The 141,868-nt window shown below is 43.6% G+C and overlaps 9 protein-coding genes across 23 annotated transcripts in view; 4 read left to right on the top strand and 5 right to left on the bottom strand.

The window, feature by feature from the left end:
• pleca (plectin a) overlaps positions 1 to 9,024 on the bottom strand; it is an 87,610-nt gene extending 78,586 nt beyond the window's left edge. For 7 of the 8 annotated variants that reach the window (XM_034599641.1, XM_034599644.1, XM_034599645.1 and 4 more), the window contains exons 1-5: positions 8,860 to 9,024; positions 7,831 to 7,868; positions 5,808 to 5,870; positions 3,035 to 3,184; positions 422 to 629 (exon numbers count right to left, since the gene is read on the bottom strand). In XM_034599641.1, the coding sequence (XP_034455532.1) occupies positions 422 to 629; positions 3,035 to 3,184; positions 5,808 to 5,870; positions 7,831 to 7,868; positions 8,860 to 9,019 (619 nt within the window). In that variant the 5' untranslated portion in view covers positions 9,020 to 9,024. Of the gene's footprint in view, positions 1 to 421; positions 630 to 3,034; positions 3,185 to 5,663; positions 5,871 to 7,830; positions 7,869 to 8,859 lie in introns of all 8 variants that reach the window. The other variant, XM_034599647.1, reaches the window with a different exon arrangement.
• A 1,599-nt stretch (positions 9,025 to 10,623) lies between these two features.
• Positions 10,624 to 19,373, bottom strand: eif3eb (eukaryotic translation initiation factor 3, subunit E, b). Its single transcript, XM_034599677.1, is given in 16 exon segments — positions 10,624 to 10,904; positions 11,961 to 12,096; positions 12,334 to 12,421; positions 12,424 to 12,434; positions 12,635 to 12,744; positions 14,696 to 14,797; positions 14,893 to 15,019; positions 15,332 to 15,456; positions 16,256 to 16,378; positions 16,449 to 16,553; positions 17,287 to 17,329; positions 17,414 to 17,494; positions 17,496 to 17,520; positions 17,781 to 17,898; positions 19,283 to 19,312; positions 19,314 to 19,373. Coding segments are annotated over 16 exon segments (1,323 nt in total). The 3' UTR covers positions 10,624 to 10,865.
• Positions 19,374 to 30,014: 10,641 nt separating this feature from the next.
• On the bottom strand, positions 30,015 to 33,698 carry LOC117770339 (transmembrane protein 74). 4 transcript variants are annotated; one of them, XM_034599679.1, is made up of 3 exons: positions 33,032 to 33,101; positions 32,100 to 32,941; positions 30,015 to 30,281 (listed from the first exon to the last, which is right to left on the bottom strand). In XM_034599679.1, exons 1-2 carry the CDS (start codon positions 33,095 to 33,097, stop codon positions 32,120 to 32,122), a joined length of 888 nt encoding a protein of 295 aa, XP_034455570.1. In that variant the 5' UTR covers positions 33,098 to 33,101; the 3' UTR covers positions 30,015 to 30,281; positions 32,100 to 32,119. The 4 variants fall into 4 exon arrangements, with proteins under 4 accessions (XP_034455570.1, XP_034455572.1, XP_034455571.1 ...); XM_034599681.1 differs by lacking the exons at positions 30,015 to 30,281; positions 33,032 to 33,101 and adding an exon at positions 33,359 to 33,698 and having other exon boundaries at positions 32,049 to 32,941; XM_034599680.1 differs by lacking the exon at positions 30,015 to 30,281 and having other exon boundaries at positions 32,049 to 32,941; positions 33,038 to 33,141.
• Positions 33,699 to 42,755: 9,057 nt separating this feature from the next.
• Positions 42,756 to 46,069, top strand: trhrb (thyrotropin-releasing hormone receptor b). The gene is made up of 2 exons (XM_034600940.1): positions 42,756 to 43,864; positions 45,098 to 46,069. The coding sequence occupies exons 1-2, from the start codon at positions 43,085 to 43,087 to the stop codon at positions 45,521 to 45,523; spliced, it is 1,206 nt and encodes a 401-aa protein (XP_034456831.1). The 5' UTR covers positions 42,756 to 43,084; the 3' UTR covers positions 45,524 to 46,069.
• Positions 46,070 to 54,754: 8,685 nt separating this feature from the next.
• nudcd1 (NudC domain containing 1) lies at positions 54,755 to 74,538 on the bottom strand. Its single transcript, XM_034600863.1, has 11 exons — positions 74,270 to 74,538; positions 72,541 to 72,695; positions 70,699 to 70,884; positions 69,755 to 69,938; positions 68,901 to 69,089; positions 65,193 to 65,400; positions 62,166 to 62,310; positions 61,590 to 61,715; positions 56,683 to 56,842; positions 54,883 to 55,324; positions 54,755 to 54,846 (listed from the first exon to the last, which is right to left on the bottom strand). The coding sequence occupies exons 1-10, from the start codon at positions 74,499 to 74,501 to the stop codon at positions 55,035 to 55,037; spliced, it is 1,875 nt and encodes a 624-aa protein (XP_034456754.1). The 5' UTR covers positions 74,502 to 74,538; the 3' UTR covers positions 54,755 to 54,846; positions 54,883 to 55,034.
• A 189-nt stretch (positions 74,539 to 74,727) lies between these two features.
• LOC117771011 (transcription and mRNA export factor ENY2-2-like) lies at positions 74,728 to 76,166 on the top strand. Its single transcript, XM_034601007.1, has 5 exons — positions 74,728 to 74,818; positions 74,928 to 74,998; positions 75,113 to 75,183; positions 75,716 to 75,790; positions 76,055 to 76,166. Exons 2-5 carry the CDS (start codon positions 74,931 to 74,933, stop codon positions 76,129 to 76,131), a joined length of 291 nt encoding a protein of 96 aa, XP_034456898.1. The 5' UTR covers positions 74,728 to 74,818; positions 74,928 to 74,930; the 3' UTR covers positions 76,132 to 76,166.
• Positions 76,167 to 79,196: 3,030 nt separating this feature from the next.
• On the top strand, positions 79,197 to 114,648 carry LOC117771014 (fibrocystin-L-like). Its single transcript, XM_034601012.1, has 76 exons — positions 79,197 to 79,311; positions 79,427 to 79,504; positions 80,595 to 80,739; positions 80,827 to 80,929; positions 81,035 to 81,092; positions 81,177 to 81,270; positions 81,576 to 81,629; positions 81,786 to 81,859; positions 81,956 to 81,998; positions 82,173 to 82,243; positions 82,331 to 82,441; positions 83,764 to 83,853; positions 84,618 to 84,880; positions 84,987 to 85,063; positions 85,154 to 85,313; positions 86,214 to 86,349; positions 86,471 to 86,614; positions 86,696 to 86,850; positions 87,062 to 87,172; positions 87,309 to 87,458; positions 87,544 to 87,668; positions 87,758 to 87,921; positions 88,156 to 88,325; positions 89,505 to 89,637; positions 89,904 to 90,058; positions 90,638 to 90,760; positions 91,054 to 91,159; positions 91,435 to 91,542; positions 91,646 to 91,810; positions 91,927 to 92,048; positions 92,530 to 92,668; positions 93,541 to 93,733; positions 94,331 to 94,473; positions 94,689 to 94,793; positions 95,114 to 95,299; positions 95,907 to 96,080; positions 96,216 to 96,421; positions 96,542 to 97,514; positions 97,779 to 98,027; positions 98,670 to 98,819; positions 99,216 to 99,390; positions 100,176 to 100,332; positions 100,418 to 100,574; positions 100,833 to 101,042; positions 101,420 to 101,549; positions 101,813 to 102,054; positions 102,364 to 102,500; positions 102,662 to 103,691; positions 103,874 to 104,065; positions 104,165 to 104,316; positions 104,392 to 104,551; positions 104,827 to 104,998; positions 105,396 to 105,484; positions 105,633 to 105,796; positions 106,421 to 106,550; positions 106,683 to 106,801; positions 106,892 to 107,021; positions 107,431 to 107,604; positions 107,694 to 107,797; positions 108,082 to 108,208; positions 108,310 to 108,431; positions 108,512 to 108,602; positions 108,733 to 108,881; positions 109,070 to 109,192; positions 109,282 to 109,393; positions 109,600 to 109,716; positions 109,804 to 109,969; positions 110,529 to 110,761; positions 110,860 to 111,024; positions 111,117 to 111,274; positions 111,606 to 111,741; positions 111,950 to 112,288; positions 112,416 to 112,567; positions 112,656 to 112,802; positions 113,140 to 113,293; positions 113,857 to 114,648. Exons 1-76 carry the CDS (start codon positions 79,257 to 79,259, stop codon positions 114,147 to 114,149), a joined length of 12,669 nt encoding a protein of 4,222 aa, XP_034456903.1. The 5' UTR covers positions 79,197 to 79,256; the 3' UTR covers positions 114,150 to 114,648.
• Positions 114,649 to 115,565: 917 nt separating this feature from the next.
• On the top strand, positions 115,566 to 118,359 carry gdf6b (growth differentiation factor 6b). The gene is made up of 2 exons (XM_034600932.1): positions 115,566 to 115,998; positions 116,928 to 118,359. The coding sequence occupies exons 1-2, from the start codon at positions 115,647 to 115,649 to the stop codon at positions 117,818 to 117,820; spliced, it is 1,245 nt and encodes a 414-aa protein (XP_034456823.1). The 5' UTR covers positions 115,566 to 115,646; the 3' UTR covers positions 117,821 to 118,359.
• An 18,197-nt stretch (positions 118,360 to 136,556) lies between these two features.
• Positions 136,557 to 141,868, bottom strand: part of LOC117770939 (CD5 antigen-like) — a 7,022-nt gene continuing 1,710 nt past the window's right edge. Inside the window, exons 3-14 of one of the 5 annotated variants that reach the window (XR_004615464.1) lie at positions 141,369 to 141,644; positions 140,840 to 141,154; positions 139,880 to 140,194; positions 139,393 to 139,455; positions 138,791 to 138,937; positions 138,171 to 138,281; positions 137,889 to 138,011; positions 137,610 to 137,681; positions 137,342 to 137,506; positions 136,845 to 136,952; positions 136,628 to 136,758; positions 136,557 to 136,596 (exon numbers count right to left, since the gene is read on the bottom strand). Coding sequence is in view for 4 of the 5 variants with exons in the window: in XM_034600865.1 (XP_034456756.1) it covers positions 136,712 to 136,758; positions 136,845 to 136,952; positions 137,342 to 137,506; positions 137,610 to 137,681; positions 137,889 to 138,011; positions 138,171 to 138,281; positions 138,791 to 138,937; positions 139,393 to 139,455; positions 139,880 to 140,194; positions 140,840 to 141,154; positions 141,369 to 141,644 (1,742 nt within the window). In the remaining variant the exon portion in view is untranslated. The other 4 variants (XM_034600865.1, XM_034600864.1, XM_034600867.1 and 1 more) reach the window with 4 other exon arrangements.

The raw sequence follows: 141,868 nt of genomic DNA, 5'->3' as shown, positions 1-141,868 counted from the left end.
AGTTTTATATTTTGTTGATTTGTTTCTGACAATGATCAAACCCAGAGGAATGTTGTGCTAAGCAGCAGATAATAGTCCTGAGTTGAATGTTGGCAGTGAGGGCGGCAGAGCATGAGCTCAACAGTTAAGATTATAAAAGTATAATCCCACTTGGTTGGAGTAAATATTACGCTGACAAAGTGCACAGAGGAAACTCGTGTGGAACAAAAGCCACGAAGCCAAAACAACAGGGAAACACGTGGATCTGCCTGAGCACATGAAAACAATCATGTCGACTCTCCAACCAGCAGCAGCCACAGACCAAACCATCACAATTACCAGGATTTTACAAAGACGTCCCCAAACCAAAGGGATTCAGTGTCGACAGGAGCTTCCTCCTGAAAGGCTCTGTGAGCAGCAGCAGTGGATTGTGGGAACTTGCCTGCGATGCGGATGACGGCCCTCTCCGCCGGGTCCAGCACGTCCCCGGACGCCGACTTGGACCTCTTCATGCGATGGTGCTTGGGCAGGTTCCAGGGCAGCGTGTCCCCGCGGGACGGAGACCAGCTGATGGAGCCCAGGTCGCTGGAGCTCTCCTCCGACGCAGCCCTGACCATCGGCCTCTTGTTGGGCTTCACCTCCTCCATCGTCTGGAGGACATGAGGAGAAGAAAAGCATCGACATGAACTCACAGCATCTCAAAGGGAAAACAATGAAAGGCGACTTCATCGTTAAGTAATTTTTTTATTCCAAAACATTCCAAAATATAAAGTTCCGGGTCTCAAAACTGACAGATTACTCTACAACCATTGGAACTTTAACCACAAGTGATAGTAGTAAAGGTCGAAAACCCTTCCTCCTCCATGTTAGCAGATGGGACACAGAGGAAGACTTTCCTCTGAAGCAGATTACAGTGAGTAACTGTACTTAGTTACTTTCTGCCAGGCTCAGTGCTGTGACGGCTGCGTGGAGAGAACCTGACTCGTTCAGAGAACAGGAGGAGCAGGAGGAGCAGGAGGAGGAGGAGGAGCAGGAGGAGGAGCTGCTGCTGCATGTATCGGTACAACGTCACCACGCTCCTGCCTCCTGTTCTGCTGAGTCACCATCCAGCTCACAGAGCGCTCTCCTCCACAGGGGCGCTGGCTGCACCGCCACCTCCTCTCTGATTGGACGGCAGCCGACAGGACCAAAGTCCCAGGAGGAGTCTAACAGAGCATCAGCTGCAGTTCACGTTCAGGTTATGATTGAGCTGCTTGAAGCCGTTTCTCTTTGTTGCTGTGACTGCAGCGCTGTCGACCCGTTTTATTTCTTTAATAATTAAACCTTTATAAAATCCAAGGAGGCCGATCCACAGCTCATCTTCTGCGTCTGACACTTTGGCTCCTTCAGGATTTAGAAGTTTGTCTAAAACAACCACTGGTGACCTAAATGCTGAAGAGGCTTAAAATGAAATGAAAGAATCTAGAAATATATTCAAAAACATAGAGAATAAATAGAAAAAAACAAAAGCAATCAAATATTAGTATAATATTCGGTTGTAAACTAAGTTGTTCCAGGGATCAGCTGCAGCCACTTCAGAGGCCCGGGTCACCACTTGTCTGAGATCTCAGCCCAGAAGCTTCAGGTTGGTTGACGTCTCTGCTCCGGATGCAACAGTTCAAATAAATAAAATCTTAAAAACGTGAAGGTGAAACTAAAATATTCTTACTGCAGCGTTGTGGAAGTTTTCTCTTCAGGGAAACTTGTGATTGGCCCGTTTGAGTTCAGCTAAACCTCCGTTTACCTCTAAAAGTAGAGCAGCGACACATCAGACTATTGACTGATCCAGATGGAATCGTGGGCACTTGGCCACGATTTGACGGGTCAGCGAACGCCCGGCGTTTGTCCTCCAGGGTGCGTGTGCGTGAAAAGACGCAGTATAAATATAAATGCTTCAGTAAAAACGTCGGGCCGGGGCTGTTTGAAAGGTTTGAGCCCACGTGCAACAAGGGGAGTCATGTAGAAAATGTAGAGCTTCTAAAATAGAGAGACGTTCGCCCCGAGGCACCTTGGAAAGCTGCAACGTGTGAGTTGTTCATCGTCGTCTCTCTGAATGAATCATCACTGCAGAGATCGGCTCAGTAACACAACTAGATTACAGGAAGGAGGTGAAACCCTCGAAAACACATTACAGCTCGTCCAAATCGACTTCTCACCAAATCTGCTCAGAGGGAGAAGAGTTTAGCTCAATGGCTCCCAGTCAATTTCTAGATTTTTATTTTGGACTTTTAAGTTCCGGACTTGCACCTCAGTACATTTCCCAACACGTGGGGACACAACACGTGTGTCCCCGGTGAAGGTCTATAAAATCTATATTAAATACTCCATTTCAAAAGGTACTGATCTTACAACTATTTTTGTATTTGTGCTCTATTGCTTTTTAACTCGTTCCCATTGTTCCCCTTCAAATCTGCCATTTTCCACTTGCAAAGCACCTTGCAACTGTTTTGAAAGAGGCTATCGAAATAAAGTGTATCATCGTTATTGCATCACTGACTTGTGTACTTGTGTGTGTAACCTATTACTTATGCAGAGGCAGAGGTTGTGTGTGTGGCCTTTATCCCAGCAGGCTGAGAGCATCAGGGCGAGCTGCTTGTTACCGGGCAACCCTGAGGGGCTTCAGAGAGAATGCTGTTGAAACGCACTGGACCTGGAACTGGGAGAAAGTTAAGTGTGTGTGTGTGTGTGTGTGTTGGTATGAAAAGACCCTGACTCTCCTCCTCCACCTCCTCCTCCTCCTCCTCCAAACTGATGCACTCCTTCTTCACTGGAGGTGCAGTTCATGAGCTGACAGACAAAAAGCTGCAGGGAACTCCCTCTGCCCTGCATCAGCCGAGTCGGTGTTTGACCTCAGCTGCGGTCAGGACACACCTGCACCGCCACAGGTTCGATGCCCTCACCTCTGCACATCACCTCCAGTCTGCAGCGTTTTTTTTTTTTTTTAAGGACACACATCATGTGATGAACAGCGTCAGCGATGCGGCAGAAACGTGCATTAGAAATCCTCTGTACTCACGACGGCAGGATCCGGGATTCGGTGCAGTTCTGGTTCGAGGAAAAACAAGCGCAAATGTCCGTTTCTTGCAGCGGCACCGCGATTCTCCAGATTCAGACCAAACTTGGGAGAGACACCATCCTCCTCCTCTTCATCCTCTTCCTCCTCCTCCTCTTCGTCCGCAGCAGCCGCGCCTGCGTCCTGCGGTGTCCCGCTTGTGTTGATCCGGTCCGACCTGGACTGGACTGATCCGGGCTGCAGGATGTGCGCGCTCCCTCTGCCCCAGCGACACGCACCGGGATGGAGATGACAGCGATATGCGTGTTCGCGGCGCGCATGCATGTGAAAACGCACACTGCACTTTTTATGATTCAGTGCGTGAGGGGTAATATCCAGTGGTGGGATGTAACGAAGTATATTTACTTTGATACTGCAATTATTAAGTATTTTTTCATGTGCATTTACTTTACTTGTAGTAAATTTACTTGTATTCTTGTTTATTTTGGGGGTATTTTCACTTTGACTCCACAACATATATATATCAGTAAATATCTAAACTTTCTACTCCACATGTTCACATAGTTTTAATATCTGTAAAAGTCACCAACAGCCAGAGGGGAACTTGTCCCCTGATCCAATCAGAGCCATTAGTTAATATGAAAAAAATGCGTTCAGTAGCATCATGTGCAGATTCTTTATTAATATGACAGAGTCTGCATTATTCTTCTATTCAACTGAATATGCAGCAGGCAATGTTAGTCACAATGTGAGAACTTTTAGTTTGAATACTTGTCCTGTTATTTGACGACATTTTTGTCTATTTATTTGTTCTTTTACTTCTTTTACTGTTCTCATCAGTCTGTTTATCGTCCTTTAAACTTTTCAGCCCCTGACGCCCAAAATAACGGCGCCAGAGACTAACAGACCTTGATTATCCCAGAGGATATTGATTCGAGCTTTAGTTCCCAAAACAATCTCCTATGTATCATGTATCATCTGGTGCCTGTAAGTTAACCTGCTGTAACAGATGCTGTGACTAATCTGTCATCATCACCTGAGGGGTCATGTCGGGACGAAGGAAATCAAAATACTTTTATATTTTTGGACAAAAAGGATCTTACATTTCTAACACCTACATGTTCCTGAAGTCAGGCGTATCGGATTCACAGGTTTAAAATGATCCTTAATCATTATACTAGCTGGTTTTGAAAAATTGTCATCATCTACAAACTTTTAACTCCACGTTAACATTATACATTTTCAGATAAAAGTGAAGACAACTGAACTTTGTGTGAAGGATCTTGTCATAAAAATTGTCATAATTGTGCCTAAAAACACTAAACTAACTGAATAGTTTCCAATGTGGTTTAATATTGACTTCTGACCAGATCAATGCACCAATGAACAATCAATCAATTCTTAAACATAGAGAAAAGTAAAAAAGTGTTGACAGTGACAGTAAGAAAGTTTAACTTCAGTCCTGTTCTCTGGTACCTGACCCCAGCCTGACCTCTGGTGTCATAAAAAACAATCAGCTGTTAATCAGGAAATCTGATCGATTTATTCTCTTCTCCACTTGTGACGGATCGGTTCTGATTTGTGTTTTTCAGGATTCGTGTTCGCTCCGAGTGAAGCCGAGTTGTATCGAGTCAAATTAAAAAGTGTCCTGCTGAGCTGTTACATAATCAGAGCAGCATGAATGATAGATCGACTGTTTGTGTGGCCTGTGCGACATGATTAGTCTCCAGCTCGGCGAATGAATCAGGGCTCAGTCCAACACTGAGTCCACTCTTGTGTTCATAAAGGATTCGTGCCTTCAGTCCGGAGCTCCAGCGGCTGTGCCAGCTCTGTTCACATTGTCCCGAAGGTTCAATCTCATCGCTCAAGTGCTTCACGAGAGATGAGCGGAGCGGCGAGGAAGGTGAAGGTGACTCCAGGTCAGTTCAGACATGTTTACTTACACTGGTAATAAACCTAAATCATTTTTATATGCACAATACATCCGCCCCGCTCTCCGCTCTCTAACTTCAGGTCACTTGAGCTGAATGGAGCTCAACGGTGTAAAAATCCAATCATTTTCTGAACGGAGGTGTTGAATAATATATTGTCACCATCCAAGGTTCAGACTTACCACAAGATACGAGGTTGTGAAATGATGCTTTTTGCTCCAGTGAAATCCACGAGTCTGAATTACATCAACTGCATTTTGAGAAAAACGTGTTTTATTCCCAAAGCCAAGGAGAAGTACTACACTACCCACAATCCTCAGGTGTAATGGTGACATAATTAATCATACAATCTATGACAAATTAAAATATTCTGTGTTTTGTATTTCCACAGGCATCCACTCATACCACAGTGAACCAGTGCAAGTCACTAGTGTCCCACTTAATGCAACTTTAACGACTCAGTGAAAGAACAAAAAGCTCAAATGCTGTTAATTGTTGCTGAAAAAGCAACAACACTATAAAATCTGCTGTTTCCCAAATAAACAGAGAGCATCACTTTGGAGCCTTGTTGGAAACAATCATTTAAATCTTTTAAAGAGGTCAAACTTTAACTTATGAAACCAAACGACCGTGCAGACGGTGGCCTTTAAATATCAGGAAGTGATGCGTTTAAAGACACTCAGTGGAGAAACGTTCCTCACCTTCTGGGCTGGTTTCACCTCAGTCACAGTTTCCAGCCCGGCCTTGAGAGGTCGTCTCTTCCGTTTCCTCACCGCCAGACGAGGCGGCTCATGTCCAACGACCACAGACTCCTTCACCTCCTTCACCTCCTTCACCACCTCCACCACCTCCTCCTCCTCCTTTAAGGGGACAGAAGCTGCCGGCTTCTCTTTGGGCTTTTTCTTCCTCTGAAATGAAAAGCTGCGTCTTTAACATCTTTATTTACCTCAACCTGAAGGTCCATTTTTAAAGTTTGCTTTCAGGAAAAGTTCACTCTCCAATCACACATGTAAAATATGATAAAACAGCAGGTTTTGATATGTGAAGCACACAGATTCTTTCACTGTTCAGCCCGTTGTGTAGATTAAAACTGGCTGATGAGCTGTGTGACGTTTTCATTGTCAAAAAACACACATGCCTCTTTCATTGAGCTGGAACTCTCATGCAATCCTGATGAAATCATTCACATTTTGCACGAACAGCGAATGGCAGAGATGCTCGGGTTTGACCTCTGACCCCCCAGCTGACGCACATCACGCTGGGAATGTTCACGGGCTCGTTCTCACGGCCTCTCATTGTTTTCTGGAGGCGTTGGAACGTTCCCTTGATGCTGTTTGATCCTTCACACACCTGCTCGCTCACAGGACGGAGGTGCAGACACACAGGGCAGCTTTTATCACCCGCAGATCTACTCTGTGTTTTTCCACTTCGGTGTTTGTACATGATCGTTTCCAAACAGCGCCGGACAGCCTGATAACTTCTGCTCTCGTGTGTGTCGCTCTGTTCTGCAGACGGAGACGCTCACATGTCTCTTTGTGCTGCCGCAGAAGGACCTGGACCTCGTTGGCGGGTCGGTGCCAACAGGACAAAGAGCGGCACTCATTTCAGAGAGCCCCTCCAACTTATCTCTGACAATGACTGCACAGTGCTCCTCCTCTGAGCGACAACACTCATACTGACTGTGCCAAAACACACAGAGCCGGGCCCAGTACAGTCGCTGAGCTCCCGGGAAAACACAAGCCCACTCGCTGAAGGCCTATACTTAGTCGTGGAATTGCCACATGATGAAGCTGCAGCTGCTGAGCGCTTGTGTTACATAGATTATATAGGAATGATATAGACAACATGGGGCTGAGGCAGGAGAGACACTGTTACACTGGTGTGATGCATTAAGATCTCATGCAGCGTTTGATTTGCATGTTATGCAAACTGCAGATTCGCCGGTGCTGTTTTCTGCAGCTTCACTCAACCGAGTTCCTCTTGTGTTCAAAAGAGTCTGGAAACATTGAATGGATCATTTCCTCATATGACTGAGGAACAAAATCTCCTGTAAAAACAGGATATGCTGCAGGATGAGTCACTTGTGCAGCAGCATCGAGTTACTAAATGTTTAAGTCACGCTAGGGGGGGGGGGGGGGGGGGGGGGGGGGGGGATATCACAGCCTCGGTCCAGGCTGTGATATCTTGTGCTGGATTGTCATGAGCTGAAAAGCTGCTCTGACAATCCCAGTGACTTCAGCGCTGGTGCCAGCACGAGGCTGAGATTTGTGGTTTTTCAGTGAAATGTCTTAACTTCTGTTTGGGAGAATTTCCCTGAAGTTTCGTTTTGCGGCGTGAGACCACACAGACACATCCGAGTGGTTGACCATGATGTGCAGGAGGTCTGAGGTTCCACGCTCAGTGTTGATCAAATGTTGAAATCCTGTCGCGGTTCCAAAGAGACACCGAACAGTCTCCATGTTTGTTAGAAACTTGTACTTTCTCATGATTGTTGATCTACAACAAGTTGTTTGTGCATCTTATCTCCTTTAAATCCCAAAGGACCAAAGACGCCAACTTTAAGTCCCTCAAAGGTTCAATTAAACAACGATTGATTCCTATGATCAAAGCTCCAACTCTCTCACAGACCCAGGCAGAGTCCTGGTTCAGTAGTCAGTCCAGCTCCCTCTTCTTCACTCTGCAACGTTTAGGTACTTGCAAGTGAAGGAGGACCTCTAAAGGCAGAAGTGGGCGTTACAAGCCGCTCTGACAGCTGCCAGTGGGATATTGAAAGCAGACAGAAGAACTGTGAAGACTTCGACATGGTCCAACTGGAATTTAAGACCTTTTTTATACTAGTTAAAACTCAGTTGTTCTGATTCGTCTCACCTGAGTCGGAGCTTTGGATTTGGAGCGTTTCATCATCACTGTGTGGAAACAAACACATTTTAATCAACAAGGAGGAAAACTGTTAAAAGACACACTTAACAAAGATCAAAAGAAGATGTGCTGAAATCTGATTGGCCCCTGAAGTGCCCCTGTCCCGTGTTTAAAAGAAATAGTCACTAACAATAGATACAATAGACAACTTGTTGAGAATTTTAATTTATAAGCTTTTTTGGAACAACACATTGTGCTTGAACAAGAAACTATTTCCCCAACATATACTTGATGATGTGCGGCTTTGAATCAAAGTTATAGAGTTAACAGTAAACTACTGAATCAGAAATAGAATTGGCCCCTTTATGAGTTGTCAAGTTGTCATCACTCCCTGTTGTCCTGCCCAACAACAGTCAAAGTGTTCAAACTGCTGCACACATGTGCACGATGCCGCAGAGACGACAGAGAAGTCCAGAGTCATGTTTCCCTGTCTGCACATGTTGTGACAAGCAGGCGACCATGACGCTGCAGCTTGAGTCGTGACGTCCCCTCATCAGCTGACAGCTGACGAGCATCATTCAGCTCAGACTCTGGAGGCTGGTGCAGCGTGAAAGTGTAAAAATCACATTTTTACAGTTTGATGGAAAAAAAGTAGCACGTTGGCTGACAGCAGCCTGTTGAACAAATAAAAATGTTTTATTGTACTCAGGAGTATGAAAGAGCCATTGTTTCCCTCTCACATGGGCAACGGCACATTTAAACAGTGACTGCTCCGACCACAGAACGGAGGCAGGGCCAACACGAGTCGGCGGTTTGTGGAAAATGTGGATCCTGCAGTCGAGTCTTGGAAAGGAAACCAACAATTTTAACAACCGGGGCTGGAAAAAACAAAAATGTGTTCCTGCTGCTAAAAACAGAGCCTGACTTTGAGTCAAGGCTCCACAGTGACAAGCAACAGATTAGCTGTGAGTTTATCACAGGCCTCCACAGGGCAGAGCAGAGGGGGGGGGGGGGGGCGACAAGGTGGGTGGCACCTACCTGCCAGGTACTTCTCCAGGGAGGACGAGGAGCTCTGGTTCCAGCTGTAGCAGCAGAAGAAGAGGAGCCAGACCAGGAGGGTGGCCAGCACCAGAGCGAGCACCCAGAGGAGCCGGGCCACAGCCGGGTCGGTGGCGGCCCAGGCTGTCAGGAGGTCCATGCTGAAGGCTGCTCAGCACGCTGCTCGAGCCTCGCTGTGTGTACTCAGTCTGACGTCCACAGTGGGACTGCAGCACATGAACGGGTCGCAGTGGGTCGGTGTGCGTCCTGTCAGAGGGGGGGGGGGGGGGAAGAAGCCACGGTGCCTACAGCAGCAGGAAGAGGCAGCAGCCAGATCAACAGCAACCACAGATGGATACCAGCTGTTCCAGACGCAGCGCTGCTCAGACCACGTCAGCTCTGAGTGTGTGTAAGCATGTGTGTATGTTGTACTTTACTGGAAAAGTGTGCATGTGCATGTGTGTGTGTGTGGGTGTGTGTGTGTGTGTAAGGAAACAGTCTGGAGGAGTGGCTCAGAGTCACAGCGGCTGGTATAAACCTCCAGCAGCCACTCCCAGGCTGAGCACCAGGAGGAATCATCACATGGAGGAGCTGTAACTTTTAAGGGCAACTCAAAAATGCACCTGGGGCAATTACCCCCCCCGGTCTTTACTTAAACACCTGCCGGCTGTAATTTTGTGTAAAAAATTCAGATGTCTCTCAACACATGAACACATTCCAAAGGTGTGTGCATGCCTGTCATTATGTCAAGGATTTAACTGTGTCATCCACCACAATGAGAACCCCCCCCTCAGGTCAGAACTACACTTAGACGACCATCCTGAGAATCCACTGAGCTCTAATTGACGAGAACTATTTACCCAGCCGGTTTTGAGATGTACATCCTGCTCGCTGCTTTTACAGCGCAAGTTAAATATTTGCAGAAATGCAGCCGTCGCTGCAGCGTCATAGACTTTGCAGAAATAAAGTGTGGTTGAACTTTAACTGCACAAGCGGCAAAACAACATCTCCAACGAACGGGGCTGCAGTGAAAACAAGACAGGAGCTTGAAAAGGATCCAAGTGTGACTGATGCAAAATGTGGGTCTTGTGAGGTTTGATCCGATTTCATCTCACAAACCAGCAGAAGTGTTTTTCATTTCATGTATGAATCAGTTTAATATCTGCTTCTTCTTCTTCTTCCCTTTTACCTGAACAAAAGAGGTTGTGTTTTCTCCCCTGTGCGTTGTCAGCAGAATTACACAATAACAGCACTTGGTGGGAGGATGTGGTTTGGGTCAGGGAAGTGAACCCATCAACTTTTAGTGTGGGGTCCAGAATTGTATTTTCACTTAAAATTGTGAGATGGGGTGTTTTTCAACATTTTCCCTGATTTCCCAGGGATCAGTTCATGGATCTCGATGAAAGAAAATCATCCTAATATCAAATTCGGACACTGACTTTCTGAATCCTGTCTGTGTGGAGTTCTGTGTGTTTTCTGGAGGCTCTAAGTTGCCCGATGAAGGGCGGGTCCCACCTCTTGCTCAATGTCTGCTCTGTTCTTCCTTTCATGACGAATAATACAAAGTTCTGAAATAAGTCAGATTGTGAAAAGCTCTCTGCAGCTGAAAGAAAATACAAATGAGCCAACCTCGCCATCTAGTGGTCAAATAGAAATAAAGGAAGACGAGGTGAATCAGTTTCTCTTCAGAAGCAAAATTTAATGATGAATTTTGTTGCTTAAGAAGAGTCTGAAAAACACTTATGGATTTCCAATAGATTCTGAAGAGGAAAATAATGTAAACATCTCCAAATGTGAATGAAGCATCATGAATGATAATAAGTTAATAATGAAGCCTAGCTGCCTTTTCTCTCCAGTTAAACTGGCAGTTAAATAATAATAATAATAATAAGAAGTGGATAATTCATAATAAACTATAATAAATAATCTAATAAACTCTTGAATGCAATAAAAAGCCTTGATAACATACTAAAAGCATCGGCATCCTCCTGACACCGATTTCCAGTTCAGTAGAAGCCGGAGTCTTGAGCTGCCCAGTTTGGTGTCTGAGGAACAAACATTAGAAGAAGTGTCAGAAGAAAAGTTCAAACTACTTCATAAAGAAGATGAACAGAGACGTGTTTCATTATTAAATGTCCTCCAGCTGAAAACTGGCAAAAACAAAAGACTAACGTCAAATTCTTCAGCGCAGCAGATTAAATACAAGATTATTTTTCACCAAAAGGAAATTGAATGAATTGAAATTGAGTGGTGAAAAACTGCAATCGGCTGCAGGGGAAGATGAGGAGTTTGATCTAGACATCCACATGGCAACGCTTACTTTTTAAACACATCACTGTTGCTACGGTTACGCCTGCTGTCAAGCCACTAACACCCTGTTTTACTTCTCTGGGTCTGAGTTTTAGTCTGGACGGGCAGAAACTGACAAGTTTGGAAACGATAACGCAGCCACATGCACTCGTCTCCTTGTTCCTATCAGTCCTGACTCCACAGCAGTGAAGGCAGAATGTTTCAAGTTCTTCCTCATCCTCAATCCAAGAAGAGAAATCCCTCGTCGTACTCTTCAGCATTGTCCTCGTTCGTTATCATTTTTTTGTAACTAAGCAACCAGCTGCAGAGAGCACGTACCTGCCCAGTGCACGTAAATGGTCATGTGATGTGCTTTTCTGGAGCTTTCTTCAGAAACAATTCTAGTTGTGAAACACCATTTTAAAGACTGGATGTAGCCTCATCTAAGTGTTGTATTTCACGTAGATCTATCAGAGGCAGAAGGACTAAAGACAGCGGTGAACAAGACGGGCGAGTAACAGGAGTGCGACTGAACGACGAGTGGTCAGCTTTTCTGTTTTTGTGTCTAAATGTTTCAAACATGGATAATAAAGCCTGTGGATCCAGTATAAGCAAAAACAGTCTGAAATAATCAGAATTAACTGAAATTAAAATAAATCAAGCCTTGAACTGGTCGAAATCAGACATATGATGGACGTGAAACCTGACTACATGTTTCTAATGAAAGCTCTGTCAACTCAAAAACTAAATTTTTAGTATTAATATCCTCTTTCTGTTCAGTTCACTTCCATGTGCTTTGGTTTCCACTCTACCTCGTTCCTGTTGCTGTGAGCAACCTTCTTCTCGATGTTCATTGCCAACATCTGGCTCCGGAACGACAGACTCTTTGTCTTCTCGATCACCTGCTGGTACGGCGACACTGCGTTGTTGCCCATCACCACGTGACCCTGGGAAACATGTATTGTATAAAATTGTTCATCTGAAAGAATGACGTCTAAAGTACTTTACTGCCCGATTAATCCCGACAGGTCTTATGTGCTTTTCTGAGTCTAACAAGAACAAAATAAATAAACTGACAAAGCTGTGATACATTACACAAATCAGTCGTCTAGTGAGATTACGTTGGGGATCAGTGACTTGAAGCTCGTCTGACTTAAGGTGGATCAGTGAATGCAGCGCCTCAGCAGCTTGGAGTCGATCTTGGCATCGAGTCGGGCGTTTCGGATGAGGCTGACGATTCACCGCTCCGCCTCCTCGGGCGTCATGTTGAGCTGTCTGCCAGCATGCTGAGAGCAATGGAGGAGAGAAAGTTGACGACTGCCTTTGAAAAGCACTAAGAGGACACGAATAAAAGCACGGAGAAGTAAAAATATTACCCACATCAATCATCTGGGTGCGGACGTTAAAACCTCTTTTCATTCCTTTTCTCTCATCGGTGCATTCACGACTAAAAAGGCCCGGCACACAGCGGTTCTATTCCCTCTACCTGATGCTGATGCACTGATGAATCCGACAGAAGGTCTCAAAGATGAAGAGACGGGCGTTTTCAATGAAGTCCTCAAGGCAGGCGACCAGAAAGAAGTCATTCACGAGAACCTGACGGGAAAAGATCATTCATTTACACACATATATGTAAAGCATTCACATTAGAACGTGTAGACGGACTAAAGAAAAGGTCAAAGGTTCCCACAGTTAGTGTGAGTCCAGTTCCTCTGCCAGCGTGAAGCACATTTTCCAGTAAACAAACATCTTTATTTCAAACGCTTGTGATGAAACACTCTATAATTCTGCCATCACTCAGACAGCCGCTATAATTTCTAACCATAGCCACGATTTCCTGGAACAATAAGTCTGTTATAAGTTTCCTTGAGGACATAATAGCACCACACGCCACCGCATGTGACGTGCTGGCATCTGTTCCCTATGGTTTCGGTTGGTTCCCATTCACCAAACAGACAGAATTTCAGCTGCTGCTTCAACCAGCAAACACCAAATGTCCTGGACAAAAATACACAACCTCACAAGGGAGAGTTTTCACCCCCCCCCCCCCCCCCCCCCCCCCGACAAGGAAGTTATGGTTTCACCCAAGTCCATTTGTTGGCCAGCAGGATTACACAAAAACAGTCCCCTTAAGAAACCACATTTAAATTCACTACATTGTATTTGGATCTGCACCAAGATGCTTAAACACTCATAAACACTCATTACTTATGTTTTCATCAAGATTCATTAATTATTCTCTCAGAAATTCTTAATTAAAATGGTAAAAGAAACATCCTGGATCCGCCCCCTGATCCGGATCCACACCCAGATTCAGTGGGTTCCGTTCTGACTCATGCCACATCCTTCCACCACCTAACTAACAGACAAACTAAAAAAACAAAGAGGAAATCATAAAGCTTCTCTGTGGAGGAAATAAAAACCCATCATTACCTGATTAGCATAAATATGAAGCTTTATGAAAAGATATTCCTTATAGTTTTTGGAGTGTGCTTTGAAAACAAAATGATTAAAGATGCACTGAGGTTTTCTAAGTAATACATGCAGTAATATGAACTGTCAAATAATACGTTAACAACACGGTCGCTAAGCTCACACTAAAGAAAATATGGAGCCACACTCTCAAAATGAACTTTGAAGAAACCAGCACATGTGAGTGTTTTGCAGCAGATTATCCTGTGAAGTCTCCACCTGTGTTTTTTATACAGCAGTGATCACAGGAACATCAAATAGGATGTTTGGCTGCAGAAGAGCTTAAATGTATGAATACATTAGTGTCTGGGAATCTGAAATGCGATGCGGGCACCATTATTTTATAAACGGAGCCGTTATTGTGCGAGATATCCAATTACGCACCGCTTTGCTGTGGTAAACACAGACTGATGTGCCACAATAATCCAGAAATACTCCATCGTAATTATTTTTCACAACGTGAGATCGAGACAATCCATCACTGATATTACTGTTTAACAAGTGAGTGCTGAAACAAAACATCATGTCAGAGTGTTTGGACAGAAATTAACACAAGTTGTTGATCTCTGGAGGAAACGTGTACACTTTAATTCCCTTCACAATAAAACTCCATCAGAATCCATGACAACAGAAGGACTTGATGAACCTTCTCCGTTCTCCCGTCGTTGTGTTCCGACTCTGTCGCACAATTTATACAAGAGGGGTAAAAGCCAATTGATGAGTGTGTTTAGAGAATGTGCAAAGTGGTCCCCGAGCACAAAAGAAAACGGCAGTCGAGGGTTTCCAGAGAGGAGGCAACGGAGCTTCACAATCTGACAGCTCTTCTGCTTTGAAAATCAAACTGGAACAAAAGCAAGAGGCAGCAAATCGGGCCAGACGTGGATTTGCTGAGGCTGAATGGCTGCAGAGTCGAACGTCTGGGCCTCAGGCGATCAGAGCACCACGGCTAAGGGAAGCCTCGTATTACCCCTTCAGTCCCCGGAGACTGCTAACTTGTATGGGGGGGAATTCAGGCCCCGTGCACCGTGACGAACGCACACTGTCAAGCGGTAACACTGAAGGGGAAGAAACTCACCGACTCACACTCCCTGAGCTTCTTCTGGGCGCTGTCAAAGTCGAAGTTCACGTAGAGACACTCAACGAACTCTGTGATCGGGTCCTTGTACGTGTACGACTCCTGTGGGAGGGAGACAGGAACCATCATTCAGACGTCGACTAAATCCTTGAGGCACATGAGATAAGAGTTATTCCTCTAGCGCTTGTTGATCTTACCTGTTGAATGACTTTCACCAAGTCCTTGAGGACCTGCCGGCGCCTTCGTACGTCTTTGTTGGGGATGACTGCAGTTGTAAGGTATCGCAGGATGTGTGGGCACATTGTCTGGATGGCATTCAGGTATCTGGGAAATTAAATAGGTGCCATCATTAGTTGCTATCACAACGGACTTGGATGTCTGTGTTTTTACTCTAAAAACAAAAGAATTATAAAGGTTTTTCACACAAGAGCTGTGCTGAGAAATAAATTAATTCATTCATTTTGTTAAATACCTGAAATTAAGATCAAAATGTGCTCGTGTAAAGCTTTATTAAAAAGGCTCAGCTACATGGAAGGTTCCACGAACACTGTCCCCCAGTCTGTCTCCTTGTCCAACAGAGAATCAAATACAACATGTAATATATTACTTTGCTGTCTTGTTAAAATGTCGACTCACTGAGGCTGGTAGAGGAAGAGCTGGATGATATTGTCTCTGCCTTTGGGATGGTTGAAGAAGATGAAGAGGGACCAGTGGATGAGCCAGGTCCTCTGCTGGAGTGACTGGAGCGGAGAGCTCACCGACTGGGAAACAAAAAGAAGAGAGAGGATGCAAAGAGAAGAGGTTAGAAAACGATGCATCAGTCTTTATTTGAACTACAGAGAAATGGTCAGAAAGTGGATTCACGATGTAAATATTGAGATAAGATTTCTGCTCGTCAGTAAAGGGACTACGCTTTAATTTAATCTACCTCCCTGTCACTGTCAGGTAATTTCCTGCTTCACAATTAACCAGAGACTTGTAGTGATCAATCAGACGACTCACAGTGTTCATTGTATGTCCCTGTACACGGAAAACCTGTAATATGGCAGAGCCGTGTAGGGACGTGTTTGATGTCTCTCTTCACAGACACAAATTTGACATCTCGGTCCAAGCTCAGCTCTGAAATCCCCCCACACCTCCGGGCTGCTGACAGTATCGTCCTGAAGCGTTAGCTCAGCATAACACTGGCATTAGGTGCGCTTGTTACTGCAACAGGCATGAAATTCTCTGCAAGCAGGTAGGTGTGTGTGTGTGTGTGTGTGTGTGTGTGTGTGTGTGTGTGTGTGTGTGTGTGTGTGTGTGTGTGTGTGTGCGCGCGTGCACTTGCTGAGCTCACTCACGCACTATATGATATCTTCCTCTGCTCTCACCACCTTGGCTCAGTGAGTTATTTTGCCCTCGAGTCTTTTCTATGCTCACATTCTGGAAATTTAACAGCCCATAATGATCGTCCTTGTTCTCTTACAGCAGCAGGTATGTTACGTGAGTGGAGTGGAATGATTTCACCCCGATTCACACTCACAGTTTGTGTCATCTTCTCCAGTTAGATCCATTTCTTACATTGTTATCAATGGTCTCCCTGAGTCGAGTGAGGTCCTCCATGGCTGCTTCCCAGTGCATCAGGATCTCAGAGGCCAGTTTCCCCCACAGAGAGCTCAAGGTGTTCCTGTCTGTTGAGGGAACCTGAGCAAAGAGCAATATGTGAACAACGCAGACGGCTCGCACGAATGTGATCAAATGTGATTATTCTTACCAAGACGCGGAAGAAGTACAGGTACTCAGCAGCCCCGGAGTAGTTACCACACTCGTACTGAAACTTGGCGTACCTGTACAGCGTGTCCAGGTACTCCTGACGGAACTAAGAGACAAAAACAAAGGGTGACGAGAACTTGAATTAAAACACTTTGACCAAGGTTCAAATCTCACCAGTGATCAATTACACAGAAGAAACAACTGGCTTTGACTGACATGTTCTCCACTTCTACCCAGTCAGTAAAGATTCAGTCAATGAGCAGGGTTATCGAACTACTGCTAAGCCAGCATGGCAAAGTATCACTGTTCAAACTATCTCCAGCCCTGGAGTGTGGTTGTACTAATCCGGTGTTTTTTAAAACTGCTGGTGTCTTTGCTTCTTCCCCTCACAGCAGCTAAATGGGAGAAGCTGCAGGGATGACGTGGTTGATTAGTGAATGTGCAGCATCTTTCATGTTCGGCAAGAAAAAAGAAAAAAGCCTGTGTTTTTTAAAGCCATCAACAGATTCTCCTCTTTAGCAGAGAGCGAGCAGCGTGGATAATGTTTTTATACACCGACTAATCCCAAACGAGAAGTGAAAGGTAAAATAAAGTGACTATTGGTAGAAAAGTTGCCATGAGTTACTCACAAAGTGAGTAATGAGCACATTGGTGGGAGTAGTTGGACGTTTTTAGGATTCTGAGATCTGGAAAACAGCCCTGCTGGCTCTCAGTGGCAGCTGGTTGCCATGGAAACAAAAACACACATTGTGCCTCCCACCTCACAGGATTAAAAAGCAGTCCAGATTTTCTTCGACGAGACGAATAGTGTGAACACGCTGTTAACATTTCAAACTCACATTGTGTTTCTCTGACAGGTAGTCAAACAGCATCCTCCCGTCTCTGGTGAAGAAACAAGTCCAGACTTTAATCACCATTCAGAGGTATTTTAGTATTAAAGTATTTGAGAGGAACAGATGATCGGACCTCGTGGACTGCACCTGCCGTGTGGTCTCTGGATCTTCAAACATCTTGACGATGGGCTCTGTCTCTGACTGGAGCTGCGTCCACAGAGCTCCTCTTCTCCTTCAAGGCTGCGACAGGACATTTTCCGTCACACATTTTCCATTTCCGTTAAATGCCGCTAAAAAGAGACAATCTCAGACCCAAGAATCTGCACATGGTTATCCAACGAATTACTTTTCTTTCTACTGGTTGCAAAATAAGGAATTACAATGAAAAGATGGTGAAGATGGTGTATAGCTGTATACAGTTAATTGATTCACTGATTGGTCTCCCTGATGTCTGATAACAGTGAGAATTGCTGTGTGTGCTTATCTACTGTCTTACTCACACGGTGGGATTTCCTTGTCCAGGTACAGGTTTTTGTAGACATCCATGGCGAAGTCCACCATGTCTGTCTCGCTGAGGAGGTCCAGCTTTCCCTGAAGAAGTTCCTTCTCATTGTAGATCTGTTAGAATCCCAAAATATAATGTTCATCTAAATTATCCAACTTTTGAGACATGAAGTTAAATGAATAAAGAGCTAGAAAGAGTAAAGTTTAGGATGAAGACAACACAGACATGTACAGCAGCATGAAATACGCACAAGAGAAATAAATGGTTTTACTATTTTACCGAACGAATGAGTTTATTGTTCCGTGGACGGTCTTTATGAAAACATTTTCTGATTTGTCTAAATTAATTAAATACACAAACAAACCAACGGAGTACTTTATTATTTATATCCTTGTTGTCAATTTCATAACTAACTAGTTTGTCACCTCAAGCTGTTATTCATCCCAACAACTATCACAATACTCAATAAGGAAACAAGGTGATTTTGGCCGTGTATCTCAATAACCTTTGTCTGGCACGTTTTACACTTTTTGGGGGGTTTTAATGCCCGTTTTAGTTTTCCATCGTTTATGGGTGACATCGTTTTAGTGTCTTTATTCAACTCACTTTTATTCTACATTATTATTCTGGGTCCTACACGATATGTTCCTTGTGTACTGTTTCTGTTGTTTGTTACACAATGTACTGTTCTGCAGCTGCTGTAGCACTTTGGCCCAAGAAACATTTTTTCCATGGGGATAAGAAGGTATATTTGGTTTTGATTTGATTGACATCAGGAGTTTGAGTTTTCATTCAATTTTATTTTACCGATTAAAAGGTCCAGCGGAGTGATGCAGTTTATGCAGCTGAACGTAGTGAGGAGTGCACAGATCTGTACATTGGGGGAAACTAAACTCGTGGCTCAGCACAGGAGAGACAGCTCCTCGGGTCGGGACTCATCAGTCCACCTACATCTGAAAAGGACAAGGGATCATTCATTTGAAGACAACAATGTCCACATGTTGTCCAGGGAGGACAGAAGGTGTGAAAGAGGAGTGAAGGAAGCCATGTCCGTCAAACTAGAGAAGCCATCTCTGATCAGGAGGTTTGAGACGCCACCTGTCAGCCACATGGAGTCCTGACCTCCATCACCAGGAGGTTTCACATGTTAGGATACATGACTCTCAGGGGGGACCCACAACGACTCCCAGTGAAACCAGCATGCTGGACGCTGGATGCTGCTTGTGCTCTCTAACCTTATGTGATGGTTTTAGCAGCTAAGCTAAAGGCTAACACGTCCAGCAACACGCCTGAGAGCCCGGCGGGTCAAACACTACAACAACAACATCAATACGGACTCATGACAGACTCCAGGTGCCGGCTAGCGGGGCTGCTAGCCGGGGGCTGCTAGCCGGGGGCTAACCGGCGGAGGGGGTTCCTCGGGTTTTCAGGTGTAAATCGCCGCCGACAAACAGCGACATCGTGTTTACTCGTTAGCAGAAGCGAGCAGGGTTTCACCTCCTTCACTGACAGGACCTCCAGCAGAGGGGGAAACCAGGTGCCGGTCCAGGAAGGGAGCTACCCTGCTGGTCAGGTCCTGCTCCGCCATCTTGGCTGGATTCAAGACGGAACTTTATTGACAAACAGACGAGTAACCATGGGAACGACGTCACCTGGTACAGATACGTCATCACGGTGTTTATTTTATAGTTGGTCAAACAAAGGTATTAACAACATTGATATATTATTATGATTATTATTATTAAGAAGAAGAAGAAGAAGAAGAACAACAATCATCATCATTATTATTATATATAATTGATTAGAATAATCTTTATTTGTATACAAACTTTGAAACATCAACTTTCTGGACAAATGTACAAAGTGCTTCATAAAAAATAAATAACAAAAATATAAAATTAACTTAGATAAAATAAAACGTAAAAAAGAAGGGATTGAAAAGCAGTAACATGTCTAACCTCAGTTCATCAGACCTGACATATTAATACAGTACATATGTTTGTGGTAAGGGTTTATTTTGCTAAGTTAAATAGTGAAATGTATTGTGAAAAGACTAATAAACTGCTCTTCACTGTGTTACACTGAATGAACGTCCTTGCTCACCCTGTGGTTTCTATTCCCAGTACAGGTCTGTTGTTGTGAAGCAGGAGCATCACAGAATAAAACCTAAACTGCTCTGAAAATGTCACCGTGTGTGTGTGTGTGTGTGTGTGTGTGTGTGTGTGTGTGTGTGTGTGTGTGTGTGTGTGTGTGTGTGTGTGTGTGTGTGTGTGTGTGTGTGTGTGTGTGTGTGTGTGTGTGTGTGTGTGTGCGTGCGTGCGTGTGCTTCAGCTTCACGAACGTACAATTTGTTTTAGATCTCAACATTATCCCTCCAGACAGCCAGGAACGTGGAGCCCTGCAGAGGATCTATGACTTTGCACAAAAGGATGCAAATAGCAATGTAAATACATAGAAATACAACAGGAAACAAAACAATACATTTTTAGTCTTTTGGAAGAAAGGCAGTTTACATCCCCCAAAAAAATCGAGTTGCAACACAAGGATTAATGTCTCAAAAGTATTTTGGGGTCAAACATGGACTGATGCACTGTCTGGTCTCAGTGAACAAGTGACCAACCCGGGAGAGTCTCGTGATTTTGCTGACGTCCCTGAGGTCGGAGGAGGGATCGGACTGACAGTTAGCAGCCGTCACCACAGCCGGGACTGTGAGTGTTACCAGCATCAGTCAATGAGCAGGAGAACACACACACACACACACACACACACACACACACACACACACACACACACACACACACACACACACACACACACACACACACACACTCCTCTGGCTGCCGGGGATGTTACCAGCTAGAACCGGCTCTAATCAGGGACTCAGAGAGTCGGATCCTGTCTGTTTCGACTGAGTCCAATTATCTGCAGACGCCAAAGAAAGCCAATAAACCCTTAACAGCGTGGTTGCTGAAGCTGGTGGCGAAGGAGAGGTAGATTTTCAGTTGTTCAGCATGAAGTGAAAAAGCTCATAGAACCTAAAATAAAAAAATAGGTTTAGTAAAGATCACAAGTCATTAACTGACCAGAAATCTTTGCTTGAAAATAAAGGTCAAATAAACAAAGCTCACTAAATAAAAGCATTTTGAAGGCTTGCATAACCTGCAGCCCCGTGAGGCTGAGCAGAACGTATCTGATCACAAACCAAAGTCTAACCTGATGATGGTGCAGGACAAAAAGTCAGAGGATCACCACAATGATTTAAATTCATCCTTTGGGGTTTCATGCAAATCATTTTTACAGCTGCAAACATTCAGCAAAAGTCACGATTCAAAAAACACTTTAATTCTGTAAAAAATTCATCCTCCGGGCTCAATGAATTTCTTCCCAATATATCAGGACGATCCGTCGGACAGTTTCTAACAGATTCATTGGACCTAAGTGGTGGATTCAGACACGCTGCCCGGCTCAGATCATCTCAACTCTACTGGGTACATCACAAACCTGAGGGCGAAGGGTCTGTGTGGTACCGAGGGAAAGGAAACCCGACTGACTCGATTGGTCTCAGTGGGCGAAGAGAGAGGAACGTTTTTTGTATGATCTGCAAAACGTTTCGGAACCAGACTCGTTTTATACAAGTATCAAGGACGTCGGCAAGGGGGTTATGTTTTCACCCCTGTCCGTTTGTTTGTTTTGCAGGTGAACTGGCGAATGGATTCAGAGCAACCTCGGTGGAAGGATGAGCCAAGAGATAACGTTTTAAAGACTTTCTTTATTGAGTGATATCTTTGTGTGAGTGTGTGCAGCTTGGTTGGATCTAAGGGGACTGCTGACGGAGGTATGAGCTCTACTGATCTTGGTGGCTGCACTAAATGCATTCAAAAGTTAAATAGAGGCAGTAACTCATGGAAAACTGCATAGTTTAACTTTCAGCAAACTGCTCCCTCATCGCTTTGTGATTTCTCAGTTGAGTGTGGACATCTTTCGTCGTTTTCTTTTGAATAACTATGAGGCAATGAAGTCCCTCGTGTAACCTCCATTGAAGAACTTATTCCCCATCGCAGTAAAAAACCCAGACAGGGGAGAACGTCCTTTCCGCTGGCACACGTCCACGTACCCGCTCTCGCCCTCTCGCTGTCCATCCAGGACAAATCCCTAACTCAGGCTCAGCGGTTGGCGTCCGTCCACCTCCACTTGGCTTTATGAGAACAAGCACAAGAGCCAGTTGGACGTGAAACACCTCGAGAAGAAGCCAGGGGTGTAATTAAGACACGGAGGCAAGAGACACGCATGAAACTGATTAATGACAAAGAGCAACATCGGTTAATAGATGCACTGCTGCGCTTAACGTCCTCTGTTGGTGACAATTTGAATTTAATGTCTTCAGGTTAGTTTGCTGCTCTTTCTTCCAGGTGCTTTACTGAACCACTGTGTGTCAAGGTAAATTAATTTCCACGCTCTGACAGAGAGGAGGTGGAAATGAAACAGCAGGAACAGCAGCTTGTCCTGGAGATTCCTTCCTCCGCCCAAACATCAACGTTTCATCCAGGTTCTGAACGACTTCCCTTCAGTCGGATGATGTTTGCAAAGCTCCAAAGGAGCAGCGGTGGCTTGTGGCTTGTTAGGTGCAGAGCTGCAGTCACCAGGCAACAGTGGTGAGACACTTTTCCTCACACTGGCCTGAAAATACAAACCTTAAGTCACAAAAAATGTCACACGGTGAGAAACTTCCCCCCCCTCTCATTGAAGATGGTGCTAGTTTCTTATTTTAAAAGACAATTGACGGTGGCCCGGAAGTGCAAATCACGTCAATCACTCCATTTAAAATCCAGATGTGAACGAGCTTCTGATGTTGTTGATCCTAAACGTTTGTAAGAATATTGTTTTGTGTGTGTTTTTAAAAGGCTTCTGAAACTCATTTTTATACATTAACCTTTTCACAACTCTCTACATTTGCCTTAAGTTATTTTTTATTTTGGTTGCATGATTAATTCATGTATGGGTGGATGTTTTTTTGTATTCTTGTATTTGGAATGTGTGTATTTTAACATTTGAAAGTACTTTGCAACTGTGTGTTTTGAAAAGTGCGATAAGAATAAATTAAAATTGATATTAACTGGAGATAAATTCCTTGTGTCAACATACAGGGTCACGAAAGGTGATTCTGATTCTTGTTCTGCACAGGATGTATGTTTATGCATTGATAAGTTGAAACCTGAGCACAGTGCCAGCATTTCACAGAATTAAGACCCTTTCCCGTGAAGCCTGTTTCCTCCTGACACAAACACCACGTTAGCTGTCGTCGCTACTTGTCAGCCCCGTTCAAAGAGCTGCTGCTTTGGTGCTGCTCTCTTTCTTCTTTTTACTTCTTTACGCCGAAGAAGAAGAAGAAACAAAGGTTGGAAGTGAATCCTCCTCCTGGGAAACTCGTAAACTCTGAAAGCTTTGGCTCCATTTGTGGTTTGAAGGATGCGTCATCTCACAGATTTCCTGTAAAATCTGACCCAGATTCGTCTGCAGAGCCGAGGCCATAAAGGGGACGAGCATATTCTCTATAATGGACTCTTTGTTAATTACACTGATGAAAATCAATACTGTGACGCTAATGTACTGTATCTAGACATCTTCATACGATGAGCATATGAATATTGTATGCAGAGACGTGAAGGGAAGGACATTAAACCTTATATAGGGCGGTTTGCTCAGCTGCAGACATACATCTGTGGAAAAAGTGGAAAAGCAAGAAAATGAAGATCAATAAAGTGTAAAAATCAATATGAAAACGACCAAGAAGCCAAAGCAGTGAGTTCAGACTCTGCGTTATATGCTCACATGATCTTGAACCTATAGAAGCAGCATTAAATTTGAAAATGTGCAGATGGGTTTTATATGTAAATGAAAGAAAAAGTGATAAAATAAAAATAATTGGCTTTTGAGGTCACAATTGAAAGCTTTCTTATGTCTGTGTGTGGAAAGCAACATGTGCTGAGGTTTTCTAAAGACAGAATCGTACAATATAATGCACACCAAACAGCCTTGGATGCATATTATTAAGAGCAGAGTCCGTGGAGTGATTTCTAAAAGCAGTGAAACGTGTCATCGTTTACAGTGCAGGGCCAATCTGTACAAAATAAAAGCCTAAATTAAGTTTTTATCTCTCAGTGGGAGAGGAAGGTTATAAAAATCAAAGTACAGCTTGTTGACATCTCTGAAATAAAGCACTTACTCTACTTAGCTAATTATCTCAATTCGACTTGACAGGAATCAGACTTTAAATATACAGAAGGTAAAGTCGACTTCACTGGGTTTGAATAGAACAAAACATATTCATATATATTTTTTTTGTTGCAATTACGCTGCTGGAGGACGCAGATCAGAGTGAGCAGGGAGTGCAGAGTTGTCATCTGCAGTACGAGGGAGTTGAAGGCAGGAACCTGGGACTGAGTGAGGTCTGTGAAGCTTCATGCTCAGCGTGCGCGCTCGTTATTTCTCAGCACACACACACACACACACACACACACACACACACACACACACACACACACACACACACACACACACAGAGAAGACACAAAGAGCAGTGTTTGTAAGCACACGTCTTCTCTCCGCTGCTCTTGCCTCGTGTTTGTTCACGGTGCAGATGTGAATTACCTCGGTTTGATCTGGTTTGAAAGACAGGCGGCACAATGCACCCCCGAACGACGACGAGAATCTTCTGTGATGCTTGTTTGTTTGTTTCTGGATTTGCAACCTGAGATGTTTCCATCGAGACTTCTGCTCAAGAGTCTCAATTAAAAGAGACTCTGCCTGGATCTATTCATCTGTCTGTCTGTCTATCTATCTATCTATCCATCTATCTATCTACCTACCTATCTATCTATCCATCTTTCTATCTATCTATCTATCTATCTATCTATCTATCCATCTATATTTATTCATAATTTGTTTGTCAGTTTTTAGTTTCTGCCTCCACCCTGTTATTAGAGTTGAAAGAATTTGTCATTCGTGTGTCTGTCTGCACCGAAAGAAAAAAGAAAAACACTTTTATAAAACTTGTCTCTTTCCAAAATCATCTCCCTCTTCAAAAACAGGGACTATTTCTTCTGTGGAAATTTATTCTTTTTGTTTACACAGTTCTCTTAGCAAAGTGAAGTAAACACATGAAGCCTGCTGTCACAAATTATTTCCAACACTTTGTTGACTTTTATTTAGACCCAATTATGCACATTACGTCTAAACGTCCTTGAATTCAAAACAAACTCTCTCCACTTTCTGGTAATTGAACATCGTGGCAGCGGGAGACAAGAAAAGCCACTTAGACATTGTTACATTCCTCAGCTAGAAAATATAAAAACATTGATTCTGATGAGAGCTTCACAAAAACACTCGACACAATCAATGTTGCTGCGTTTGATACCGAGAGATTGCTCTCGATTGATTGAGTCCAAATAAAGCTCTCCAAGGCTTTTTGTCTGGGCCTGCTTCTGAGAAAAGCCTCCACTGAGTCCTTCAGCCTCCAGGAGCGACGTCAGAGCCTCCGCTCACATTTCGACTTCTGTCTTAAAGAACATCGGAAACGGAATTAGTATTCTGTACCTTTTATGTTCCCGCTCAGGTACTTTCTGTTTTGGATATGAAAAACCTGGCACACGGGGCAAACTGCAGCATAAATCAGAGCGGAGGTAAGCAAAGCTGTCCGGCTGCGAGATTTATTTACCCACCTCACTTCACTTCACCCCCCCCCCCACCCCCAAAGTGCTGAGATATCTGTTCAGTCGAATCACAGACGGATCAGATCGTTTTTTTCCTCTCTCTTGCAAATGTTCCCGTCCCGTCTTGATGCATCTTTATTCGACGGGTCAGTGGTTTTCAAAATGTTTAAACTGTCTCCGTGGAGATTTTAACAAACTTGGTCCAAACATTAACATGAGTGAACAGTAATCCTGTTGATTCTGTCAGTTTCAACGTTATTTCAGCTTTTTAATTAAATATTTCACACTGTTGAGTGCAACTTCAGAAACAGTCCATCTAAATCCCCAGCAATTTATAAATACATACTATTTTTGGAATAATATATATGTGTGTACATCCAAATATCTGCTGTCATCTCTGCAGCAGAAAACTGTCTGGTGGCAAAAAACCCTCGACAGAGACTTGTTTTGTTGATGAGATATGTGTCACACGTGTAGACTTAAAATACTTCTGCTTTGTATTTCTATTTTTGGTGTTTTCGTTTCTTTGCCACCGGCGTGTATCCACACCGCCTGTCTGCAGGTATTGATCTGTGTGTTCTGGCACCCGAGCACTGGAGGTGGACACGTGTGTCCCGGGGAGGAGGCATCAGTGGAGCGACTGGAAAAGAACATATTCCAGTTTTTTTTGGGGGGGGGGGGGGATATTTCGGTGGTGTTTGCTTTATTTGGCTCATTCATTGAGTTTTCAACCAACGACACCCACATGTATTCAAATGGACTGAGACAGGATTCTGAGGGCTGTTGCAGTTTTTATTCCAAGTCCAAGTCTTTTTTTTTATGGTTTTCTGGCTTGTTTCAAAGCAAACAACAGAAGAAATAACACAAGAACAGCCTCTAATTCTTCTTCCCTTCACCCCTACAGGTTCCATCGCAACACAAGAGAGAAGACAGACTCACAACCTTACACATAAAACAGTGTAAAATACATAAAGAGTAATAGCAGAAGCTGAGTGACCATATGTCAGTTTGCATGAAGACAACTTTCCCCGAAATATGCTGTATGTGCTCCCGTGAAAACTGTGAGTCAGTCGTCTATTCAGCGTTCTAGACTCTTGTGTTTGATCCCAGGTTTTCAGAGGAAGCATCTTCTTCTTAGGTTTCTGAAGAGCAGGATGTTTGACAGGAAACACGCGGAGACAGCATCTGACACGTCTGCTCAAATGAGAGCGTGTGGTTCAAAAAGCCTCTTCAGAGCAGGTGTATATATATATATCGGCTGCCATTAGAGGGACAGATCAAAGGAAGAGCATCTTTTAACTCGCTCAGACGACTCAGCCACAAACAGGCATTTCTCCGTAGCAACAGGCTGACCCCGTTTCTATGGTTATGGTGTCCCTTCTGCTGTTCTTCCTGGACAACGATGGCAAAGAGAAGAGGGTGGATGGGGGAGTGCACGAGCACGTGGGCGCTGCTCAACCTGCAGGAGGCGGTTCACTGAATCACCGCCGACAAAGCAAAGGAAGAGAGTGGCAGGCAATAAATGTGAGTTTTAGGATAAAGGATCCGTGAATTCCTGAGTCTACAGCTGATGTGTCTGCTCAGCGGTGCACCGAGTTAAGGGGGGGGGGGGGGGGGGGGTCACTGCGAGTTCAACAAAGATGATTTAGCCTTTAAAGTGAAAGTGATGGGCTAATAGCTGCAGATAGTTTGACTTCTCCACCCCCCCACCCCCCCCAACACACACACACTCAGTCGACAGGTATATAAAACCTCCTGGAGCTGCAGAGGAAGGGGGGGGGGGGGGGGGGGGGGGGGGGGGGTGTCAGTTTGTGAGGATTTGGGTTTTAAATCCTCCAAAGCTGATAAATGATGTGGATGGTGATTTTATTTCCCACTTGTTCCTCGACTCCCTCCCTTTCCTTTTTTCCTCTCAGCTGAAGCTGTGCTCGCTCCCTCCTTCCTCGGAGCTGGGACTGAATCTGCCCCTGCACGGTTGCTATGCAACAATCAGAGTAACGAGAGACATTATTGAACAAGTCATTAACTTAAGGCGATAGTTTCAGGCGGTTCAGACACCGTCGTATTCCTAATTTATTAAGCCAACAAAACAAAGTGCGTCAGACCGGCGTGACACCCAGAGAGACTTCCAGCGCTCAGTGAGTCTCTCAGCGTGATGAGTGGTTGTGACAGCTGATGATAAGTGGCTGCCAGACGCTGATGTGAGGCAGCGCCGCAGACGCTTTTCTTCTTCCTGCTCCCCAGCGTCCGCAGCCACACCCCGGCTCTTGACCCCGAGTGACCCCCTCGGCAATCCAATTCCATTTCCTGCTGCCAGCTGCCCTGAATCATTACTCTGACTCCATTCATGGAAGAGGGTTATATATCAGTGTGTGTGTGTGTGTGTGTGTGTGTGCCAGTTAAGAGTGTGTGTCCATTTGTCAGTTTTTGCAACAGGCTCCGATTTTCTGCACCAGCTTGAGCGATTCATGGTTTGTTTTGGTAGTTTGTGCGTTTGTGTGCCAATTGCAAGGGTTTCTCTAGCAGTCTGTCAGTTTTTGCAACAGGCACACATTTTCACAGTGTGTGTGTGTGTGTGTGTGTGTGTGTGTTCAGGTTTGATTTTGTGTCTCCCTGGTAAGACAAGCAGAGACACTAATTAAAGCTGCTGCAGCGTCCCCGGCCCTTAACATCACTAACGATGTGCCTGTGGAATCGAGCAGCTTCAACCCCCCTCATCTTCACCTCCGTTGTTTCCCTCAATCACGTACGAACGATCGGGTTCTGACATGAAAACACTGATGATCTCCCTCGTATCCCAAGAAACAAGTTTATCAGAGCGGTTTGAAGGAGAAAAGGGCGAAGTCGGGTTTTTATCGCACATCATTTTGAATCCTGGCAGCAGTTGTTGGATTGTTTGCGTGTGCTGCCTCTGTCAATAACACCTGATCAAACCCACACAGTCCCGCTCGTACATCAAATCACCAGCTCATTACACAGAAATCAAGAATAATACACATTTTCTTTCCTCATGTAGATTTTCTTAGAGTTTCAGACAGAGGCTGAAGAGAGGAGCTGCAGCAGATGAAACCGTTTGAGGATAGCGACGTGTTTTCTGAACCTCAGAGCAATGAAAACATTTAAGTAATCACACAAATTCAAAAAGATGAACCTGAATATGAGCAGAATACGTCTCCTTCAAGTCATTTCAAAGAAGACGATTCCAAAAGTCCCCTCGTTGCAATGTGAATATTTGCGAGATATTTCTTTCAGCTCAGTGTTTTATTAATTACTCGACAAATCTAACAGCCAAATAGATTTATAGTGTAAAAAAGAAGAACTTAATATTTGATCTTACAAACCAAACCAAATCATCCAAAAGCACAACAAGGTCGGGTTAAACAGACGACTACTGCTGCCGCTAAATTGAGCTTTCGGCTTTATTACTTTTTGTTTATAATCAGGGCACTGAAGCTCCTTTTATTTCCAGGGCCATTTAATTCCCTTTTACATCGATGATGGGATGTCAGAGTTACACATTTGCAGCACGGTTACAGACAAATCTTCAAGTACCCAACACTTCAGCGGCAAATGTCAAGTGTTGACGTCAATACCTCGGAACTGAGGAGCAGCATCGTCTCTGTGTGGACTGAATCGTTTTGAGTGAATGTCAACGAGGGAGAAATCCATTGTGCCGAGCGAGCGGGGGAAAAGGCTCGCGTCTCCGCAGACAGTCGCCTCGATGGTTCGGCCTGAACTGGGTTTTGTTTTGATTTAGAAAGACGACCTTGGTGTTATTTCCTGTGTAAACCCACTCACTCTGCTCTTACTAGGCCACTCGCTTCGATCCCACATGGTTCACTCATACAAGCTCGCAGCTGCTCCTCCGGGGGGGCTGTCGAAAAAAAGCCAATCTGGGAAAAGTAAGAAATCAGCAGCTAAAATAGATGAGTCAGTGCCGAGGAGAGAGAGAGAGAGAGAGAGAGAGAGAGAGAGAGGGAGAGAGAGAGAGGGAGAGAGAGAGAGAGAGAGAGAGAGAGGGAGAGGTGAGCAGAGAGAAACACCGTCCACCTGTGATTACCCCTCCAGATGTAAGCTGTTACTCTGAGTGGGGACGGATTAGCACCAGGGACGAACGTACTATTTCATCCAGAGGTCGTCGGGATTTCACCTTTTTAATCACATTAACGAGGCGAGAGCGAGCGAAGGTCACGTGGAGGACGACGGGATCCTGCTGAGGCTGAACGTGAGGGACTGTTCATTCACCTTCCGTCTCCGTTCCCTCCCTTTGGACGTTAGTGCAACACTCGTCTCCGACGGCGCAGCCACAAAGGTTCGGTTGAATCAGTCGTTGCTGTTCTCTTTCCCCCTCACTGACTCACAGGCCTCCCGTGAGCAATTAAGTAACACCAATTACCAGGAGAGCGTTCCTCCAGGGGTTCGTTGACTCTCTCTCTCTCCCTCTCTCTCTCTCTCCATGCGAACATCTGCAGTCGAACCCCCCCCCCCCCCTGATGTTATTCAAACCGAGCCGCCACTACACTGGTGCTCAGCCACACAATCTAATTACACCTCCTGTGGTATTACTGTTTGCTTTTCCTTTTGGAGAAATCTGAGCAAACACTTGAGCATGTCACAATCATATCAAACAGAAAGTCTTTGGAGTGCGACGTGGATTCATGCATTTAATGTTTTGTCTGCACGGCTGCGTACAAGCAGCGATTCAAGGAATTTGCTGTTTCTGATGAGGTGGAAAATGAAACTGTTTCTACCACCGCCGGTTCAGCTCCGAGTTTCCTTTCCAGCTTCTGTCTGCAGGGGCAAGTAAACATGAATTCACTGATCGCAGCATCATTAAAAAGGCTGTGACGCGGTGGGGAAACAAAAAGCTGGGTCAGAGGTCATCGGACGGCAAATCATCAACAGCCATGGAAACGAAATCCATACTCCAAAAAGCACATTTCATATTTTACCTTTAAAAAAAACAAACATTATTTATAACAAATCTAACCCGAAATCTCCAGGATTTGCATGACCTGTTCTGATAGGTTCACATTTTTTCAAGTCTATCTTTATATAATACGATTAACATGCACATTAAAAGTTTCCCTTTCGTCCATTCTGGTCTAATTCTAGTAGCAGGAAAACTCCACAGAGCTCGTTCTGTGTTGGAAAAACACATTTTAACCATCAATGTTCTCCGTCATTAAAATCAAGAGTCTCCCAAATTGTTTATCTCGTTAAAATGAAGTTCCCTCTGTGTTTCCGCTGTTTCCTTGCTGAGCAAAGTGATGTGGACATTGAACAATGTGTGTCGGTTTAATTTCAAAATAAACATTTGTAACTCGTGAGAATAAAACAGATTGACGAGAAAAATGTGAAAAATTAAGTTGACTTTACTTGCATATGAAGTTTTAGCACACACGGGAAAAAAATCAAGTACTTTATACTAAAGACTGCTTTCAGGGTTTCGGGAGGTAGAGTGGGTTGTCCACCAACAAGGGGGTCGGCTGTTCGATTCCCATTCCACGTGCCGAAGTGTCCTTGGGCAAGACACTGAACCCCAAATTGCCCCTGACAGTGAAAGTGCTGCACATGGATGACACTAATCGATATAAACACAGACCATTTACAATTTCTTAAGTAAATACAGCAGAATGTTTTTATCGGTGTGTGGTGGAGAGATGTCAACATGAGGAGGGAAGGCTCAAATCAAAAAGATTTTAACCGTGTCAGATTTGACGTTTGAGATTCGAGGCCTCACTCAGACCAATTTTTAAAAAAAAGAGAGAAATCGGTTCATTTGAATGAGAACAAATCAAAGATGCCAAAGCTGCAGGATCTGCTGCGGAAGATAAAGTGATCAGTGCCACGATAACCAGGGACGTGAAATCCCATCTGGGAGTGTTAGGAAACATCTGTGCAGGGGTTTGACTCATGATCCCCTCACATGTAAGGATCTCCTACTCCAACTGATCCGTGAGTTGTTTCTGTGTTTGGTCTCAACTCTTCTGAATCTTTAATCATATCAGCTTGAGCTAAATTCTGGATTTTATATCTAATAACTCAGATTCAAACGAGTACAACTCATCAGGGTGATTAATCCGACTCTTAGAAATAAACTATATACGATAGAAGTGCAATATTACTACTCCTGTGCAATTAGTGTAATATTACAGTTTTTTTGCAATATTCAATATTATTTACTCCTATTATCATTACTTATTTCATTCTCATTTCTGTTGTTATTTCTATTAGGCGCTATAGTTATATACACGTTTTATTCAGTGCACTGATACTGTAATCTTGGAGCGAACTGGGATTAATAAAGTCAGGATTAATAAAGTCAGGATTAATAAAGTCAGAATTAATAAAGTCTAATCTAGTCTTATCGTATCTTGTCTTGTCTCAGGAAAGACAGAAGGAACAATTCCAACAACCAACAACTCATCAGAGCATCTGAGGGCTGTGATAAGACAGACTTGAAAAAAATGTGAACCCATGAGATCAAGACCAGTTTCCTCATCTGTTCTAAATACAAAGACTGTGAACCTCCTCCTCCTCCTCCTCCTCCTCCTCCTCCCCGGATGCTGGGGCAGCACAGGTGAGGCTCCCAGAGTCTTCACCTCCTGCCCTGTCCATAAAGTCAGCTGAGCACTTCTAGATCCTCATCCGCCGCCGACAGGTGCGAGCACGAGTCCTCCAGTCCGGAGGCTGCTCTCAAGCTCATGGACCCGTACAAGTTGGCTGCGTGTTTGGAGTAGGCGAAGGCTTTCCTCCGCATCATCTCCCCCTTCCACATGGAGACCATGAGCAGGCTGGAGAGCAGCACGCCCCCGAGCGTGAGCAGGCACAGTCCCGCTATGACGCACCGGTCCAGGTGGGCCCCGACCCGGGCTTTCTCCCGCTCCAGGCGCTCCATCTCCCGGGCGGACACGCTGTCCGGGTCCACGCGCACGTCCCTGGGCACCGTGTAGGATATGGCGACCAGAGAGATGCCGGTCACCAGGCAGGTGACGGCGATGATGAAGCCGTAATCCACCGACTTCCCCGAGCCGTCGGAGGAGGAGAGGTCGTCGTCGGACAGCAAGAAAAGTTCCGGGATGTCCTCCTCTTCCTCCTCCATCACCTCCTCCTCTTCCTCCTCCTCCTCGTACAGTGAGGAGCAGTGAGTCTGGTTGCAGGTTTGAGTCCCTCTCAGCCGGACAGGGTCTCCATCACCTCCGTGTCTGCAGGTGAAGGATGTTTCTGTTTCCTCCTCCGGACGCGCCGCGCTCCGGAGCCCTGTCCATGGAGCCTCTCCTCCGCCGGGATCGAGCGTCGCTCCTCCGCTGCTGCAGACCTCCGGGACACGTTGCTTATAACTCAACCCCAGGGACGCGTCTCTCGGAGCCGGTCCATCAAACTTAAACAGTTCCAGATCAGCCATTTGAACATGGGTCTGTCCAGCCCATGCGTCCGCTCCTGTCTGCAAAAAAAAACAAAAAACCAAGAAGCCTGAATATGAGACCGCAACTTTAAATCTGTGCTTTCTGTGTCAATGCACAACACTTCAAACCTGCACCTGAAGTATCTGCACACAGGGAATCTGCGCATCTTTCTCTCCTGGCTGCACCGCAACCATTTCATTTAAAGTACAATTACGCACGCAGGTCTTAAACGAATCCCGCAAAGCCCTAATGCAAACACAATGAAATACCCTCACTCATTAACACTTTATCTTTTGCCCTCTCCCGCTCCTGCTCTCTCTCCAATAGCCTCCCCCCCCCCCAAAAAAACCCACTTAGTAAAGCATGCGGCGCGCTAATGGATCCAATTCCACCTAATGCGTTTCAATAATGGCTTATTAAGCAACAAGATGCGCTTTGCTGAGTTGGCTCTGTACCTCCGTCTGCGGCCGCTCGCATCCCCCGGCTGCTGCTGCTGCTCCCTGGGCACTTAGAGAGAGAAAGCTCCGGCCGACCCCTCCCTCCCACGGACTGAGCCCCGGCGGAGCGCCTCAGATCCCGGTGCTGGTCCCCGAGCCGCAGCCTCAGTGTTCCCCGGCACATGCACACTAATCAGATGAGAGGCAGGAGGCGGCGGAGCGAGCAGGGATATGTCAATACTACAGCACTACTTTCTCTCTTTGTACGCAGAAACCAATACCTGATCAACAGATGCTTCATTCTTTATGAGCCACCGAGGATCAGGAGCAACTTCTCGGGGGGGTTGCCAGGTTGGGAGAAATCCCCCCCCCCTCCCCACTTAGTTGTTCATCCAATTAATTGATGGAAAAGTTGAGGGAGCACCAAAGGGAGTTCAATTCATCCTGAGGGGAACGTGAATATCTGTCTTGTTGAGACGTTTCACTAAGAAACACAAATATCAACAGGAAAGTCCTCGTGGTTCATCCTCTGGGATCATGGATACCCATAAATATGAGGTATTAGTTATAAAGGACATTATGTTTATTATTCAATCTGTTGGTGGCAAGAGATGAAAATGAACGGTTCACTAATGTCCTCATGGTTCATCCTCTCGGGAGCAGGAATATACATAAATGTTAGATATATTTTATTAGCTATCGATATAAGATCATATATTTCTCTGGATGAAAAAACTTGGAACTAGATGAGAATTAACGGGTCTCTAAAGAATATGAATGTTATCTAATAATAACGTTTAGAGCCAATGCATTTAAAAGATGGTTGAATATTTGCCTTGATATGAATCTTTGAGCCACTGGTCTAAAGTCATTATGGTTCACCTTGAGACACAGTCGGCAGAACACGTAGGATCTGGATATTTCCATTAGATTTACCAAGTCTTACATGATTTATTCCAAAAACGACTGCATGTGCAGCTTGTGCTCGGAGGAAATTAGCGAATTTTTGTGCGACAGCCTAAAGGGACACAACAAATGTATGCTTTATTGATCCCTGAGGGAGAAGTGGGAGGTCAGAGGTCGGCTGGAGAACAGAAGCGCTGCAGCTGGGGCAACAAGTCCTGCAGATAAAAGCAGATGCTGCTCAGCGTTAAATAAAACCTCACGAGAGCGGAGTCCATCTTCTCATCTAACTCGGTGCAATACCTAAGATGGTGAATAATTCATCTGAATATAAACTACCAAATTACCCGGAAATATAATAACAGCTGGCATGGTTTTGTTTCTGCAGTTTACAGGAGCCGGAGCTCAACAGCACTTCAGCACGACAGGAAATCATTGTCCTCTGCAAAGCTGCCTCATTAACCACTGGAGCGTCCTTCCCTCTGTGAGCATATTTAACATCGTGATCTTTATAATACGCGTTCAAACAATATCGCTGCGACAAAGAGACAACACACGAGAAGGAAGGATTCTTTCTTGTTTGGAATCGAGCGCTCTGCAAAACCTGTTTGGCCCATTTTCAGAAGAGCGGGAAGAAAAGTCTGCTTTTCTATTCAATCTAAACCGTGTCAAATCCCATACAGGCAGCGCTGGCTGGAAAAGCTCATATCTCCAACCTGGCAGCTTCTCAGGAACTTAACAAAGACATCATCTCCACCACGATGCATTCAGGAATTCATCTCCTTCACAGGAAACACAGTTTTGCTCCGACAAGTACAACGAGCAGAGGAGCATTTCACCCTTAAAAATCTCTTGAGAAATGAAACTAACATAAAGTAAATAGCGTGGCACGACAAAGTTCTTCATTTTATGCAGGAGACGGGATCTTCCACTTGCTGAGCCCCTTACAGAAATCCTCCTGGTGGCACTTGAATGCCCCCCCCCCCTGTCTCTGCAGGCCACTGGAGCATATGTAGGCTATAGGTAGCCAAAGGTCACGATTACAAAATGCTTCAGCGCTCTGCCATTAAAGTTCATTCCTACTGATTACCGAGGCCAACCACCCCGGTGCTTGTGGGTAATGCTCTTTGCTCGCTGCACATTTAGTGGTCGGGGGGGTGAGCAGTGCAAAGGCGACACGCTGGAGGCGGGTTTTAGCCTTTCTGACCAAGGATGCGGAAGAGAGACATGTTTAAAGCAACACATTTCACAGCTGTGAGACGCACGGAGGGTCCAGCAGCAGCAGATCTCAATTAGTGACACTTTCAAGCTTCGTATGGACCCCTGCTGTTCGCTGAAGATTTCTTATCTGACACACAAGGAGATTGTGTTGGTCTGTTTTCAGTTTTGATAATAGAATTTCAAACAACCGTGGCACAGTGGCACAGTGGTCAGGGTCAGGAACTCCTGTGTGGAGTGATCTGCTCATGTCTCTGTGGTTCAGCTTCCTCCCACAGTCCAGACACATGCAGGTTAATCGGAGACTCTTAATTCCCTGTGGGTGGGACTCTGAGCCCGACTGGTAGTTTGTCTCTGAACGTCCGCCTCTCACCCAGTGTCAGCTGGGATTAGACCCCCTGCAGCCCTCAGAGGAAAAGCAGTACAGATACTGAATGCATGTGCTCCTGTCAGGGCACCCCCGAGAATTAGGTTAGTCCACAACTTTGTATGAACAATCCTAAAGTCAATAATCGCCTTAACAGGAGATTGCAACAACACCAACATCGGAAACCCCCCCAAGAGGCTCCATGCCCACCAGCTTCCTGTGCGTTCGGTTCGGTGGATCCCGCCTGGCACCTTTTACCTGGGTCCCCAAAGTTCCTTGAAACGCTCCTGGTTCCTGTGGAAAGCTACAGTGAGTCCACATACTTTTGGACATGTAACTTCGAAATGTTATCGCCCATCACCTCAGGACACATCACGTTACTCCACACACAGCTCTGGTGGACCAGGTGAGCAGAGAGATGATTTTCTGGCGGATAGATCCACAGAGTTTACGTTTCTTTATCTCCTTTCTTTATCTCCTTTCTTTATCTCCTTTCTTTATCTCTCTTCTTTATCTCCCTCCACACGCTCCACCCCTTCACAACAGTTTCAGCCTGGAGACGGAGGGTGTCTGACCATCAGCTCCGTGCACACACGCCTTCTTCTCACTCAATTAAGTCGCCATGGTCGCACCGATGTGGGCGATAAACCAAGGTTGGCTGAGCCACTCTGGGCGATTCCTGACTGATGTAGTCAAAGTTTCTCTCTTCATCTGCCGAGCAGCGCACGCAGCCCACAGTCTGTTCATTGTTTACCCGACAACGTCCTGCAGCACTTTGAAATACAGGGAAATAAAGAGTTTATATTCACATTCTTTTACATTCTGACAAGTCTGGTGCAACACACTGAATAAACCTACCGAACACAATTCAGTTTTAAATGAGGTCTTAATAAATATAATCACACATGGTTTATGTCTGTGAATATCTGCAGCAAGGATTCTAATTTGAGATGTAACCATAAAGTTTCTAATATTTAATTTTGCATTTTGTGTTTAGAGTTTAGAGCAGATGATCCACACTCTTAAATAATATGAGTGAACATATAATCATTTCATTTATTGATCGTGTAAACTGATTAATTAAAAAACAAATATCAGGATGTGAACATCAGAAGATATTTCTGAGCTCCTGCTGAATATTTGTCGAGTTTAACACAGAAAATATAACTTCCAATTAGTAAAAATTGGAAATAAACTTCAACATCAAAAATCTAAATCTATTGTGACATCCAGCAACTCATTTATTATATATATATATTATACATAGATATATAGATTCTGTTATTCTAAAAGAATCTCTATTCCATTAAATTTATATATATATTTTATTATAAAACAATTATAATATGATTCACAATCTACATATTTCATAAATGGTCTTTGATAAACACGAGGCTGCAACATTAACACCACAGATTCTACACACACACACACACACACACACACACACACACACACACACACACACACACACACACACACACACACACACACACACACACACACACACAAGGTCCACATTCATATACAAACTAGTTCTCATGCACATGTATTTTGAGCTTAAGGGACAGCAAACATATTTATTAATTAATTGCTCTAATCAAATTGAATAGGAGACAAACTGTCGCCGCAGTCACGACAACTGCACAAACTGCCACCAGTGCCCATGAGCAAATCAGCCGGCAGCTGGAGCCGCTCGGGGTCTGACAGCAGTGACGTGTTCTCCTGGGATGTGAGTCCCTGCAGCCTCCAGCCTCCAGACAGTGAATGGAGAGAAAGGAAATGATTCATCTGTCTAACTAGGACTCTAAGTGCAGCGCTGCAGTGACATTAAAACTAACCACAGAGAGACGTATTGAGTCCCAGAGAAAAACCACCGCACTGGTCTAGTAATGCCACCGCTCCGTTGTTTATGATCTAAAGTGATTTGTCATTTCCTCCAGAGATGCTCCCGACCAGCAGGCCTGTTTTATTTACGCCATCCGGCCAAGTGTGGCATTTTACTCTGACGGATCTGCTGTGAAGCCAGAGTACAAGTGAAGCTATGAATAGCTGATGGGAAGCCAGAAGCAGCAGCAGAGGCGAAGAGGACGCTGGTCCAAGGTTAGACCAGGACAGGGAGACACAACTGAGCCTCGGGGTGGGGAGGAAGTCTTTGGCTGGACACACACACGCACACACACGCACACACGCACACGCACACACACACACACACACACACACACACACGTCTGCCTCGTGTCCTGTGGCATAAGAGCTGAGTCAAGCTGCGATTTAAAACCCAGCTGAGTCGTGTGGTTTCTCTCTTTCGCTCTCACTCAGCACAACTTAAACGATATTTTGGATGAAGTTCAAGCAGGTAAATCATTTTTTTTAAAAACCACAGACATCAAACAAACATGTTTTTTTTTTTTTTTACAGTGCACAAGATGGAGCCTGAGGGCCGGCCTCACTTCCTCTCAACCCCCCCCCCACTTCACTGAATCCATTTAGGACAAACATGTCCGAGCAGATCCACGAGCAAAACACACACGAGTTCACCCATCAGTCACTGGACTCGTCCCTCGAGATCTGAAGCTTCTTATTCGCTCAAAATCTGTCTGAGGACGGTTTTGTTTCAGTTTGCACAAGTGTGTGTGTATGTGTGTGTGTGTGTGTGTGTGTGTGTGTGTGTGTGTGTGTGTGTGTGTGTGTGTGTGTGTGTGTGTGTGTGTGTGTGTGTGTGTGTGTGTGTGTGTGTGTATGTGCACAGGGGTGTTTGATTGAGAAATGAATACAATTTAGATAAAAGTGATGTGATATTAATGAGAGAGTTTGGTGCCTACACCCCTCATGATGTCATCGACGTTAAAAAGGGGGCGCCCCCCCCCCCCCCCCCAGGATCTATAGACACTGGCTGTGGTTTTGTTTTATACGCATCCGTTCAAAATGTTGTGTTTTATGGAAAAAAAAACACAGAGCGTACGACGATATGAAAAAAAGTCGTGACATCCTCGATTTTAAATTCTCTCTTTTGAAATCTCTCAGTGAAACTTTTCAAATCTCAGTTTGAGTTTTATGAATTATGAATGTGATTTTTTTTAACACCCACACAACGCCTCACATTTCCACCTGGAAGTTGGCCTGAATAAACTCTGCCTGTGTGTGTGTGTGCGTGTCTGTGTGTGTGTGTGTGTGTTGTACACAGGGATACTCACCGTGCAGGCTGGGAGGTGAAGAAAACAGAGTCGTCTTCTGTGCAGGAGTGATGCCTCCTGTCAGTGCAGGTTATAGACTGGACCCACAGTGTGAACAGAGGGAGGTCAGGGTGGAGCAGTGGGCAGCTTGTTTATGACCGACCTTGAGTCATGGGCCTGCGGTGTGTGTGTGTGTGTGTGTGTGTGTGTGTGTGTGTGTGTGTGTGTGTGTGTGTGTGTGTGTGTGTGTGTGTGTGTGTGTGTGTGTGTGTGTGTGTGTGTGTGTGTGTGTGTGTGTGTGTGCGAGACGTCGACAGCCTTATGGATCCCAGTCGACTCAATCTGACTTCCTTTCAAATGACCTGCCAGCGTCTCAGTAAATCACAACAGTCAAAGGTCGTTTTGAGATTTCAAACCACTGTTGCTCCTTTGTTGAGTTATAATGCTCGACGCGTGGGAGGGAAATGCTAATGCAATCTTCTTCCTCTGCCAACAAATGCATGTATTTGTATTGATTTACTGTACGATATATACGCACAAGTGCATCTGTTCGACTGCTGTGCACATTGTGTAACAGCAGTAAAGCTAGAATGTCACTAAGCACAGCACCTCCAGGCCGAACAGTCGCCTTGTGAAACCACTAGATCCTGATTTTTACAGTGTTTGGATCTGAACCATCTACACACACTCGAGAAATATCAGTCTCCTAAACATGTCTGGTTGTTTTTCATGCAGATCCATGAATTATCCTCTGAGAAATTGGGGAAAATGTCAAAATCCCAGGTAAATCCATACAGTAGTTTTTGCTGATTCCTGCTGACAAACAAGAAAACAAACAGACAGAGGTGAAAACATAACTTCCTATAGGTAACTATGGTTTACAGCTGTTTTTGGGGGGAAAACATGCTGCAAAAGACATAATCAGTAAATCCACATTCATGCAGAGGAGATTATAATTCCCTTCTTTTTGATCCTATCCACCACAGTTTGTGTTGTGGCTGTGAGAGGTCACAGTGTTTGGAGCCAGAGATCATCTCGTCCTCCAGCTGTGGATCCCACGTGTTCCAGCTGTTGCCTTCAGCCTGAAACCAGAGCAGAACTTCATCTGTTGCTTCTCTGCAGATTCGTCTCCTTTGCTCCTTTTCCCCTCTTCTCTCTGAATATAAAACTGTCAGATATGAAATTATGCACCTTCAGCTCTCCTGTGCTTTCATGCTACAACTTAAAGATGATTATTCATGCTTTATTCATAATTATATATTTTTTAAGTATTGATCTGGTATATTAATATCTGGTATATTGATATCTACCCAATCAGTGATGATTGTGTAAAATCATTTAGTGTAATTAATTAAAATCAGTAGAGCAGCTCCATGATGTCATTAGAGTAGAAAAACCGAAATGTGGAAATAACAGAAACAGCTTTTGTCTGGTGCTGGTCAGGTTTGTCCTGTAGGTGGCAGTACAACTCTGTCACTTAGTTTTCCAACAGATGATTTATGCTTCTTCTCTCTGCCTCGAAATGTCTCTGAGCAGGAAACAGGACAACATTTAGAGTCTGAACTTTTCCACTGATTTGAGCTTGAATGTGTAAAGAGTGTTAAACACAGTCATTGGTGGAGTAAGTGATGGGATGGATGGATGGATGGATGGATGGATGGATGGATGGATGGATGGTCGTCATTATCCCAATTCAATCAAGCAGCATCAATACACAACACTAATTGATATCATTCCTTAAATGGGGCTTTTTTCCAACAAGATCCATGAATTACTGGGAAATCGATGAAAATGTCCAGAGATATTAAAGAAAATTAAATAAAAATGAGTTCTTTCTTCGTTTCATGGAAATCAGTTGAGAAGTTTATGCGTCATCCTGCTGACAAACAAACAAACACATAGGCGGAGCTTTGTCACATCCACTTGACCTACAGCTCGTTTAAAAAGCCAACAGCTGACGCGACGAATGATCTCGAGAACGTTAGGTTTGTCTTTACGAAGCTCGACATCGTCCTTGAAGACAAAACACTGGAGCTCCGCCAAAATGACCTTTGCCCTCTGAGCGGCTGAGGCTCGAGTCCTCTGCAGCGTCTCAAGTCCGGTTGTGACATGGCCCTTTGTTGGATGTCTTCCCTTTTCTCTCTGTGCATGTACTTTCATAAAAGGCTAATATACCCCAAAAATGTGTTGTCATGTTGGAAGGTGCCAAAGCACCGTTACTGGTTCTCTGTTCCCACAACAGTCAGGGCTGTGGCAGGAAGGTTTTTTTCGCGAGAAATCTCTGAGCATCTCTTTTGTCTTAGAGACACCGAGTTGCAGATATGAGTCATTCCACCGTGTACTCTGAGGTAAGAGCAGTACATGTTCAAATAGATCGAAGGAAAACGCATTAAACCATTGTATCGACCTGCTGCAGTGAATAAATCAGTTCTCTTCTCACAGCAGATTAGTATCTGTGAATCCATGGAGAAGGAACGGAGCTTAAACTGTGTCTTCACATATTCTGATGGGAATCATGGGAGAAATTAAAGAGCGGAGGAGGGGTTGTTATGCAATTCCCTGTCGTCCCGGTCCACCTGTTGCTCGGGATGGACGGCTGGCGACTTCAGAGCTCGCTGCACAATCATCTCATGATTAAAAGTGAAGTGTTGGCGTCAGCGTCCTCAGCTCGGCTCCGGCAGAGCAAGCACAGTTGGTGTGGAGGAGAGATTCCCACCTCCACAGAGTCGAGAACAAGCCACTGCACATTCCCCGTGTTGTGGGACAGAGCCACAGCTGATACAGGTCACTGCCGATCTGTCTCTTTGTGCTTTTCATGTTGGCTTAACAATAGAGTTTTTTTTTATCATCCAAAGAACCATATTTAATGAAATGTACCGTATCAGCTGCTCATTAAATTAAATGTACAGTGTGATGCTGACAAATCTCTGCAGCCCAGAGGAGCTGGAACTCTAAGAGGTTCTTAAATCACAGGGTCTTTAAATGTGAAGAATAAGTTCACATTTTAGGAACAGATGATACTTTATGTGCATTTTATGTCATATTTTAATAAGTCTGACTACAATAGATTTTAGAAAGTGCACGTATTGTTACCTTACAAAGCAGTGAGGGGACTTTATTATTATTATCATCAATATAATTAGAATATATTCTTATTTTTGGTATTGTATGAGCTGATTTCACCATTTTAATTTAGCCATTAAATCAAGAATACAGTATTTCTACAGGGAAATGTAGGATTGTTTTGTATTTTGGTGTCATATTACATGTTGCAGTGAATCTAGACTCATAATCTGTGGATTTCTAAAATCTGGGCGATCGCCATGAAGATGTTAGAGAGATTTGTTGCAAGACAAGTTTGCTCATTGAATCTGCAAGATACATCAGATCAATCAAAGTGTACATGTAAAGACCTGTTCGTCCATCATGTATTCAGGATATTCTGCATATTCTAGGTTAGATATGAGAAACTGTACAATATCTTTATAGCTGTCAACTAGAATTGTGCAAATATTGATCAGCTCCATCCAAGTCTAAGTGGCAGCAGAGGATTCATGTCCTTTAAATCACATCTTACAATCTGAATTCTGCTAAAGTCTTAAAATCAGCTCAGTCAATACATCCATGAGCAGCGAGTGAAGAACTAAAACATCTGTTCGTGTAGATATTCATGATGTCATATTTTAATGTGTGACCAGCTGGTTCTGTGGACCGGGGGGTGGGGTTGCTTCTGAAAATGTCATAATGGGCTAATCCTCCGCATGCGTGAAGCGAGCTTGTGTCAAAGGCTCAAAACCAAACCGCCATCTGTCCGCGCCACAGACTTTTGTGACGAGCGCACGACGACCGCATCGCACTTTTTACGCACAGCGCGTAAAGTCCACCCGAGTCTGAGCGGCTCCTTGTGCCCGTGTGATGGTTTGATGCCCGACGTACATCTGCATCCACGTCGAGGTGGATCCACACGTTTCCAGACCTCCAGAGCTGGATGATCTCTCGCCTCCGCCGCGCGTAAAACCAAACTCAGCGCGCGGTCCTTTTTCTTTCTTCCATCTCGGATATTTGAGCTGACAGAAGAAGATGGGGACATTCACAGCTTCTCCGGAGCTGAACCAAACTTTGGGGGTTTGGACGGACTACAGCCTCCAGTACAAAGTGACGAGCAGTTTGCTGCTTCTCGTCATCTGTCTGCTGGGCATCGTTGGGAACGTGATGGTGATCCTGGTGGTGCTCACCACCAAACACATGAGGACTCCCACCAACTGCTACCTGGTGAGTTTGGCTGTGGCGGATCTGATGGTGCTCACGGCGGCCGGTTTGCCCACCATCACGGACAGTGTGTTCGGATCCTGGGTGTTCGGACACTACGGCTGCCTCTGCATCACCTACTTCCAGTACCTGGGGATCAACGCGTCCTCCTGCTCCATCACCGCCTTCACCATCGAGAGGTACATCGCCATCTGTCACCCCATCAAAGCCCAGTTCCTCTGCACTTTGTCCAGAGCCAAGAAGATCATCCTGTGCGTCTGGGCCTTCACGTGTCTGTACTGCGTCATGTGGTTCTACCTGTCGGACATCCAGGAGCTGGTGTACGACAACATCACCATCACCACCTGCGGCTACAGGGTCTCCAGGAAGTTCTATCTGCCCGTTTACTTCTTCGACTTCGGCGTGTTCTTCGTGGTGCCGCTGCTGCTCTCTGCGGTTCTGTACGGACTCATCGCCCGGATCCTGTTCCTCAACCCGCTGCCCTCCGACCCCAAGGACAAGAAGAAGAACGGACCCAACGGCCACAACCACAGGAGCGTGAGCTGCAAGAACTCCAGACACTCCAGCTCCACCGCCACCTCCCGCAGACAGGTGAGAGGAGCCCGGGGACCTCAGGCACCCGGAGCCTGGAGAGCACCTCAGGCACCCGGAGCCTTTTACTCTGAGATCAGGCAAAACAAGTTAAAATCACAGGGATTATTCTGAATTAAAAAATTAAATCAAATGCTCCACTTTAGAGGGAGATATCAGTAACCTTCCCACTACACCTGTTGAGCACCTGTAGTTACCATTCTAGTCTTTTTATTATTATATATTAAACATATAAGCTTTTATCATTATTTAACAACTCACACCAAAGTATGAAGAAATACTACAAATATACTACAAATATACTTCACAGCCACCAGGTACAATAGTAGAATTCTACTCTGACATGAATCCATCATTGATATTACATCAGTTAAATAGTATAAAAGTACAGAAGGGCTTTTTCTCCATCCATGTGTTTTAATGTAGAGTTTTTCAATAATACTTTACTCGTACTGATGACTGAACAATTTCAATGCAGGACCTTCACTTGGACCATGATGCAGAAACTCTCAGTTACATCAGTGGAAGTAAAGGGTCTGATTACTTCTTCCGTTGTGAATTAATAAATAAAAATGATTTTGAACCCTACAAACAAATGAGATTAATTGCTTTGGCAGAAAAAAAGTCAGGGAATATAAGCCACTGAATTGAAGACAATAACGGAAACAATAAACCTGTTAGAGTCACTGCTGAGGATTCTGAGACTAATACTTGTTGTCATTCACATATTTAGAACAAAAACACAAAAACCTTGTGGTGAAGTCCTTGAATTTCTATTCATATGCATCTAAAATTTTGGTTTTAATTTATTAGAAAACAACAAATTACAAAAGAGTGAATTGATAAATGACACGAGAAAAATCCAAAGACACTCAGTTTTCTATCATGAAGAAAATAGAAAATATTCACATTTTGAAGGGAATTTTGCTCATAAAAATGAAACAATGATGATTAAGCAATAATCAAAATAGTTGCTGATAAAAAATGCTGTCAGTTAAATTTACATTTACTAATTTGTTTTTATTATTTAATTCGAATTTAAATAAACAGCCTCCCTAGATGTAGAAGAGCAAGAAGTGATTATATTTCAAAATGTACAATTCTTTGTTCTTCATTATGTTTCGCTCCATGTCTATTATTTCTATTTATTTATTTATTTATCTGTTCTACACGTTCTCCTCTGAGCTTGATTGCAGTTGTACTTATCATATTTCTCCCTGTTGCCCCCTACAGGTGACAAAGATGCTGGCCGTGGTGGTGATCCTGTTCGCCGCGCTCTGGATGCCGTACCGCACCCTGGTGGTGGTCAACTCCTTCCTCGACCGGGCCTACCTGGACAACTGGTTCCTGCTCTTCTGCCGGATCTGCATCTACCTCAACAGCGCCATCAACCCGGTCATCTACAACGCCATGTCGCAGAAGTTCCGCGCCGCTTTCCGCAAGATCTGCCGCTGCAGTAGGAAGGGCTCGGACAAACCCGCCGCCTACAGCATGGCCCTCACCTACAGCGCCGCCAAGGAAACGTCGATGGTGGAGAGCACCGACCACTTCACCACGGAGCTGGAGGAGCTCACCGTCACGGACGAACTGCTCTCGGATCAGAAGATGATGTATCCCAATCCCTGCGTGTACGGGAAGGTGAACTTCAGCGACGCCTGAGGCTTGTTTGAGGCCAGAGAGACGATTCTAAGGATCAACCGACGATGACAAAGTCTCTTAATGGAGTGCGTTCAGTGGGAGGATTGGTCCTTGAGTGCCTGCTGACCTTTTGAAAGGCGGGCTGCTGTAGCTAGAGACGTAAACGAAGATTACAGACACTGATGCATGATGACAGTCTCCGAGGCACAGAGCCCGGACGTTGTGTAGAATCAAACATTGACAGATAAGTGCTCTTTTATTGCACGGCTGTCATCTTGTCTCGTACCTGACCTCGTCATTTATTTGTAAATGAGCCAACAAAACAGAGTCGCGAACAAATGCATCTCTCTCACCTCAGATATACGTTGTTGCGTCGCAGTCCGGAGCAACAGAGTCTTTTCTCACGTTGGCAGATCCAAGAAGCGGCGATTCGCCAACTGTTTGACATCGTGTGAACTTCGACGCCAAGAAATCCTGCGATGTGACGTCAGTAAACTGTTCACGACACATTAAGTGACGTGACAGGTCAGTGAGGCCTTAACGCCAAAGGGAAACAAAAACATGACACAACCAAACAGATCAATGCCGACACGTCTGGAACTGGATTTACTTTCTGCACCACAGGGAATCGACCATTTTCCTCAAAAACTGATGTATTTTCCCACCAAAATACACCCTCACCCTGTGCAGCTGTAATAAGCGAGAGCCATGCTGCTGTCCCACTGTTTTCAGGGCCAGCACTCCATTCATGTTTTGAGTCACACCTGAACCTTTCATTCACAAAACAGGCCCCGAGTTTTATTGTGAAGGTCGTGAACGCAGCCTCGAGCGCGATGTGAAAACCAACAGAGGCTGTGACGAGAGCTGTGGGGGGGGGGGGGGGGGGGTTCGTCCACGGTCTGAGAACAAGAGTGTACAAAGGACTTTGTTACTTCAATGATATTTGCTGCTTTGGCTGCCGACGTCTGTGGTGTACGTACTTTACAAAGAGGTTATAAGTTGTCAGTAGTTTGTAGGAACAAGCTTTGGGTTCCTGGTGTTTTTCTCATGCAGCCGTTCAAAGGAATATTCTTTTTCGTAAAACCCCAGTCTTCAAGGCTATTTAACAATTTTGAGAAATACTGTTTCAATCGATTGTCATAAAGTAGAACTATAGAGTATTTAGAGGCTAAGCCTAAAATTAACGCCACTGAGGGGCTGCAGACGGATTGTACATATTTCTCTTTTACACCAAAACTAGCACACACGTCTTTTAAGTTAACTCCAGTGGAGGAGTTTGTGTTCTTCATGTCAGGATCGTTCTCCATCCAGCAACAACTGTCCATACAGTAAAAGGTGTGTGATGAATAACCCAAAGCACAATGTGGTGTCCTGCAGACAATTAGTCCTCCAGGAAAATGTCTCCTAAGGAGTAACTGTAATTTATTTTTTTCATTCTATCTTGGTCACAACTTATAACCCTTTAAAAAAGATGCCTTGTTACAACAAGGTTTATGATTGTTGTTGGAGCAGCAGCATGATTCTATTTATTGTTTCCAGTGTGAAAGTCTGTATATATTGTTCCAGAGAGTGAATCATGAATCGACCCGTCAGTGTTTGTGATTTCAAGCCGAAACAGAGTGAACTTTGTTGTTTTTTTTGTGTGTTTTGTATCTTTCAATCTGTGGATTTGACAAACGGTCGCTCGGCTCGTCTCGCTCTTCGGTTGTGGAAGTCGCCGGTGAGCAGGTGACCGCGGCTGCGTGGACGGGATTTTCCTGACAGATCAGAGACGGTTTGTGAGTTTGTGAGCAGACGCTGTCGCACACAGGAGATAATTGGGCAGCGGATGAAGCTCCGGCTCTGGAACGAGCTTCATTTATTACTATAGACGGAACAAATCACAGCCACAGCTTCTGTTTCAGGATGAACAAACACTGCACAAGCCTCGAGTGTCGGTATCTGTGCATCTGTTATTTCTGCTTACTCTTCTGTTCGTTGAGCTGAAAAGAGAAGTTTGCTGTATATTTTCACGCTGCTGTTACTTTCATTATTATTAATAATTATAAACTTAATTTGTATAGGACCTTTAAAACAAGAAATGCAGCTCAAAGTGCTTTACATACAAAATAAAAAAAATAAAAACATGTTTATAAAAATATAAACACACATGACACTTAAAAGACAAGGAATTAAAAAGGAAAAATAAATAAAATCTTTAAAAAATGCATAAAAACAGAAAAGAGAAAGAAAAGAAAGTGATACAAATAATAAAAGAGTGCGAGCAAATGCAAAATCTAGTTCAAGGCTGAAGTAAAGTTTTAAGTTTTATTTATTTATTGTCCACTGAAACATCAGAAATATAATTTTGTGATGTTCTTTGTGGAAACTGCTGCTTTGGTCCCACTTTCCAGATCAATGTGAAGCTGTGAATATTTTGATGTTCGTCTCGAAACACTTCATTTGTACATTTTGTCTTTATGTTCCAAATAAAGATCTTTCTGGAATTAGATTTATTTTATTATTTTGTTGGCTTGTTTTATGATTATCTCACATTTTCTTTTCTGCTGGAAAAGAAATCATCTTGGATGCTCTTGTTCTCAGTTTAGATTCCACTTGTACTCGTCCCTCCACCGACCACCCACACGGACTGGAAGACTAAACAGGACCAATTAAACCAAAAATGAATCCTGGCTGCAAACGAGTAGATTCCTGCTCCTCCACACACATCCGTTTCCCAAACTGTGGTAACTAGAAGCACGGTGAAGCATTTAGCTGGTAAAAAGACACATTTCTTCCTGAAGACTTTGGTGGAGACCAAATTAGAGCTAAAAGGAGCGTGAATACCAAACTTAATTTCCAAGGTTGTGCACAAACACGACTCTAAAGTAAAGTAACTACCTCCTGCTCCTTTATCGCTCAATAAAGATGTTCCACACGTCGCGTAAACAGATTATTTTATGAATTATTAGAGCATCTCATTTAGTGATAATATTTATGTAACTGTTGTGTTGATAGAAAGCTGCTTTGCTTCCAAACGGCCAAATAAAATCAAATAATTACTCTAAGCTGCTTTACAGAAATATAAATGTCATCTTTATGTTGTTATTAATCTATCCCCTCTGTTATACAGCTGATGGTTAATACTGTCAATTAGTTTGTTGGATTGTTTGGTTGTATAAGCAAGATTATGCAAAAACTAAAGGACAGATTTCTCTTTTGTCTCCATGGTAAATCTAACTCCATCTTAAACACATGCATATGCAATATATGGATGAATTGGCCCAACGCGCTCTCCGAAGTGTCCTTCTACTGGAGATGGCTCTGACAGAAGAACAGAGCTTTGCTGGTGTTCAGCGGCTGAATGTGTCACCACAGCTCCCATCAGTGCAGATCATAGAACAGTAACCCACCACTTCTGCTCCTTCATGGGATCTTGAAATTGAGCCGTCACATCTGTGAAGCGTCGCCTCGTCTACGCTGCCTGAGAGCGGTTTCACTCAACTGATAATTTACAGCCCCATCACAGGACCGAAGACTGCGTGAGGGGAATTTCAAAAGGCTTCATACGGTTTCTCTGGAAGAGATTTATTTCCTGCGTGACCCAGGAAGGAACTCATTTAATCCTGGAGTGAATTCAATATATTTCTTTTTCTTTAACATGGCGAGATATGGAGTTAGCCTTGGAGGGTTTTTTTCTCTCTCTCTTTCTCTCTCTCTCTCTCTCTCTCTCTCTCTCTCAGCAACTCAGTGACTGAACAGCAGCCATTAGAATTATGTTTTACAGATTATTTATTTAGGAGTCCCTCATTTATTTCATCATAAATCAAAATAGCAGCAAAAGTAAGCCCTTGGCCTGATGATGGCTCCGCAGCTCGTTTCATTTTATCTCACTTTATCCTCCGAATACGTCGAATAACTTTATCAGTTCGTGCGAAAGTTGTTTCGAACCTTCCGATCAGAACCCAGAGACGCTGGAGGATCGCGACGATTCATCTTTTGAGGAGAACGTTTTTTACAAAATGTCCCATTCAGCTTCCACAGGTGTTTGAGCCTGGACCTGAATTCACCACTTCACTGACACAAACTGAGCAGCAGTGTTTTTCCACAGAAGAAGCTGTTACTGTGGTTACAGGTTGATGCCGGCTGCACAAAGAACGCTCTCAAATAGTTCGATATGAGCTTTTTCATTCGGTGGAAAAGCAGTTCAAGGCTGCAGAGCGGAGACATCACAGGCAGCACAACTCAGCCTCTAGAGCCGTGTTGCTAGAGGCAACATTTTACATTTACACCAGTTTCCCAGGATTTAAAGAACGAATCTTGATGGAACACACGTGGTGCATTTAGAAAACTGATATCTGCGAGTGTGTGGAATTTGGTGCAGCTCTGTTGAATTTAAAGGGACTGTGGTTATTTCTGTTTCGGTAATTTCTGACTGAGAAACTATGGAAAATATTGGATTGTGCAAATCTTCACATCAACTCTTCTCCGACGCAGATCAAATGGTTTCCTCGTCGTCCTTCGGCTCCAACTCTTCATCACAAAATATAAAGTGATGAAAAGTGAAAACAGAAAAAGATTATTTTGGTTTTAGTTCATGGTTTTTAAAAATGATTTCAACTAATTACACGTGAATGCAAACTTTTCAACCTTAAGTTATTTTATTTCTCCAAATAAACTTCCTCAGCAGAGAAACCCAGTAAAAACAGACATTACTGGGCTGTGAGTGACAGATGCTTTCTGGGAAACGAAGAGACGATCATCCATGAGCAACGAGCAAGGAAATTAAAAGAAAGAGAAAAGTGGTGATTACAACTTGAAATCTAGTTCCTGCGTGACAGGGTGTAATTAAGAGGACGTGTGCCGGCCTCGAATTATGGATCACATCAGTGCCCCTCAACTAACGGTGCTGTAATATCAACTTGTCTGGATTTAGCTTAATCAGGTGTCAAAACAGACGAGGAGCAGAGAAGGAAGCGGCGAGGAGAAGGCGGAGGTCAGTCGCCACGAGGAGGACGTGGCTCGCTCAGAGAGACGAGGAAGAGGAAGAGGAAGAGGAGGGAGGAACGTTATTCAGGTGAAGAGACAAGAAACGTTCTGGCTCATTGGCTGTGAAATCAATGTGTTTCAGCACAATAAAAAACGAAAAAGAGCTTGTTCTGTGATAATGGCTGTGTGACGCTCGCTGTGACACCACGCAGGACTGGGGGGGGGGGTAATTACAGCTCTACTGCGACCAGCCTCAGCTTTTAGGAGTAATTACACGTGGACGAGAACGGAAGAATAGAAGTAAATTCTCCTCCAACGACTGATGGGAAATTACAGTTTTTAAAATTTCATACAGCCTCATTAATGAATCTAACTTCTCTGACGGCTTCAGCCTGAATTAATGTGACCAGAAATTCAAAGGAAAAGCCTGATTGTACTTGTCTGATTGGAAAAAGGACAAAGTCTGTACAACTAGAATCTCTTCTGGGCTTGAAGATTGTCTGAAACATTTTAGAGGATGTAAGTAAGTCAACTAAATAAACAGTAAAACATAGATCTAGTCATTTTAATGAATTGTAACATGAATCTTTATGATGTGATTTCTGGGATCTTTTGTGGATCCAGCACCCGTCACATCTTTTTGACTGCCTGTGAGTTGTTCACGTGTTTTTTGTACTTTTCATATTGTCAACAAACCCCAGGAAAACTGCATTTTTTTTTAGGGAATTATACAGCTTAAATATAAAAAGGGATAAATTTGTGAACTGTATTTTACCGGATGAGCAAAAGAAGACTGAACATTCTCTGTAAACCATAAATTCAAAACACTGAAATACTGACAATGTATTGTTCATACATCAAAACCTATTTTCTGTGTGATCGCCCTGATTTGATTGTGGCTCAGGAGGTAAAGAGGGTGGTGCACTAACCAGAAGGTGGGTGGTTCGATCGCCAGCTCTCTCAAGTCTGCATTCGAATCTCGGACGAGATACTGAACTCCGACTTGCCCCTGACGTCAGCGTCTGAACGGTATGTGAAAGAACAAGTGCCGTGAACAGAGGTGATGTATGAATGTGACTCGTACGGTGGATTAAACTGGGAAAGTGCATAAACAAAGTACATCTACCATTTGAAGATGTTCCCAGTTTGGTACGACGACACCACTAACGTCTAATTATCTCCCCTCCCGTTTCTTCTGAGCACATCAGGGAGCTGCGTTCATCACAGAACAATGTGCAATCAGCTGGGTTCGGATTGACGCGTGCGACGCTGCCACTGCAGGAGAATGTGGGTTTGTTTACTTTAATTGTTCCGTCATTTTCCAAGGTGTCAATTACTTCTGCGGAGAGACGCAGGTTTCAATCACAAGCCAAAGTGCTTTTACAGGTCTCTCAGTTCTGACTGTTAAGTATCAATCTGGTGAAGTGATGAAGTCGTCGTAGGGCAACGTGGTTAGGACACATGAACTGACACGGTGGTGCAGTGGTTCGCTCTCACAGGAAGAAACGCCCCTGGGTTCGAACCTGTGAACTGTGATTCTTTCTTAAAGTGAGATTCATGATAGTTTGAAACAAAGACTAATGATTATTGTTTAATAAAAGCAATGTGAAAAGAATAAAAAGGATAAAAAGACTGATTCCTTGTTTCCTCTGATAAGGACGTTATGTTTTCACCTGGATTACACAAAAACTACTAAATGGATTTCCTCTAAACTTGGTGAGTGGACCGGACACGAGCCAAGAGAGAAGCCATTCAAATCTATTTCTTTAACATTTGTGCGTTTTTGTGTGTTTCGTGCGTCACGTGTTTAGAGGAGTGATATTTTTGAGCGTGTACAATTCAGCCCAGATACAAAAGGAAACTTCTAGTGAATTTCCACGTGGTTTCACAAGGAGACGGTTGGGCCTTGGCTGAGCTATTCACTGGAAGCCGCATTGGATTCAATGTGTTTTCTGCCCAAAATACCCCAGTTTCTATTGGAGACGAACCCATCGACCTGTTTCTCGGAGGAACTCAGGGTTTCTTCTCCTTTCGAGGTCTTTATTTACTGGAAGAAGGAAAAAAAACTGTGCTACAAAGGTTTGTTCAGTAAAAAGCTCTACGGCCAATTGATTTCATACTTGATCAGGTTAGGTTGCTGCTTAGCATAATGTTTACTTTCCATTAGATGATGTTTTTTTCCCTCTGGATACTGATCTTATATCAGCTTATATCACATCTGTGACTTTTAAGTTTGCCGATATGAATCCAGGGATTATTGTGAGTGTAGTTTTCAGTGGAAACACAGAATTGGACAATGAGAGTAACTTTCTGTGTGTCGGTTACGTCACTGATTGTTTATCAAGGTCGGTAACGACACTAATACTGATGAATATCATTGATATTACAGGATTTCTAATATCAAAATTAACAAATGTATAAATTAACATAAACACATTTGATTATCTTCCTCAAAGCAGCATGTGAAATCTAATATGACTCATGAATCTATACCTTTATTTCCATTGTGAAACATGGTCCAGCTGTATGTCGCTGTCAAAGCAGGAATCTCCATCTTGACTGGGATCCAGATCCACTCTCCTGACCCGGCAGCCAGAGGAGCTGATTCAGAGGAGCTGATTGAATAAAAAAATATACGAGTCCGTCAATCTTAGACACACGCTCGTTTAATCAAGTCTGAAGCGGTGGTTTGGAGGTTTGAGAAACGCAGACGGTCGAGCAGCAAAGATTCAATTCTCTGTAGTCAGGAGGCTTGATAACATGGTTCCCCCCCCCTCTCTGTCTCTGAGTAAGCGGAGCTCCTCCTCGGGGACATTAGTGGCTCTGACGGGTCGACTTTGAGTAATTCAGGGGCGCTGGTGCAGCTAATAAAAACAAACAGTGCAGCCTAATTCAATTGCAGATCACTAATTGGATCAAACAGAGTAAAACTGGATTTTCCTGAACAAAACAACGACAGAGTGGAGAGAAGCGTCTGTTTGCCAGCGGCCTGTCGTGTGGCTCGAGCTTCTCCTCAGAGAGCGGCGGGACTCGGGGGAACCGAGGACACTAAATTGCCCGTCCCGAGGAGGACTATTGAATTGTGACGCCGCCTTCGACTGGGACAAGACAATGTTCCAGTTCACACATCACTGGCAATTTGAGCAGCTCTCCTATAATTTGTGAATATCAATCCCCGACCGGCTGCCTCCTGTTTGTCGTTGCCTTCGATTCAACACGAGAAAGAAAAAATACACTGATGTGAAGCAGTTTCTTTTCAGGATTTGGAGCCGATTTTGTGTTAAAGCCTCTCGTCTGTTTTAATCTAAAAAAACAAAATCGATCCCTGTTCATTCAAAGAAGAGGAAGTGGAGCTTCTCTTTCATTTCTACAAAAGAAAAGTCCATTAGCCTCTCGTTTGGTTTCGGTTGGCTCGAAAGGATGAGTGGGCTTCTTCTTTGTTTTTAAATAGAAATAGAAATAGAAAGAGGCAAAGCAGAGACGTTTGTTTACGAGCTGCAGTTTGGCTCAAGATGACGAGCGTGAGGATTCACAAGCTGCGGTTTCCATGGAGGGGGACGTGCAAAAGTTTGAAACGTGAACTTTTGTCTATTTTCTATCCCAGGTTTCCAAGTAGCAGAAGCACTAATAGCTCAGAGAATAAGTGCATCAGTTTCCAATCGGCAGTATTTAAAGACGCAGTGCGAGCGTGTGCGGCTCCTTCATTTAAATAACCATCACCGCCAGAAAAACAACATTAGGAAAAGATGAGATTGAATGTTCAGACCTCTTGAGATTTAAAGCATCAGGTCCGACCGCTTCCTTCAAGATGGAGTTCAACGCAACAAGAGCCGGTTTGATTTGTGATCATGTTTATGGAAATGATTGGAAACGCAGCGTTCGTTTCTTTCGGTTTTTCCACAGTGATGATTGTAGAGCGAGAGGATTTCCTCCACACGGACAATCTCACCCATCACTACTGCTGATGGAGACGGCAACACAGACTTTTCCATAAAGAGATATTTATACAGTCGTGCAGTATTAATACACTGGATTTGAATTGGAAATGTTTGAAATGATAAAATGAACATTAACACTAAATTATCCAGTATCAGGAAATGGGAGTTATGAGATGATTTTATTAGATTTCCTTGAAAGGAGACATATTCTGCTCATATTCAGGTTCATTGTTATAATTTGAACTGGTCTGTGGCAGACTAGCTGCTGGAGCACATAATGCAAATGCATCAACAGGAAGTATCAGCCCGATTACTAACGAGGTGTTTCAGGAGCTTCAGGGGTTTCCTGTGGGAAAGAGGAGCTTAGTAACACGTGTCTCCTTGAACTCAATTAAAAAAAAACTGTGTATGTGTTTATGTAAATCACAACAATTTGTCCTTCAGTCTGTTATTTGTTCCTTGTTGATCTCAGACATTTCCTGATGAACAGACTTAAAGCATAAAACACGAGGAAGATCGAAGTTTACAAACAAGGAGGTTTTGTTTTTCAGTTGTCGCAGATGAAACATCTTCAGGTTTGGAATGATCCGACTTTAAGAGCGTAATGAGATGAAAAAACCCAGAATCTAATTATTATTGACCTTTAGTACAAAGAGGTTAGCGGCGGTCAGGATGAACAGTCTCTCATTGGTCGCCCTGAATCCCAGGATGGGTTTGTCGGAGTCCAGACTGGCCACCTGTTGCTTGGCAACCTGTCCTATCTGCCGCCCCTGCTTCCGGTTGAAGAGCACCGTCTCCACCGGCGCCGGCTGGCGGTAGATGAACGCGCGGCGCAGACACTCGCACAGGGAAGCGTAGGAAAAGTTTGGAGCGCAGGTCGCAAACTTCTTTTCCCGTTTGGATGCCTGGACGTAGCCTGCGAACAAAAGAAGACAGAGAGGATCTTTGTTAACGGTTTTACAGAAGCTCGTTAATCGGTGTTAATTAAATACATTTGCAGAATCTATTGAATATAAATTGGAAGGGTAAAAGAAACAGAGACATCTGTATATAATGTAATCCGCCTTTAATCATCACCCCAGTAATAATCATTTAATTGAATTTACACATTTCCGATCAGCTCCATAAAGACGGCATGAGATGAGACGTGTGTATCTGAGAAAGTGTCGACTGGTTGTGTGTCTTTGATTGATTGATTGACTTTAAAATCTTACACCGGATCCTTGTGTAATGGCAGATGTTGATAAGAAGAACAAAGCTAGTTTTTAAAAAATGATGCGACCTCTCAAAGCCTCAGCAGCACAGTCAATAACAAAACCATTATTTTGTTTTATTATCTCTCGAAATCATTCTTTCACTAAAAGCTTTATCCTCCGAGCTTCGAGCAGAACACCAGCTTTCTCTCTGCGCAAGTACAGACAAACTTTTAATGATCCTCTGAAAGCCAATTTAACAGACTCTCGTTCATGTGGAATTTGGAGAACTATTAATAACAACAACTCAGTCCTCGTCATTGCGTTTTAACAAGCTTGATTTTAAGGAACATGATGAGACATTTTCCTCCAAAAGCCTAATTTACTCCCCCTGAAAACATCACCAGGGATCCATCTGCGCTCTGAGACTGGATGATGCACTGCAAGCAGACGGCGGAAAGTGCGCTGGTAAGAAACAGACGAGTGAAGATGTCGAACCTGTCGAAGTGGAAACGTGAAATGAAACACACAGATGCTGTTGTTGACTAAAGACAGAGGAGGAGATGAATGAAATAAAGAGACGGAGACGAGGCTGGAGATGAAGACGTGGTGGTGAATTAACGCGTCAGGCTCAGGACACCAGACCGTGGCAAAGCTACGAGGCTCAGGTGTTATTGTCAAGAGAGATTAGAAGGTTTATATTCAGTGTAGATCTGTTATTGATGCTCTTCTCAGACAACTTTCACATAAAAAGCTCACAGCAAATACCAGGGACATGAACGATTGATTTACGATGAAAATTAACCTTCAATTTCAGTATTTTGGGAGCTCGTCAAAACAAGCATCTTCAGTGCAGCAAGTAAAATATATCGATCTGTCATCTTTTTGTGGTTTTGTATTTCGGGTCTTTATTTATTTATTCATTTCATATTCTCACCGCACCTCATATTCCGTGCATCGCTCATGACTCACACACTGTTCCTCATAGTGAACATTATCTCTCTGTGGGGTTTTCACGCATTAAACTTCATCAGTGCAGGTGTTTGCAGGTGTTTGCAGGTGTTTGCAGGTGTTTTCTCACCCAGAGCGTTGAACGTGGCGATGTGCTCCCACATGTTACCGGGCTGGTCGGGACGTGGCTGCCACAGCAGAGCGTCCACGTCGTGTCGCAGGCAGAGGCACGGCATCTCAGAGGGGTTCACGTCCACGGTGAACAGGTACTGGTTGCTGCCTAGATTCACCTGGAGAGAGAGGGGGGGGGGGTCATTTTGGCATCTGTCAGTCACTGTACCACTAAAGTTTATTCTCTGTGACACGTCGCTGTGAGGAGGTTTAGTGGAAGCAGGGACTTGAAGTGTGAGACTCAGGACACGTGTTTCAGTATAAAACCTGGATTATAAAAATTCTGATTCCTGCCTGTAGCTGATCTCATCTCAAAATTCACCGTGGCCTCGATTTGGCGAGAGGCCATTTTTGAACAGTGTGTGATCACAACCATAATAGTCCATCTATTCGCACCACAGACGCTCTCTCTGATGAATGTGCTTGACGTAACGGCCTCTGTGCGCGCTCTGCTGCTATTCTGGTCCGATTTGTTCATTGCTGTGACACAGTCGCTCCTCGTAAATCTGGCTCCTCACACCGATCCCTCGCTCGCCGTCGGCCCACTTCCTGCGTGGCCGACTGCCAACATGTCTGTCAGGCAGCGCAGGGCCCGCCCATCTCAACACGCACTTGACAGGCATTGAACACTCAGCATAAAGCAGCCTGCGTGTCGGTGGTTGATGCTGCGCGTGGTGACAGGCCGCTTAGCGAGCCATCACTCCTCCACTCTAAAAACCCATTTTCTCGCCACTTGCATTTGATTTGGCGCAAGTGACAGACGATGGCGCCGCACTTCAGAGGAGTGCCGGTTGACTGACAATGATGTGGGATTCTGACAGGGTCTTTCAATCACATCACCCAGCTTGACTCAAATCAAGAGTTGATGTCATGGGGGGGGGGAAGGAATGTCTCAGTGACAGATTCATACAGATGTTGATTTTATTCTTCTGTCTTAAATTATTTATTTAGTTATTTGAGTTCCTTAAACTCTGGCTTTAAAAACAATATTTTTTAATATGGCCTTAAAATATTGGCCATATTTTAAGGCCTTAAAATGGCCTTAAAAACAATATTTAAATTAACTAACAGTTCAGTTCTTTTGTTGTTCTGCTCATGTGTTAATCTTCGGACACAAGCTGCAGAGACTTTCTGAAGAATTGGTAAAGTTTGCTTTAAAACTTGCACGTCATTATCTTCTTGTTGTTTTCACTGGGTCAACAGAGGAAAGAGACGCAAAGACTAAATAATATTTCAGAATGAAACGTGCACATGACTCATCAGACCTGTGTGGTTACAAACTGGTTTCATCAGTCAGAGGCTGAGTTCCTCCTCAGTACTGAAGAATCCCATCAATCGATGAAACCAGCTTTCGTCTTCCCTTGACTTAATTCTCCTTTAGTATCTTACAATCGTGTTCTTTGCTCCCACTGGGTGTGAGTGGGAGTGTGGGCTGTGCTCTTTGATAAAGATGTAGATAAAAAAAAAAAACTCCTCTCTGTGCCACCATTATTAAAAATTCTCTCTCACACACACAATATCAGGATTCGCCCCCAACATTTATTTTTCCTTCATTGAGACTTTTCCACCTTTTGAAAGTCGGTGACTCAGCAGTGTTGTTCTATGACGAACACAGGACTCTATTGACGCCTGCTGGCGAGGGTCTTGGCGGGTGAAACCATTTCCTCTGAGGTTCATTGCAAAAACCAAAGTTAAAATCCAACCACGAGGCTTTTACCAAACTCTTTTTGGAGCAGAACCTTTCCCCACAGCCTCGGGCCTGCCCCCTCTCTCCGGTGTGAGGGTTCACGTCTTTCCTCACAACCCGCTGCAATTTAAAACCCTCACAAAAAAGTAAACAGAGCGAAGGTGACAAGATAATAACAGCAGAGAAATCTCTCGTATATATTCTACTTCACTTTCTTTACAGAACCCGGGTTGAATGAAGAGGACAGAGAAAATCCTGCTGATTCCTGTGTTACAATACAAATCAATACAAAGAAACAGTTAATTAAAATGAACAATCTGGTATAAGTACATTTTAAGAAGGAGCCATGTCATGTATATTCTCACACCCTATAATGACACTGACGGTCAAATTTCATAGGCCAGTCATTCATGAGCATCTTTAAACTACATCTCGTAGCCATAGTCTTCCCGTACTATACTATATGCATATATGTACACAACATAAATACTACAATTAGACGCAGCAGAGACGAGCACCGAGAACAAATAACTATCTGTGTGACTCAGGCTGGAAAAGCTTTTAGTGAATACTTCACATCCTTCACAATACTTCTCATCAAAGGGATTTACAGGCTTTGTAGCCGGAGGACGGGGGAATGAGAATCTGACATTAAGAAATCCAAAGCGAATGCACCTGCACAAAGAGGCCAGATGTCTCGAATAAGAGCTGAAATGTCAACTCTTCGTCGTTGCCATCGTGCCGCCGACCGTGTCCCTGTAATTCTGCAGCTCACTCGTCTTCACAGACAGAGGAAGAGCAGTTGTTTACTGAGGAATCTTCTTCTTCTGCTCGAGACGCTGAAACATTTCCAAAGTTCAACTGTTAATAAGTTGCATCAAGTGAAACCTTCCTATGGGCAATTTTCAAGTCAAGAGCTACAGAGCTTGGTGCTATAGCTTCCTGCCTGAAACCCACCTGAGGTGATCACCTACATCTTTTATTTACCAGCACATCAAAGTTACTCAAGTTATTTCTTCTTCAAACCAAAGGCCATCTGTAGCCTGGAGTAAAATACAGACGCCTGCAGACAAACAGGAAAAAAACCTGGAGTAACTTTATCGAAGTTTGGTCAACGTTAAGAATTACCATTGGAGGAGGTAAATATTTAGTTTATATCTTGTGCTATAGGTAATTATACATGATTTCAAAGATTGGGACTAAGCCTCCAGAGCCAAAGCCTGCACTACAGTGACCAGGTGAACAGATACAGTCCATTATAAAAGGTATTACAGATATGGATGGTGGATGTGAATAACAACTTCCCTCTGGAGAACACACGTAAACCCATTTATCGTCGGATCGGAACCAAAGAGAAGCACAAACGAGCCAAATTGGCAAAAGGTGCCACAATTGTGAACTGAATAAAAGCTCGGCGTGTATCCTCCTGGGCAGGTGAGCGACGGAAGCATTAAAGCAGATATAGCGTGGGTGGGAAGTGAAGTAACGGCTTCATGGACACACACACACACACACACACACACACACACACATCTACACACCTCTACACACCTGTAGATGCTCACATGTTCACACACACGCAGAACAAACCGACCCGACTGCCCTTCAAATGGCTAACGGTACGGGGATGGTCACAATGAAGGGCAGCTGCTTGCTTGTCTGCACTTTCTGCAGAAGAAGAAACATAAAGAGCTTTTTAAAAACACGTCCAGCTCTTCATCACAACACATCACTGTCCCTCATGTTCAACACTCATTAGCCTTTCATTACATTGTGAAAGGACGGGAGTTTTTGTGATGGAGAATTCATAAACACACAGAGATCATTTTGTGCAAATGAAACCGACACTGAACGAGAACGGACACAGACTAATGTCCACAAACGACTGGAGCTTTTGAAAACTGCAATATTCTTCTGTGTGGGAAAAGAAAAACATTCACTTATGCTCATTATTTGGCTTTTTCAACATAATACAGAGGTTGAGTTGCTTTGAAAAATACTTGCGTCATATTTGAGATGTTTTATGCTCATGTTGAAAGTGTCACGATCCTTAAATGTCGAAGGATAATGAATGCATGTTTTCCTGTCTTCAATAAAATCTGAAACATGTGATGCATGCGTTTTTTAACCTTGGGGCAAAGAATGAGAAGACAAGCTTCCACATTCCTCAATCTTTTCTCTTATTAATCACAAATCCTCCAAATTCCTCAGACACGTTGAGAAATAACAGTAATAAAAATTAAAAAAAACCTAAGGCTGGGATTTCACGGTAGCATTTCAGATTAAATGTTTGCAAACCTCCTTCAAACCACAGCTTCCCCCTGAAGGTCACCTGCTGTGAAACCTCATGAATCTTATTCAGCTCACCAGGTAAAAACATGTTTACAGATGGATGAACGTTCCAGCTCACGTAACACTCGTGTGATAATGGAAAAGACGAGTTTCCTATTTGTTACCCTGAGAACATGCTCTTGCTTTTTACGCTGAAAAAACCATAAAAACCCATTCTTCAGTTAAACTTGAAATTCAAAGTGTTTTTCTTCAGATATGAGATCAGATATCAAATCAGATCAATAAAGAATTAACAAAACAAGAAGTCAAAGTGTTTCTCGGTGTAAAAGTAAAGAGTCACTATGTGGTTCAGGTGAGAACTGAGCAGCTTTGGAGAAAACTGGAAACCACAACATGAAAAATGCAGGAAAACTACCCCCCCAAAAAATATGCATAAGAAAGCAAATCTGACTTTTGTTGCATCAACAACCTGAAAGAAACTTTCGGCTGCAGTTGGGATCAAACTTGTGGCTTTTGAGGCGCAGGACTTCTTGTCGTATTCTCTCATGGTCATTGATAAAAAATAGGCTGTCGATTCAATTCCCAGTCAGGTGATGCTTATGAAGTGGGCGTGCCTGTTCCTTCTTCACTGGGTGTTTGTGGAGCTCTGTGGTCAAGTGGCTTGTTAAGGCCAAGGCCAGCGGTGGCTCGCTCGTTGGGAGCTGGGCGGAATAAAAACATGCTCTTATCGCGGCGGCGAGCATCAGGTACCAAACAGCACACTTGAGGGGGAATGACCGATGGAAAGAGGCGACAGAAACGACTCAAAATGTTAAACAGCAGCGCTCGGGCCCAAAGGATTGGAAGAACAGAGTGTTCACGAGTGAAGGAGCAGAGATGTTACTCACCACCTGAGTGGGCTTGAGCGATTCTGCGTCAAAGTGTGTAAGGCTGGAGCTGTCCTCTGGGAACACATCACAATCCTCCAGTTCTTGGTTGTTACAAGGGGGCTTGTCCACCTCAGGGTTTCCGTTCTGCACAAAAAAGGAGGAACAGGGGAACAAGTCAGAGGCTTCAGTTACACTTGTTTTGCATTCATTAGCATGTAAAAGGCTTGATGTGCACTGAAGGCCTCGAGTGGGCCTGCATGACACTAATTGAGGGCGAGGGTGAGACAGGAAGCGGCAAAAAAATGCTGCCCAGCGTTAGACTGGGAGCGACTCTGGGGACCAAAGTGTGATGCTGTGTACAAGACGTCAGGAAGAGGAGGCCTCAGAGCAGCTGAAGAGGAGAGAGACAGAGGTGAGAGGCCAGGCAGGAGGAGGAGGAAGGGATGGACTTAATGAAAACTGTGTGGAAGGTCAGGAGGAAAACTCCAGAGGAAACAAAAGTGAGAGAAAGAACCCGATATTTCCCAATAGGGTTTGTTTTGTCATCAACGCTTTTCTTCGAATTGCTTTTATGTAAAGTGTTTGTGTCCTCACCAGGTCCTCGGAGGTGAGGTGCGTCAGTCTTTCATGGATGAGGGCGGCCTGCTCGTCACTCATCACGTACTCCCCTCGCCTGTCCCCCATCACCAGCTCCGGCCACATGGGTCCCTCGCTGCGTTTCTGCAGGGTCACCTCCAGGCTGAGGACACAGTCATATGTCCCCCGTCACTCAAAGTGCTGGCGATCAGTGAGTCATACATGTGTAAATGGTAAAGGTTTGGCTAAGTAGCAATCAGACACTCACTGGTTTCACTAAATGTCACATTCGACGAGAAAATCTCAATTTCCACAAGAAATTGCCCTGATTTTTTGAAGCTCCAGACAAAACGATGTACTTTAAGAAGGACTTGAAGAGTCATTCAGGCTAAAGACACTAATTCGACATAAAAGTATTGCACTTTAAGAAGAGAGAATCAAGAAAGACAATAAAAACAACTTTTTTAAAACCCTTAAAAGCTAAAGACTAAGACTTGAGATTATCTTTAAAATGACTGCAATTGAATTATCTGCCAAAAATCATATAGCACAAGACAAGTTTGAGTTTTAGAGGATGCACATATACACAAACCTTGAACTTCTATAGTAAGATGTGTTTTGATTGGAGCTGCAGCAATTACACAATTAGTCATTCAAGCAAAAAGGCCAAAGAAGTGATAATTGCAGTCAAATCACAGCCAATCAGATTAATTCATTGTCGTTTGTAGACAGAAAATGTTGAGAGATTTTAAAATGAGAAGGCCGATACCTAAATGTCGTCTTCATTGCTCTTAACTAAAAGATATAAACATTTTTCTATTTTTCCAAATTGGCAACTGGATCAGAACCCTGCTCTGGTAATTCATACCATTTTGTTAAAGCTTTTTTTATTTTTCCATCACCTCGTAAAACTTGATTTTTTGCCAAGTGTAAAAATAGTCGGCCAACTGCTTCGACATGTGCTCACACCGCGGCTTCAATCCAAGAACGTGAACATGGCCCCTCAGAATCAATCCTCCTCCATTGTACAGAGAGAAAACAGGTCCGTGTGTGCGATATAAGAAGATATGAAAGAGACACAATGGGCAGCTTGTTAATTCAGCTCAGGACAAAGGAGCGGTCTGATCTATAATGAGCAGAACTCATTGGTATTGAAAAAACATGCTCAATACCACAATGCCAGTGTTTTTATCTTAGATATTTACATCGTAAAAGGACGTCCAGATGCTTCACGTCTAAAGACAGGATGCACAGACGAGACACTTGAATTAGTCTAGTTTGCATTTTGTTTGGCGAACATGATCTCCTTTGTATGTCCTTGCAGCACTGGAAACCGCAGATACACAGAGGAAGAGAAAGTCTCACAGGCTTCATCATCATCTAAATGCTGCATGATGGTAAACATCTATCTTTGGTAGATGAGCAGGAACGAGGCCCAACACTCACTTCATTAAACCACATTTAAATGAACCAGATCTGCACCAGATCCACGAATTATTCTCTGAGAAATCAAGGGAAATGTTGAAATGTGTAATGCGAAAGAAAGTAAAAGAACTTCATGGATTCTTCCTCTGCATAATCTTGCAAAAACTAACCAACAGATACTGATGAAAACTTAACCTCCTTGGAGGCGACTCAGTGGTGGCACTCAGCGGAGCACACACCTCCACCAAGGTCCTTTCAATTCAATCAAGTCTCAACAAATTGCACACACACTCTTATCAGTCCCCTGAATATGAGTAATTTAAAAAAATCAGAAACCATGAATTATTCACTGGCTGTAATGGAGGTTTGGTTTAACGGGTTCAATTCGCAAAACTTTCTCAATCTGTAATGCTTAAATGTCTCTCAATGTATTATAACAGTAAAGTGTGTGTCTGCGTGTCGGGGGGGGGTTATTGGGCTCTCTCTCTCTCTCTCTTCTCTCTCTCTCTTCTCTCTCTTCTCTCTCCTCTTTCTCTTCTCTCTCTTCTCTCTCTCCTCTTTCTCTTCTTTCTCTTCTCTCTCTCCTCTCTCCTCTTTCTCTCTCTCTCTCTCTTCTCTCCTCTCTCTCCTCTCTCTCTCTTCTCTCTCTCTCTTCTCTCTCTTCTCTCTCTTCTCTCTTCTCTCTCTTCTCTCTCTTCTCTCTCTCTCTTCTCTCTCTCTCTTCTCTTCTCTCTCTTCTCTCTCTCTCTTCTCTCTCTTCTCTCTCTTCTCTCTCTCTCTTCTCTCTCTCTCTCTCTCTCTCTCTTCTCTCTCTTCTCTCTTCTCTCTCTTCTCTCTCTTCTCTCTCTCTCTTCTCTCTCTTCTCTCTCTCTCTCTGACACACAACAGCCTTCAAACTTACCTAGAATGATCAGAAAACTAACAAACAGGCTATGTAACATGTTTTTACACTGACGGACTCCTACTGAAGGAACAGGAAGCAGAGATGGAGAGCTGATAGAGAAACAGATGAAAGGTCCATAATTAGGAGATATGACTCAACTCGTATTGACGACTGGATAGATTCAGTGCTTTTGAAAACTACTCAACTCCCTCCATTCTTTGTTCATGTTTCATAGCTTTGCCATCACACTGGATGTAGTTTTAAAAAGAAGACAAACAGTTTCTCCACAACCTGAACCCCTCCACCTCCACAATCACACGGACTTCCTGTACTTCAGTAAAATACATTCTTTGTGAACTCTGGGGAAGCGTGTGCAACTCTCATCCACACATCTCTCAGTGGGGAGCAGTTCGTACGTCTGCGTAAGATGAACATAGTCAATATTCCATGGAACTGAAATTTAAATTCACGTGTGCAGGTTATTTAAAAGTATGAGAAATTTATGGTTTTGATAAAAGACTGAGAACGACAGTGAACTGGCAGGAGAATAAACAAAGAAGATGGAAACTGTTCCCTGAGGTCAGTGCTTTGTTTCGTCCTCATTCAGAAGCAATATTCCAAGAAACTGAAATATTGCTGCAAAGCACCGTGAGGTTCCCTTTGTCCCTGCTGTGTCTCGGCTGCAAACAAAGAACAATTCAAGAGCAACAACTGAGTCCAGGCTGCGGAGTGCCAACCTTTTGTCGTTTTTGATGATCCAGGCGCTGGCTTCAGGGTCGACAGATGCAAACATCTGGCCCTGCAGTAAAGGAGGGAAACCCTGGACTCCGATGCTGATGTTGTCTGGCTTCAGCTTGAACTGCACCTCCTCTTTGGTGAGACCCTTGGGCGTTCGCACACACACCGTGATGTCCTCGCCCGTCTGCTGCCAGAAGTAAATGGGATCTGAGTTCAAATGGGAGAGAAATGTATGATTAATTATTAGGATTAGGTTAAAGACAGACCTGTACCAGCTGTAACTGAGTCATAAGTAAAACATCCAATAACGTGTAAGAATAAAAGGGAATTACAGGCGAATATTCAGCTGATGCAGATATTAGGGAGTAAGAAATGTTCCACATATCAACTCATATGCTTATTACAAAAATTGGCAATGATTCTTAAGACGTCAAACACATTTTATGCACTAATTTATATTAAAAGTGAATTGTGTATCTCAAAGCAGTTGCAGCGAATGATTGTTGTTGTTTTCTGTCGCCTCAGCTGAGAGCGAACCCATGACCTTCTGTGTTTCAGTGTTTACCTGCTGGTGGGAATGAGCTCCCCCACACCACTTAACACACTTCAATCAAACCTAGAGCCATGTTTTCGGGCCACAGGCCAAGAAACACATTAGCTGGTTTAGACGTGGATCCAGGCCAGGTGCTGACGCGTGAGTTTCATAAAAGCATCGCTTAACGGTAAACAGGGATACTTCTCATCAGCTGAAATCAAAATCTGCATGGCACGTACATCCGGCACCATCGTCGGTTACTTCTGTTTCAAATCTGAGAGAGAGGTGTTTGGAAACTGAATCAAATGAATAGCTCAGAGAATTTAACTGAGTCCATAACTGCAGTGGCTGCATTTCTGCTTCTTCTGAGCAGGAGACAAATCTGTTAATCTAACACTGGCCCACATATTTATGAAACCAGCTTCCTGTTGTCTCAGCACCTCCGCTGGACTGACAACATTTTATGACCAAATATCTATTGTTATGGTTTCATGTGAGGACTGACCTTCTGATTTAAAAAACACATTGAAATCCATCAAACAAGCCGGATTTTGTCATCAAGATCCACGAATTATCAGATTCTCAATAAAATGAATGCAGAGTAAATAATCCTGAATGGAACGAACCATCCCATCACAAGTCTGAAGCACCGGACACAGGTTGGAAGTCTAATGTTTGAATCACCTCTTGAAGAACGAGCCAGGGGTCGTTCTCTGGTGAATATTTATAAAGTTTAGACCCCTTGACTCCATCTTTCAGCAACAAAGTCCTTTTCATCCATTTCTGATCTGAAGGGAGATTCATGCATTATTTTCTTTTAGGCTACAGCTTCCGGAATTTTTTTGTGTGAAAAGTTTCCTCATTCCTGTAAAGTAGCTGCTAAAAATATTAAAAAAGGAGCAAAACACAGTGACACTGTAACGGTTTCTTCTCATCTCACCAGGAAACACAACAGGAATCCAAATTTAAATAAGGAGCCATCAGCTGATTAAGTAAAACAAACTTTGTAAATTCATGCTAGTGTTAAAGCAAACTATGATAAAATAAAAAGAATGATGACGCATATTATGAGAGAAGAGAGAGTTAAGTCTGTGCCGAATCCAATAGTTTAATCTTCATATACAGACGACTCTTTGCCAGTTTTCTCTTCTACAACCCTCGTCTGGAGAGATCCGAGTGTCTGAGCTAAGGTATTAACAACACTCTGTGATTACTGGCAAAGCCTGAGCACTGAACTGGTCCAGTTGTGATGCTCCAAACCAAGAGACCTGTTCCGTATCTGGCAGGAAGACGTGAGACCTGTTCGTCATCACCTTTTGTTTTTCAACTGAATCAACAAAGAAACTAATGAGAAGGAAAAAGACGTGAGCTGCCAAATTTTCATTTCGCTTCAGTTCCCAATATTACTCTGCACGCTCCGGTGTTCCTCTCTATTTTAAACTTGTCCGTTTGAACAAGTATTTTTCAAACTCTGCATCCACAGAAAATTAAAGAACCATCCACTTGTGTGAATGATCCATCGTGACAGTTTTTATTTGCTTCTCTGAGACGTTTCCAACCATATATTTGGATCCTTACAGTACATTATGTGGATATCTGAGTTCTCCTCCACAGTCACCTCTCTCTCTCCTGCCTCCTTAGCATTTCCTCTCTCATTACTTCCTCCCTTTGAAGATACCTCCTCTCTCGCCATCTAATCCACTTCTTCCTCTTTAAAAAGGAGAGAGGCAGAGCGCTGATAAAAGGATTGGCTAAAAAGCCACCATTATTCTGCTTCTGCACCAGCGAGAGACACACACACACACACACACACACACACACACACACACACACACACACACACACACACACACACACACACACACACACACACACACACACACACACACACACACACACACACACACACACACACACACACACACACACACACACACACACGTCTGAGTGTTAAAGCAGCAAAAAGGGATAAAAAAACAGCTGCGTATGAACGTCCAGGTTTCTTTTGTTCAGACAGTCACTGGACATTTTGTGCAGAAAGATTTTAGTGGTGAGATAAACATGGATTTATGCGGTTCTAGAGTTTCAGAGCCAAGACAAGAATCTCCTTAAAACAAAGCATAATTAATATAGAAAGAACAAGTCATCATTAGATGATAGAGATTGATGATGCCATTCTCATATCTGACTTTTAAAGAAAAAGCTACAGCCAGAAACAGACAGTTAGCTTGTACCTGCCTCTATACTTATAACAGACTATAAATGCATATAAGTATACACACACACACACACACACACACACACATATATATATATATATATATAGCTAAGCTATAAGCTAAGCCAACCTTCTCTTGACTTTACCCATAGACAGTGTGTTTGTAGGAAGTAGAGATGCATCATCCATCTTTTTGTACAGTCGATAACTTAACATTAATATTTACAACACAAACACGAGTGCTATAAACTGAGTTGTTCCTTTAATTCATTACAAATTAATAATTGGCAGTTTGTGCAAGTGCAACTCGACAGTCTGCAACAAGGGGGGGGTCGCAAAAATAATAGAGGCACACTGAGGTTGAAACGTAAAAATGAACTTGTGTTCTTTGCAAAACACTTAAAAATACCAGAATTCAATTATTCTCAATAGCTGGAACAACACTGTTATTAAAACTCATGTGTGAGAAAGGACTGGATTGTGTGTTGAGAGATGCTGAAGAGGTCAAGTGCTCTGTAAGCGTCGGTGTGTTTTTATAATGTCGCAGCCCATTTTTATTTAAGGCTTTTTAAAACCACCCACTTAAACGCACGGGAGCAGAGGAGCAACCAGTGGCTCTGGTCATTGGTCATACAGGGAATGTTTTTGTTCAAATCAACTAATCTGTATTTTTATAATAATAACAACACAAAAGAAAACTTGTAACATAAAAGCAGCCGCTTGTGGTGACGGCTCCACAGAGAAAATTAAGAAAAATCTTAGGCGCATATCTGCATTTTCGTATTTGTAATTCTTTATATCTCCACTTGGGTTTCTAACATAGAAAAACAACAGGTAGTAGGATGATAACGACGAGTTTTAATATGTGGTGGAGTTGTTTTGTCCTTAACCACAGTAATAACCTTCTAGCATTGTACTGTCTGGCAGTATTTCCCAGCAGCCCCTCTGACCCACCTGTCTTCTCCACCTCCATGGGCTCCGCTTCTTTCTGGTCCACAGCACAACCGTCCACGTGCGTGAAGACGAACGGTTTGTCCGAGGCCACCATCAGTCCCTTCCCCTGCGGCGCCACAGCTGCGTAGTGAGGCACCGACTTCCCCCGGAGGACCCTCCTCTTCCTCACCTCATACTTCTTCTCCTGACCTGACATGTGGAAACCAAATGATACGTTTATGAGAGGAGGAAAGTAATTTGGTTTTCTATTAAACTCTGACAGAGACCAGGAGAAATTACACCAGCGTCAACCCTCATGTCGGAGCTGCTGCATGTACAAAGTTACTTCACTGGATTCCCATCACTCCGAAGGTTTTCTTATTCACAAACTGTGTTTTGAATACTCTACACTGGCTTATTGAGAATATCGATACAGGTGATACTCTGCATTAACTCATACTTTATGACAGAAATGATTTTTAAAGACTTTGATCCTCCGTTATATCCAAACTCTGCTGACTGATAAAATTCTGAAACCAAATTAAAAGTGCAAACATAGCTCAAGGGCACAGCTGATTAACGTCAGCAAAATGCAGATTTAGTCAAATATTGAGACAAATAACGAACAAAAGATTTAGCTCCAGCTCGCAGATATCAAATTGCTGCATCTTTAAATCCGACTAAATGAGGAAGGGACTCTCTAAAGGCTGCTTCTGTTTTTTTATTTGTCTATTTCATCTCTGACTCATTAGTCAGGGTGTCCTCTCCACGTGCTCAGAACTTTAATGAAAATCCTTCTGTATGTGTTAATTAATGAGGATATCTGGCGTCTACTGTTTATGGCACAATTTTTCTGATTTTACTGCACCACCCACCCTGTGCTGCGGTGTTGGTGACTGTGAGCCACTCGAGAGACACCGAGTAGCCACTCCCCTTGGTGTCCTGCAGGTCTTTCTGGATGCGGAGCAGCAGGACCTCCATGGTGTGGAGTCCATCCTGGACGTGTGAGACACTGTGGAGGACGGTGAAAGGTTCCCCCAGGTCTTCACTGAACAGTGGCTACAGACACAGAAGCAGCAGATACAGTCATTTTGCAGGATTACAGTTGATAATGTGGAAAATTCAAGTGGCAGCAGAGTGGCTTCCATCTTCATTATTATTATTCAAATACAAGTTAAGTCTTCATTACAAATTCCAGTCTTGAACTTTGCTTTTAGAATAGCATGGTGTGTGCTTGTTCACAGGAGTGAACTCTCCGTTGTAACCAATCCCAGTTGCCTGCTTGTTAACAGGATAAAGTGCACAAAGACCCGTCCTATAAAAAACATCCCTCACTACTAGAAGCCAATTACCAACGGCCGTCTAAGCTTTTTTGTCAAACTGGTTCTGAAGCTTCAATTTGCATAAGAGTTCAAAAATGATTTTGAAGTGTTTTTCAGTAGAATAATTGGACATTTTATGATACAAGAGCACATTTCTCTTTTTTCTTTGTCACTTTGTTTCTGAACAGGATTCCTCGACACTCAAAACACCTCCACAATCCCCCCCCCGGGGCTCAGGAATGAGCAAATGACTTTACAAGAAAACTGCTGTCAAAATATGGTGTCAAGCAAAGAGAGCAGATGACAACCAGCACAGTTATTACAGGATTACACAGAGACAAGGGTAATGCTGTTACACCTCCATTTAGTCACCAACAGAGGTCAATACAAGGTCATGGATTATCACTTCTGATATACCTTGCATCTGCTATGGTAGATTTTTTGTATATTAAAAACACACAACTATTTGAAACAGTGTCTTTTGCTGATATACTCACTTCCCACTTCGAATTGGAGCCTTCTCCTCTCTTGCCGCTGCGGAGGAGGTAGAGTCGGCCGGTGCCGTCAGAGAGAGCAGCCCAGGTCGCGGAGGTGAAGCTGAGGGAGGCGCAGAGACGATCCTCGCACTCGCTGGACTCGGCGGTTGTACAGAAGACCTCTCTCGGCTTCCCCAGGGCAGTGTCCTGCGTTTACCACACACATATCAGTCAGTGAGTGACAGGAACATTTGCAGGGTGTTAATTTGACCGTGTTGTTGGACGGGGATGAAGGTGATGATATATCTGATCTATTAAATCAAGGCCCAAAAGTCAATCTGCACAATTTGACTGCACCAAATTTCACTTGCACCAACATTCGTGGAAATCTGTTGTTTAAGTGTAATCGTGTAACAAACCAACTAACTAACAAACGCACAGACGTGAAAACAAAACTTCCTTACAATATTTGCATGTAACAATATTTGCAGAATAACGTAGAATAGACGACATGTATCTGTTTCCGCTCCCAACCCAAGCAAATTGCTTCCTTTAAACAGTCCAGTCGTGACTCACAAACACTCAAACAGAGACACTTCATCGGAGAAGCTTTGAACTTCTTCCTTCGTATCAAACTGGGCACTTTAATCCCATTCGAAAATTCTGTGATTAAAACACTGAGTAGAAGATGATTTCCATGATGTTCTTTTTTATAAAACGGCAGCAGGATGATACCTACAACATTCACCCTCAACAACACGTACTCATCACAAAGAGACGAAGTTACCAACCGTCACGCGGCCGCCCATGTGACTTGGCGGTGATTCACGACTCTCGCAGCTTTGTTAGTAATGGACAGATATGCCACCACATGAGCATCAATTACTCACTGCATGAAATCATGGTGTATGAAAAGGACTATACAGCAGCTGCCGCGTTGTTGCCATGGTGCGTGACACTGTGTATTATATCGCCCCGTTAATGTATCATGCAACCTTTGAGATCATCTTCTCACCATCAGGGCCGTTAGTGACCGAAGAGAGAGCGATCCACATCTGCACAATGTGCGAGGTGACACTTCCCCACAAATGTACACAAAGGGCCCTGCCAGGGACGATAATTACCATGTGATGATTGTAATTAGAATTTGAGCAACACATTTCCATAAAGAGTCATTTAATGACGCCAATGAAAGCCAGAGAGGATTATAGTGCGATGACCATTATTCAGGCCAGTTTAGACACCAATGTGACACCAATTATCTCTAATCATCGTCCATAATGTCTTACACATTAAGGAAGTCTCAGTTGAAAAGGTCATCGGGCTGATTTTGGTCTTCGTCTCTGCGTCTTGGTGCCGGCTAACAAAGCTGGATCAATACTTTGAGTCAATTATGCCAAAACACCTTGATTACCCACAGACGTACAAGGGCTCATGCAAAACTTTACCCCTGTGCTGATTCATACGATGAACAAAGACAGAGCCTGACTGTCTCCAAATGACCGTAAGTAAGGTCAATTCTAATGAGCCTCACTAATGGAACAGATTTTTACATGTTCAAATTGTGGCATGTTATTAATTAAAGATCCTTTTGTCTTGACAACACCTGCCAGAAATACATTGTGTGCTGATGCTGCTCTTACACAAGTATTTGATCACCACCTACTGGTGCATCACCACCATCCTGACCATTTCATTTGACATGAACTTAAGAAACAAAAGAATTTGCCCTACAGATATTGGAGGTAGGCCACGTTGACAACAAACTAAAAATACACACACGCACATGTCGCGGCATAACAATTATGTCGAATACCTTCCAGGAACGAGGTCTTTAAAGAAAAGGAGGATTTAAAAGCTTACCAGAGTGACAGTGAGGCTGACAACTCGTCCTTTGCAGTCCACAAACAAAACACTGTCTTCATACCAAGGATCTAAGTGCAGGTAATTGTACATGCCAAAGGCACGCATGTGTTCCAGGGTGTAATGAGTGTCCTTCAGCTTCACTTCCTCCACAGCTGAGAAGCAAAGGAAACAATATAACATGTTACATAAGACATAGTAAGAAGTTAAAACTACAATTAGTTAAACAGTTTTAATACAAAACAGAGATGCACAATGTTATAAGTGAGCATTCTGCATTCTGTTGTCATGCCCCCTCCCCCCATTATTCTAAAAGCTAATTTGAGATAATTATCTGTCACTGAATATGTTATAAAAGCAGTAGAATAATGGTCTTTATTTTACAAGCTACATTATTACCATGAGACGCCCACATTTAGAATTATGCTTGTTCTATTCCTCGGACACTGTATGTGTGCATGTAGTGACCAAGATTCACCGGAAACCATGTTATCATCTTTAAAAAGTCACATACTAGAATAACCCTTTGTTTTCATTTGTCCTCTCATTTTACCTTTATTTCATTTAACTTTATTATTAAATAATATTATTATCATTGTATGAAGTGTTGCTTCTTCTCATTGTGCTGCAAATGCATCAAATAAAGTATCTTAACTATACTATTTTCTATACTTGTCTGGATCTTTATTCTTCTATCAAAAGTGAATCTGGCTTTGATTTTTCTTTTCTCTGTAGTGTATCACTTCTTTTGTTTGTGTTTTATGTTAAGTACGATCATCAAAAGTGAAAGAAGACATCAAAGATATTAAAAACATTATGGCTGTTTTAAAAAACTACGTATTGCAATCAGCTCCTCTCTGTTGTATAGAATAATTATATTTCCTCACCAGCTGCACGTGCTTGTCTTGTGTTGTTTTTAATGTTGTGAGGTGAAGCCAATGACACTGGGGTTGATAAAGTTCCTCACGAAACAATGTAAGATATGTTTACTTTATATGATATTTGTATTATGACCACCATCTTGATGTGCGTCTGACCTCTGTTTGTTTGTTGACCTGTGCTTTCAGACACGTATCATATTGGACGTCGTCTGTGTGATCGATGAATTTCCCTCCTTGGGTTCAATAAAGTTGAATCATGACTGACATCACAACTATTTCAATAAATGGCAGTGATTTTAAATCGAAGGCTGCGACTAATGATCATGTTAATTATCAATTAGTGGGAAGAAAGTTTTCTCCGTTAAAAACAATGAACCGGTTTTCTGTGTAAGACGTGGGGAAGAGTTTTGAAAAAGTTTAATATTCTTTTCTAAAAGCCCAAAGTGATGACGTCTACTGTCACGTTTAGTTTGACCAAGGGCCCAAAACTCCAGATGTTCAGGTCGTGTTGTCGTTTTCAACAAAGCTGGAAAAAGCTGGAGACACAAAGTATTTGGCACTGACCACAAAAACAATCACTCCACTATCAATACAGCTGCCAATTAAGATTACTGCACACCGACTTAATTGATTAATCGAGTAAACCTAGCAGCTCATTTTGTTAGGGACCCCTTCATCAGTGAACCACAGCTGCAGGAGCCTCCAGGTAACAGTTACACACATTGACCACGTGAGACCCACACTCATCAACACACTGCGCAACGTGAGTGTATTTCATTTAAATCGGTCCCTTCTGGCGCCAGGGCTAAGCTAGCACACGTGCTAACTGGGCTCCAGGTTTCTCTCACCGGCGTCCAGCTCCACGTTGTAGGTCGGAATGGCGTCCAGGGACAACCGGTAACTCTCGAAGCTCGGGTCCAGCAGCTCTCGGTTGACCCGCAGGGAGTAGTTCGAGGCGGCCATGTCTGTGTCCCACGCCCGGCCCGGTTCCCAGGTGAGTGGCGGAGGAGGAGGAGGAGGAAGCTGTGGATGAGACACAAGCTGCACGTTGTTTACGAGGCTTGTGCGACACGGAGCCATTTCCCCGGCGGACACGACCTGACCCCGGACGCTCACGGGAAGTGGAGTTCCTGATGGGTTTTCCACTTAAAACACCGTCATTTCCCCTTAGGTGTCCCCTTATGTTTCAATCTTTACGAACACAAGTACAATAACATAAGATTAGAATAGTTATCAAACCAGATTCGTCTCCGTTTATCCGACGTTTGGCCGGTTTGCAGCGTGAAGCGACGTGACCGCCGCCAAACCGGAACCTTCCACCTGTGCTTGTTTCCCGCGGTGCGGTTGTGTGGCTGGACCGTGTGTTCCCCAGCTGATCCATCCCGACTAATAAAAAGGTAACGTCTAGCGCGATTGTTCCCTAAACAACACTGCACTTCCTGTCTTTTCCCCTCACACCTCGTCGCAGCTGCACTGACACAATCCGCCGTTTGCTTTTTCGAGCAGATCATGAGCAAAGACTCACAGATGCGGGCTGCGATCAACCAGAAGCTGATCGAGATGGGGGAACGGGAGCGGTGAGTTTCCGCCCGTGGGAGATCCACAGCCTCGGCCACGTCTCTTTTCATCCACCGGGTTTGTGTCATGTGTATTTAATGTGTATTTAATGTGTATTTGATGTGCGGCCGCAGGTTGAAGGAGCTGCTCAGGGCCAAGCTGGTGGAGTGTGGATGGAAGGACCAGCTGAAGGCACAATGCAAAGGTACCGTGTGTGTGTGTGTGTGTGTGTGTTTGTGTTGTGTGTGTGTTTTTCAGGGGTAAACAGGGTTGCAGCCAAATCCAATACAACTGAAGTTAATGGTGATGACTTCTTCAAATGTAAATAAACAACCAAAAGTGTTTTGTGGACTCTCAGACACTTGATCCCCCCCCACCCCCACCCTAGTTGGGTGAACTATCCCTTTTAAGGTTAGGCTTAAGTTAAAGGTTAGGGGTAAGTAGTAACTATGGTAACTGTTAGAGTAAGTCAATGAAATGTGCTCTGACGTCTTGGAGACGTGGGTGTATGTACTTGTTTACGACCTTTTCCAGCATAAACAGTCCAAATGTGATTCCTGAGGTCCTAGTTAAGGTTAGGGCTAATATGTGAAGTGTGTGTGTGTGGGGGGGGGGGGGTAAAGTTAGGGTTAGGCATGAATTGGTCATGGGATAAGGTTTTGGTTTGGCTGTCCACAGTGAATGGTAGTCAATGCAAAGTTCTAGTAAGGATAACCTTGTGTATCTCTCGTATCCAGATGTGATCCGAGAAAAGGGCCTGGAGCATGTGACGGTGGAGGACCTGGTCACAGAGGTCACACCAAAAGGAAGAGGTAAAGCTCATTTGTTACGTAGAGCCTCGTCTGTTATTATTATAAGGTTATTACTCCCTCAAACTCCGGTACAGCTGTGCGCTAATCCAAAAGACTTTCGTCAATGTCACGAATCAAGAATAATAAAATGAGGGTTTATGTATTATAGTTATTCACTGCAGAGACTGTTGATTTCGACCATATCACACAGAAGTTTACATTTCCCTGGTCGCTGCTCTGACGTGCTCACGTGATTTCTCATCCTCTCTTCTCTCCTGTCTGCAGCTCTTGTACCGGACAGTGTGAAGAAAGAGCTGCTGCAGAGAATCCGAGCTTTTCTGGCTCAACACGCGACTTTGTGAACGAGACGACTAGACTTTTTTTTTTTACTCACTGTAAATCCACAAGTCAGACTGTTTGTTGTCATTGTGAGCATTGCTGAGGTGTTGTTTTTATTTTGTATCGTGTGTTTTCATATTGATTTTAGTTTTGTTATGCAGCAGTTTTGGAAAAATAAAAATAAAGTCATGCCTATTTTGGTCACTGGGGGTGCTGTCCTTTATTGTATCGTCACTGAAGATCTGTTTTATCTGTTTTCTTCTTCTTTTACAAACTTTTTACTCATGAATAAGATCAGAGATGTTTGCTAACATTCTGAACAGCGTGGTACAAATTCCATTGCCTCTTGAATTCTTCAGGAATCAATGTGAGAAGAAGGAGATATTTTCTGGGTTGAGTACTTCTGATGTTCTTAATAAGTGCATTGTTATTATATATGTATATTATTATAAATCATCCAGTGGATACGTTTACTTTCTTAAAAGAAAGGTTGTGTCCTGGGGAAAGTACCCCCCCCCCCCCTGCTGCAGACAGACTCATCGGACATGACTCAATGCAGCTTCAGTGGCACAATTTTCTTTCTCTGGAATTTTTGTGTTTTTTTTGTACTATTCAGAGGAAGTTAGCGTGATGCACTCACATCTTGAGTCAAACCCTGAACCTGCTGGATGGCATCGCTGCTTCTGTGTGTGACTTCACACATGTTGAGATTGTACAGGTCTTGAACAGCAAGACACTGACGGGGGGGTGGTATTTTTATTTCAAGGGTTTTTGGTGCGTGGGCAGTGTGAGAGCTTGTGTGTGTGTGTTTGTTCCAGGACAGTAGCTTTCTCAATGTGTTGCTGTTCTGTATAGTTCCTCCACAATTTGGCACTAAACATTATCCGCTCGTGAATATATAACCTAACACTCTGTGTAATAATGAAGGATGTGGTTCTGACTCCAGAGCTGCAGGATACAGATCTGACACTCAACTGGTATTATTATTATTATATCATATACCTTCATTGTTATTGTGCTCTGCCTGCGATATGTACAAAACCAAAAAGTCTATTAGCAGCATTACTACTCTAGGTGCTGCTGTTTTTATCATTATTTCATCTATGAGTATCGCTGTTATTATTGTGATACAGCAGTTACACAACACTTACACAACAGTTTCTCTCTTTCCTCCCTTCCACCCACCATGAATCGGATTCTGTTGTTGGTTTCTACTTGTTTAAAGTCAGTCTCCACTGTTGCCAGGTGCTCTCTTGTTGTGGGAACTGATTTTTCTAAGGTCTCCACCTTACTGTGTAAAGTTCCTTGTGTGTTGAGCAAAAGACTGATTCTGGACTTCCAGACTTTATTTTCCCGTTTTACTGGGTTATGATGAGCCCCAGCTTCACCCAGCAGCTTCAATCACAATTATTAATATGTTGAAATTCTTGTTGTTATGCAACTTTTGTCCGGTGTGGAGGGAGATGAGGGAATGGGTGAAAACATGACAATGACTGACTCTGAAGTTACAGTAATTGTCTGATTTCTGTCTGTCAGCATGTCATCACAGACTAAAAATAAACCGGGGCTCCGTGCGGTATGGAAAGGTCACATATTTCCTCTCTCTGGTTTATTGTGCTCCGAGGTTGTCGCAGACATTTGTTTTGTTGTGACAAGGCTGTGAACCTTCCCCCTGCTGCAGTGTCGACAGTCTAATTGACACTAATTGAGTCTATAAGTGATCCCTCATAGTTCACAGCTTAGCACCTGCACACATCTGAGGGAATAAAGGTGGAAAGTCGCAGTTGAAGACAATGACACTTTGGTTTACATGAACCTCCACGTCGTCCAACAAAGGAGGAGAGGAATTGTGTGTTGCTCCACAATCCACTGGATGTGAACACATGGGGTGTGGCAAATCCAGAAGTATCTGTCAGTGTGACACAATGTTGTGTAAATAAATTAAGTCTGTACATATCCATAAAACATATCTTATCATGTCTGAGAAAAGTAAAGTATGTGTGCACAAGCTTGGCCAATAAGTAGTAGTAGTAATAATGTATTTTTATTCAGACATGAAAACATTCCTCCAGATTTTAACAAACAAAGCAAAACATACAAATTAATTTTACATTTGCAATAAAGCCCGATTCTGATAAGTTTAGTACAACAGCCCTGGGATAAAGACATTTGGTGTTCACTGTTTTGTGTAATTAAATATTAATCATAAGCACAATTAACACTATAATGGAAAGACATACACACAGCGCCTTCAAAAAATAAAATAATAAAAACTATAGATACACTATAAGGTATCACAGAATTTATTGTATTATATGTTGTGTTGTATTTCATCATGTTGTTCAGATTTTGTTGTGTCAACCTTTTGGTTTCCATATAAACTCAGGACATGTTTCTAATTTTAAGTTTATTTTTAGTAATTCTATCTTGAACAGCCCCTCGATGATTTCACTTTGAGCTTTTTATAACTTCAACTTCTTCACTTGCACAAAAGTTTGACTTAATTTCCTGTCTGTTTGCTCATCCTCTTCCTCCTCTTCCTCTTCCTCCTCCTCCTCCTCTCATCTGACCCATGTGTGACTCTCTCTCTGCACGTCTGGTTTGGTGGGATCCACAGATTGAGTCTGAGCTTCATGTCCCTGATGTGATGTCTGCTGTCACCTCCCATGTCTCAGGTGAGAGGCGGAACAATGAGCAGCAGCATAAAGACTCAGTTCACAGCCAGTGTCTCTCTACCTCCCTACCTCTCTCTACAACTGACACAACTGACACAGCTGACAGGTGAACTGCTTTTCTAACTGACAGCAGGTGAGTTTTTATTCACTCTTAAATAACATTCTAATCTAATAACTTGTCATTGTGATTGCAACAGATTTTTGTGTATTTGTCATGTCACCTCCTCAGTGACTTCACTGTCTTGTTCTGTTCTTTATGTGAATTTTCAGAGATTTTGCTTTTCTTCCAGTTCATATTTTCCCCAAATCTTCTTTTGTGTAAATTCTTTAAAATCCTTCATATATTGTAATTGTAAAACAGCATTGTTTTTTTTTTTTCAGGTGAAGTGATCCAACATCTCCTCTGAGCTGCTCCTGAACAAAACACCGCCGCGGAGGCGCCAGGGACTCAGGGACTCAGGGAAAACCCCACGATGGAGCCGCTGTTGAGACCGGCGGCTCTTCTGCTCACACTCTGGTGCTGCTGCAGTAAGTTACACACTGATCATTGTACTTTTTGATACATTGCATAATGTTGGTTTTGTGAATTTGTAAGTGCACAAAATTTCCCCCTGATATTGGAAAAAACATCTGTTTATTTCAGGTGCTCAATACATTTCCAGCATAAGTCCACGTCGAGGAAGCATCAACGGAGGAACACGACTCACAATTAAAGGATCAGGTGAGTGGTTGAATTAAAGACCGGGTAATAAAACTATATCACTTATTATCTAATACAGTGGTCACCAGCCTTTTCGAGCCCAAGATCCCTTTTTAATTCCAAACTTAAGCCGAGATCTACCATTACATTACATTTAGGTGACACTTTTATCCAAAGCAACTCACAATAAGTGCATCAGCCATGAGGGTACAAACCCAGAACAACAAGAATCAAGAAAGTACTATTTCCTCAAGAAAGCCAATCTACAAAGTGCTATAAGTAAGTGCCATTTAAGTGCTACTAAATTGTTAGTTTAAACATTTATTCAAGGTATAGTCGGAAAAGATGTGTCTTTAGTCTGCGGTGGAAGATGTGTAGACTTTCTGTCCTGATGTCACTGGGGACAGCAAACAGTCGTGATTTTGTTGATATCTTCCAAAAAACCCACTTAGGAGGGTCATACGTATTATTTTTTGCAATTTCTGTTAAAGGCTGAATGTACAAGAAATAAATATACACAAAGACGGGCAGTTGTGCACCTTTTTCTATTCAATGCACAATATTCAAATTAATATCAATTCATATTTACAATGCAAAATATGTAGCTTCTCAGTTCCACAACATGTTCTGCAGAGGAGCTGCTACTGCAGCACAATGTTTTACATATAGGCTTTGATTTGAATATGGCAACAAATATGATTATAACCCTAAATGAAAGAAGTCCCTTGTACTAAAATAAATACCAGTACTACACAGTATGAAGCCGTGCATCTTCCGCTCTTGCAAATATATATGTCGGGTTGGCAACCACTGATCTAATATATACAGATATATTGATTATGCATAGTGTAAGTGCTGTGATACAACAGATAAATCTCTATCAGATTCCAGCTCTATGTTAAACCCTCAGGTAGTTTTCTCAATTTTGTCAATGATCTAATGATTCGATCTAAAATGATGCTGCTTAAATCTAGTCACAAACCCCCCAAAACAAGTGTGAGTATTGTTTTTCATTCCAGTTATGAAACTTTAAACTGTTTAGGAGGCATAAAATTGATTCAATATATTTGTTCTCAAATTGACTATTGTTGTTATTTCATTTCACTTCCAGGTTTTTCCCATGAGGGACAGTTCCAGCTGAATCCAAAAGACGACACCTTCGGTAACCGTGTGACGCTGGTGTCAGGTACCTTGTCCGTCCCCTGCGATGTGGAGAGAGACTCAACACACGGCAACCAGATCATGTGTTACACCAGGTAGGCCTCAGGCTGACGGGACTTTCTACACATACAATAACGTATTCACGCCACTTCAGCAGAGACTCTCACTTGTTTCCTACACAGGCCGTTACCCAGTGGTTTGTATGTGGCCCATGTTAAGGTGGATGGGGTGGCCATTCCTGACAGCAAAATATGCTGGGGAAATCTAAACCGATGCGGTATTTATGTAAGTTCTACGGTTTAATCTACGGTTTAACTGCTTCATCAGGTCGTCCCCTGCTGTCAGGTTTGGATTGTTCACACATGCTTCTTTTTTCCTGTCTCTCCTCAGTCTCCCTGGTATCGCACCCCCACCATCAACACTATTACTCCAGTCAGCGGCCCCCCAGGTACAGTCCTCACCTCTTCCGCACGTGGTCATCACTTCAGACCAGTTTGAACTTTAAACTAAACCAACTTCAATATCACCGCAGGCACAATTTTGACAGTGCGAGGCCGGATCTTCACCGACGTGTATGGAAGCAACACGGCTGTGAGCTCAAACGGCCTCAATGTCAGATTTGTGAGGTATGAAGATAAAATGACACTTGATATTGTTCCCGAATACAGATATTGAATTACTGTTTTAAGAATCATAATATAGGTCTTTAAAGTTAAGAGCAGTTGTGCCGAGCCGGTGGTAGCAGCTCATACCTGTGTAATATATCAGTTTTATAGTCAGTGATTGTCATGAAATGAAATTTGCTTTATTACTTTTCATGTGCATGGCTTATATATAAGTTAGAATATTTAGTACACAACTTTTCAAAATAAAAGCATAGTAATTGTTTTATGATGTGGCAGCAGTTGATCCTATCTTGTTTCTCTTGCAGGTCCTACATTGGAGGAATGCCGTGTGAGATGCTTAAACCACAGTCAGATGAACTGTAAGTGGGCTTTTCTACATGTGGACGGGGTTTAGAAATGAAATCAAAGTAAAAATGCAGCACAATGACGGTTCAGATATGTTTCATCGCAATTTTCTGCGAGAAGTCAAATGTATCATTTATGCGTTGCTGAAAGTCTTTCAAACGTTTCTTAAGATATAACCTGCGACTGGACTCAGAAACTTCCTGGTGGGGACACATGAGCTGCAAAATGACAGGAACATATGTTGGTAAGCTGGTTTGCTGCACAGTTATAGCTGCTCTTAATGTGTGTATTTTTAAATTGTTCAAACCGTTTTTCACTTATTATGTTTTATTTCCAAAAGGGCATCACAACTTGAGTTACATTCTGGATTCTGAATTTGGAAGGTAAAACATTGTGCCAACTCCCACTTCTTTAGACAAGTGTTTATATTTTAACTTCAGTTTAAGATTTGCTCAGATTGCGCCCGTGTATATTCAACCTCTGAAAGTCCAGATAAAGTTAAGTGAACTGATACTACTCACAACAACATTAATAATGTTTATCTTTCCGTTCTATAGGAGTGCGCCCGATTTTAGTCTGTTCAGGGTTTCATCTCTGGATAAACTTTCCATGATCCAGACCTACGCAGGTACTTCAGACAGCAAGACATTCATTCACAGTAAATGTTCAAGTGAGTCTCGTTACGGTGACATGTTTGTTGCTTTCTCTCGAGTAGAGGTGACAGGAGTCTCTCCAGCCAAGGGCAGCGTCATGGGCGGAACCCTGCTGACCGTCCACGGCCGCTTCTTCGACCAAACCGATCAGCCAGCACGTGTTCTCGTTGGAGGTAATCGTCGCAATCAGAGCTTTGGAAAACTTTGAACAAAAACTCCACAGCTGTTGCCAAGTTTCCAGCACCGACAGCTTTACCGATATTGTTTTACTGTTTTAAGTATGCTGCCTTGTTGCGGTGCGTCTCCACTAAACAAAACCCTACACATGGTTGGGACCCATTGTCGTGCCGTGGTAGTAATCCCTTTCAACACCACACAATGTGCACATACTTCACAACAAAAGAAAACATGTGCAGTAGAATTCCTGCACGATAGAAGGGAATCTTCTGAAATACTGAGAGCCAGTAGACCGTGACGCTCTTTCACAATATTGCATGAGTCATTTAACAAGCTGTTGACTTTGAGTTCAGTTCATGATTGACACAATTGTATGGGAAGTCATTATTTCTCAATCACAGCTCTGCCATGAAATCGGATGAGGGAAATTAAATATAAATAATATGTTACATTTTAAATGATTATAAACCAGATATGGAGAACAGAGCATACGATTGTCAAATGACTGTAGGCACAGTTAAGTATACCTGGAAATAATTAATCCAATGAAATGTTTTTAGATCTTCATGTCTACAATAGATTTCATATATTAATAAAATCATGTGTAACTTCAACTGACCAGAGTAAAGATGAATTATATGGTCTAAGTTAAACAACCATTCACAAAATCGACTTTTGTGAGTATTTCTGAATCTGTCTACAAACACAAATACTTTCATCTTGTAAACTGGGATGTCACAACAATAAAACGATGTAGGAAAGATGCATAGTACAAACAAGTAACCCATGAACAGAATACTATATATAATAAATTATAAGCATCTAATTCCAGCACTGACACTAAAGGTACTTTGGACAATATAGCCTACACTATCATAAAGTAAGTAAAATTTAACAAAACAGGAAACTGTAAAACTTGCTTATTAAGTAAAAGTAGTAATACCTCAATATTAAAATATTGCAATCAAAGTATTACTTAACAGTAAAAAACGTGTTGAAATTGATACTATGAGTGTATTATTATTATTATTACTACAGTGGACTAAAACTATGAAGTAAAAATTGTCAATAAAGTACCTCAAAATGGTATTTAAGCCTTTTTAAGCACAGTGCAGTACTAAATGTACAAATGTCCTGTGAAGTAAAAGGGTTGAAAGCTGCTCTTGATTTTGTACCTGGACAAAACCAAATCATTTTATTCACAGTAAGAAGATACTCGACCGAAACGTCTCACCAGTGCACATGATAGTAAAGATAAGGTCGTGGCAGTGGAATGTTATTTTGTACTTTCATTCACCGGACATTTTTCTTTCTTCAGGTCTGCCTTGTGAAATCAAGAGTGTGTCCGATGACAGAATTATGTGCAGAACTGCCGCGCACCAGATGAACAACAACAGCGTCTACCCAGGTGGGAACATGCCGTCTCTCTCTTTGTCTTGTAATGAGATGCAAGCATCACTTGTCTCAAACCATCCCAGCATTTGTTGCTGTGTCATTGTTCGTTCAACGCCTGAACTTCCATTGTCAACTCGATCGCTGGAAGAATTTAAAGCAGCTGCCAGCAAACCCCTTGTCTCGAAGATGTTGATCTGGTCTTATCACTTGTCACAGTCCATCAAGTCATAGCCAGCCTTTGATTTGCTTTGTGCTGTAAGAAGATAATTTGTTATCTGACTGAGACAAAAGCACGTTTTTATTCACGCATCAAACAAAATGTTCTGACAAAATGTTGTGACTCATCTTCGCGGCTCGAAACAAAACAGGACTTGAATACAGACTGGAAACGGGAGAAACTAGCTAGTCCCATTTTAGATGGGAGGTTTTTATACTTCTCTCTTATCTGTATACTAAATGTTAAGCGATAGTAACAAGACCAATCGCTTGCACTTATATAATTTCATTATTAATATGTTTTAATACAGATTTCCTGAGAACCAACATGTTTCAAAAGTATTTAAACAGGAACAACACCAACAAGCCTTGGCTTTAGGAGACAAATACATTTTTAATTTGTGTCTAATTTGTTTTAAAGCCAAAGAGAAAGTACTTTGAATGTGCTGGTCATTCCTTGTGTGTTTATTTATTTCCCACTTTGCATCCATCAGTTACCATTTAAATCTGTTGACTGTTGGCAAATGGCCACATCTCACCACATGTCACATGTGCGTCCAGGTAGCCGAGGTTTCAAGATGGAAGTGTGGAACGCCACTAGACCCCGTGACCTGACCGACATCTGGACCTACAACGAGAACACGACGGGATACTGGTCGCGGTGGATCGACTCCATGCAGCACGGCTTCCCCACATCGCCTAATTTCTGCTCACGAACCAGAGGCTTCATTGTCCCTCCAGCCACCGGTAACTTCAGGATAACCATCCAGTGTGATGACCGATGTGAACTCTACTTCAGCAACTCCAGTCGCCCTGAAGACAAAGTATGACATAACAGTTTAGTTCAAACTAAATAACATAATATAAATAGATCTCAAATATATATATATATATGATATAAATTCATTTTTTTTACATCCTCCACTTTAGGTCAAATTATTGTCCCAGCCACGTTATGTCACCCACCACACCGTGTCTAGAGTGATGGTTCTCGAGAAAGGGAAACCGTAAGCATGGCTCACAAATCCTCCATAATGTGTTTTACTGTTGCTGAGAACATATTCATGAAAATACCAACAAATCTCACTTTTCTCTAGATACTACATCGAAGTACTATGTCAGCAGTATGGCGGTGCAGCAGCTTTGAATATTGGCTTGTTCAGTGAGAAGTCTACTTATACACAATACCAGACCAGGGAGGCCGTCAACGAGATCCAGGATATCGTGGGTCAATATGACGTGTTCGACGAGGAACAGGTGTGTGGGGCCTCATCTGATGCTGACCTGATGCTAACCTACCTTACCTGATGCTAACCTACCTTACCTGTTGTTAACCTGATGCTAATCTACCTTACCTGACGCTAACCTACCTTACCTGTTGTTGACCTGATGCTAATCTACCTTACCTGACGCTAACCTACCTTACCTGTTGCTAACCTGATGCTAATCTACCTTACCTGATGCTAACCTACCTTACCTGTTGCTAACCTGATGCTAATCTACCTTACCTGATGCTAACCTGATGCTAACCTACCTTACCTGTTGCTAACCTGATGCTAATCTACCTTACCTGACGCTAACCTACCTTACCTGTTGTTGACCTGACGCTAACCTACCTTAACTGTTGCTAACCTGATGTTAATCTACCTTACATGATGCTAAACTACCTTACGTTTTGCTAACCTGTTGCTAATGTGGTTAAATAATTCACCATAACGAATAAAAAATGTGTTCAAGATTTTTTTTAATGGAAAATAAATACTTAGATAAAAGGTTTTATACTGCTCTATTATCTGTATGCGAAATGTTACATCCAATTTCTAAGAGATTATTAGCTTAGCTTTGCATGAATACTGGAAACAGGGAGCAAGTCCTTTTTTTTAGATGAGATAATTTATACTGAGCTCTTATCTTTATGCTAAATGTTGAGCTTAAGCAGTTTTATTCCTGAGCTTAGCATAAAGGCTAAACACGCTAAACAACAAATCTGATTCTACACAGGGAGGTCGAGAGGTGCTGGGCGTGAGGGAAATAATACCATGGTGTTGAACAGCACATATTTATACAATAATGAAATGTTAATTGCCTTCATCATCTAAATAATTCCATGTTATGACTCTGGATTCCCGTCTAAAGTTCATTCTCACTGTCCCTCAGTTGGTTTCCTTTGACTCGTGGCCGAACAGCACTGCTGCAGTCAAAGAGGTTCAAAATGTGAGCGTCAGCAGCAGCTGTGCCAGCCATCTCTGTGGCAGCGTCTTCTTCCGCCTGGGCTACGGCAACGCCAAGACGGGTACGAGATAACTCACTGGATTAACTGTACAAACTATGGCATTTCAGCATTACCTCAGAAGAAAAATACCTCAAGACTCATCTAATGAAACCACATTTAACTTTGCCTTTGTCTTCTTCAGCTCCAATCCCAGTCAGCGCCTCAGCTGTTGACGTGGAAAAAGCCTTGAACAGCCTTTGGTCCATCAAACCTGACACGGTTCAGGTCACCAAGCAGGATTCCAGCCAAAGATCCGACTACTTAGTCACATTCAATTCAGACAGAGGTAAGAAGAGACAGAAAAACACGTCTGGGAGGGAAGAGGATTGATGTCTGCAACTAATAATGTTTGTCTTTTTGACTGCAGGTGATTTCAAACCTCTTCACCATGAGGTTTTTGGCTCGGACACCAACGTCTCGGTTGCGGAGGTCACCAAGGGGAGAAGCAACATGGCGACGTTCACTCTGCTCTGGGGGGGAGTCCCAACAAAACCCATCGCCTATAACGCAACTGAGGTTCAGGTCTGTCACGAAAAAAACGTCTTGTAACTGTAAATCTCATTATTCTCAATTTGACAAGGCTTTACTGGAAATACAGAATCCCCCAAATCTGCAAACTCTTAAGTAAACTGTGATGATCTTGATATAATGACTCCTCGAGTGGATGTGCAGTACATTCGGGGTTGAACCTGCAGAAACAATACTAACGTCCACCTCTTGTGACCGTGAACAGGTGCAGGCGGCTCTGGAGGACATGATGCAAGCCGAGTGTCCCGCTGAGATCCTGACCACCGAAGGCACCGATGTGAAATACTTCAAAGACTTTGAAGGCGACAACTCTCAGGTCAGCGAAGGCAAAAGAAAAATCTCTGTTTTCTTTAACTGTAAAATCAAATGAGAAATGCAACAAACACTTTTAGGTCAAGCTCAAGTGACTTACCAGACCACCATCTGAATTGGCGTTTTTGTTTGGTCACCAGTTTGATACTGCAGTGGAAGGGACTCCTGTGAAATACTCTGGTTTCTGTGGCCAGTGGTCACTGAAGAACGCTCAGGTCCTTTTCAAGGACAGCTACACTCAAGAGACCGGTAACCAATATGGACAAATTTCATTGGACTCATATTCCATGGTAAACACATCTGGTAATACACATGTTATTAGCCATGCTGGTTTGAACACAGTCTGGAATTGAACTTTTTCTGTCATTGTTCCAGCTTTGTTTCGCCTACAAGGGAACGTTGAAGGAAGAGGTTGGAATTAAATTTTCCTATCGCAGCAGTCAAGGCCAAACCACGACGCAGACTGCGAAGATCAGCACAGTCTTCGCTAAAAGCCAAACGTCGGTTAAAATCTATAAAATGTTACTTTTGATTTGTCAGAAACAGTAAAAACCCTCCTTGAATAACTTTGATTGTTCTTTCTTCACAGATGGAGTTACAAATGCATGGACATGCTGAGTTCTGTGCAGACAGAATACATCGGCAGCAGATACAACCTGCTGGAGCTCTACCTCTACCAAGACGTCTCTGGTGCGGCTTTCTACGTGGACGCCGTGTACATTGGAAAGAGGCCGACCACAAGGGATGAAAATGGTACACAGCTTATTTAATATCCCAGTCAACTGTGCAAAAGTGGAGATTAACATAGAAAATCACTAAGCATTAGTTAATTTTAATAATGCTTAGTAAAATTATTACATATTTTAGTTTGACAGTACAACATTCTTTCTTGAATTTGATAGTGATTCTTAGAAGAAGGACTGATCACTAATCCCAAGACGTCAATGTTCAACATTTAACTTCTAGGATCTGTGTTGTTTCTCCCAGTTGTTACCCTCATGAGGAGGCCTCCACCGTTTGAGCACTTGGGACGTTTCTTCGATGAGATCTCTGTGACCAAAGACACATCAGCTGGTTCACAGATGAGCTACAACATTAAAGCCACGCCAGTGGATTGTGCCTTTGATTTCCAGATGCTAGAAGTCGGCTTCCTGCAGGTAAAGGATTAATTGATTTATATTTAGAGAAACTGTGTCATATTAATGACTTATGGCCTGTAGATTCCTGCATTGGAGCAATAGTCGACCGCAGGAAAAAGCAGATTAAGTGTCTAGTTTAGCTTTATTTTGTTATTCAGGACCAGGAAACCCACATTTAGAAAAAGGATAATGACTAATATCAAGCAAGCAAGTGGCAGCCGTCTGTAAGTTAATCAGACACTCCCCACAACATTAAGCTCCCTACTTATGCCTCAATGTTTTCTTAATGTGATTATTATAATTTTTATATGTTAAATTTCAGTAAGTAAAAAAGTAATTTAGCGGGTGAAATCCTAACCTCTTTAAAAAAATTAAACAAAAGAATAAAAGAGTATAAGTCTGTGACAGAAGACGGGTCATTCACTCTGGTACAGTGTGAGTGTGATGGAGCAACAATGAGGAGGCTCTAATCCGCCTGGCTTTTGAGTCCTCGGAAATAAAATCCAAATAAGGAAATGCCTGAGGTCAGAAATGAAACCTACAGCATCAGGTCTCTGAGTCAGCGTGCCACCCAAATTATAGTTTCATTACAATGTCTGTAATAAAAGTCAATACAAGACTATACCGAGTAGCAGGATTTATCCAGGTCACGATTCTCAATGCAGTTCCTCAAGGAAAAGAGGATTTGTCAGAGCAGTGAGCAGCGTGAATCAGAAAAAACAGAGGAAATGATCAGTCGCCTGCAGTCATGTGATATAAGTTGCAGTAGAGGCGCCACAATGACCCTGTATAGTGTGTCATGTCTCAACAGGCTGTACAGTCATCATTTCCCTAATAGAATCAGGCACGACTGTTACGACAGTCGACCCATCATCATTCTGCAGTATTTATAAACATTTTTTAAATCCTTGTGCCTCTGTGGTTAAGTTTTGGTACAAACAACTTCCCCCTTGAAAGTACAAAATAGATTTTTTTCAACTAAGCTGAGAAACAAGGTTAAATATTTCATTATTTAATTTCTATTGTGATACCGACCGGTTCGACATGTCACAGCTTTTATATCCTTCGCTAGTTTGCAGTGTCCTTTCTTATATTAGCCTTTAAACAAGTACACAAAACTACACAAGGTTGTGTATCAGTAAAAATGGTACAGGGGTCTTTTGTAACTCTCTGCTTTTTCCACTTCTAATTTCAAAGATGTCTAACAGCAGCGAGAACATGGCCCAGTTCAGGGAAGGAGCAGCCAACGTCACCATCGCTCGGCTGCACAGAGCCTCGCCTCCACTGAACGGCACATTTGATGCAGAGATTTATGGAGGAAGAGCTGAAGGTAGATCAGAATGTGATCGCACATGTGTAGTGTTTGCTCCTATAAGTAAACAAGTTCTATATTTCTAGGAGGTAAATTCACGATGTAGGAGGTTGTCCTTGTGGTATTGGCGACAAAACACTGATTTCTTGTCGTTTTATTGACCAAAGTACCTCACAAACACTTAATCGGGACAGTAAAACATGTATTAAAGATTCCAAGTCCCACACATGTGTCAGAGTTCCTTCTACAGGGACGTGTCTAACACAAACAGTGCTCGTTCTCAGGTCTGTCTGTGGACATCAGCGAGAAGGACCTGAAGTACGCTCTGGAGGGAATCGCAGGGATGGGACAGGTCAGCGTCTCGTACCGTGGAACCTGCCGACGGCCCAAGTGGAGGGTTCAGTGGCTCACAAACCCTGGAGACCAGCCTTTGATCCAGGTCAGACTCCCCTGTCAGCATTAGTTATTCATGTTTTACCAATACAACTTTTTAAGCCCTCAAATCTGATGTGTGTTTATATATGATTAAATGTTCTTGACATTTCTTTCCCATCTTGCTTCATTCTTGTCTTCATTCTCAGAATATGAGACTTTGAAGTTGACACTCTTTACTTTTGGGTCAGGATTAATCCTAACCCTTTTCTGTAAAGATATGATTTAATACAAATATTCTACTGTCTCTCTATTTTATCTTAATTTATTTGAATTAATTTGTGTTTTTTAATGCATCAAATAGTTTTTATCTTTAATTTGGGGAGAAGTCCTGACCTCTGTTCTCACATCTGTTTCCCTGCAGTTTGTATGAATGCAAAATAAAGCTAAACTACACTCCAGCTACTTTAATACCAGTAAAAGTACTAGTAATACCTTTATAAGTATCAGTGGAAGTGGTAATGCAGAAGCTACAGTGCCTGTAGTATTAAATATGAATAAATATAAATGTCAATATAGTTTATTAGTGTTTATTCACTCTGAATATCGCCTGTTCTGACCAGATTGTGTCTTATTCTCATTACAGATCAACAGCTCCTCGGTTGTGGGTGAAAACGCAGTTGTTATCGCTCAACAGAAGAGAATGGGAGGTCTGCATATTCGAAGCCTGGGAGGAGATTTCTTCCGTGTCTGGGAACTCGAACCACAGGTAGAACTATGATTCACAGCCTTGGATTTTGGTTTGGCGATTATTCACCTGTCAACCGTGTTTGTTTCCAAGAAAAACCCTGCAGAGCAAGTGCTGTGTTTTTCCTGTTTGCATAATGCTGTCGTTTTAATTTTGTGCCTCCCGGCAGGAATTCATTCCACTAAGTACTTTCTTTGTGTTGAAGTGATTGACAGCTGCACTCTTCTGTTATTCTGTTGTAATGACTCCTGTAGCAGCTTCACATTCTGTCCTTGATTATTCTTGATGAGGCATTTTCTTTATGTTCTTCACAGGTGGAGGTTTCCATCAATGGCATTCCCTCAAAGTGTTCTGGGGACTGTGGGTTTGATTGGTCCGAGGAGAAGACGCCAGTGGTGACTGGAATCAGCCCATCTCAAGGTGAACTTTGAACATATGAGCTGCCTTATTGTGTAATGATTGATTATTTATGGTATCAATTATGCAATCAATCATTAAAATGTAATGGACTAGATGGAGGATTTGGTACAAAACACTATATATTATTCCAAAATGCCAAACATCCGGTGCAGGTTCATAAATATATCACTTTTTAATATCTAATAATCGAAGAAAAGTAAATCAACATCTACGGCCTCCTGTACGTACGGTATCTATGTGGTGATGAATGGTACAAACATACCTCTTCTCTTCAGGATCAAACGGACTGGGGACTCTTCTGACTGTTACTGGGACGGGCTTCGCCAACGAAAACGCCTCCATCATGGTGGGACAGGTCAGGTGCCATGTTGAACAGACCACATGTAAGTGGGAGACGTCTTGAGAAGTGACAGGTTGTTGTTCTTATTAGGCAGCTTTCAATCAGGAGGAAGGAGTTGAATTGAACTTTTTAAAAATTTATTCCAGCAACCTCTCAGGTGTGCAGGCTGGGCAGTGCCAGCGCTGGAACCTACCCTGTGTCTGTCACCTTCCCCTCGCTGGGAAATTCACGCTACGCAGCCGGCAACACCAGCCACTTCACCTACCAGCTCATTGTGTCGTCTTTCTCTCCGCTGTCGGGAAGTTTGGGAGGTACGGCACAGAAAACCCTGTCAAACAGCTGCACTGAAATAAAACCCCACGAATTATGATATTATACAGGGTTTTATCAAATAGTGACTGAGATCTTCTCTTCTGTTTTTCCCCAGGAGGCACTCTGCTGACGGTGAGAGGCTTCGGCTTCAGTCCGAACACCACTGTCACTCTCGGCAGTGTCGAGTGCACGCTGGTTTACACCAGTGACACTGAGCTGAGATGCAGAACACCAGTAGTAAGTGTTCAGACTCCAGTTATATCTCTGCAGTCGCTAACAACTAACCTTGTAGCTCAAGGTTAACACGTGGCGTTTTTCATGGCTTCTTTAAAACAAGGTAATGTGCTAACTCTTGCAAACTGTGGCTCCAGGTGGCGAGTACGGGGATTTAACTAAACTAAACCCTACAAGGAGTCTGCCAGTGACCTAAAAATAATTGTACTACGATGTAAATCTAAAGGTGCTTGTATTTTGTCACATGGAGGAGGTTTATGTCCTTTAATGAAGTCAACCACCAGGAGGCAAACCTGCAAAGCTGTCTTGTTGTACATCTTTAAATACAACGTCTTTTGTATATAACTACAAACATGGACTCACCTTTTCAGCTCATTAACAAATGTTATCAAGCTCAAGGTTCGCTGTCAAAGGACCTCGGCTCTAAATAAGGCACTCTGATTTATTTCATGATTAATAAGTCCTTCTTTATTCTTTTTTTCAGGGTCTTAATATATCACAGACGGTGACGGTGACGGTGACGGTGGGAAACATGAGTGAGACGGCCAACAGCTCCTTCAGCTACGACGTGTTGCTCACGCCCGGCATCACGGGCCTGAGTCTGTTCACTGCCACAGTGTTCGGTGAGTTGAGACCAGTCAAATGTTTAACGAACTCCCGGTGAGGTAAGATCCTGATACAGTAAATGGTTGTAGGGATCGGTGAATCCAGAAGATTACTGGGATGATACTTCTTTTATTTGTTTAAATGTAAGCTTGAGTTAAATGGGCAGGATGGGTTTTGTTCTTGAAGGTCAATAGAAATTTGATCTGTCTGCCTGTGATGCAGTCTGTGCTCTGCTTGTCCTTTGTTTATGAAAAGAACAGGATGTAATTCCGTGTCCTTCTTCTGTCACAAAACAAACACTATACAACTCAAGGCACATACGTTTTTCAGTACTGAATTATTTCTCTGACAATGACAATGTTAAAGAACATAGATTATCTTTGTGTTTTTGTCTGTAACGTTGTCCTGTTGCAAGGACTCTTCCAGTTAATCTTCCTGCAAGACAATTCAACTAATTGTGTAGTGAAGATCGTGAAGTCCTTAGCACGCATGTGAATTGCCTCTCTAATTGTAGGGGAACACATCATATCAGTCTAATTACATGTGGCACCAGGAGCTTAACGCGTTGTGTCAAAATCTTTTGTTGTCGCTAACACCTCCAGAGTTTTGTTCTGGCGTTGTGTAATGTCGACTCACAGGTTTTCTCTGTTTTTTTTCTGTTGCTTTTGTAAAACCTTGAGAATCTGAGATGAGGACACTTGTAATTATAAAAGACAATACAGAAGCATGCGGACAAGAAGTAAACCTGCAGAACAAACAGTGGAACATTTCTTAAAGATTCAAGGGGATTTAGTCAAGTGACAAGTGATCATTATGTTGCCAGTTGAGCGACAGAATCTTTTTTCCTGGAGATAACGTGTCACATGTTTTTTTTGGCTCCTGTTCGTAGGACGCCGCCTTCTCACCCTCCAGGGTAACCTCCTGGGAGACGGAGATAATGCAAGCGCCGTGTACGTAGGCGGAGAGGAGTGTGTCCCCGTGCACTGGGCGGAAAATAACATCAGCTGTCATCTGCCTGTGCTGCCGCCTGGTCTGCACAAGGTGGACGTACAGGTCAAGAATTTCGGATATGCACAGATAAGGTAACGCTACTGAGAAAGACATTTAGAAATACTCTCACATAGTATCTGCAAAATGTACCGACCCCCTAAATATGTTCATCAGGATATGCACACACTTCTCAAGAAAGGGAAAAGAAATCAGTTCATAAACTCAACAAATGAGCAGAAAGGAAGGAGATTAGTTTAAGTGATGTCAGAAAAATAAACAAAACAACACCGTACTCTTGTAGCTGCTGGAGGTGGAGCTGGTTATAGTCTCAAATACAGTAAGTGAGTAAATGTGTTTTGTTATTAGCTTTTTTTTTTAAGTGTAAACTATTCTTAATAGTTTTTGTATTTTATATAAAACTTAAATAAATGCACAAAACCACTTACTACAGTAAGGACACCTAATTTCATTTCCATATATTATACACAGGATACAACCCATATTTATCTATATATACAATACAGGATATTAAAAATAAGATAAATCTGTATGGATTTGACTGATGATTTCATTTGGCTTAGCCTGAATAGAAAACTTGTTGTGCACGCTTCTCTTGTGGCGACCGCCAGTGAGGGATACTGATCAACTGAACTGATTCATTTCCGACTCTTTCTGTTTTTGTTTCATAGAAAAGGCTTGAATGGCACCATTGAATACATCCTGGAGGTCTACAGCATCTCCCCACTGTCTGGCTCCTTGATGGGAGGGACCCGGCTCACCGTCTCTGGCTCTGGTTTCAGTAACAGCACGTCTGACAACAAAGTCTCTATTGGTGAGCAACACGACGACCGGGAATTCAAATGCACACAGTCATAATCCATACCAACAAGCTGGACAACAGTGGAACTGGATATGAGAATTATGGTTGAAGGGGAAACTATTAGAGCTACTTCCTGGTGGTTATTTACAGTGACGTCCAATGCAAATATGGAAAACGTTTTTGTATAATACCTCACCCATGTTTTCTGTTTGTTTGTGGTGTGACAGGAGAAGCTGTGTGTGAAGTGAAGGTCGCCTCCGCCAACGAGCTGCAGTGTGTGATGCAGTCAGAGGAGAGGACCCACACTGTCACCAATCAGGGATCCCACAGCAGTACGTCTACATTTCCGTCCATTGTTCGCGTGTCAAACTGAATCTGAGCAAACAAAAACTGGTTACAGGTTGAGGATTCATTTACAGAAAACCACTGCGAGCCAAGAAGCTGTCACCTGCAGCTTAAACGTGACGGCTCCTGGAAACTGTCCCAAAAGAGATTTTAAAAACCAGTCTGAGCTGTGTTTTTCCATCATAAGCCACATTTCAAATAGGATTTACAAGTATTTAAATGACACGTTGCTTAACCTCAAATAATGAAATCTCCCGTGTGTGTGGATCTGTCTGTCAGTAACTTTAAATGTGTCTGCGTGTCCCAGCTTATGGACAGGGATACGCATGGAGTCCCGCCTCAGTCACAGTGTTTGTCGGGGACACAGTGATGTGGCGTTGGGAGGCACCGGCCTTCCAGAAGGTGGGATACAGGGTCTTCAGCGTTTCCAGCCCCAGTGGCACCACTTACGAAGGGGGACCATTCACCAGCGGAGACACCAAAACCAGCAAAGGTAGAACCACTAGCTCTCAACGGGGGTTATATGGAGAGTTCAGCAAAAAACACCTCACTCACTGTGTTATTGAAGAGAAAATGACGTATTTAAAATGTTTGACACTGTTTAATATTATCTATCAGCAATGGTCGGGTCCTGGGAAAGCCTGGTTTTCATTTTGGTGACAAATATATGTAAGAGTTAGAATTTTCTAAGATAGGAATGAATGTATAAGCCTTTTATTTGTAATTCTCATTTCACATTTCCCAGAATGTCTCAGAAACTGACAAACAGATGTGACAATCCTGCTCATAGTTGCAGAATAAGAAGAGAAATTAAACAACAGTGAAGCTTTATCGTACATGCAGCTCACGCTTACTTGCAATGCATTATGGTCCATCTTCACCGTAGCTGCGTCCTAAACGCGACCTCGCATCGTTGACATTTGACGGTTCATTCCGTATAAATCGAATTATCAAACAGCCCTTAAACATCTGCCGTGACACGCGAGGAATGTGATGCAGGCTTCATCATCTGTCACACCTTTTAATAAATCCACACCATGGATGCTTCGTGACCTGATGTGAGATAATTACAGTCTTTCTCTCCCTCTCTCTTTCCTCAGGTCACTTCAGCTACCGCTTCACTGCCTCCGGCGTGTATTACTACAGCAGCGGTCACATCGACAGTGCCAACATCAAGCTGCTGCAGGGGGTCGTGAAGGTCGAGCCTCGGCAGCAGAAGAGCGGCAAGGTGTCCGTCAGAGTGGAAGGGATAGAAGCCAGACACGTGATGGGAGGTAAATATACAGATGTGGATAAAATAAAAAAGCTCCCACTCAGAAACGTATCCTCCGGTAAAACTGAAAATGTAAAAAGCACAGGTACGATTCTGTATTTCAAAATTAAAAGATTATAAAACGTCTCCCCTCCAGGTTCCCGTCGTGTTGCCAGAGATGCCCCTCAGTGTGTGGCCACCCCGCAGTGCCCCGGCACCAATCAGACTTCAGGCGGTCTTTCCTTCGGCACCTCCACCTGCTCCACCCCCACAGTCACCTCCATCTCTCCCAACCAGGGCTCGTATCACCAGGTCATCCACGTCCAGGGCAGCGGCCTCAGCGACACCGCCTGCGCTAACGAGGTCAGCAGTGGTTTTAAACGACTCATTAATATGTCTCTTCTTAACCAAGTGACTCTCGCTGTGTTGTTCTCAGCCTTGAGTTCGGCCCCTCAGTATTAAAGTGAGTTCTGTGTCCTGTAGGTGACGGTGGGAGATCAGCCCTGTCAGGTGATCAACAGCTCTCAGTCGGAAATCTTCTGCCGACTCAGCCCCGGCAGCGAGCTCACCGTCGGTGTCGCCCTCCCCGTATCCGTCAGAGTCAACAACCTGGGCACTGCCATCGTTGCTGTGCCCAACGAGCTCGCCCGCCGCTTTGTTGTCCTGCCCGTGGTCGACTCTGTCTCGCCCCCCGTCGGCAGCACCACGGGCCACACCAGACTCTCCATCCACGGCTCCGGCTTCTCTGCGGGACAAGTGACTGCAGCCAGCGAGGCTTGTGTGTTTGTGTCGGTCAACTACACTTGTATCGTGTGCGACACCTCTCCCTCTCAGCCGCACACCGGTGATGTCACCTTCCAGACGGGCAGGATCCAAAGCTCCTGTCACTCAAACTGCTCCTTCATGTACTCCTCCTCCATCACTCCCACCGTCACCGGCGTTTCCCCCGACACCATCAGTGGCCTCACGGCTGTAAACATCTCCGGCTCAGGGTTCGGCAGCCGTGTGGACGATGTGGTTGTTTTCGCCGGCAGCATCGCACTGGCAGTCACCGCCGTGTCAGACGCCAACATATCGGTACGAGTTGACGCTCTCCCCGCAGGCGACCACCCAGTCAAAGTAATTGTGAGGAGCAAAGGCCTTGCATCCGGTCAGCCCACCCTGAGCAGCCGGGCCCAGGCCGTCCTGAACCCCAGCGTGGGCAGCGTGGCAGGAGGAACTCGTCTTGTCCTCACAGGGAACGGCTTCGCTCCAGGGAACACCAGCGTGACGGTCGGCGGCCAAGTCTGCAAGATTCAGGAGGTGACGCCGGGGGTTCTTCGCTGCCTGACGCCTCCTCACAGCGAGGGCCAGGTGGCCGTCAACATCCGGGTCCTCTCTGTGGAGTATCCTCCGCTCGGCTTCACATACTCTGCAGCCCACACGCCCAACATCAGCTCCATCAGCCCCACCACCGGTAATTATCCTCCTCCTCTTCATGTGCTGTGGAGAGATCATTCTAGTTGAATAAACAGCGGCTGAAGTACTGGTCAGGGAGGTTGTTCACTCATTAACCTGACTACACCCATACAGCGGTGGATCGGGGGGACAAAAGAGTGCAGTGTGTCTGTTTACCTGAATAAAACAACAAAATGCTCAGTGTCCCTGCTTGTTAAATACACCTCCATCTAATCCTGTGCATCCCCGGGCTCGTGTCCTCCCCTCTGTTTATTTCCCACAGGGCCGAGCGGTTCAGTCGTCACTCTGACAGGTTCAGGATTTGGAAATGACTCTCAGCTCATCTCCATCACCATAAACCACGAGGCCTGCAATGTGTCCACGGCCTCCGACACACAGGTTCAGTGCACCGCGGGGGACAACCCCGGGGGGACGTACAGGGTCATGATGCATCACCGGGTCAAAGGTCACGCCCTGTCAGGGGTCACGTTCACGTACGAGCTGACTCTCAGCGGCGTGCAGCCCAACCAGGGTAATTGTTCTCATTTCTTTTCAGGTCACACATATAAATCATCCAGGAAAAACAATTAATTGTTGGTTTTAAAATGTCATTTTAAAAAATAGCTTGACATGGTTAAAAAAATAGCTAAAATCTCCAAATTATTTTGGGAAATTAAACTTAAAAACTAAAGTAAGTTACCCTGAGATGTCTGGTGTAGTTGAATGTCTGTCATTTTTAAATCTCTCAGTTAAAAAGTATATTTAATTGGTACATGCTATTTTGGGGTTTTTAGTAACAATATTTCTTGTTTACTTCACTGCAGCAATGAAAATGTTAAAACTTTCCTTTTTTTAATCTTTAATATTGGAGGATATAAACGATATATCACAAACTCTATTACAATGACTCATCTCAAACAAGTTTCATGGGCCACCTGAGAATATTACGCCAACAAAAGCACCAAGCAAAACGTTTTGATGATAAAAATATCATTATCAGTAAAAAGGAGGAGAGAACAAAGAGTTTTCTGTGACGTCTGTCGTGTCCATAAAGGTCACAACGTGCAAACCGCTCATAACTTTTGACAAAGATCACTTTAGATCTCGTTTTGAAAGGCTTGACATTTGATGAACCTTGAATGTTCCTCTGATCTAATCTCTCATCTCTCACCAGGGAGTTTTGGTGGCGGAGCTCTGCTGAGCATCCAGGGCTCCGGCTTCGACCCGCACAACTCCACCGTGACGATCTGCGGGGGGGAGTGTGACGTCGACAGAGACATGTCGACGTCCACACGTCTCTACTGCCAGTCTCCGTTCAACAACAGTGAGTTTAGTCTTTCTAGTCTTAATTTACCCAGATAAAACAGACAATAAGACAATTTAAACGTATCGAACAGGACCTGTGAGATAAATAAGAACTTTCTTTGAAGTGTGAGACAAAGTTCAGAGCTGACGTCACATTCACATAGAATGTGTTCTTACTGGTTTATGACATTTTTGGTTACAGTGACAAACTCAGTCCTGTTCAAGCTGAATGATACATGGTCCAATGGAGACAGACTATGTCCTTGTCAGCTTTTCACCACAGTGGAAAATGACAGACAGCTCAGACTGATTGTTATCTTCGTGCACGCATCTTAACTCTTCCCATCCTTTTGTTGTGGCATGTGTCTGTCTGCCCGTCTGTCTGTCTGCGTGTGGGTGTCTCATCTCCCGTCAGGCACACAGTCAGAGCTGAGCTGCGTGGTTGCCGTGATTAACCAGCTGGACGCCGTCAACATGTCAAACGGCTTCACCTACAAATCTCAGCTGACGCCAGGGATCACCGAGGTTTCTCCTCGCCGAGGAGGCACGGCCGGAGGCACGCGACTCACAATCAGCGGCTCCGGTTTCAGGTGCAGTAGAGGAGCTGCTCCTCCAGTGAACAAACAGACAATACACAGACACACCCAGAGTTCAGGTCCAAGAAGGAAATGCTCAGGTTGCATGGCACAACTCCTCTTGTCTCACAGGATGTCTTTCTTTCAGTGGGTTTAATGTGAGGACATTTAATCCCATTTACAAAGTCATTATTAACATAACAAACGGGTAAAACTACAATGCACAATTTTATACATAATTTTATACACAACGTATACTACCTATTAACACTTTACTTACTTTTAGATAACTTAACTTAAATGTAATATGTTATATAAAAAACTCATAGTATCTTTTAAATATATATTATATATATTATATCCTTGTATAGAATATTACAATCCTGCATATGATAACATTACATCGTTATATTGTATCTGTAGCACATAAAACTATAATGAACAACTCATATTGTAACATATAGGTGATAATGTATTAAATATATACAATAAAATAACACACTATGACATATCTGTACAACTTAATGCAACCTTTTTATTTTGTATTTATGAAATGTTACAAAAATACTGCAGACATTATTTTGTAAATTTTAATATATATTATGGTTTATATTGTTATTTTATAGTAGGATATTGTATGTTAAAGTAAGGTATCATATAAAATAATATATCTAATGTGCTCTTATTATCATGTGGTGTTGTTATGATAACGTGTTTATAAAATACAATACAATGGGTCATCAATTCATCTATCTGTTGATATATTGATCTTTAATTCGTCACGTTCCCTCACCTTACAGCACGAACATGAATGAAGTGAACGTGACCATCGCAGGGTCCGTGTGTGACGTCCAGTCCACAAACAACACGCACATCCTCTGTGTGACCGGCGCCCAGAGGCAGTCGCAGGAAACCAAAGTCCGAGTCAGCGTCGGAGACCGAGGCATCGCCAAGATGGTGAGAGACGATCCAGGGTCATATGATGTCGGTCTCGTGTTCACATCAACAGTGTATCTCATCCAGTGTTTGTCTCGTTCTTCAGGACAACGCAGATTTCTTCTACATCGACGTGTGGTCGTCCAGGTTCACGTGGGGCGGACTATCTCCTCCAGAGAGGGGCTCGTTCGCCGTCATCACCAAAGGCCAGACCATCCTTCTGGACAGCAACACCCCCGTGCTGAAAATGCTTCTTATCAAAGGTCTTCACTTCTATCACGGATTTGCAATGACAGACAGAAATCATTTAAAATTCTGGTTTGATGTCAGATGTTTCTTCCTTTCTCATCTCAGAAGTGAAAATAACTCTTTTTGGAGCATTTTCTGAATTCAGTATTGTTTTGGTGTAACTGATAATATATATTATTATATACACAGACACGTATCTGCTCCACGCCAGACGCCACTCGACCACTGATGTCTCAGTATTTGTTCTCTGACTTGCTGCTTCGTTTTCTCAGGAGGAACGTTGGTGTTTGACGAAGCGGACCTTGAGCTGCAGGCAGAAAACATCCTCATCACAGACGGCGGACGACTCCAGGTTGGAACGGAGGAGGCGCCTTTTCAGCATCAGGCCATCATCACGCTACACGGAAACCAGCGCTCACCTGAACTTCCTGTTTACGGAACCAAGACGCTGGCTGTCAGAGAGGGAGTGCTCGACCTCCACGGTATAAACACACACAAACCCAGTAGTATTAGATTCATTAGATATATGAACACCCAGCGTCTTGATTTGAATCACAAATGAAAATGAAGCTCCAACTTTACATTTATCTGTTGTTTCAAGATACAGACACACAACACCGCTCACACATAAACGCACAACCATCGTCTCCCATAGTTCCACAAATAAAACTATAAAAAAAACTGAATTAGTTAGAATCAGTGACCCAAATATTCCGAAACCCAGATTACATGTCACCATGTCACGTAACGTTAAGATGAGGAAGTAATTTGAGTTGTGTGTCCTGCAGCAAAGTTATTACCTGTGACACCTCACCTGCCCCCACAGGAGCGAGTCATTGTTGACAACCTGTTTCTCCAGGTATCCCTGTTCCTGTCCCCTGGACCCACTTGGCCCAGACTGCGACCAACGGATCCAACGCGCTGACCCTGATGAAGGCGGTGACCTGGAAAGCCGGAGCCAAGATCGTCATCGCGTCAACCGGGGACAGGTAGCGTCCGGCCTCAAACACGTGCTTGTACAAAGTAGAGTTGGTCATTCTGCAACGCAAAGCTTGAAATACATGCGCAGTAAAACGATCGTCTTTATTAGTATTCATCCACCCATTTAAATCTTTTTATTAAAGACAATAAAGTTGTATAGTCTCTGTGTTTAAAGCTTCGTGAAGGGCTGCGATATTTATTTCATTATATTATTCATATCTCTCTCACAGCAGCACATTTTAATCCACCGTGGTTTATGTTGTGTTTCCAGGCACAGTCAGAGAGAAAACGAGGTGAGACACATCGCCTCAGTGTCCGCTGACCAGAAGACTCTGACCCTGACCGAACCGCTGGAGTACACTCACCTCGGGGTGAGCGTCACGCTGCCGGACGGCACGGTGTTCGAGGGCCGAGCGGAGGTGGGTCTCCTCACCAGGAACGTCGTGGTGCGAGGTGCTGAACACCAGGAGTGGAAGGACAAGATCGAAGCTTGTCCTGACGGCTTCAACACAGGTGCATTAAATGAGACTAAATGTTTTTCACTGTAACTTTCACAATCTGCAGCATTTATTTTTCGATATTTTCCAGTTAGAATCACTTTTTTTCGTGGTGCTATCATCAATGATTTATCAATATCAAATCAAATAATGCCATTTTTACTGGAACCAGAAAATAGCTTTTGAAGAAATTGATTTAAGAATAAAAACTAGATCTACAATGTGCAGTTGGACAAACTGTGTGTGTGTTGTAGGCTTGACTGTGGGAACTAATCACGCTGAAGAAGGTGTGCGGTCTTAAGAGCTTCCTCTTGTTGTGCTGCAGGTGAATTTGCCACTCAAACCTGCTTCCAAGGCCGGTTTGGGGAGGAGGTCGGCAGCGATCAGTTTGGAGGCTGCATCATGTTCCACGCACCCAGACCCAATGAGAATCTTGTGATTGGCCGACTCGAACATGTTCAGGTGAAATGTCTTGCCTGCTAAAACGTCAGCTAATGATATTGATCATATCAATATACTTTTATTTTTCTGAATCTCTCATTCTGTTCATTGTTTCCCTTTTGTTTCTACTTTTTTCACTTTCAAACATTAACCTCTGAAGTCTGAACGCTCTTGTGCCACAGATCTACAACGCAGGACAGGCCTTCAGGCTGGGACGCTATCCCATCCACTGGCATTTGATGGGAAACGTGGACTACAAGTCGTATGTGAAGGGATGTGCGATCCATCAGACTTACAACAGAGCCGTAACCATCCACAACACCCACCGGCTGCTGGTGGAGCATAACGTCATCTACGACATCATGGGTGGGGCCTTCTTCATCGAGGACGGCATTGAGACAGAGAACATCCTGCAGTACAACCTGGCCGTGTTCGTCAAACAGAGCACCAGCCTGCTGAACGACGACGTCACTCCCGCCGCCTACTGGGTCACCAATCCCAACAACATCATCCGCCACAATGCCGCTGCAGGCGGGACCCACTTTGGTTTCTGGTACCGCATGCACACTCACCCTGACGGCCCGTCCTACGACCCAAACATCTGCCAGAAGAAGGTTCCCCTCGGTGAGTTCTTCAACAACACCGTGCACTCTCAGGGCTGGTTCGGCATCTGGATCTTCGCCGACTACTTCCCCATGAAAGGTGGAGGCTGCCGCTCCACAACCCCCGAACCTGCAGTCTTCAAGTCCCTCACCACCTGGAATTGTGAGAAGGGTGCTGAGTGGGTCAACGTGGGCGCCGTGCAGTTCAGTGACTTCCTCATGCTAAACAATGAGAAAGCCGGCATTGAAGCCAAACGAATCATTAAAGGGACAGTGTCTGGCTTTGGAGAGGATGGAGGAGCGACAGTGTCCAACAGCACCATTGTGGGCCATGTAGATGAGCTCGGACTGGGAAGCAATTACTGCACGCGCCGAGGTGTCATCGCGCCCTTTGACGACGGCATGAGTGTCCTCAACACCAAGTTCCTCAACTTTGACCGCAGCTCCTGTGCCGCCATCGGAGTAACCGCAGTCGACGGGACTTGTGTGGACGGCTGCGGCGGCTGGAGCGTCAGGTTTCAAGGCATTGAATTTTATAACTCCCCCAACAAGGCCGCCTTCAGATGGGAGCACGAGGTGCAGCTGCAGGACACTGACGGCTCCCTCACAGGTATATATCTGTTTTTATCCTCTAGAGCTCACATGCTGTTGAGTCGACTTACAGTGTTCTTATCCTGTTATTTCACTCCATCTTCGCTTCTCCACTGACACACAGTTAACACAGAAAGTACAAACAATGAACCACGACAGGCGTCATCACTAAACTCCCATCCCGACACACGTCTCTTTCAGGAACCATCGACCAGAAAGTGGTTCCCATGAGCCCCTTGCTGGACCCTGCTCACTGCTCCCAGAGTGCCGAGTGGAGCGTGGGCTTCCCCGGTGCCGTGTGCGACCACACCGTCCACTTCCACCGCTTGGCATTCAACAACCCCACGCCCACCTCTCTGAAGGCCAAGGACGCCATCTTCACTAACTCACACGGTATTAAGACACACAGTAACTTACGATATCTGTTGTCTTGGTTGACCACTGCTGGTGATTTGTGGGAACTGCAGTAAATACTTGTGCTCACTATTACAGGCACCAGTATGGTCCCCTATAAGAAGAAGAGAATGACTCATAAGTACGGCTGGATGGCTCTGCTGCCCTCCCAGCAAACGTACAACTTTTTCTTCGATAATATGGATCAAATCACGAACATCACGTATCAGTCCAAATTCTACGGCTTCAAGGTGATGACACGTCCGAGTTCCGTCGATACGTCACCGCTTTCTGCCGACTTACTCTCACGTATCTTCTCCCCACAGCCTGATCAATATCTGATCATCAACCACAACTTCACCCAGAGTCCGGACAGCTTCCATATAATCGATAGGAGGAACGGATCAGCGGCGCCGCTGAGCTTCAGCAACAACAGCAACGGAGACTGGTACTTCGATGGCAGCTCCAACAACCTCTACTATATGGGTCAGACACACTTTTATAATGGATCTGTTGATTGCATCGCTCATTTTGATTATCGATCCATCATGTAATACTTTTATTAGATTCGATTATTCACTGATGCAGCTTCTGAAATCTGACTCTTTGCTGTTTTTATCCCTTTTTACATCAAAGTAAAAGTCTTCGGGCTTTCTGACATTTTACAGATACAAATAATTAGTTTCATCCCTTTAAAGATGAGCAGTGTTGTTCTTTCAGATTAGTTTTGATGATCATTCATCATTGTTCTGTTCCCTCAGTGTCCGGGAAGACGAGCAACCGCAGGCGTCGTGCCAGCGCTAACCGCTCCATGCGTGATGTGGCGGTGAACTTCGCCGTCTACCGCTGCTTCTACCCCAACTGCATCACACCGACTCCACCGCCTCCAGCCACACTGGCCCCCCTGCCCACCGGCCGGCCGGACAACTTCATGTATGTTTAACCCCCAACGAACACATACGTGTAGACCAGTCTCCTCACTCGTGCCTCTTGAACTTCAATAAATGATAAAGCCATCAGTCATTCTCAGCACCAGGTTGAAGGTGATCTGGAAACTTGAAGAAGCTTGTAGAAGAGTCTCTTATTTTCTGTCCCTTGATAGAGTTCAGTACTTCATTAAGATTTAAGAGACTTAACGTGTTTCCATTTCAAATATTTAGACTCCTGGACGATAATATAGTCACTAAAAATCACTATAACTGGAAGATCACTGTTGGTTTGAAGCTGTTTGCTGCTGGATGAAGATGAAATGAAATTTCCCTGAACATGTTGACGGTGGTTTGGTCTTTGTTGTGTTACATGTTCTCTCTCTGTGTGTGTTTCCATCCAGTCGATGGTCAAACGCCTCCTTCTGGGGAAGTTCAGCTGAAAACAACTTCACTGCACCAGCAGATGGCGCTGATGTGGTCATCCCAGCAGGTAAATAGATTTTCTATAAACCAAAGGAAATCTGAAGAGATATTCATCATTTCATCCACCTGACCAGTTTAATGACTGGGAATTCATGCGACTCTTTAAAATAAGTCCGTTCGAGGCAGCTCTCATGCTCGTGCTGTTGACTCCGCAGGGAAGTGGGTGGTTCTGGACAGCGACACTCCGAAACTCAACAAGCTGACGGTCATCGGGGTTCTCGAGATCCCCGACAGCACCAACAGCTCGTCCACCAGAACGTCTCGATCTGCACCCGTGTACGGCACCGTGGTGATCGACGCCGTCTACATCTCCATCCAGGTCGGTGCAGTCCATAATCTCTCTTTTCACTTTATCGCTTTAAAATAAATCTTGTTTGGCGTCAATCAGGTTTCAGACTTTATTTCTGATCTAACATTGCAGTTATAATCTTAAAGATGCTATGTTTACTTTATCTATATTAATCAGTGACTGTTGTTATCATCTAATTATCAATTTTGTCATTTTCATACAAAAATCCTGAACATTACATGGTGAGAACACAACAGTCATTTGAATAAATGTAGGTTTTAGACACAACAACCAAATTGGCAGCAAATAGTCCTTCAACATTTCACAGATCCAATAATAAATCAGTAGATTCATGGATTTTGTTACTTGGTCAAACCTAGATGGTGCAAATGCAACAAATTGGAAATACAACAAGAAAATATAAAACTAAAGGAGAATAAATAACCTGATACCTGATGTGCAAGTTCATGGAGGCCTGAATGTTTCCTGTTTGGAGAGTTTCATGTGTCTCTAGCAGCAAAAGACGCTTTTGTTAAGATCCAGGTGCAGAACAAGTAACAAGTTCACCAAGGGAGAGAGCGCCACCTATAGAAAATCCAACGGTTGGTGCAGTTTAGAAATGTGTGTTCAGCGAGGTGACGTCTGCTGTTCCAGGGCGGCCGGCTGATCGCTGGATGGGATGACAAACCGTTCAGAGGGGAGCTGCACATCAGGCTGAGAGGGAACCACCGCACTCCGGACTGGCTTCTGCCCAACGGACCCAACCAGGGATCCAAAGTCCTGGGTGAGGATCAACTTCTCAGAGACGATGTTTCTCTCCCGTCACGGAAACTCTGATCGAGCTTTGTTATAAAAAAACAGATTTTAATGAACTACACTGAAACTGTCCGAGCTGACTGTGTCTCTCCTACATCAGGTGTGTTTGGAACACTGGAGCTTTATGGACAACCTCATAATGTCTATCACACAAAACTCGCTGCCACTGCGTCGGCTGGATCCAACACGCTGACGCTGTCGCAGGCCGTCGACTGGCAGGTCTGTTTTCTGAAGCAAATGGAATCACAGTTTCATCGCTTGTCAATGAGTTGAGTTTGTTCACACGTGTCCCTCTGTGTTTGTGTGCAGGTCGGAGACGAGGTCCTCATCTCCACCACCAGCTACAGCGCCTGGGAGACGGAGAAACGCCACATCAGCGCCGTGTCGGCAGACGGACGCACCCTGACCCTGAACATCTCTTTGACCCACACTCACATCGGTCAGCTCAGCATCTCTCTCGTTTACATTTGAATTCATTTACATGTCTGTGGTGGTTAACTAATGTGTCAATTAAGGACAATAGACAACAGACTTAACTTTATTGAAAAATAGTCAAACCAAGAAAAGGTCAAATGGAAACATCTGACAACATACAAATACCAAACCAGTAGCAGAGCAGCTCAGAGATCTGTTCATTTTAATAAATCTTATTTTCTTACATTCATACATTTTGCTGCCTCCATATTTCCACCTCATCAACAATCAACAACATCTCTGAAAATGTCCCTCTGACTCTGAGGGGTCTGATTTCATAGATCTTTATTTTGTATCAGATCTTATTGAAACAAGCTGAACAGTTTTTAGAGACTGTCTCAGAACTGACTCTGTGTGTCTCCATCTCTGCGCAGGTGAGACTCACCCAGTCTCAGGAACATCTCGCTCCTACACTCTGGCTGCTGACGTCGGCCTCCTGACCAGAAACATCAAGATCCTGGGTCAGGAGTACCCGGACATGATGAAGGACTCGTTTGGAGCCAGACTGCTGGTTGGGACTTACTCCTCGGCTGGAATCGACTATAAAGGTCTGTAAAAACCTTTATAGATTATATATATATATGTAGTTTTTTCAAAATCTAATTAAAACCATCATTGATATTTTTTCTCCCTGAAGGCAAAGCTCAGATCAGGAATGTAGAGTTCTTCCGCTCGGGTCAGGAAGGCTGGACCGACTTCACCGACCCTCGCTACTCTGTGTCCTTCCTGAACCTGGGGAAGGTAGAGCAACACACACACACACACACACACACACACACACACACACACACACACACACTTTACAGTAGATAAAATGTATGAAAAACAAATGTTGATCATATACTAATAGTATGTCTTCTGTGTGTCCTGGTTTGTCCTCACTCTTGTTGAGGGTTAAGAACAGAGGATGTCGCACCTTGTTAAGCTTCATGAGACAAATTGGAATTCATGAATATGGGCTGTACAAATAAAATGTGATTGATTGATATTCAAAAAACGACTGTTGTTTCTGTCTGTGTTTAAAGGTTACAGGAAATGACTCGTACATTCAGGGTTGTGCGTTCCACGACGGCTTCTCTCCGGCCATCGGAGTCTTTGGGACAGAAGAGCTGAACGTTGACGACAACATCGTCCACCACACAGTCGGAGAAGGTGAGTGTTGTTACCCGTTTATTAACAAAATACAGTTTATAGCACCTACGCTCAACATAGGAGCTTTTTAAACATGTCGTACAACACGCGTGTGTTTGCAGCAATCAGAATCTGGGGTGACAAGATAACAGTGAGGAGGAACCTGGTGACCATGTCGCTGTGGCCCGGGTCCTACCAGGACCGAGAGGAGCCCTTCAACTACGAGTGGAGCGCGGCCATCGAGGTCCGTCTCCTCAAAATACCAGAAAACCCCCCGTCAAAGTGTTTTCCTGCTGTTGTGACCTGGTCTGTATTTTCTCGCAGGTCAATAAGGGGACAAACGTTGTGCTGCAGTACAACATCGTGGCGGGTTATGAGAGGGTGGCGTATCGCATCGACGGGGAGCCATGTCCAGGTAACTGCTCGCAGATGTTTCAGAAGGTGTCTGTGCTGGCTGCGTAAATTCAGCTTAAGTAAAAACCATCATCTCAGTTTTTCCTCCAGCAGTTTTTGAGAGATTTCCTCGTTCTCTTCTGCCCGTGCAGGAAGCGTGAATGACAACGAGAAGTGGCTTCACAATGAGGCTCACGGCGGTTTGTACGGAGTTTATCTGAACAAAGACGGTCTGCCCGGCTGCAGCTTCATCCAGGGCTTCTTCATCTGGAGGAGCTTTGACTACGCCATCTACTTCCAGGTTGGAACCACGACCTTCCACTGCTTCTGACTCGTACTGGGATTTATGTGTCCTTAAGTTCAAGAGGAAGAGGATATAGAAAAAACTGAATAACCCATAAATCATTGATTTACTGCTTTTATATAAAAAACGAAAGTGATAATCTACATGATCAAGACGTCTTCCTCGTCTCCCTCTCTTCCTCACAGACCATCATGAACGTCGTTATTTCCAACGTGACCCTGGTGGACAACGGGATGGGCATCATGCCGCTCATCTTTGCTCCTCCCTCCGTCTCCCACGCGTACGCCGATAAAATGGCTCAACTCCAGGTGAGAAGGGTTGTTTTTGGTTTGCGTTTGTTTACCTGCATCATTTGAAAGACAAACCTTCATGTTCTGTATGTTCCTCTTTTTCCCAGAATGCCCTGATTGTCGGGAGCAGCCCGAACTTCAACTGCTCGGACACTTTGCCCAACAGTGACTTCAACATCGCCATCAGTGGCAAAGATCGGGCTCCCCGGCCTCTCAAGGGTGCAGTAGGACTCCCTGATTCTGACAGAACACACAACTTGTATTTTCATGTTTCGATTTAGGGATGTGCCTGGAAACACATATTCGAAAGGTTTCTTCGGGCGTTGAAAAGTCTTAAATGTTTTTGGTTTTACATGAAGAAGATTATCTGTAAATCTTCCTCATGCAGAAGCATCATCTTCTTCTACCTCACTGACTCTGCACAGGTGGAAGATCTGGAGTCTGTTGGCCAACGTTTGCATCTTCACACAACACAGCTCCAGCGAAGCCGCATAACATCAACAATAACTACAACGCCATCAAAGGGCTGATGACGGTCAAAGGTTCGCAGTCGTTTTTAAAATGATTCGTGTGAGGCATCGCCTGCTGCTGCGTTGATCTCTTCATGCGTCTGTCTTCTCTCCTCTCAGACACGATGTTTGTCAACTTCCGAAACGTCTGCTCCGGCGAGACGAACTTCATGTTCATGACCAACCCGAGCAACGAGGACCTGCAGCACCCGGTGCAGGTGTCAGGCATTCAGATGATTGACAGCACGGAGAACGCCAAGGTTTTCATTCACAGGGCGAATCTCGGGTACGTGCACCAACAGATTCAAACTTAGAAAATGAAATTTAAAAATATGTGTCTGGGAAATGAGACTTATTTTATGCATGTTTTCGGGTTGTCTATCCCACTCTTATGAACATGATATCTCAAGATCACTGTGAGGGAATCTCAGTTTGACTCACACATTATCTGATTAGATTTGGGGGGGTCAAAGGTCAATGTCATGTTCCTGGAGGGACTGGAAACCACAGGGCAATATTTCTAGTTTTAAAAAGCAGACAATATGAAAAAATAAATAACGTCTAAATTTAACAGCAACACGAGAAAAGGTTTTCAAAGAATCACCGAAAACAGTTTTTTTAATTTAAGCATAAACCTGTTTTGACACAAGGCTGCAACGAGCAGTAAGATGTATCAGTAAATGCTAAATGATCGTTAAATAAAGCGTCTATCAAGTTCACTGTTGCTACATTAATATGTGATTCAACCTGATGAACACATTTGAACAAACGATTACACACATCAAAGTGTGTGACAGAGAATCTGATCTTGACTGTGTGTGTGTGTGTGTGTGTCTGTGCCTCAGTAAAGTGAACCCCTCTGACTGCGTGGACATGGAGTGTGATGCCAAGAAGAAGAGCATGCTGAAGGACCTGGACGGCTCCTTCCTGGGGAAGGTGGGAGCCGTGGTGCCTCACTCCGAGTTTGCGTGGGGGGGGGATCCCCGAAGAGGACTGGGCGACAGCCGCATCCCCAAAGTCATGCTCACTCACCCCAACGGCAGCCGCATCCCTGTGAACCAGCTCGCTCCCAACAAAGGTGACGGAGAATGAATGCAAATCAAAATCTAAGTTCTTCAACTAGACATCAGCTAGGAAGAGAAAATAATCAAAAATGCTGTGTTTGCTTGTCGTCAGGTGTAATCAGGAAAGAGTGCGAGTACATGAGCACGTGGCAGAGCTACAAGTGTTCAGGGCTGAACTACAAAATGCTGGTGATTGAGAGTCTCGACGCCGACACAGAGACCAGACGTCTGTCCCCCGTCGCCGTGCTCGGAGGCGGATATCTGGATCTCCTCAACGGTCGGGATCTAAATCTCTGTGGTCTTTCTAAAATCAGTAAAAGGTAACAGGGAGAATGTGTCTGACGTTCAGTTGTGTGTCTTTGTGTGCAGGCCCTCAGGATCAGGGTTGGTGTTCTGGCTACACCTGCCAGAAGAGGGTGTCGCTCTTCCACAGCATCGTGGCCACTGGTCACTCCTTCGACGTCTTCTTCTCCAGCGTCAGCCCCCAGAAGCTCCGCCTCATGATGCTCAACGCTGATCCAACCGAGGTCAGAGAACACGGCTTTAAATATTCACTTTTAACTAACTCCTATTTATCTGTTGGCTGATCAAAAATAATCTGATATGAGCCTTTCACTGACATGTTGGTGTCAATGCTTATGTTTGCAGATATGACAACTTTTCTTTTAAAGAATAAATGTATCTGCATCAGATTTTTTAAACTCCCTGATATCTGTATCCTCATTGGTCCCAAAATGTCAAAATCGGTCGGGCTCTGTTTATTTTCAGATTCAGACAAATAGTCTTTTTCACTCGTATGTTTCTCTAACTCCTCCCGTCAGTTTCTCTCAAACCCCTTCTGTTCTTCACTCTGTGCAGAGCATCCTGGTGTCAGTCTTCTACTCCAAACCTCAGCGGTTGGATGTGTACGTCGACAACAAGCTCCTGCCTCCGACTAACGCCAAGTGGAACTCTGGAAAGACCGACTACACCCTGATGAAGCCCATCTCCGCAGGTACCAGCTGTTCACACACAGATAACGGGACTGAATCATCCAGGAACTGTCATTTCATTGTTTTCTTATTTGTGTGATTACAAACATAAAACACAAAGTGATCTCTGACTTTAGGACGTGTGTCTTGGTGTGTGTATCAGCGTGTGGGACGTTTAAAACATTTTACCTGTGATCATATATTCTGTTTGACTTTACTTCATCTCTTCAGGTCAATACTTCCCTCAGCTCAACGCCACCGAAGGCTCCAACTACTTTGACCCAGAATTCAAGATGCTGAAGGTCGTCCTGAAAGGCTCCAAACCGGCGGAGATCCGAACTGCCCCGGTTCTCTTCCTCTCCTTCGATCTGCCCGCCGTGACGAATGACCAGTTCTTCGGAGAGGACCTGATCCAGAACCTCGCCATCTTCCTCAAGGTTCCTTCAAACATGATCCGGATCACAAACATCATCCGAGAGGACAGCCGGCGCAGGAAGAGGTCGACGGGCCTGAAGGTGGAGGTGGAGATCAGGAAACCTCCCGTGCAGCAAACCAGCAACACCACCAACGGTTCGTTTACAGACGGTTTCAACATGTGAACCCAGCTGAAGATTAAAAATTACAATCTAAATTGGATGCACTTACCTGACATGAAATCTCTCACACGTGGTTCTGTCCTCTGTCTGTGTCGTCTCAGATGATGCGGACTTCGAGCTGTTGAAGAACATCGCTGATGATCTCGGCCAAGCCGCAGTTTCCGGAAACCTCAGTCGGTCCATCGGCTTTAACGTCTCCTCGATGGGCGTCATCCCGCCTCCCCCCCCACCATCTGACCCCGAATGGAACAAGGTGAAGCTCCAGTGACAAAACTACGATGACATAAATCTCTGTTTGGATAAACGTCTGCTCACTGCTGCGTTTCTGCTTTACATCCCAGGAGGCCCTGGCGGAAGTGACGAGGGAGGAGCCTGAGGTGAGTTACGTGTCCAGCATCAACGACCTGCTCGTGATGATGGACCCCGTCGCCGGGCAGTTTGTGGGTCCTCTGCTCCAGCAGCCCAGCCTGATGGCCGTGAACGAGGAGGTGAGGAGCCGAGACGTCGTTCTCACTGAGCAGCTGCTGTTAAATCTGATGTTACTGAGCTGTGACTCAAGCACAGATGTCACTATACTGTGTTATTGGTTTATTGGGATAATAAATAGTAGAAAACTGACAGTGAAGAGTCATGTGGTCCTAATATTCTGCCCCTTTATCATTTCATCTTCTTACAACTTGATGCAACAGGATTTGTAGAGTTGTATTTTTCATTTGGAGCCTTTTAATCTTAAATAAAGCTTTTCACAGTTATATTTATCCTATTGATGTTATGTTAAACCTCCTGTTAAACCTTGTAAGTCCTGACGTGTGTTGTCGTCTGCAGGGAAACTGTATCTCTGTGGGGGTGACGACTCTCACCGTCACGGCCAGTCTGAAGAACGCAAGTGGAAACATGGTGGACGGACTCGAGGGAAACTCCACCATCCTGTTCAGCTCCTGCTGGGCCAACTTCACCGACCTGGCCATCGTCAACAGTGGTGCGTGTACACCCGGGTTTCTAAAAAACGTTCTTAACACTTAACTGATTTCAGATCAAGATGATGTTGAAGAATTTACTGCTCAGAATATTTGTCTATTTCAATTTTACTTTGTTTAAACGGGTTTTAAAAGTCTCACTGAATTTATAATATAAACACATAAATAGTCACGATGCATAAACAGGTGTGAGGGTTGATTTCAGGTCATTAAAGGCAGCGCTAACTTTAGTGATTAGCATACTTTCACTATTTCTTAATATTTCATCTGCTAAACGATTAATCGGTTAATCACTTGAATAACTGGCAGATTGGTCAATAATAAACACAACTGTTGGTTTCAAAATTCAAATGTTTAAACAGTAAAATACTTTGTTAAAACAATCTTTGAATAATCAGTAAAGACGAATAGTTTGTGAATATATGAAGCAGATCGTGACTTAGATATCAATCTAACGTCTCAGCCTAACTTTTAAAGTTGGAGCAGAAGAATCTCACCTCTCGATCGTTTGACACTTTGTTTACAATCGAAACATCACCATCACCTCTCTCCCCCCCCCCTGCAGGCGAGAACCTGACGATGGTCTTCACTCTGAAGGAGTGGGGTGCTCAGTCGCGTTCCTTCACTGTCAAAGACACTCCCACCACTCAGCCGCCGACGACCGGCAACAACGTCACCGCAACAACCGTACAGACCACCACCGACGGCACCACCGACGGCACCACCGACGGCACCACCGACAGCACCACCGACGGCAGCATCTTCGGCTCCGGCACCTCCGTGTCCGCCGGCAGCCTGTGCCTGGTCAGCATCATCTACGCCGTGGCGTGCTGCTCCGAGGGGACGCCCATATGTTAGAGACGTCCGAGAGAGAACAGCTAACAGGGTCTGATGAAGGATTCCTCTGCTTTTATTCACTTTAACAGGAAGAATTATTTTCTTTCTCATAGTAAGATTTAAACAAAATGGCGGGTATTGGGGTTACTCAGAGGCACGTAGGAAATAATCACATGATCAACCACGGTGACCTTGAGTCAAAATGTAAAATTTAGGGTGGAAACGAACAAATATGAAGAATCTATATTTTGAATCTGTGCCTTACAATCCTCCTTCCATTACTTCTCTCCTGTTTTGTTCGGGGGGGGGGATTTCTCTTCAGTATATGTGAGTGTGTGTTTAATGTGACTGTTAAAAACAAAAGGTGGAAGATCTATATAACGTTCCTCTTTAAAACAAGTGCAATAGTTCCTAACTCGAGTCACAAACAAGCTGAAGGAAGACGTGAAGTCTGCATTTTGTTTACGATTTATTTTACACTGTTTTCTTTGCAATAAAATCTCCTTTTCCTTGTTCAACACATTTGTGTCACCTCGGTGTCTTTGTTTGCTCTCTTCACAACACGGATGCAGGTCGGCTCTTCTCTTCTTCGTCCATGTCTCGTCTCTGGTGCATCTTCAGTCTGACCGTGACGCCTTTGAGACGTGACGCCTTTGAGACGTGACGCCTTTGAGACGTGACGCCTTTGAGACGTAACGCCGTGACACCAAACTCCATGAGAACTAGATGAATAAACACAGTACAAAACATACCAGTAAATAAAAAAGGCACATGGCAGGAAAACCAAAGTCACAAATAACCAAACGCAAATACCTCGTTGGACGCATGGTGTTTAAAAAATGGTTAGAGAAGAGAAGCTTCATGTCCAGTGCAACATTTATAAATTACAAGTTCCACATCAGAAACATCAAATCAATCATTTATTTATTGAATTATTAATTTCTTGAAACTATGATGTTGCTTTAAATCCTCATTAGTTCTGTAACATAACATGTTTCTTGATTAATTACTTTTAATGCAGCCTCTGTCCATGGTGCTGAAGGACGCTGATTGGCTGCTTGTTGTGTCCTCTGTTGTCCACTAGAGGGCGCGAGACACCGCAGTTAATGTTCAGAAGCTTCAAACTTCTGCAGAACAACCACAACAATAATAATCCCGGAAAGGTCAACGTGATTTTTTTGTTCTTCTGCAGAAGCATAAAAAGTCCGCAGATGCACCAGATGCGCATCTTTAGAGCAGCACATCTGCCTCCTGCAGCTGGGAGGAGGAGGAGGGAGGAGGAGGAGGAGGAGGGAGGTGACAGAGGAACAATTAGTTTTACAGCCTTAATTTGCGTCCTCCATTTACCCCGAACGATAACAGCACAATGTGGGCGTGTTCTCGGCCCCTTTTCTTTTAAAACTTTCGCACCGCCCGCGCCCCCGGAGCTGTGCGCACTGTGCGCAGCAGAGTGGATGAGTCGGTCCCCCGCAGGCCACAGCTCAGGCTCCGGCTCGGATCCCGCGCACAGAGCGGAGCATGGCTCTCCTCCACTGGTCGGTTCTCTGCGGGGCTCTGCTGCTCGTGTGGGAGACCCCCCGCGTGCGGCCCCTGGCTATCTTCCCCCCCGCTGCGCAGAAGAGCAGCAAAGTGACGAAGATCTTCGACGGACAAGAAGCGTCCAAGTATTTCAAGGAGTTTCACGCGCCGCCGCCGCCGTCCCTCGACAGAAACAGCAAAGCGACGAACAAAGATTTGATCGAGCCTCACGACTACATGTTGTCCATTTATAAAACTTTCTCCACGGCGGAGAAACTGGGGCTGAACGCAAGTTTCTTTCGATCTTCAAAGGCTGCGAACACCATCGCGAGTTTTGTGGACAGTGGACAAGGTATGTGGAGCTCCACTGTACGTGTGTGTAAATGTGTATTTATAGTGCTTTTACACGCAGGATATAAAACCAGACTGTCTAAATCGAGACAGCAGACAGATGTGGGACACTTCAGTTAATGATCCGGCACATCTGGCCCACTTCTGGCCCAAGTATACTAAAACAAACATGGGCCTTTTTTGGCAAACATGCTGTCCTCCAGGCAAAGTGAAATCTGTGGTAAATAGTGAATATGGCCCAGACAGCACAAAACAAACCCGGGCCACCTGTGGTTGACATGCGGTGTTGCTCTGGCTCACTTGTGGCCCAGATCCGGCAAACAGAAGCGGACCAGGTGCAGTTATTCCACACGGTTTGTGGGCCATGTTTGGGCCAAATAATTTTATTATGGGGAAATAAATGAAAAGGGACAATTCAACAAGTGAAAGACAGAGCAGGTGAATGGATAAATAAAAGGACAATTTAAAGACGTGACTAAATAAGTAAGCTCATAAGCAGGGAAACTAAAAACAGATTGAATTATTGGTCAGAAACATTCAGTGTTCAACGGGTGTGTGTCAGATTTCCACAGTTTCCAAAAATACGTCTTTGTACCAACACGCAGGCGCTGGGATCGAAGCTGAGGAAAACCCAGGTGAAGTTTTAAAGACAGACAGTGGAGCCCCATTGGAAAGTTATGAAGTTTTGGACGTGTCCAGAAATGATGGACACACTCTCAGTGTGTGTGTGTGTGTGTGTGTGTGTGTGTGTGTGTGTGTGTGTGTGTGTGTGTGTTTGCTGGCAGCACCGTCTGAACACCCATGACTCACAGTGTTTCTCCCAGATTAATTCAGTGCAGACAATAGTGGGATTTTGTCCTGTCAGATCCGTGGTATGCACATCATCTCCGTGAGAATGCGTCTGACCCTCTGTGTTAATGCTTTCCACAGATGACCTCCCACTCTCCCCTCTGAGGAGGCAGCAGTATCTGTTCGATGTCTCAACCCTCTCCGAAAAAGCAGAGGTGCTGGGAGCCGAGCTCAGGATATACACCAAAGTGTCTGGGAATTTCAGGATATCCGAGACGGACCCTGTCGACATCCAGCTCCTCTCCTGCCACGACCAGCAGCTGCTCGACTCCAGAACGCTGGACCTGCAGGATTCCCACAGGCCGAAGTGGGAGGTGTTGGACGTGTGGGAGATTTTCAAAGAGCGGCACCACCTGAGCCGAGGGAAGCCCTTCTGTCTGGAGCTCAGGGCCATGCTGGACAACCCCGAGAGGGAGCTGGACCTGCACCTTCTGGGCTTGCACCGACACGGCAGGCCGCAGCAGAAGAAAGCCATCCTGGTGGTGTTCACCCGGTCGAAGAAGAGGCAGACGCTCTTCAGCGAGAGGAGGGAAGGGAAGGCGTTGCTGGGCCTGGGAAGGAAGGCCAAAGAGAGGGGCTCGGGCATCAAGGCCAGCAGGAGGAGGAGGACGGCCGCGTCCAAAACCCGCCACGGGAAAAGACACGGAAAAAAGTCCAAATCCAGGTGCAGCAAGAAGCCGCTGCATGTCAACTTCAGAGATCTGGGCTGGGACGACTGGATCATCGCCCCGCTGGATTACGAGGCGTATCACTGCGAGGGAGTGTGTGACTTCCCCCTGCGCTCCCACCTGGAGCCCACCAACCACGCCATCATCCAGACTCTGATGAATTCCATGAACCCCAGCAACATGCCGCCCAGCTGCTGCGCCCCCTCCAAACTCAGCCCCATCAGCATCCTCTACATCGACTCAGGAAACAACGTGGTCTACAAACAGTACGAGGACATGGTGGTGGAGTCGTGTGGCTGCAGGTAGTGGAGCCGACGGGTGGTCCACCTTGACCTCCCTCTCTTGTTCGTCTGCGGGTGGTGGGAATCGAACGGCATCACAGTCCGTGTGGTGGCCAGGCCGCACCTGAAAGAGGCAGAACTTAACAACATGGAGACTCAAAGAAAAACTTGTGATGCATTTCAAAACCAGTCACGCTTAATACCTCAAACATTTTGGTTTTTCTGTCTTAGGAAATACAAAGTCGCCTTTTCAAGGAGAAACGTCTGGTCAAATATTTACTGGTCAGATAAAAATCTCATCAAACTAAAGGAAAGATGAGAATATTTTCCCCAAAATGTTTAGATTTCTTTAAATAAGACACATTCGCTGACACAAAGAAATCTGCTCTTACAAAACTATGCAAAGAATTTGAACTTCTCAGCCCACACGACTTTAGCACTACGTTTAAATTGCTAGGACTACGTAAAAAACCACGAATACGGACTTGGATTGATCAACTAGATTCATCATTTAACAATAATTCACACGATATGTGGCAGAATATATGAAGTAAATACAACTAAAACCTCATAAATACTGTGTCTCCTTCCCTTCGCAGCAGTTTGACCGTGAGAAAAATCCTCTAACACATTACGTTCGAACAAATCCAACATTTAAGGACTGAGTTAAATTGACAGATTACACTTTTGCAGCCAACGTTTTGTAATAAACTTCAGATCAACAGCTTTTCTCCCGTAACGGACGTCATCGAGTGACGTCTCTGCCGATTTAAAAGCCGATTTTTACGCACCTGACGCGGCCTCGGACTCAGGGACCGTCCTGGATCAGACCTCCGTCAGAACACTTCTCACCAGGTCACTTATCATCTTTTTATTTTCTTTCTGTGGAGGAGATACATAATTTTTGTCTGTAATGCACTGATGTTCAAAAAAGGTACCATGTGTAAATATTTGATATGGAAGAAAAATAATTTATGTTCTATGAATAAGTTATTGCTTTTTTATTGTCCGCTTTGTTCCCGTTACAACTTCCAGATGGCATGAGTCACACATCTGGATGTTCAGGTTCAGATAAACACATGTGGGTAATGTTTTTGTAACCAAACGTGACAGCGATGTTCTGCTCGCCGACTGTGAAATATTAGAGTCGTATCAGTGTTGATCACGAACATATAAACAGGAAATAATTCATCGCCGAAGGAAAATACCGTTGCTTTTTGTCTGGTGAAGCCGTTTCCAGGCCGTGCTGTTGTTTTAAACATTAGAAGCACGTTTTAGCCCCTTTTCATTTTTATTTGTTTGTGTGTGTGTTTTTGCATTTTGTTCTGGAATCTGAAAATAATATATTATACTGATCGATACAGAAAGATGGATGAATGATTATGTGTCATGTTTAGATTTGACGTGATCGTCTCGTTGCTCTCCAGTGTCAAACATCGGGACACGTTATTACAGCAGAAAAGTAAATTAGTAACATTTTTTTACAGAGTAAAATAATCTTTTTAATTGTTTAACCAAAATAATCTATTCTTATAAACTGTATAAAATAGAATAATGGAAAAATTAAAAATGTTTTGAGCCTTATTTTCTTGTTTCAGTCTCAAATTTTATGACCCTTCATTTGTGTTGTATTCATTTTACAGTTAACGATCTATATAATGTGGTGTTTGATCTCTGTGTCATCGTAGTAACCTCGACTCTCAACCTGTCTGAATATTTGTGACCTGCAGCGTTGAAAGATATTCGAGAACTCAACCTCAAACCATATTGTTCAGTTTATATTGTCTCATGTGGAGAATGTGGTTCACACGATGCCAGAATAAGAAAGAAGCGAGAGAGAGTAACACACGATATCAGTAAATCAACAAGTGGTAGCATTAAGATCAAAGGGTTGACGTCTCTGAAGCCTCGAATCCATATACGATCAATAACGCACGATGTACGATAATCTGATCACTTTGTGACACTAAGTATTTTCAGTTGTAATCTGGATTGTAGAATGTGGATCACGTCTGTGTTTACGTATCTCCTCTCACGGGACTTAACACAAGTCCTTCCTGTCTCATGTTTCAAAATAAGAGCCTTGTGCCTTAAGTATTGTTTCTGTAACTAAATCGCTTCGAAACGATACACGCGATAATCTGAACTCGTAGGTTTTCTTCCAGAGTGTTGAGTAAACTGCTGCCAATGCTAACATTAGCTATGTAGCGATAGCAAACACGTATAGCATTAAAAATCGAATTTATGCTGCACTTGTATGAAAAGTGATACGATATATAGTGAACGACATAATTTTATAGGACTTAAGTAAAAGATATAAAAAACTATTTCCAACAGAAACTTGTACCTTTGTTCTTCTTCCTCACTTGAACTCGTGGCTACACTGCCCCCCGACGATTTCCAGTGGTACTGCTCCATTTCGTCTGTTTCGTCCGTATATTCGTAAGCTAACACGAATACATCGAAGTTAACGCACAGGATGAGACAAAAGTACCTTTTACAAGCTGTGTTCGGTATCATTAGCTACATTCGCCTTTTTACGAATTCTTGTGATCTGAGCGTGAGGAACGATCGATAATCCATTGATTGATCCAGATTAAAGGGCCAGTTCACCTAATCTGTCCCGGCAGAGACTTTACTCGCCACCAATCGATATCAACAAGTGGTCGCGATGTTATTGGCTCATTAGTTTCCATGGCTGCTGTTGAAAGGGGCGAGCGAGGTGAGTGACAGTGTTCAGGGTGAACACAGGGTCAGCAGACAAGTGGAGAGAGAGCGCCATCTTCCCTGGGTGGGCCGTGGTTCTGTGTGGAGGTCGGAGAAGGTAGAGGGGGGGGGGGGGGTCGTGCACCATGTGACAACCAAATTGGTGGGCAGATGTGGTGACTCCCCCCCCACCCCCCCTTTGGTCTAGAGCCACATTGGGTCCCCTGTCCCTCGGACAATGGCAGCGGAGGATCTCAACATCAGATTAAACCTGTCTTTTCCTCACCGGGGTCAAAGGTCAAGTGGCCCATTGTCTCCGGGGGGCTGTGGACATTAAACAACGTGCACGTCCTTTTAGAAAAGGGCCGCAATCAAGGGGAGGGCAGAGGAGGAGGAGGAGGAGGAGGAGGAGGAGGAGGAGGAGGAGGAGGAGGGTGGAGGGGAAGGAATGTGTGCGATGCTCTCGGAGGGCCTCGCCGTCGCTGCCCAAACAACAAGGTGAGATATAAAAAAGGGGCGGCGGGTTTGAAGCAGCTGCTCGGAGCAGCCAGCTGAGGACAAAAGGCTGGAATGCGGCGTCTCTATAGCGGCGTTCGGAGGCGTTGCTGCGCTGTGTCCCACTGTGGCAGATTTGCTGCGAGATGGAGACAAAATATTTGCCGGGGAAACAAAGACGGGTGTAAATCGAGCTCAGGATTCAGACGTTGTTATCAGATTTGGGCGGCGGGGGGGGTTTTCTGTTCTTGTAAATGTTTCACACATGTCCAGAGTCCAGGCAAGACGAGAGGAAAGCTAGGAAGGGATCGGAAATGAAGACAGAGATTTAGATCTAGATTTAGATTTCTGTGTGTGTGTGTCCAAGACGTCGCAGCAACGAGGAGAAACGTTGGAGTATTTACACGATGTAATTCCGACACGTGTCTCTTTTGTTTGCTCGTAGTCGCAGGGAAAAGTGACGTCCTGTCGTCTTGACCCCTGTGTTTGCTCTGGTTAACCCAAGCTGAGGGGCTTTAGAGTGGAAATCCTCTCCGTGACGTGAGGAAAGTTACTCCTCAGATTAGTTATGTAAACTTTACATTGCTTTAGTTTTCTGTAAGTTTGTTTGCTGCTGATTTTTTCCTCTTTTAAGGTCAAATCCGGTTTCAAACTTGGCAAAAGTTTGTTTAAAAAGCCTGATAACTGTTAAAAAGATATAAATACGATTTCAACAGTATTTAAATGCTCGGCCGGAATTTACCAGGGGGACGGAGGCTGTAACCGGAACCACCAATAATCAAACCCCGCTGGTTCAAACCCCCCAATAGTCATACAGAGTGTTTTTCTACTCAGTTTAATTTGGAGCACAAAGGATTTGTTATAAAAAGTGATTTTTCTACTCAGCAACTATTTATTGATATGGAATAATAATTTGACCACCAAGTTATGCCCCTTGTTTAAATGACTGTATTTCAATGTGAAGCAGGTCCTCACTACATGTGGAAATATATAAATAGAAATTTGATCAAAACAATAAATATGTTGTTTGAAGAACTTTTGACTTTTTAATCAGATCTACCCACAAATCGTTAAATCAGTGCTGAATGAAGCATTAATCACATTTTAATGTTGTCGCTGGTGGAACTCATTCACTACTTTACCAATAAAAGTAAGTCATACACTCAGGTGTCAGTTTATTAGGTACACCCAGCTAATAAGACTGATAATAGAGTTCTGCAGTGAATCCTCCTGAATGAAGGTTTTAATGTTCAGTTTTAATTTAAACTGTTCTTAAAGGACTTGATTCAACTTAATGAACATTTTGTAATTTGTGGTGTTATTAAATTGTATTCCATTTTACAGAGCCTAGTGTGGTAAATATAAATTAGGTGGAAAAAATAGTAAAAGATACAGAAACAAGAGAAGAATACATTCAATCTTTCTCAGTCCAAAAGTTTGTGCTAAACTGAATTAATTGATAAACTATCTTCAGACTTGTGTGATAATGATTTTTCATGTCACAGGTAACAGACACACTGACCTGAGTTTCCTGTATCACTGACAGAGACACTGTTTTTCTTGTTGTGTTCAGTTTTGCTTTGGCAGGAAATCGAACATGTGTTGTGCAACTGGACCTCAGTGAAAGTGCGATGGTGGAAAATCCCTGTTTCAGATGTTAAAACTTGACAAACAAGTGAACATGTTTTCCAGTCAAACTTGCTGCAGCTGTCTGTTGCAGCCTGGATCAGCTGTGAGGAGTTCCCATGTTCCTGCTACTGACGACATGTGTCTGTCACACACGTGTCCATCAACACCACGTTAAGAATCCAGTGATTCCACCGGACATGTGAGGGAGCGATCGTTTACACTTTATTGATCGTTTACACTTTATTGAGTGTTGTCGATGGACCTGTGACATTTATTTACATCCGTCAGTGAAAACTACAACTCTCAGCTCTCCCTCTGATTGACAGCTGGGCCGACTGCTCCTCTGCCTCAGTTATTCAGTCTCACTCTGTTTGTTTGCTTTATTATTTGTTGTGTATTATAAGAATCTTTAGTTTTAAATGTGATGTGAGATTCACCTGCACAGCCAACTCGTCACCTTTCGTCACCAGCGTGCAATGGATCCTGGGATTGGTTGGCAGGAGAAAGGCCGTTGGAGGCGTGTCGACGTCCCTGAATTAGGACACAGCTCATATACAGCTGTCAGTTACAGGTGTTAATGCTTTTCTATGCAGTTGTGCCTTTTAACAACTGGTGCGAATAGATTAAAACGATAAATTCACAATAATAGTCTTGATCGCTTGTTTTTGAAAGAAATCAACAGACACGTGTTCATGTCCCAGTTTGTTCATTACACACAGTTTGATAAGGAAACATCAGCCTGGGTTGCAAGTCCCCACTTGACCATAAAAAAAAAAAAAAGTAGTAGTAGTTTTGTGTGTTGCTGTTGTGTTATGTTTCAAGAAGTGTGTTTCAGTTGTGTTTCAGATGGTCCTCTCGTGGTGTCGCGGTGTGGCGGTCCTCTGTCGGCTGGGTAGGAACCAGGAACCATGGTAGGAACACATGTCTGCGTGTCGGCTCCCTGCTCCCGCGGCAGTGCCCCCATCTGTCAGGCCCTTTGGCAGCAGAACAAACCGGCAGAGTTACTTTTCGAGCGGGTGTTCCCCTCTCCTCCTCTCCACAGCCTTTTACTGTCATACGGGGATCTAAATGATGAGGACACGCAGAACACACAGATGTTTGCAATATCTCTCTAATATGAACTCTCTCATCCGGACACACCTGGCTCTGATTTGTCTGAGATCGAGCATGTAGCGTGTGCACTTGACATCAGTTTTTATGTGTGCAGAAAGATACTTAAAGGAAAGAGAGCAGGGGAGGAGGAGGGGGTGGGGGTGGGGGGTGGGGGGGCTGTAAGTAAAAACAGAGAAACTGTCGCTCACATTCCTGACACAGAATGATAATCAGGGCCCGGGCCGCTTTTGTACATGAGCCGCTTTGGTTTTGGGTGACAGCGCTGGTAGTGTTGTTTTACAGTCAGTCTGCAGTTGGAAATAAAAACCAGACGCGGCGGGGTCCTCGGCCAAAATCTGTCCCCCCGGTAATTAAAAGTGCCTGCTGAGAAGTCTTTACTACACGCAGCCAGATCACTGATCATCACTGCCCGATCACATCAAAAGGAAATGACACAGGACACAAGGTGAGCCATTAGTGAGTCGATTTCCCCCGAAAGATCACAGGCAGCCATTGGGCGCTTTATTACCGACAGATTGTCTGTTCTTTCTCCGCCTGTAAACCCGCGGGGGACGATACGGTGAAACAAAACCCTATTTCTACAATTCTGCCCCAGTGATAAAAGTTTGTGGAGGTGAACGGTTTAATGTCGCAGCGATTTGATCCGGTGCATCAGCAAATCTGTCATTGGGCCCATATTTCATGTTTGTGTCCGTCAGGTAAAGAGAGCGTATTGCTGAGCAGCGCCACCTGTGGGCACAAAAAGTAATTACAGGATGGAATTTAGCGAAGACTGATACATTCTCGTACCTGTGTGTTAAATATCAAGCTGCCACTTAGCTTAGCTTAGCACAAAGACTAGAAACAGGGGGAAACAGTTAGCCTGACCAAAACTAACAAAGTCCTCCCATCATCTGTCTCCCTTATTAATCTTATTTTCTTCATGTGTACAAAACTTGGCTGCAGCCATTTATTGCATGGAGAGAAAACTGAAAGAAAATCTTAGATTAACTTTCTCTAATTAAATGAAGCAACATAATTAATTTGTATGTTACTAATTCAATCAACTTTTAAGTTGCTTCTTTGGTGAAAACTTAGTGTCGGCAGTGTTTGTTTTGTCCTTTCAGACCAAGTGAAGAACAAAAGAAAGGAAAGAATGGAAGAAAGAGGGGATGGGGAGAGAAAGAGAGTTTAACACAGGTTTTTATACAGGATTTTCTTTTAGATAAAAAGTCATGAAACTAGAAAAAAATACTTCAATTCAAAGTTCCTGAAAAGTTGACCTTTTTAAGATAAAAAGACTTTTACAAGCGCAAAAACGATATTTTATGAGTCGCCCTCATGTGGATGTAAAAACTTAATCTGCAAAGTACCTGCAGGCATCAGACAACTGCAAAGAACTGTATTTCATAAAATCACATATGGAGGTCACATGATATAAACCATCTCCGTGACAACGAGGCATAGCTGTTGACTAAAGTCACGAGATGTGGCTGAAAGGTCCAGAAAAACCAAGTCAGTGGATGTTGTGGTGACATTTGAATGAACTAATAGCTTCAATAGACACAATAATATAATATAATACATCTTTGTCTGCGGCCTTTTTACGTGTTTGGCTCCTTTTCACATCCTTTGTGGGTTTGAAACGTCATCAACAAGTTTTCTGGAAACTTTGCTGCTCTATTCTCACATGGGCTCACTCGCACCTTTTCCAGACATTTTACTATCAGGGGTTGGCAGGAATACTTCGGGAAAACGTCTGGAGCAAGTGACTCGGACATTCTCACACATCAACAATTCCGGGAAAATGTTCAGACGTCAGCGCAGCAGCTTTAAAATATGCTTCGCTGTTTCCTTTCTGGTCTAAATGGAAAGAAACGCCTTGAATTTCAGCTTTATTGATTTCTAATTTCTTCAGGAGGACAATCCAGCGTCTTCTGTGCGAGTCGTGGATCCTCAGAGGAGCTGAAGGCCGGACATTTTTCAACACCTTGCCAAATGAGTTGCAGGTGCAATCAGCAAGACAACACCACCTTCAAACCCTACTGTAATTTATTCCCCTTAAAGAAGCGTGGGGGCGAGCGGAGGAACGAGGAAGAGGAGGCAGAGGCAGAGGCGGGGGGGGGGGGGGGGGGGGGGGGGGGGGGGGGGGCTAGTCTTTGGGTCAATAAAAATCAAAAAAGCAGTTATAGACTTTGAAGCCCTTCGCCGTTTGAGGGGAAACCCAAAACCGGGCCGATTGTGGCGAGCTGGTCTGGTTGAGGCCGGAGAGGAAATGCAGTGTGACACTAACAGGCTAAAGGAGGAAGTGTTGATGGACTGAATTAAACAAGGAGGGGGAGAGGGGCTGAAGGGGGGGGGAGGCGGGTGGGTGTGCGGGGGCATGACACTAATGTTTTCCATTGACAAGACGGAAAAGCCCCGCTGCCATGCCACACACACACACACACACACACACACACACACACACACACACACACACACAGAGTCATAAATTCATGAATTTATTCACAGTTCACTCAGAGCCGGCAGCGGGGGCACTTTCCCATGCATACTTTGAGAAGCACATACACAAACATTTGGTTTAAACCGAAGCTTGTGGTCTGACTGGAGAGTGACAGATCCCTCCAATCAACATTTACCAAATTGCTTTTCCCATGAGCGGTTTGATTAGAGTCCAAAGGCCCAATCGCTGGACGCGGGCTGAAAGAAAACAATAAAGATTCAAACATATTTCAGGCTACTGTGGCTCCGACGTACCAAAAGCTGCCTGTTTCTAATTATGGCTTTTGAGCAGTCGGGGGAAATGTGTGGTAACTTCAAGAGGAAATATTTTACATGTCCCAGACCTGATAAAGGAGCATTGTACGTGGAATCAACTGTTGGATCTGGGTTGTATCTGCACGCAGGGAAATCAAAGAGGTTGTAGATATGTCGCTGGGAAAAATAAGCAGCGGCCGAATAGAAGCACAAATATGTTTTTTAAAAAGTCAGCATCAATGCTGAGGAGTCACAGGTCAAAGGTCAGAGGTTCAACACAGAAGTAAACACAGGTCACTGAATGTAAAACAACTGAGACACGTTGATTCATTGCATTTATTTGATGATTAAATATTAACAATAACAATAGATAAATTATAACACCAGTCAAATCAGAACATGCATATGGCCACAGACTTTACTCATAACATAAATGAAGCAAAACAATGACTGTGAAACATTACAATTGAAAGAAAATGCAGAGTAATGGAATGTGCTTTTGTCAATCAAACTTTAAAAATTAAACATGATAAAATAACTGTATAAAAAGTGTTGAATTAATGGGAAAGTTTGCAAATGAGAGGCTAAAATCGTTCATCGACAGAATAAATCCGTTCACTATCGCTGACACTGCTTCTATCATGTCAACATTAAAAATATCCTGACAAAAGCCATTTTATCAGGTCAAATGTTGGTTGAATAAAAAAAAAATAATAATAATAATTCAGTTTTAGGTCAAAAATTATCCCAAGTCTCATGTACATGTATTTTCTGTATAATATATATATATGCTCCATATTTAAATCCTAAATATATGGACAGGGTGATTATTTAATAGCAGGAATAATTCGCGTGACACTTGATTAGTCAGATTAGAAATTATTGAAAATGTTAATCAAGCTATGAAGCAATAATTCTACCTGATAATACAATGGACATTTTGAACATCAATTAAATTTGATCAATTACTTTTCTGGGATCTCGTTAATCTTATTGGACTTTACTTTCTTTCCCTATCTCTGTTTTTATCTCTCATTCACAAACAGCACGTCCCTCAGAAGCCGATCTGCTGAGTGAGGAGAAGGTGAATGTGTGTGAATCATTTCATTCTTTTCCATCCTCTCGCTCACTCTGCCTTTATCTCAGTGAGCACTGTGATGAAAGCATATTTTGATATGTAAGCCACTTTTCATATCTGGATTTGGGAGGCACATGGCATGGGAGAGGTCAGCATTTGTGGGCATTAACACCAAGTCAGACAGACCTCCCACCATGCGTGCATTCATCTAATAAAGGAGGTTTACTCGAGTTCCTTCGCTCCTCGGGCCTTGATAGGGTTGTCAGCCGGTGGCACATTTCTGGAAGTCGTGCTGGAAGCGGCAGCATTTCTGACGGCAGATCATGTAATCAGAAATTAGAGCATTAACGGAGAACTTTGAGATCAAAATCTTCCATGAAGTCTTTTATCCAGCCTCTCTTTTAAGTCGTGGATTTGCTCAGTGTTATTCTTTGCTTTAATTAACAGGATTAAAGTGAACTTTGATCAGTATCATTTGAAACAATGTCTTGTTGTCAAACCTCCGTTAATCCGTCCAAAACTGTCAGATCGCATCACGTCTGCAGAGGAAAAACTTGACCAGAGTGGATTTTAGAGGTGGCCCGGAGTCACACGCTGAGGCTCTGCAGCCAGAAATGCAACGTGTCGAGGTGTTTTGAAATATCCACGAAACTGTGCCACCACCATGAATGGGGCTTAGCTTCTTACGAACGAGAGCTGGTTTTATTTTGACCGTGTGTATCTGAGGCGTATTCACACGAACAGTCCGCTGGGAAAGTATCGGAACATTACTGAAGACCTTTGGGTTGAAAAATTTAATCTGAGACAAAAGTTGTGAGTTTGATATTTTCCGGTATTTACACCTCAGTGTGTTAAACTACTTTTGTTTGAACCCGTACATTTTTCAAGTGATTAAAGAAACATGAGACCGACATGTTTCCTTTTGTCCTTGTAGCCTTATGTCTTTGTTTGACCAATATTTCTGTATTAATCCGATTAAGACGACAAAGTCACGTGAACAGCATTTTCTAACGTCATACTCTAAATAAGCAATAATCATGTGGAGTATTGTGTTTTCTCAGCATTTTGTTTGACGACACACGCTCTGGGTTCGATTGTGAGCAAGGACGGAAAAATGACGAGGAGTTGAAGTTTGTGCTTTTCGCAATTCGATCAGAGAAATCGCACAAACCCAACACTAGGTGGCTCGCATCGGCTCCTGCGTAGAGCGGCTCCGAGGTCCGCAGCATCAACAACAACTACAACTAGCTTTTTATTTTGACCAGTGTCCCATCCACCAACATGGAGGAGCCAGGGCTTTATGACCTGTACTGAAGCCAGCCACCAGGAGGCGATCAAGGCGCTTTGGCCTCAATGTTTTGGGGAGCGATCATGTCGTCCATCTTTATAAACAGTGGACAACAACAGCGGCTGAGGAAGGTGTCACGAGAAATGTCTTCCTACCCGAAGAAGAGAAATAAAGAGGCCAGACCTCAAGATGTAAACAACTCGTCAGCAGAAAGAATCAAGGGGTGAAGTTTCATGTGCTGATGAAATGAAAGATGAACCTTTAAGTGATGGAGAGAGAGAGGATCCGCTCATCTCTGGAGCCCAGTGGAGCTGGTGTCTTGTCTTCAGACGCACTCGTCTGTCCCGCTGATGTAAGTCGTGATGGTGGCAGCAGCAGCAGCAGCAGCAGAGTGAACTCAGACGCCTGCAGAGACATTTCTTCTGCCAGTTTACACAGAAATGATCCAAATTCCCTGACAGTGACCCAAAACACTGTCCCAGCACAACAAAGGGTTCCATCAGAGGGAAGGATTCACACTCGCCAAGTCCGTCAGGGGACGTTAACTCGGCGGAACAGCACTTCACCTCGAGAAGAGGCTGGAAGCGCTTCACAAGGGAAGAGCTGGTGATGTCACCGGGTCGAGGACCTGAGGACAAATATTGCTCTGAACTGATTCCTTTAGTTTTGGAAAATAAAATCAGACATTCTCAACTCTCATGTTCATCTTTTGATCCCAAACCCAAACTTCTGAAGTGTACGACAACCGTTCCAATAGTTCTGGACTAAACTTTATCACTGAGGCTGAATAACTATGTCAAACAGATACTTTAACTTCCAGTACTAGAAGTGTTTGTTCTAAGGCTACAAGCTGAAATACTGTGCAATAACTATCATATTATTTATATTATGTATCATCGTCACATCGACTTCTGTTTACTTATATTATATTGAAGAACTTTATTTTATACTTCTTTTTCTTTAGGTTATATATTTTATTATACAGTTGCTTATTGTTTTATATTTTATAACAGGCACAGTTTGATTTGAGGATGACACTTTGGTCATTTTTTGCACAATGACATTAAATTTACCTCATCGGTCTGTGAGCAGTGGGTGAAAGAGGATTTCAGTATAAATACTCTAGATGTTAATATCTGTGTTTAATAGATTTCAACACCTGATGATTTTCAGCTTATACTTGCACCACTAAGTGGGGGGGGGAGTCGGACGGGCTTTTACTCTTATTTATTATTTTTAATATAGGTGATAAATTCTCTTGTAAATCACTTCATTTTGTCAAATTGTTAAAACTCATAATGGCAGTTAAACTAGACATTTTTTTAAATACACAATAACACCAAACACACACAACAAGTCATTCCATCCATACACAATATCAGTAAATCACTGAACTTTTCACAACTTCCTCTGCCGCACATCTGCAGCAGTCTGGACTGTCTGTGGTTTACAGACCTGAATAACAACTGTCTGGTATTTTAAGATGTACACGTGGATTATTATGGAGGTGAAGCCCTGAGTTGTTTTTCTGATGAAGAGCGTTTGTGTTGCTCACCAAGAAAAGGCTCATCGTCGCCCGCCCCCCGACTGGATCACAGCGACCTGGTGGCAGTGACCCTGGCTCCCCTCCTTCACCTTTAGGTGTTGATTGCTTTTAGAGCCTTAAGTCTAGATTGAGGGCTTTTCCCATGGAGATTAGACGATCTGGTTTAAAGCTGTTTCAACAGGTCGCTTGTGAGGGGTCAAAGGTCAATTACATAGTAGTGCCTAATGGTAGCAAATAATGTCAATCACCTTAAACAGACGAGCGGCGAGACTTGTGCCTGACTTTGGGCTGGAATGTGGGGAATCCAGGGGTTAAGCTGGTGGCATGGAGCGGCTGACCGGACACAAACACACACACAAACACACACACAGACACACACACACACACACACACACACACACACACACACGGGTCCTCGACTTGAGGCGGTCTGAGCTCACTCACTCACCATCACGTACGCCGTGCCATCAATCCACGTCCTCCGAGCGGAAAAAAAACACACAGCCCTCGACCGTGGAAAGTAAACACGCTCAGTCCGTCACTTTCTGCCTTTTTGAAACCACACAACATTCACCAGAAGAACAACGGCAGCGACCTGAACACACAGTTTACACAGGTCTGTGTTCAATGAGCTGCTGTCTGGTACAAAGGTGACCTCACCCACTCCATTCTTATGTCTCAGCTGGAACCACACTCGGCCCAATTGACAGTTTCCTGGTTTCCAGTTTACACGCTTGAGGGATTTTTGACTGGACGCCACGGTTTCATCCACTGACGAATGACATCAGCTCGTTGTTTCTGAGCAAAGGATCCAAGTGCTTTTTAAAAAGTTTAATCTTGTTAATTAGGCTCATGGTGCTGTGGAGTGCAACCTGCAAACCATCACTGAGACTTCTGTCTGTCTGACTCTGAGTCTGGCTTTGCTTTGTCTGGAGTTTCTTTTTGCAATCAAGACTTTATTGATTCTTTTTATCAGTCATCAGATTTATTATACATCAGCAAAAGCTTCTACAAAAACACAATTATCTCCTCTGCTTTTGGAAACATCACTGGATTGCATGTCTTTGTGTGGGAAACCTTAATAAAACAAGGGTTATGAAAACACTGAGATCATCCAGCTCTTTCCTAAAACCTCAAATAAAATCTGTAAACTTTCATCACATCTTTATATTCAATTTATTATGTTAAATATGCATTTTTTTGCAGCATGAAGATTTAAAGCACTTTAATTTATGTTTTTATTTCATTTTATTACTATTACTTTTTAGGTTTTTCTCCACTTCAAATAACTGCTAGAAAATGCAGGACGTCATATACAAAATATTAAAGTAAAACAATATCCATGACCAACCAAACTCCCTTGAGTCTTTAAAACCCTACAGATGAATAAAGGGGTCAAGACCCCAGTGTCCTGAATCGTGTTTATATCCTTGGTTTAGAACAAACTTCATCTGTACATAATGTTTCTGTGTTTTTTCCCCGACTTCATGCATCTGTCTCAAACCTTTATTGTGTAATCCATCGCAAATGGTCACAGGATCACATTGATTGACAGGAAAGATAAATAAATGAATAATCTCTGTGCAGCCCTGGAGCCAACGTGCACGATATCTGACAATGTGGCACGGTTCAAACTGTCCCACACACATTGTTTGTATCTGCAGGGTTTTGTTTCCATGCCTCCCTTGGACTGAAAACTCTTCCGCTGGGAACAGCACACTGCAATCAGGCCCGCTTTATGGCAGCCAATCTGCCATTCAGCGACGACCAAGATTGATGACGCCTGTCCTGAGTGACTGGTGCTCACGGAGAAAACGCCGCTGTCCAACATGCACCACACACACTCATAAACCTCGGCCCATCTGGTCGGAGGCAAACAAGGAAACGTGTCCATAAATTCTTAGTCGCTCGAGAAATCTGAAAGTCGAGTGAGGAAATAAGAAAACACACACACACACACACACACACACACACACACACACACACACACACACACACACACACACACACACACACACACACACACACACACACAATGTGGACGTCTGAGTCTGGATGATCACACTGGTGGTGTTTGACTCAAATAACTGGAAACGACTGCACCTCCTCGTCTCCCTCAGTGACGTCGACCTTTTGACCCACTGACCAGACTACTTACATTAACTAGACACAATGTATTCTCCCATGAATGCAGCGTTAACCACCACAGGCTCCCATTGACACTCAAACGGAAGTATTTTTACGGCCTCCAAGCACCACTGAACAAGTTTAAAGCAGCTTAATTGCAGCGTTGACCTGATTGGCAGCTACATGAATGTGTCTTGGTGGGGAAGAGGCCACAGACTGTTAACTGCAGCGAGGTGCTAAGAAGAAAAAAAAAGGTTAATGAGCTAAACGCTGCGCTGCCGGGCCAGCTTTCAAGAAGGGATTCATTTCTCCATACAGACTAATAAATGTGGGAAACATGCCGCGGCTGCGAGCTGCAAAACACGACAACAGGAACAGAACGTTTCACAAAACAGAAGAACGAGACAAATTTTAAGAAAATGCAATATAGCTTTGTTAGAAAAGTGATTCTGGAATAATTCTGATTTCAATTACTTGAGTAAAAGTAACAGCACCACAGTGTACAAATATTTAAGTAAAACAAATGTACTTAAAGCAGTGGCGGATCTAGGATTTTTCTAAATCAGGGGCCATAAAGGGGCCACGATGCACATTTCAGTCATTCCTTGTTTACTGTTAAAGACACACATCATTGAGCATATTTAGAAAATTGTTCCTTGTTCAACTACATTGTGAACTTCAGAAAGGTTTAGAAAATAAATGTATAAATTTCGTAACAAATGGTCATATTTATTGTTTATTTTTATATCTTTGAAATGTTTTGTGTATGTGTTGTTATTGTGTTTATTCCATATGTTGCCGTGTTCTTCTGCAAATAAACAACCGATCCTCACTTTTGTTCTTCTCCAAAGATAAACTCGGTGTCTTATCCCAGAGTTTGAAACTCTGCGCAGCCAAAAACCATGAGATTCAAACCTCGTCTGGTACAGTAGTGACAGGAAATGAGGTAATGAGGGCCTCTCTGGGAGAGCACAGCATGGAGAGCGGCGCACTGACCCGTGACAACCAGACAGGTCCACTGAACTTTAAAGGTGAATTGGATCAGGGCCCCCGCTCGGCCGCTCAGCCAAAAGCCTCCTGATGAGGGCTTAGCAGCGGCAGTGAGAGCAACCTAATGAGTGACGAGTAATCAACACTATTACCGGGCCTCGCCAGCGCTGCCGAGCTGCAGCCCAGCAGCAGCCAAACTCCAGGCTGAATCACTCCGAGGGCGACTAATCAGCAGATTCACTGATGAATTTAACGGCTCCAGGAGAACATTCACTTGACCGGAGGGGGGGGGGGGAAAGCTTTTGATTAATGAGCTGAAGTGGATTTTTCTCTCAGGTCTGTAATCATGTGGGTCTCTACCTAAACTGATGACCTCACTGCATTTCACTGGCCGCCGTCCATCCAGCAACATGTCAAAGAGCAGTGCCAATACAAAGGCCGAGTCCAGAGCAGAACCCTCAAGGTCACGCTGACGTTAAAACGCTAATTACACATGTGAGAGTGTGTTTTTCTCTCAACGTCTCATTGTTGTAATGGAACGTGAAACCTGCTTTGAAGTATTTGTACTAATCCAGAGTCCGACATGCAAAAGGCTGTGACACTGGAAAACAGCATTTTGGTTAAAAAGGAAGTTACACAACAGCGTGACCAGTTTTTTACGAGGATACATGGATATAAAAACACACAGATACTTCAAGAACAAAGTTTATTAAACAATTCACAGTCACTTCATGAAGGTCACAGTCTGTTCTCGTTCTCTCACTGTGAGATTTGCTCCAGTAACAGAAAAGAAGCTCAGATGAAGGAAAAGTAAAACGAAACAAACTGAAAGACCCAACCGGCTGGTGCAGAGTTTCACTGCTGTGAGACTGAACTGTGCAGCTAATGTGTTATTTCCATACAATAAAACAAAAAGAGATTTAGAATAAAAGGAGATTGGAGCTGCTCACTAAGGCAAACTTTCCATTTTCTGTTACATAAACAGTTTCATAGTTTCACTGTGAAGCTTTGATCTGCATCGACAGGCTTTTTGGCCACTTGGGGGCAGCAAAAACAAGTCGTAAGCACAACACTGAATGTCACTGTAATGTTATGGTAATAATTACATGCAAACTGTTGGTCGCTGACCTTTAACTGGTTTAAAAGGTATTTTCCTGAAAACACTTGGAGTTTTGATATCAGACCGAACATGAATCCAAATGAAACAATTAAACCAAGACAATGAGCTAAAAGGAGCTAAACGGTGTCAGTGCATGTCTTTATCTACATTGATAATCAAGTGTTATTAAGCGTTGAACGTCTTCAATCAATAAATAACTTTTTCTGCAGCTTTCAACCACTTGTAACTTTGGCCTCTTCGAATCTAACATGTGCAAAAAAGGCCCAAAAAACTGTGTTTACCAAACTCTTCTTATTGTTTTATACTTGGTGTAAAGTTTCACTCGATGATGACTGCAGTAAACACGTGTTCTTAGTATGTTCCCTGCGTCGTCTGCAGGCAGGTACAACGCTCTCCGGGCCTCCTGCACCAACCAGAGTTCAAAAGTTTAAACTTGGGCAGGATCTGTTGTCGGGACGCTTTAAGCAACTTACGGACTTATGGAGCCGTAATCCTTTGTGTGTAACTGATTTAATGAACAAAGTAAAAACAGAGGGTTGATCTTCTAATCCCTCAAATACTACAAGCTACTTGAAATACTGGTGCACGGCGTTTCTCTCCCTTGATGTTAATCAGGACTGTAAATCCACAGAATTCTAGATTCTGACTTATCAATCTTTCCGGGCAGAACGAAACAAAAGCAAACTGTTGGAGGAGGATCTGCGATATATCATGCTGCATACTTTGAGATGGAATCTCTGTTAAGTGGTGTGTGTGTGTGTGTGTGTGTGTGTGTGTGTGTGTGTGTGTGTGTGTGTGTGTGTGTGTGTGTGTGTGTGTGTGTGTGTGTGTGTGTGTGCTGAATTCTCTGGCATGTGAAAGAGATTGAGTTTCATAAGGAGATCTGGTCGTTAATTCGCCTGTTTATCTCGATGCAGAGCTCTGGACTAAATTCGAGTGAAATATATGATTCTTTCAGACACGTCTTATCTTTGCCGACGTCTTTTTTCTCCGAGGCCCCCCCCCACCCCTCCTCAACCCCCCCCCCCCCCCCCCCCCCCCCCCCCCCCCCCCCCCCACTCATCCTCTTCCTTGCCAAATACTTTCCATTCAGTAAAAACACCCCACTCTGCTGGTTATCAGCCCGATGCATCATCGCTCCCACCTCTTCTGTTAACTGAGCTGAAGCTAATCCACGTTTATCCCAGTCTTCACCCCCCCACCCACCCCCACCCCATCGGAAAGTTTCATCTCTGAGGCAGTTTGTCATATTTACTTCTATGAAACAGGACGTGACTTTGATTCAGGGCATTGCTTTGGATCGGGAGGAAGTGTTGATGCTCTGCAGCTGCTGCAGATGTAATGGACCAGGACGGGCCGTGCCAGGTCTGGTTCCAGGACGCACTGATGGTTTATGTTGGCCCCTGATCAGGAGCCAGAGTTCCCGTCTCAAACATTTCCACAGTGCGTTAGAACCAACGTCTCCCTCGCTCACAACAAGTCGGTATTTGTCACAGTGTTATCGCCTGTGAAACACTGAGGTGGTAAACATTTTATGGTTTCACAGTTTTCTTCTCGTCTGTGGTTTTCGTGATTTCACCCCAGTCAACTCTTTGTGACTTAGAGGCCTCGAGTGCCATCTTGTGGTAGAACATGGTAGGTTTGAGAATATTATTTTAATACAGTATTTGGCCAGAAATATGTGGACATATGCGTTCTCCTAAATTTAACCTCTGGACAATCATTGCATCAGACAGGAAAGTGACTAAAGATGAGTAAATCATCATTTTTAATTTAGTTTTTAAAATGTTATTTATTCATTCCTTTATTTGCTAAAGTAAAAATTACATTTTCAAAGCAATTCAGACTGTTCTGAAAAATCCAGCATCGAGATGCGAAATCACAATTATTTAAAACTTTTACCTCGATTACGATCATTGTATTTTATTTTTTCTCAGGGTCTGGAGAGATATTTGGGTTTTACATGTAAATTCCCAGTGGGGGTTTTCTGTACAGGGTAATTTCACAGATGTGTCTTTGTGTTCTCTTCGGTCTGGGTCTGTGTGACGTTGTGTCTCCTCCACTGTGTGATGACGATGAAGAGTTTCAGTCAGGACTCACCGGAGAGTAGAGGGGGCCGTCATCTTCATCACCTGATGATCCGACAAACAACAAAGATCAGCAAACATGCGAAACTTCTTATTTTTCCACACGTGTGAACATCTGTGTAGTGATTTACTTGAACTCAGGTTTGTTGCTTGTGCCGGCTGATGTTGATAATTTCTGAAGAGGAACCTTGAAGGATCGGGAGCTTCGCTGGCAGCAGACGACTGGTCCAGTCCAGGATCTGATTCACCAGAGAACAGGGGAGTCGTTCAGTGTTTTATCCTCTTCTACGTGTTTCACAGCTTTCATCCAAACTAAAGTGAAAGTGAGCTTGTTTTCTTCTCTCAGCCACAAACACCCACAGGTTTAATTCAGGGACACAAAAAATACAACTTAATATCTGCAACTTTCTCCAATTATGTCTCAAAATCACATGACAATATAAATAAAGCTTGATTCACCACTTAAAAACATAATAAACAGTTTATATGATATAACCAATATAATATTACCACTATAAACTTAAAGAGGAATTCATGACAGTGGATGATTATTTAAATCTTAAGTTTAAGGCTCAGTCCAAACACACGATCTCACATTGAACCACAGACGTGAAGGAATCGAACCGACCAGGAGTGACATTGATGTATTTGCTGTTGTTTATGTTTTCGTAGTTCTCCCCAGATGAGGTGCTGGAGGTTTCAAATGAATCCACTGAGATCATTGACGCTCGGGCCTGTTGAGCATCGGGGGGGCCTCCGCTGGCTCCTGTGTCTTTATGTGTTGGTGCAGGGCCTGAAAAAACGATGACAACACAATATATAAGGCACAAAAACTGTGGGTCAAAAAATCGGCCTTGAAGTCTGAATGTCGGACAAACAGCCAGAACGGCACTCACCTTCCGGACAGAGGGCGTCAGCACCTGAAGGCCCCGGCGAAGGGTTTGTGTGGTTTCTGTATCGCTGAGAATCTGGATTCAAAACGATTCACACGATGCAAAGTTTTAATTGCAAAGCATCCTGCAAACATTCGGGGCAAACACACACCCACACACACACACACACACACACACACACACACACACACACACACAGCAGAGCAGCTTCAACCACAAAAAAAGGAGCGCGAGAACTGAACAAAGATTTTCAAAGAGAAGGAATGAAAGGATGTAGCTCACTCCGAAAGGTCGATAAAAGGATAGACGGCTCATTGCTTGGGTCACCCTGCTCATAGTCTGTATCTACTGATGTGCTGTCAACACTACTACGCTGGGTCCACAGGTACCTGGGATCCGTGGGGACTGAGGCAAACACAGAATAAATCAAACAGCGGCGTCACTCCGCAGCTTTCTCACCACCGTGCGTGTAAATACAGCTAATTCAGAAGAGAAAAGCCACATAACATGAGTTTATAAGACGTTACACTCTCACACGTTTCGATTTTTCTCCACCACACTGACCATTTGTCTGCTGCTGGTTGTGGGCGGTGACTTTGACCAGGTCGACAGTTTCATGGTAGTTGTTGAGGCGACGCGGTCGAGGGCTGGTGCGGCTCTGCTGGAGCAAAAACGCTGTGGACGTGTAAAATAAGAGATAGATGATGAATGTGAACTGTATGAAATGATTAAATCAGATTTTAATCTCTGGTCGTACTTTTGCTTTTAGTCTTTCAAGAGTTTGCTCGTTGTTTTCTGAAATTTTTGAAGGTCTCAACCCTTCTATGGAAAGTGCCTTGTTAAATTGAATTGTTCACATATGAACTGTGGATTGTTTTTGCCGCTTAGCCTGATCTGAACCTTGGTTTTACTTATGAACTATTCATGTGTTAAATGTGTTGTTCAGACCAATGTCTGTGTCATCTAATTGTTTTTAAATCTTACTCTGAAATGACTCATTCATGTATTTATTTAAAACAAACTGTAAGGTGATGGTGACACCTTTTTAAAAGATGAAGGTCTGGGCTGTCCCTGTGGTTAGAGACTCTGACCCTGAAGTTGCGAAGTCTAACTGTGGTGCGATGTGGTGAAGAGAGAAAGTTTTAACGGTGTGTGCAGATCAGGCTGAGGTGAGGAGAACTGACCGTGTCTCCTCCTGTAGTGGCAGCACAGCACCGTGTTAGTGATCAGCAACACGAGGAGCAGCAGACACACAGTGATGAAGATGAGGGGCACAGGAAACGCTGAGAGTAAAGCTTGTAAAGGGGTGACTCTTGTTGTTGCTGCTGGGACTGAGAGTTCAGAAAACAAGGTTTAATCCTCACACAGCCAAGTATTACACATTTAATTCTTCACAGACACGTCACAGATACAGTTTTCCACTGCAGGTTAAAGGGACGTCCCCTGGTTTGTGGCGGACCAGGGTTACAAGATCCCTCTTGAGAATTTCTAAATGTAAATGACTTTCAGAATGACTAGAAATGCAGCTCACAAGATTTCTCCTCAAAAGGTTAAATTGAATTGAAGATAAATTCTCCTCCGATACTCTTGCAGTTTTTTCCAGCTGTGATTAAAACTGTGTCGGTGTCTGTGCCGCCCGTCCGTCGTCTGAAGATCACGTCTGATTCTCAAAGACTCACAGGACGTTTGTTTCACTTTCTGTGACTTTCAAACTCACGTATTCTGTTACCCCTCTTTGCTCTTGAATAAGACAAATAACAATTAGATGGATGTTTTAAATATTTACCTGCCGTCCAACTGGTCATCCCTGGAGAATTAGTTTTGGTCGCTGGAAGAATCCCAAGAGAACCTGCCAGACGGAAATATGTTTTTCTATTTGATAAAGTTCAAATGGGAGCTGACAACGAAGAAGCAGAAGCAGAATTAACTCAACACTATGAATTTATGTTTGTGTTAGAACAAAAAACAGAGACTGAACATTTTAATAAAATGGTGTAATTCAAATCTTCATGTCTTTTTTTTTAAAGGAAGACATGAAGGAAATTAAAAACTTAGATAAAATAATAAATACACCAACACCGTGAAAGTGTCTACTGGTGAAATTTTTTAATATAATTAAATTTCATTGAAGATTAAAAAATATCTAAAAACTATTATGTACAGATTTTTTGAGTCTCCTACTCATACACAATAAATCTGTTTGTAGTTAAATTATTAAATGCCCATTTTTGGCAACATTTGATTTCTGTCTTTGTATGAAATTAAATTCTCACCTTCACAGATGACCCCTGATGCTTTAGAGTCCTTACACAAGTGGATTCTGTTGACGATCTCCCTGCACTCCCACAGGTTCTGATGCCCCGGGTCGCAGCGGTAGTACCACTGTGGCCCCTGGTTGTGGACGAGAGGAGGAACGAACTGGGAGAAGTTCTGCGCTGTGGTGCCACACTGCAGCATGGAGCACACCATGGAGGCCAGACGTTCATTCCAGCAGTTGTCACACACCGTGCCCCAGCTGCCATTACGGTGAACCTCCAGTTTCCCCGAGCAGCGGTCCGCACCTCCAGTCAGTCGGATGGCTCTCATCTCTGCACACAGAACACAAACTGTGAGGCCCACACGGGAACACAGAGTGGAACCAGTTCATGTTTAAAAGGAGAATGTCTCATGCATTTATCCGGCCAATAGGCCCAGTAGTCTCCTTATGAAACTGCATTTAAATTCCAGATTCACATTTTTATTATGATCTGTACCAAATTGTACACATTTAAAATTAAAATCTAAATTAAATAAATAAATAAAAGAAAATGAAATGTTAAAACATTTTTTAAAATATTAGATATTCCCATTAGTCTCTGTTGTACTTTGTGTTTAGTGCTAATTAGCAAGTGTGAGGATTCTAACCAGTTAAAGATGGTTGTCACATATACCAACATATTCTCTGTGAGATGAACATTTAGCAGAAACAGTTATGACTGAGGTCTTAACGTAGAGTTGTTGTGCAATATAGTGACTCTTTATCTTGGTATGGTTTTTCTAATAAACTAAATTAGAAACAATTTTGTCTTTTTCTGGAGCTTTCAAATAAGTTTGTAAGTTTCTTTGGCAAACTTGTGTTTCCAAAGTAATTTATGTTTTGTTTTTTTTGTATTATCTATTATCTATTCTGTTTTTTTCCTCTTCTGTAAGATGTATGAATAATATGATAAATGCATTCTAACTATAAGTGTGACCTGAGCATGTGACCCCAGCATCCTCTTTGTGTCCACAGTCGGGCTCCTCCTGTGAGGCCTGGCAGGCCCACAGGTTCTCCTCATGGCCCGAACAGTTCAGCTCGTCCCGGAGGACGGATCCTCTGCCCGGGGGGAAGGAGCCGCCCTGTCCCGTCACACTGAGGGCGTAACCACAGCCCAGCTGGGCGCACACCACGTCGGCATCCCTCAGGTCCCAGCCGTCGTCACACACTGTTCCCCGTTGGCCCTCTCTCCACACCTCCACACGTCCAGCACAGCGGTCGGGCCCTTCAGCCAGCCACACAGCCTGGTGGCCTGGGGACAAAATATTTAATGCAAAAATAACAAAACGACAAACCCGGTATACCTCTGCCAGTAAACAAAATTTTGACACACTAGACAGATTTTTTATTTAAATCTCTTACTTCATTTCCTCACATTAAATGTGTGACATTTTGCTCATTTCTCTTTTGTGCAAACTTCCAACCCACACTTCACTTCAAATGAGGTGTGACAACATGTCACTTACCACAAACGGCTGCAGTGATCACGGTGCATTCACTGCTCACACTCTGCGTACAGTTCTGCAAACGGTGGTCTTTGTACAAGCAGTCGTGGAAGCAGGTGGCGTTGGGGGGGGATCTGGTTTTGTCCACATGATAGACACGTCCACAGTCGAGGTCCTGACAGATCTGCTCGACCAACGAATCTGTGGAGTCGGACGAGAGCGGCACCACATCACCGCTCCTGTTTCCAGGCAACCGGAGGGTCCAGCGGCATTTACTGTGGTGAACGTGAGGGTCACCTGAGGTCAGACACAAGCAGAAACACTTATAGAATAAATATACAGAACTAATATTTGTCCCTTGTGTGTTAGAGTTCATTCAGTGAAGTATTGTGTATTATTTTAGGGTGACATACACATACCATAATATTAATAATGATCTTTATTGATAAAATTACAAAGTGCTTCACAAGGCAGCAACTAAAACAAACAGGTCATAAAATCATCAGATTTAAAAGTCAATT

This window comes from Hippoglossus hippoglossus, chromosome 11, assembly GCF_009819705.1.
Source record: "Hippoglossus hippoglossus isolate fHipHip1 chromosome 11, fHipHip1.pri, whole genome shotgun sequence".
Lineage (NCBI taxonomy): Eukaryota > Metazoa > Chordata > Actinopteri > Pleuronectiformes > Pleuronectidae > Hippoglossus > Hippoglossus hippoglossus.
Note: the sequence above shows the minus strand (reverse complement) of the source record. Positions and strands in the feature narration are given on the sequence as shown.

Excerpts from the sequence above, each read along its gene's own strand:
- gdf6b (XM_034600932.1), top strand. The coding sequence starts at position 115,647 with ATGGCTCTCCTCCACTGGTCGGTTCTCTGCGGGGCTCTGCTGCTCGTG. Across the intron at positions 115,999-116,927 it reads TTTTGTGGACAGTGGACAAG|ATGACCTCCCACTCTCCCCT; the intron begins GTATGTGGAGCT and ends TGCTTTCCACAG.
- LOC117771014 (XM_034601012.1), top strand. The coding sequence starts at position 79,257 with ATGGAGCCGCTGTTGAGACCGGCGGCTCTTCTGCTCACACTCTGGTGC. Across the intron at positions 82,442-83,763 it reads AGCACGTGTTCTCGTTGGAG|GTCTGCCTTGTGAAATCAAG; the intron begins GTAATCGTCGCA and ends TTCTTTCTTCAG. Across the intron at positions 96,422-96,541 it reads ACACCGCCTGCGCTAACGAG|GTGACGGTGGGAGATCAGCC; the intron begins GTCAGCAGTGGT and ends TGTGTCCTGTAG.
- trhrb (XM_034600940.1), top strand. The coding sequence starts at position 43,085 with ATGGGGACATTCACAGCTTCTCCGGAGCTGAACCAAACTTTGGGGGTT. Across the intron at positions 43,865-45,097 it reads CCGCCACCTCCCGCAGACAG|GTGACAAAGATGCTGGCCGT; the intron begins GTGAGAGGAGCC and ends TGCCCCCTACAG.
- LOC117771011 (XM_034601007.1), top strand. The coding sequence starts at position 74,931 with ATGAGCAAAGACTCACAGATGCGGGCTGCGATCAACCAGAAGCTGATC. Across the intron at positions 74,999-75,112 it reads GAGATGGGGGAACGGGAGCG|GTTGAAGGAGCTGCTCAGGG; the intron begins GTGAGTTTCCGC and ends GTGCGGCCGCAG. Across the intron at positions 75,791-76,054 it reads GGTCACACCAAAAGGAAGAG|CTCTTGTACCGGACAGTGTG; the intron begins GTAAAGCTCATT and ends TCCTGTCTGCAG.
- nudcd1 (XM_034600863.1), bottom strand. The coding sequence starts at position 74,501 with ATGGCTCCGTGTCGCACAAGCCTCGTAAACAACGTGCAGCTTGTGTCT. Across the intron at positions 72,696-74,269 it reads CAACGTGGAGCTGGACGCCG|CTGTGGAGGAAGTGAAGCTG; the intron begins GTGAGAGAAACC and ends TTTGCTTCTCAG. Across the intron at positions 56,843-61,589 it reads CGCTCAAGCCCACTCAGGTG|GTGAATCTAGGCAGCAACCA; the intron begins GTGAGTAACATC and ends CTCTCTCTCCAG.
- LOC117770339 (XM_034599679.1), bottom strand. The coding sequence starts at position 33,097 with ATGGTTGCGGTGCAGCCAGGAGAGAAAGATGCGCAGATTCCCTGTGTG. Across the intron at positions 32,942-33,031 it reads TGCAGATACTTCAGGTGCAG|ACAGGAGCGGACGCATGGGC; the intron begins GTTTGAAGTGTT and ends TTTTTTTTGCAG.